The following is a 112,500-nucleotide window of genomic DNA, read 5'->3' as shown; positions in this document are numbered from 1 at the left end:
ACACAGGTGCTACAATGTTATCTACTGCATCCTGTCCAATCCCTTGGCAGAATGGGAAAGGAGAAGCCCATGTCAATGACAAAGTGTGTCTGTTGAAAATTCATTCCCAAGATGTTTGACATAGATTTTCACAGATCAACATTGAGACCACATGCACTATTGGCGGGTGCTATTTATTACATTTGTATGTAAATGATTGCCATTAGCTATTAAATTACTGAGATAGGCAGAGGTCAGCCTCCTTTATCTTGTTAGACTGTTGACATTGAAAGGACAAACAAAGGCCTGCCGCTTGGTGCTGCCTTTCTCAAACAGACTTAATGCAATGGAATATAAACACATACAATACTGTATACACATGCATTATGCATTCCTACACGATATTCATGGGAAGTAGTCAGTTTGTTTGTGCACACATGCAATTTTCTATAGGCTCTGTGTACCTATTACATTTTGTACACACTGTCAATTCGTCAAGACGACCTGTGTGTGGGGGTGCTGAGCTATCCTGGTTTACAGTGTTTGTCCAGGGAGAGCAGGGCAGTGAGCACTTCTGCTGATGAACAGACACTTTGCATCATGTCACAAACACTTATACTGTTCCTTTCTCAGTGTGTCTGTACAGTATGATAAAGTCCGGACTCCCACTTGACGTGTTTTGCTGCTCTGTCAACTTTTTGTAATTCAGATTGCATTGTTTTGAATAGAATTATGTACGGTACATGGAAGTTTAGCGCTGATGGTGTGCATAGACATTTTGGGAGTCAGGTGCTTAAAGAGGGGGCTATAGAGGCTGTATATTATATCGAGGCATTATTGTCACATGCTTTTGACCGTGAAGCATCTGTAGATTCAACATGATCTCCAAAAATTCCGTGCTCCTGGACACGGATGTTAAGGACACAAAATCTGTGTCCAGGAGCACGGATTTTGCCAAAATTCCGTGCTCCTGGACACAGAACTATTTTCCGTGATGGACACACAGAAGTGCTCACTATTATTATTTCCAGAACATGGATACATTCTGATCCATGTGACCGGTGCACAAACTGAATGCTGCCACCATTTTATCTTAAAGTGATACTGTCCCATTTTTGGAAATAAACTTATTTTACACCTCCCCTTGAGTTAAATAATAGGGTTTTACCGTTTTCTGTACTTTCAAGCGTTTTGTAGCTCTGGCAGAGCAAATTTTACCTCAAAGCTAGCAGTTAACATTGAGTCCTATGAGACCAGTTAGCCTCCACCTGGTCTCATAGGACTCAATGTTGACTGCTAGCATGAAGGTAAAATCTGCACTGCCATACCCAGAGAACGGTTGAAAGTACAGGAGAACGGTAAAACCCTATTATTTAACTCAAGGGGAGGTGTCAAATAAGCTTATTTTTTTTAAAAATGGGTCAGTATCACTTTAAGTCAGAATATTCCTCACATGTAACTGCGCTCAATGGGACATCCCAGTGAGCATTTCACTTTCATATATAAGTTGTGAGGTGTGGCAGCCAGTGTAGGGCCCTGCTCCTTTAATTAGTGTCCAAATGTGGCAATACATAACCCTAGCTAATTTGTGATCATGATCATAATTTTAATATGACAATGTGTGCATGAATTAGGTCTTTCTGACAGCATAGTGACTGTGAAGGGGAGGTACATGGGGACTGATGAATTTCAGTGACATTCGAGTAACCTACACATCATTACATTACACTTAGCAGATGATTTAATCCATTGAGCCTCACATGAGAAACCACAAATCAAGTTGCTGATATGTAGAGAGGAGAGGAAGTGAGAGACAAATTACAGAGCACAGAGCAAGCAAGGGCATAGCAAAGTGAGACAGTACAGTTTAGGGCAGTGTATAAGTGAAGGTTAGCATTCCTATATATGATGGAGAGTGTGCATGGCTTTTTGAAGGCATGACCCTATTCACGTTGCTACTGGTAGCCTGTTCCACCATTGAGGGACTTGCACGTGTGCAGAATTTGTGCATTTAGAGGTGAATTGGTGGTCAATCTCATCTGAACAACAACAACAACAACAACAACAACAACAACAACAACAACAACAACAACAACAACTGTGATTGGTTAAAATTTCAGTCCAATGTTCACCATGTAAACAATCAGTGACGCTTCCACCCATTTCGGGTCCCTAAGCAAAATATTAATTTTGCTCGTATCTACCATGGCTGTTGCGGAGGGCAGACTTGGTGGAGCCCTTGTCAATTGCCTATAGTGGTAAAACTGTCTTTGTAAACGATAAACAAACCAGTGAAAGCCAAGTGAAAGGACGGTCACAATGAGATGAACTTGCAGTATACCTTTCCCAGAGCTTGCCTCCCTCCCTCACCCCAGGGCTGGACTGGTAATCTGGCAATCAGGGCATTTTCCTGGTGGCCCAACAGCCTCCAGGGGTCAACATTGTTGTGTTTCGTTTGTTTCTTTGTTTTTTTCCCTAGTGCCTGGCCCACAGTTTAGCCCAGTGGTCCATCTTCAATATAACCAGTGGACTGAGTCAAGCAGGATATAGTACAGGTCCGACAAGCAGACAAAGATCCGTCCGATGGCGGCGAAGATCGTGTTTTGGTCGTTTCAGACGGACAGACCGACGGACGACGGACGGACATACCCTCTTATAGAGATGCTAGGACACACCTAAAAACGGGTTATATATGTGTGAGGTGCCAGTTTAAGCCTAAACGCCCGGCCGATTTTATCCTCCCAGTCCAGCCCTCCCTCCCCCAGCACCTTAACCACACTCTTAATTAACTTACACCTGAACAACTTCATCAGCCGCTCTCCATTCATGGAACAAGGAAAAAAAAACGATGCGTTGTTAATAACAAAAAAAAATGTCCCCAGAGCTTAGTGACTTAATAAGCGCCGGCCGCATTACCATATATGCAAATAGACATCATTCTGCTATACGCAACCTCTCATCTCCTGGCCCCGGCGTGCACCTCCTCTCCCATTTAGCAGAGGAACTTTTCCTTTCATGTTATTAGGCAAAGTCTGTCACCGATGATCCCTATTTGCATGGATCTGATGCCGGCTATGATTTGCAAATGATTAAGCCCTAGAGATACAAAACGGACCAGGGGCGAGATTGGAATTCTCTATTTCAAGAGATAACATGGAAATAATGAAATAAGCAAGAGATGTGGCGAGGGGGTTGGTTTTGTGTGTGTGTGTGTGTGTGTGTGTGTGTGTGTGTGTGTGTGTGTGTGTGTGTGTGTGTGTGTGTGTGTGTGTGTGCGTGTGCGTGTGTGTGTGTGTGTGTGTGTGTGTGTGGCGGTGGGGTGGGGTGGGGGTGGGGGGGGCGGGGTTATGGGGGGGGGGGGGGGGGTAGTGGTTTTCGGGGAGGCGGGTGTGTGTGTAGGATTGTGTCTCTCCAGAGAGAGAGCTGTGCTAGAAGCAGCTGAGTCAGGGAGGGCGCGCGAGAGTTGTTGCTCGAGATTACACCATGTTAGTCACACAGTCGTCTGACCGCCGATTCAACTTCACGGGGGCTTATTTTAAAAGAGATTCACACAATGAGGGCTAATGTGTAGCGCAGACACTCCGGCGCGGTAATAAGGAGAGGTTGGCAAACGGGCTCGGGCTCGGGCTGCCTGTGTGCCTGCCTGCCTGCCTGTGCCGGACTCGGAGCTGCCTCGGGCGACGGTTTAAAAACAAAGAGCGGGACATGAGAAAGACGCCTGCAATAGTACCCAACCTGAGGGAGGACTTTTTTTTTCAAATGTGTCCCATAATAAATTCAATTTGCATGAAGTCACCACAGTCTTCAAAGTGTAGCAGGACCATAAAAAATCCTCTTTAAAAAAAAAGATGCAGGGACTTATCTCTGCTGCAACAAAACCTAAAATCTGGATTTGGATTTCTGGATTTTATCTGCTTGTAACAAGATGATAGTGTTTGATAGGATTAGAAAAATCTAAATTCATAATATGCCTCTGGGGCAAAGACAGCAAATTGTGCATCTGAGAAGTGGATGTCCATTTTACACACCTCACGAAAATACTTCTCTCTTTGGGGCAGGGATGCTTGAAGGATGTTGATTAAACTGACATGTATCCGGCACACCTCAGCACACCTGCATTTATTCCTTGTATGCATTACGTGGGTATTGAATACAGATCATGCCTGTCAGACTTGTGAGGGTTTGTGTCAGCTAGATCATTGAGCCAAGAAAAAAGAAAATCATTTTCACATTTCACATACAAACATTCCCTCTCAGCTCACATACAGAGCATGTTCAGACAACAGACTCGCCGGAGTCATATTTAGGCTATGAACTCCATTTTACTTTTTTGACTTTCATCAAAGCAAAGCTCTCGTCTTGCTGATACTGTAGAAGTGTTCGTAACTGTGGAGCTCACAATTAATAATTCATCAGTGAAATCAATGTAAGTGATGGTGTTGACTGTGTTTAAGCATAAACACTGCCGTGACCATGAATTTTTCAGACACACTTTAACAGTGTTTGAAGCGTCGCATGTTAACTTGTAACCCGGGAAAACTGTCTATAACATAGTTTTTTACTTTCATACCGAAAAGCTCACTTTCTTAGGTTTGACAACCCCCTCAAAAAAAAATCACCATTTTTTCTTTTTGACAATGTCGAGTATAGGTTTCTTAAATGCTTCAATTTATTATTAATCTGACATAAATAAAAATGTCATAATATGAAAGGGGAATTGGCATACGGAGGGGGCATGGTAGTGCGTTTCCAGGAATAGGAAAGACGTTGTGGAAGGAGACAGAGACAGAGAGGGAGAAGATGAGAGGGGCTGAGAGAGAGAGACATCCTTCCTCTGTGCTCTTTTTCAAGGGGCGTGTATGTGTGTATGTGTGTGTGAGAGAAGGGAAGTGCTCTGAATACTTGAGAGATGGTGTCCTAGTTTAACCACACAACTCGCTCACGGTTTGTTGCCCCTGCATTCAACCGCCCCCCTACTGCGGGAGTAAAAGGGGCTTTCTGTACTGATGGAATAAGGTTTGAGTGCACGCAATATACACATGCGCACGCAATACACACACAGACACGCACACCCATATATACACATACACATTCAAGCACACACATGTACACACACACACACACGCACGCACGCACGCACGCACGCACGCACGCACGCACGCACACACACACACACACACACACACACACACACACACACACACACACACACACACACACACACACACACACACAAACAGGCACAGGCACGCACAGTGCACATGCACACAGGAGAGAGGAAAGCTAGATAAGGCCTGGACTCATTTATTAAATGGCTGAAACGCTCTTAATATCTCAGTTCTCATTTTGTGGCTAATGAATATGAAATATTTTCCACGGTTTTTGCAACCAGAGGGGCCTCCCAGAGGGCATGCTATATCGGGTCAGGACTCAGAGAGAATCGTCCTCCAGTATTCCCCCCCTCTGGTTGGTTGCAAGACATTTTGTACTGAACCACTTTTTAAAATGGGATTAAGCTTCTGACAGAAAGGCAAGAAATTGGTACCCTAAACCCATGCTTAAAATACTGTAGGTCGCTGAACACTGACTTAACAAATCTGTGTGTGGATGGAGTATCTGAAACGACACCACAAGATGGCGGTAAGTTTTGCCCTGTTTTCCTTAGAGTCCCTTTGGTGATACATTAAAGGACATCATAGGTGTGCACAGATAGGGACGAGGTGGTGTTAAAGCACCTGCCGCTTTGCCCTACTTGACATAAGATGCCCTTTTTGAAAAAAAAAAAAATGTGTGGTTAGTTTTTTGTCACAATGCACTGTGGTTCATGTGGACATGATAATTTACAAATGCCTTCCGATCAAATGCACGTTACAATAATGCCCAGATATAATATGTGTAGCAAAGTGGAAGTTTGGATGTTAGTTTTCCTAAAATAATAACCATCAAACTGATACTTGTAATTGCACGACTACGCCACTGGGGGACTGCCACCCCAGAATATATTTTGATTTCAACCAATAAGGCACAACAGGTTCGGATAGAATGGACAAGAGACGTACCTTTGTTTAAAGGAATAACAATCTTTTCTTTATTAATACAATTCAAATCAATAGTTAAAACCCTGCGCCGCTGAGATAAAAACAGTAATGCTCAAGAACGGGGTTGGCTGCCACAGGATAAAGGGCGTCACCGAGCCAGGCTAGCCGGGCAGGTTTATTAGTCGAGAATAAATTAGTTCACCACTCGTGCACGAAACCAAGGGCCTATGGTAAACACCAGTCACACACACGCTCATAGGCTCACTACGCTATGTAAGTGATTAAATGACAATAAGTGTGGATATCCACTACACACAGAATAAATCCGTATAATAATACACACTCAAACTACTAGTCTACTGTATGGCCCTGCCCCGACTAGAGCAGCATACAGGCCTAGAACTGTGACAGCCAAACCCCGTAAAATAACAGTGTGACAAGCTGAAGCGGCGGACAGGCAAAAATCAAACAAACTAACAAACAAACAGAAAGGCTAAAATATTTTGGCTATGGGCAAAACAGCGGTGAGCAGCTGCCGCAAGCAGTCTGCCCACAGAGACCCTCGACGTACTCTGAGGTGTCTAGAATCAGGTGAACACACACACGCACGGATCAGTACATGTTACATACAGTGGACAATGTTTAACATGAGCTACACATATGACAAAGGATCTTTACAAGCTCACCTCAACAACACTGAGAGGGAGGGGAAGCCACTGGGGTTAGACGCCACGGGAACTCTGGCTCCTGAGAATGAACAGTATGTTTAAATACACATATCTAGCTGGTTGCAGTCATCTAGACAAAACTGTGATCACACATACCTTGCTGCACCAGTAGCAAAGGCACCGGGCATCATCAGCGAATACCGGCACACCGGGAAGGCTCCAACGAGCCGGTCTAATTCATCTGATTTTATAAAAACAATGGCATAGCCACCAATTACGGATTAGCCACTGAGCGGCTACCTGAGTCCCGTGACGTCATTGGGGTAAGGGAACTGCTGAGGGACACACCTTACTGGACAGAAAGTGCGCCCCGTTACATTTGCTATATAGCCTCTATAAGCCGAGGCAATCGGAAGTTCTGCATGCCCCCAACACCCCCTTCAACACCTAGTCCCCAAAATGATGCCCCCAACACCCCCCCTTCAACACCTAGCCCTCAAAATGTCTGTGCACGCCACTGAAGAACATTGTTGAGAAACTTGGAGGAAATCTTTTATTGAATGTGTCATCGCTCAGCGGTGGCAGCAGTGTGCAGTACAGGAGCAGCTGATAATAAAGTCATCCTGCATGCAAATGAGAAGGTGATCCTTCCCAGAATATAACAGCCTCCATCAGCAGAATGGGTTGCACTTCTTTACAGAAAGTGAGAAAGGAAGAACAAGGAGGGGAAGGGGGTTGTTGCTTGAGGGGAAACAGGGGAGTAGGGGTTGGGGGTATTTGGACGGATAGAGCTTGAACTAACAGATGCTGTGTTCCTTGATCTGAGAGCCCGCCCCCCTGGAGCGAATGCCCTGAACCTTGCTTATACTTCGCACTGGGCCCTTCTCTCGCCTCCCTGGAGCCTGTCCTGCGGTCAGGTGTGTTCTGGGCCTGAACCCGCTCCTGCTCCTGCTAAACAACCCAGAGACGGGTGCTTTCCACCTCCTGGCCAAGGCTGCCTGTACGGCTATGGGGTCTGGCTAATCCCAACTAAACCTCCCACAACACGGGCAGAAAAGCGAAACGAACAACAATAACCTGACGCGCGCGCGCGCTCGCGCGTGTGTGTGTGTGTGTGTGTGTGTGTGTGTGTGTGTGTGTGTGTGTGTGTGTGTGTGTGTGTGTGTGTGTGTGTGTGTTTACATATGTGCATGCCTGTGCGTGCGTGTGTGTATGTGTGTGTGCATGTGTGTATGTGTGTTTGCATTTGTGTGTGCTACTGCTAACATGCTTGTGTGTGTTCATGTCTGGGCCTATTGTACACCGGTGCATTTTGTCTCTGTTTATGGTTTAGACTCCAGATGGGATTCGACAATCTACTTATCCAAAACAACACATTGGAACTGCTTGGTGGACACTTTTCGGAGCTTGCCAAATGCCCTAAAAACATAAACCATTTCTTACAAAAAAAAAGAAAGAAAAAAAGGGAGAGAGAAAAAATTGAGGACTCATCATCTTCAGCCAGGTGTGTGTGATTAGTGGAAAATGTACCCTGGAGAAATGATACCTCAATTATGTTTGGCTCAGTTCTATTTATGGCCTCTTAGACAAACTGCATGCCAGGAAATTTTCTTGCACCTCTTTTTGGTTCACTGCTGATCATCACGGTACTTCAAAATACCAATATCAATATTGAAGGGACAATCCAAACAGTTTCTTATTACGTACTTCCTTTGTGTTTCCAGTTGTTATTATTACCTTCTAGAAGGAGGTTATGTTTTCGTGCCACATTGGGTTGTCTGTCTGTTTGTTTGTCTGTCAGCAGGATAACTCAAAAAGTTAGGACAGGATTTGGATGAAACTTTGTGCAGTTGTTGGAAAGGACAAAATGACCAAGTGGTTAAATTTTGGTGGTGATCTGGATCACAATCCGAATCCAGAATTTTTTAAATACTCTTCACAATTGTGGAATAGGGCAAATTTTGTCATTCCAGATTATAATTGCACAAAAAGAAGGCAGGAAGACATAGTGAGATGTTCTATCAAACAATTTCCTTGGCGGAGGTCTGCACTGTCTGAATGCAGTTGCAGCATGATCCAATTACTTCGAAGTATTCATGGTGAGGCCCTCGAAACACAACCCCCCTTCTTTTTAAAATGCACGTTTTGTTAAAAAAGCAAAAGTTCGGGAGAAGCGTAATGAAATTTGACAGGTCTAAATTAACACCTGCACTCTATTCCCTGCTCGTCTGTCTTTCCACCACCCACCTGATTCTTATTCTCCGTTCAGCCACCATTCGACGGATTCGTAAGTGCAATGACAGCTGGCACATCCTTCAATGATCTAAACCACATTTATTCCTCGATCACCTGCTCTTAGGCAGAAACTCGCTTTCTCGCTCGTACCCACCACCCCCTATCTACGTCGTCCCGATCGTTTCGTCCAGGATTCCGCCCTCGCTCCTCCTCAGTTCTGCTCGCTCTCCCATTAACGGGCCGAGGGCTGTCCGCTCAGAGCTTCGCGAGTGCGTATTGCCCGAGCTCTTGGAACCCTAGTCCCGAGCCCGAGAAACGTTTTAACTGTATCCAGCATCGGGCTCTGCAGTTCAGCACCATGGCCAGCGACTCTCCCCAATACGCTATTTTGCTTTAACCTATACATGGGTTTGCAATGTTTGTAAACACGATATTGTGAGGAGGGTCAAGACACTGGCAGCCAACCACGTGAGCTAATTTTTTGACCGACAGCGGTTTCCAACAATCAGAGGTTGAGTTGTGCGCAGCTAGGTTCGCGCAGCCAGGGGTAAACAAAAATGTAGAACCCATGTATGCTCCTCGAGTGCACTTGGTCCAGCGACCCCGTGAACCACTTTTATGATCGGTCCACCGCGCGGACAGCTCTTCTCTTGCAAGAACCTCACGATTACGAGAAGCCCGTTCTCCAGTGAGAACGATGATGTATGCACACATAGGCCACTGAATTCTAATTTCAGATAGAGCACTAATGAAAAATGTTTTTGTGCTTTGGCCCTTAATTACATTACATTAATGCCAAAGAACAATGAAGAAAGTTTAGGAGAGACAGAGACAGGTAGAGAAATGACGCAGAATAGATTCGAACCTGGGTCCCCATGGGCATTGTTACCCACATACAGTACAAATGGGCAGTAACGGGTAAGCAGTGAGGGCGTCAGACTTGTAGACCGAAGGTTGCCGGTTCGATTCCCGACCCGCCAGGTTGGTGGGGGGAGTAATTAACCAGTGCTCTCTCCCATCCCATCTGTCCTTGCTCGGGTGAGGCATCAATGCAATTTCATTGTGTGTACTTGTGTGCTGTGGAGTGCAATGCCAATGGGAGTTGGAGTTTCACAGTTGAGCTTCCACTTTCACTTTCACATGTAATAACGTGCTGTGCCACTGCACCACCCACTCCCCTTCTTTTATTACCTCTTGCAAGGAGGTTCTCTGCAGGGTTTGTTTTTATTTATTTGTTTGTTGGTTTGTTGGTTGGTGTGCAAGGCATGGAAGCAGGCTACCATTTTGAAATTAAAGCCAGTATGTTGGTACTGCATGCACAATGGCTCAATCCTATTACATTCTGGTGCTGATCTTAGCTGGCATGGCGGAGGTCTACGCACTATCAGCACTCTCATCTTTTTATGTTTTTCCCTGAATATCTCCAGTCTGTGTCACGCAGGCTCTCAAGGGCACGTGCAGTTTGAAAGCAAGTGAGTGAGAAGGGGTGCAGCTGCACGGAGAGGAAAGTCAGGACCTTGCTCACACGTAACCCCTATAAGTAGCCCATTATGACCTCAGTGTTTTCCTCTGAATTTTAGGCTCCTGCTAGCGCTCTCTCTAGCGCTCTCTCTCTCTCTCTCTCTCTCTCTCAGGCAGGCTGTGAACGACGAGGCACGACTATCTGAGGTATTAAAAATAAATGCGGCCCACCGGTGCTTGTTGTGGTGGTGTGCCAGGCGTGCGTGAGCTAGTGCGTTTGTGACAGCGACGTGCCGTGAGTGAGGCTTTGGCTTCCCTTCGAGTCATTAGCTGCCATGTTTCATTCATGAGGAGGCGAGGGGTGGGGTGTTTCTCTCCCTGGCAAACAGCATGAGGAGCAAGAGCCAGTCACGGAATGATAAACACATCACATCACAAACCTCTGGCTTAATGACATAATATTGCATAAGTTGATATAATGTGTGTCGTAACGTACCTAATGAAGTTTGTCAGTTTTGATGTAGAATGTTGAATTGATCTACTTTAGTCTGTCTGTGCCCTATCCTCCTGGTGGCCACGGTTCTGACTGTGGTTTGAGAGTTGTCTTGCTGTTTGCTACAAATATGTAACCCTGTTATCTACTGTTAAAATGTTCTACCAGTGTTGCCAGTTGTTTATGTTCACAATTATATACTGTAAATGTTGAAGTGTGATTTAATGCCAACTAAACAGTATGACTACAGGATCAACTATAACCTTCCATAGAAATGGAGTTCACTCAGAGGAATTTCACATAATTTGTGAAGACTGGCCAAACATTGTATGTAGATTAAGATGTGCTGCATGAGGTAATCTTCTCTTTTTAGCTATGAAGAGTTTTATGAATAAGAAGCTCTGTATGAGAAGTAGCAATATTAGCTGGATATTCTATCAATATGATCAAACACTTACAGTCATTGGTAATTATTGACACCAGCATTAATGCAGTAGTGTCTGTTCTGTGCATTATATAAAACATAACTTTTGTTTTCTCATCCAGGTGGCAGGATCTCCCATACTGTTTTCAAGCTGACCAGAAGGGTGTGGCTGCTGGTTCCCACACCAGTTACATTCATCAGGGATACTTTCCCATTTTTCGAAATAAGACAATTTACCATCTCTCCTTGAGTTAAATAAACGATTTTTTGTCTCTCTCCCGTTTTTGCCTCTCTCCCGTTCCCATCGAGGAGCTACTCAGACGAAATTCGAGTTTGTTCTCGTTTTTCTTCAAAATTTTCGTCTGAATTTACAACTCCAAAACAACTGAATCGTTGTTGTGTTACTGTTGCGTTACCTTGTTCTCACTCTTACAACCACATAAACACATAGACTAACCTCCCCACCATCCAAATCGATAATTGTTCTCCACCAGGCTAGCCTACATATCTTTCGCGCCGAACCCTACTCGGCTTTAGTTTAGCCTCACCTCATAGTCAATTTTACAACACTACGCCAGCTATCTCGCAAAAATAACCTTTTCTGCTGCATCCACAAACCTAATTATGGCCACCCCTACCTGCGCCTGCAGTGATCTAGCTAATGCTAACGAAAGACTAGCTAAAGTCAACATGACGATTGAAGCACTTAGAAGTGACATTCGTCGGCTACGTTGCGACATAGTCATAAACTCCCATAACACCACGTTGAAACACCAAACCAGTAATACTAGCGCAACCTAACGACACTATCTTTTGTCCCCAGCAAACAGCAGCCGAAGTCCCCCCCAAATCCAGCGTGCTCCACTCCCGTCGCAAAGCATCGCAGCTGGACGGACGTGGTTAATGGCGGCAGGGGAGTACCGCAGAAATGCGCACCACCTCTGGAAACTAGCAATCGGTTTTCTGTACTAGAGACAGTCACCGATGCAGAAACTGACCCGGCCCCCCCCTCCCACCAGGTGCCCAAGCCCCTGCCACCAAGGGAGCGACCCAGTAGCCGCTGGACCCACACTGCCCCCAGGCAAATCGCCCGAGAGCAACCTGCCCATTCAGAACCCCAGCGACCGTCAACAGTCCTCATAGGATCTTCCAGGGTTCGTCGCGTAACCCTACGAGATGCCCAGACGTGATGCCTACCTGGAACTCTCGTAGCTGATGTCCAGTCGAATGTGCCAGGCGCGCTGTCCCAGTACCCTACTGCCACAACTGTCATCGTCCATGTAGGCTCCAACGACATCCGGCTGCAGCAGTCCGAAAAACCTAAGTCCGATTTCCTCTCCCTTATTAATACCCTACGCAGCACTGGAAAAAAATACGCTATCTCAGGCCCCCATCCCCTCTGTTTGTTCCTCTGACTTTCAGTTCTCCCGAATCTGCCAACTGCACGTCTGGCTGATGAGACACTGCCGCCGAGAAGCAATTCCCTACGTAGACAACGTCTACGCGTTCTGGAACCGTCGAAACCTCTTCGACAGAGATGGAAGGCACCTGAACAGAACTGGCGCACGACTCCTCGCGTCCAACCTGGAGCTGACCCTCGAAGCTCATCGGTCCTTGGATTGACTAACAGGTGTTTCAAATCCAAAGTACCACACCAACATAGACACTGCGTGCCCAACAGAGAGTATTACACTAGTCATCCACGCTGTCATTACCCGTAGGAAAGCTTGCAGATGTAGACCCTCCGGTTGTGTACACAACAACCTAATTACGATTGCACCTGAACGCTTTAACAATAGCTCTACTACTTTGAATGTTAATGCTGCATTACTTAACATGCAGTCCTTGACCAACAAAATCTTCGTAATATACCAGCTGGTCTCTTACCGAAACATGGCATAAAGATGACGGGGCGACGAATTTTATAGAGGCTTGCCCTTCTGATTATAGGATCAAGGAAGGGGAACTCGCACACCTTGTGTGCCAATACAATAGTTTCCTTTTATTGCATGTTGCGAAAATAAAAAAGTGCTACCCAAGTGCACTTTTTTTCACTTTTTTATTTTCGCAACATGCAATAAAAGGAAACTATTGCATCGGCATTTAGGGTGTGCGAGTTCCCCTTCCTTGATCCTATAGTTAACCTTTTGGAACCTACGCACCCATCCGGCATCAAGAGAAAAGGCGCGGTACCTCCCTTTGAAAGAACATTTGCCCTTCCGATTACAAATTCCTTCACGCCCCGAGACCAAATAAACGAGGCGGAGGCGTAGCCATAATTTTCTCCAACAAAATTAATTGTACTAAGACTAATTTGGGCTCTTTCTCGTCATTTGAATACATGGCAATGAGGGTCCAAGCAAACCTCAAACTGATTATTATTGTTCTGTACCGCCCACCGAAATTCTCTCAGTCGTTCTTGTCTGATTTCTCCACCTTCATGTCTGAAGTACTTACTAACTATGATAAAGCAATAATTGCTGGCGACTTTAATATTCACGCAAATAAATCAGATGACGCAGTAGCCAAGTCTTTTTTAGATACATTAAAATGGATTCGGTCTCGTCCAGAATGTTACAGAACAGGCTACCCATCGGAAAGGCAACACCCTTGACCTTGTTATATCACATGCGTTTGATATCAACAATATCTTGGTCAGGGATGTCGGCCTCTCCGACCTGTTTTTTGATTTTGACATTTGTGAAAGTGAAAGTGAAAGCCCATTGGGAAACTCCAACTCCCATTGTCATTGTGACACAGCACTCCACAGCACACAAGTGAACACTGCACACAACGAAATTGCATTTATGCCTCACCCGTGCAAGGGGGCAGCCCTCAGTGCCGCCCCATGGGGAGCAGTGCGGTGGGACGGTACCATGCTCAGGGTACCTCAGTCATGGAGGAGGATGGGGGAGAGCACTGGTTGATTACTCCCCCCACCAACCTGGCGGGTCGGGAGTCGAACCGGCAACCCCTGGGATGCAAGTCTGACGCCCTAACCGCTCACCCATGACTGCCCATAGCATTGCATAACATTTCAACACAAATTAATACACCCAACAGTGTCATTCACCGACAACGCATTAATGTCTCTGCTGAGCTTGAGATTTCAGACCTCATCAAATCAGGCGACCTACTAAATGGTCTCTGCACACCTGATGAAATGGTTGATAGCTTCAATAATAACTTAAGAGGAATTCTAGATAACATAGCTCCAATCATAACGACGACAAGAACCAGAGGTAGGTATTCACCTTGGACTCACTTAGAGCCTTAAAAAGAAAGTGCAGAGCTACCGAGCGTCTTTGGAGAAAAACAAAATTAGAAGTCCACAGACAATCTCTTAGGGATAAGATTTCCTCCTACAATAATGCGGTACGCTCAGAAAGGAAAGCATATTTTTCCAAAATTATAACAGACGACCAGCATAATGCTTAAGTTCTTTTTTCCACTATTGATCACCTGCTTAATCCAACACATAGCAATAACAACGTAAATGCAGCATTGCATGCTAAGTGCAAGGAATTTGCTAGATTTCTTAATAAAAAGATTGCAGACATTAGAGAAGGCATCCAAGGTGACAGCAACCTCTGGCGCCCACTCAGGCAACATACTGAGGGGAAGGTTAAACCCCCCAAGGAGACCTGAGAGCTTCCAAAAGTTTAGTCCAATTACAGAGGTCGACCTCTGTAAAATAGTCAGGGAAAGTAAGCAGTCTACCTGCAGCCTTGACGCTATTCCCACATATCTGCTAAAAAACATACTTGGTTGCTTAGCAGCACCTTTACTGCAAATTGTTAACACCTCCAATGTCGATTTTCATAGCTATGCCGATGATACACAATTATATACTTTCTCTGTTGAGCCTAGCCAAACCACTGCCATTCATGCCTTGTGCCAGTAAAGGGAAAGAGTCCAGGAATCACAAACACGAGGATCAAGTTGAGTGTGGTGTTTAATGATAGACACCGGGTGAGCAGTACAGCAATAAGCCTGACTGGTCTATATCCGGCCGGCTGGTTACGTCATCACAGGTAACATACTAACACTCCTGGCGCTACCCTCTTTTCTTCAAAATATTACTTCCCCTGTGAAATACCACCACCCAAGAGTCCCACAAATATCAAAGATTATCATAAACACATCAATCAATAATCAACACATAGTCCTCAATGTGACACATAATCGCCCAGTCTCTGAGGCATGCGTCGCGACCTTCCAGAGCGCCTGGGCATGCTCTCCGGTAGGGGCACGTCGTCTAGCATGCCATTGGGGTAAGCCAGCGCGTGCGTGTCATCACTTGGCACTGACTCCTCTTGGTTCACGTCGTCACGTGGCAAGTACGAGTCAGCAGGAGGCTCTGCGATTGCTGGGGGCGTAGCAGGGACCTGTGGTGGAGGGTCCTCCGACCCCTCATCGGAATCGTCGCTAGTTCCAGGGCACTCGGCTGTCGGCCCACTCAGGGTGCTGGTTGCGTCCTCCACTGTGTAGCAATCACTCAGCTTGACTCTGTAGGAGGTGCGGCGCACTGGACTGGGACCCAGCAAACTTCTGAATGTTGCACCATGCTCCATCTACCCCGACGACCAGGTACCGGTCCTGTGCTTTGGACTTTTTGCGATCCCCGTAAAGGTACACAATATCTCCTGAGTGCACAGGGATAGGCACAGGCACACGACCAGATGGTGTCTTGGACCTCATACTGTGAGGGTGGTTGGAGACCCGCTGCGAGTGCTATGATGATGAGATCCTGGTCATCAACGGGCAGTTGTCTGTGGGAGAACTGGTCTCTCTGGAACAACATTTCGCGGGCAGACAACCCACGAGACCTCACCCGACTGTTCAGGCGTGCAGTGGCGAGGGAGAGCAGCAAGGGGGTAACAGCTCTGCAATTAGGCTCAATGCGCAGAATCTCACCCTGGAGTTCTTGGATAGCTCGCTCGGCAACAGGGTTTTTGTTGACATTCTTGACCCTTCCCACTTCGATGGACACCCTGTGCTTAGACAGGGTCTCGTCCCCAGCCAGTGCGGCGAAGCCTGGCACTGGGTCAGTTCTGACCACTGCTGGAGGACCATCGAGAGGACAGAGCCCCACACACAAGCGGAGCAGAGCTTCCCTGAGAGTCTCGCGGCGCTCGTCTTCAATAAGGGCGGACATGGTGAATGATGTGACACACTCTCGAACCACGAGAATGCACTGCCGCTCCCGCCATCTGCTGCAAAAGCTGAGCCCACGACTTCGGGAGGATCACCGGTTGTCTGGTCACGCACGAACACTGGTGCTTTTCTCAGCGCCACACACTGGTGGCACCCATCGGTGATGCGCCGCATAGTAGAGTCCATGTCCAACGCATAGAAGTAGCGCTGTACAACAGTCTTCAACTGGCCGTACGTAGGGTGGTCCAGAGTGATCTGAAGTGCGGTGAGTAAACCATCCAGAACAGACCTGGGCACAATGATGCAGTGTCGACGAACGACCAAGAGGCCGTCCTTGGCTACTGTAGCGACGTTCAAGTACCACTTCACATCACGGATGTTGGTCAGTTTCTTTGAAGGCCTTGTCCCCTGACGGAGATGGGACCCCGTCCTCCTGAGGTCAGAGCAGTCTGACTGTATAGCCAGCCATGCTGACCTGCTGGAGAAGGGTAACTTCTGGGACCCTCCTATGACGTCACTCAAGCTAACCTGGCCAACAACAGCCTCGGCAGTGGAACGGGCAAAGGTGCAGACTTGGCACACCGGGCTGGTGCACTCTGGTGCATTGCGGCTGGCAAAGTCAGATGGCAGAATGGCTGCACCTGCCACATGACGTATCTGGACTTGGAAGCGGCTGGCCGTGGAAAGGAACGTGGTGACCCGTGGGCTCGCTGAGAATTCTCCTCTACACAGCTTTTCAAAGGCCTGCACACAGGGTTTACTGTCAGTTAATACTCATACCTTCAGAGCCGACTGTATTATGTACGGTGCAAAGTGCTTCACGGCAGCAGCGATGGACAAGGCCTCGACTTCACACACAGGGCTGGACTGGGATCTGAAAAGGGCCCGGGCACTTTTTGACGCCTGAGGGCCCGACACCGAAGCCTATCGGTATTTATGACATTGTATATAATATAGCCTATTAAAAAGCTCACACGAAAAAATACTTCATCACTACTCACAATAACCTTCTTGGGGAGATGGTCACAGTGTACCCTCATGTTCCCTTCATCCTGCTGAGTATGTTTGAGGGTAGGAGATAGAGGGAGGTGGACAACTATCTATTTTCCTGATTATTTTCCTGGCCAGTGAATCTCAATATAAAAGTATTCATACCATTTCCCTGAAGCAAAAACTGAAAACAGGTCCTACAGACACAAACACCAACATTGATAAGCAAAGCCATATTTCACACACACACACACACACACACACTAAAATAACACCATAATAAAAAAAAAATGTCCTAGATGTTTCAACTTCAAATTGCTCCAGTCCACAGATACTGTCAGTGAGCTCACTAAAATGGCAACACCATCCCTCCCCTTTCCCAACGCAGTTGTTGTCTAGTAGGCATAAACTGTATGCAGCTTGACACTGATCAAAAGAGCCCAATACTGTCATTATATCAGTGGGGTTTTTCTTCCCTACACTCGTCATTTTTTTCACCACAACAAAACCAAGTGACCGCTTATTATTATTATTGCTTAGTCTTCCAACAGAGGTTGATGACGTTACGTACAATAAGCCTACACATTGAAGCGTCCAAACCGTGTCGCCTCAACCATCAAGATATTAAAACATCCATCCCAATGATTAAATGCTTTCCAGAACAAAACGTGTTTGCATGGATAAAAAAGCCAACCCGTGACCACCACAGGAAAATTCAACTTATGAAGGCCCTATAAAGTACCACATTGCCAACAACAAAGTTAAGCTATGTTTCAGCTATTACAATAAAAGGAGCGCGTAGGCGTAGCAGCGTCAGCGATTCACAAAGAGCACGGAAAGACGGCTTCTTTCTTCATCTACCATGCAAAGAGGTAGATAATGACGTGACATGCCATTAGGAAAAGATTGCAAAAAATACATTTAGTTTAAAGTTGCAAAAGACACGACAAGCAATAGACTAAAACAAGATATTTGTTGGATTTGAGAAAGTGAAAGTGGGTTTGCGCCGTAATTAACATGTAATACAAGACACATAGCACAGGTGGTTGTGACAGGCAGCTCACACACGTAAAGAGATATGGAAGATTTCTCGCGCAACAATACAAACAAGTTTAAGAAAATAAATCAATACATATTTGTGACTAATTTGGGGAGGGACGACATCTTCAGTTTCAGGCAATAGACTACATGGGAAAAACGCCGAGGCGGTGAGCTAATCTGCCTGGCCAGCCAGTGTACTGTAGTTCTTGGGTAGAGGACAGAAAGACTAGCTTCACTTCAACACAGCATCTCATGACAGCTCAAGGCAAATGGAAGATATCTATCTGCTGGCGCAACATTACAAGACAAGTGCATGGGAATGTATCAAATGGGTATTGGGTACAAATAACCATGACTGGTTTGATTAAGTCAGGATGACAATTTGGTCCGAGGTGATGAAAGGGATGGGAAATTACAAACGCAGAAGCGGCACATAGCTACACTAGCTGGGTGTGTTGAGGGGGCTAACCTGTCTCTCCCTAGGTCACGTCTCGTATCCGTCTGTACTCGTACCTCCCCTGCTCGAACCATCTCGCCCGCACTGTTCGCCCGCCGCCGCCTCCTCCACCTCATTCTCACCACCTTGCATTCGTTGATGCACCGGCGGCCCTACTGTCCCAACCTGAGGTCGAGCTGTGTGATTCACCACACCTCCCACGGCCACACGAGAGCTACCGGTCCGGAGCTCGAGCTGGTGGTGCTTTTAGCTTTGAACAAGTCAGTGATTTTAGCACATTTTGTCCCGTCTTCTTTTAGTTTTAGTTTTCGCTTTTCCATGCGCTTGTCATAGCCAGTCCTTTCTTTCTCCATATAGCGCCCTGTATCCTCCGCTCCACCACCAGAGTTTTTCTTAACCGAATAGCCACCACCCAAGTCAACAAAACTTCGGATGATGATGCATTGCTGACAGACTAGTTGGGTCGAGCGAAGGAGGGCCTGCAGGGAGGGGCGGGCCTTTGAGAAGCAGGACATTTCATTGGACTAGGCCAATGTGCCTCAAGAGAAGCATCCAATGAGCCCCGGCGTGTCATTTTTTTTTACCGTCACAGACAAAAAAAATAATGTATATATTTTTTTATTATTATTTCGGGCTCTCGAGGGCCCGAAAGACGCGAGGGCCCACCGGGCATTGCCCGGTACGCCAGATGGCCAGTCCAGCCCTGCACACACGGCAGCCAGGATACCTGAGTCTTACGCAGCTTTCTTCACGGTGCTCTCCCGAGTGACGTAGAGCGTAGCACCCAGGCCAGGCTCCCTGACTGCACCATCCGTAACAATCCACAGCTGATCTTCAGGCTGGGGCAGGGTGATGGCGTGAGGTGAAGACAGCGCACTCTGTGCACGTTTGAAAGCGCTGAGCAACTCTTCTGACCAGTGAATGATGTCCTTGGACTCACGCCCAGCAATGGCGTCATCTAGGGGGGCGAGCACACTTGCGCAGTCCTTGAGCACACGAGACAGCACCTTGTATGCTCCGATGAACGAGCGCAGCCCAGTTACAGTCTTTGGTGCAGGGCATGATGCCAGGGCAGACACGCGGTTTGGACTGGCCTGGATAGTTCCCTGTCGCCACACCCAGCCCAGGATGGTGGTCTGTACTGGAGCAACGGTGGTCTTGGTGGCTGACAGATGTAATCCGCATTGTCGCAACGCTGACAGCACTCTCCTCCACACTGCTGCCAGGCCCTCAAGCGTGTCTGCTCCACAATAAAAGTCATTGGCTACTTTGGCGACCTGTCCTTGTTCCAGCAGCTCCCCGAACACTCTGCATGTCAGCTCCTCCAGTGCCGTTTCAGACCCTGGCATGCCCATCGCACTTCGCACATAGACACGCACGCCCTTGAATGGAGTGACGACACCACAGTACTTCCATGAGTCTCTGGATAGCGGGATCTGATAGAAGGCTTTTGTGAGGTCCGTCGCGATGATGTATTTCCACTGGGCTATCAGACGAAGAGTCGAGTTGACATCTGGCATCAATGAGAGCTGTGGCTTACTGTACCGTCCAACGTCGGCGAACGCTGTGACAAGTCGGAAGCCGCCATCAGACTTCTTGACGAGGAACGAGGGGTTAACGTACTCAACATCAATGTCAACATCTTCTGGCTTTCTGAAGACCCCCATCTCCTCCAATACGTCGAACTGTGTCTGGAGCTCCTGAAGCTGGCCTCTGGAGTATTGTGGCACCCTGCCTTTGCGCTGTGGGGGTTGGACTGGCCCCATATGCACTCTGGCTTGGAAAGGACCAACGGCGCCATTGTACCCCTTAAAGTGTGGGTCAAACACCTCGTCAAATTCCCTGTGCAGAGCACAGAAACTGTCTCTAATGTCTGGAGGCATTATGTTGTCTGGGTCCAGACACACAAGGCTGGAGTGCGTAGCGGAGCGGTGGAGAGGTGAATTGGCTGACACAGGTATGTGGGGTGGTGTGACCGTCGCATCACTAGAAGAGGGCACATAAGTGGGACGTACTTGGCAGACATGGGCATTTCGGCATAGCAGCTGTGGCTGCCCGGTGAAGTTGGGGATGCGGATCTTCCCAGACACACTCCTCACCATGGCAGGCGCAGGCCACTGCTGTGTGTCGGTCAGTTCTTGAAAGGTGCCCACGTGAGGCTCGATGGCCAGCTCTTTGTCCCCGTCGCACAAGTCGGGAGGGAGGTCCAGCTCGATGTACTCCCCAGGCCACACTGTAGCTCTAGCCTGGGCGCGTATCACATGGGCGCGCCGCACAGCGTGTCTGTCTGTGACCACGGTCTGTGACCCATAGCTGTAGATGCTGTCACCCAGACACACCTGGTGCTTGGCAGGTCTGACTGACACATCGTTTTGTGTCATGAATGGGATGCCAGCTAAAATGTCTGAATCAAGATTTTCCACTACCCTCAAAGTAAAGTCTCTGATTGTCTCTTTGGAAGTAAGTCCGTGTTTCCCCCATGACCCTCAAGGGGGACGAGCCATCTGCCTGGTGCGCAGACTGTGTACTGCTTGTAACTGTAATGCCCAGTCTCGTAGCACAGGAGGCCCTCATCATATTGCCAGTGGCTCCACTGTCAATGGTGAGTCGCACAGGGAGGTGGTTGTGAAAGGCATCAAGATAAGGGGACTGTTTTATTAACACACGCTGCACGAGAGAGGGCGACGCAGCTTCATCCTCTTCAGCGCAGTCTGACGCATCACTCTGCCCGTCGAGTACCCGGCGGGCCTTTGCCATGTATGACTTGTCATGAGGAGGGAGAAAGGGGCACTTACTGAGAAAATGGCTGTCTGGCCTCCTGGCCTCTCTGCACAGTGGACAGACTCTCTCTGGCCTGCCAGGGAAACTCCTCCTTTTGGGGCGCTCGGACACAGCAGCTCGCATTGCCCTAGCATCCTCAGAGGCCTGCACCTCCTCCAGCAATGACTCCAGGGCTTGTGAAATTTCTAGCTTTATGGAGGCTAGTGTGCGCGACCTCAGTTCAGTGCCATACCGCTGTTTTACCAGCCGAGGCAAGTCAGTGTGTATCAAACGCAGCCATGTAAGCACAATAAAGTTCTCCAAAGAGGGGGAAAGCTCTTCATCTTCTGTCACAGCAACCCCCATATGGCTAATGCCACAGTCTTTATGCAGTAAATTATCCTCCATAAATGCCATTAGACGTTGGTATAAGTCCTCAGGTCTTTCATTAGGCTCTAACTTTATAGCAACAAAGTCAATGAAATGAGCCCCAGTGCACTGAAAGCCATAATGCTGGCGAATTGTTTGCCATATTTGGTCAGCAGAAGTTGACTTTTTCACAATAGACAGGCGTGAAATTACGGGGCAATAATTTGCGATCTGTCCAAGCATGCTTACTTTGCGTTGCCTTGTGCGGCGCTGCGCAGCAGGCACAGGCTCCGCATCATCCGTAAATCCTCTGAATGGCGAAGCTTTGGACTTCTTCTCCCACTGCACGCCGCTGACCAGGAACGGAGCAAACTCATTATCCAACGACAGCGTGTAGAGTAAATTCTGCCGCCAGTTCTCGAACGAATTCACTGTTTCAATCTTCGTCAAACACCACTGCTTCGGTGCTCTGTGTTAAGCCGCCATGTTGACCTACTTTCACCGTCGCGTCTTGGAGATGGCTTTTATAATCCACCTGTGATTCCCTCAGACCGGACACCGAAGCCCACGCGGAGTTTCATCCATCTTCATTTGGAAACGTGAGTTCGAAAAGCGCTGCCACCACGCCAGTAAATGGAAAGAGTCCAGGAATCACAAACGCGAGGATCAAGTTGAGTGTGGTGTTTAATGATAGACACCGGGTGAGCAGTACAGCAATAAGCCCGACCGGTCTATATCCGGCCGGCTGGTTACGTCATCACAGGTAACATACTAACACTCCTGGCGTTGACTAAATGCATGTCTGTCATCACAGATTGGATGAACAGTAACTTTCTAAAATTAAATGAGGATAAAACTGAAGTGTTGCTCATTGGCCCTAAGGAAAAACGTGCAAAACTCCACTCAAGCCTAGGTGACCTAAGCATGCATATTAAAGATAAGGTTACTAGCCTAGGTGTGGTCATAGACTCGGATTTGAGCTTTGAGCCTCACATCAACAATATAACAAAATCAACTTTTTTCCATCTTAGAAATGTCAACAAAGTGCGCGGTTTGGCCCCCCGACAAGACGCTGAAAAACTTATTCATGCCTTTGTCACCAGTAGGCTAGACTACTGTAATGCTCTCTTCTCTGGCCTGCCAAAAAAGTTAATTGACAAATTGCAACTCATTCAAAATTCTGCTCAAGAATCCTATCAAGAACCAGAAGGAGAGAGCACATCACTCCTGTCTTGACAGACCTGCACTGGTTGCCTGTCTCATACAAAATTGACTTTAAGATTCTGATGACAGTATTTACACTGTGTGCAGAATTATTAGGCAAACATGTTTTTTGAACATTTTGTCTTTTTTATGCATATTTTCCAACAACAATCTATATGAACATGAAAACCTATTGGATTTAAGCATTCCAGGTCATGTATATTTGTATAATAAGATGGGGGTGTGGTCGAAGGTGCCCAACGCCTTATATCAGGTGTGCATAATTATTAGGCAACTTTGTTTTCTTCTGGGAAAATGGGCCACAAAATAGATCTAACAAACTCTGAAATGTCTATAAACAATTTTGAAGTGTTCTAGAGGGATGTGGCTGTCTTGAAATTTGCAAGATGTTGGTCACGTTCGCACAGAACTATCATATGCACCGTTGCAAAGTCATCAGTCTCTTAAGAAATGTCACTGCCAAACATTGAGAAGAATTTAACGTGAAACTACAAAAAAATGATTACCCTGCAGTCCTATCATATTCCAGAACAGAAACCAACACAGAGTGTCCAGAAAAACAGGGTATTGATCGCTCAGAGACATGGCCAAGGTAAGAAGGGATGACACCAGACAACCATTCAACAAGTTAATTAAGTCAAAACGGGGGCAAAATTTTCAAAGGTTTTATGGACTTGGGAAAGTGACTCTTGACAGACAGGGTGGATGAACCCATGGCTGGATCTTTTAGAGGGAGAAAATTGCATCTTTTACGAAGACAATGGTATTTATGCAGTAATCTGCTGGTATTTGAGTGGAACTCAGCAACTGATCTGAGTGTGCACATTACTGATCTAGCCATAGGCTCATCAACCTGGTCCATTAACAGTCACTTTCACTAGTTCATAAAACCATTGAAAAAAACTGTCTAAAGACATTTCTTGACCCAGTCTTGACTTAAGTTACTTGTTGAGTGGTCTTCAGGTTTCAGCCTGTTTTACCTTGGCCATGTCTCTGAGTGCTGAATACAATGTTCTTGTGGACACTCGATGTAGGTTTCAGTTCTGGAATATACCAGCACTGCAGGGTAATAGTTTTGTGGTAGTTTCATCTTCAATTCTTCTCAATCTGGCAGTTACTTTGTGAGCACATGTCATGTGACACTGACTGCTTGTAACGGTGCATTAGATGGATGTGACCAATATTTCAAGACAGCCACACCCCTCTAGAAGACTTCAAAATTGTTTATGGTCTTTACAGAGTTTGTTAGATCTCTTTTGTGGCTCATTTTCCCAGAGGAAAACAAAGTTGCCTAATAATTATGCACACTAATTTTGCCCTGATATAGGGTATTGGGCTCCTTCGATCACACTGTCTCTTATTATACCAATATGCATGACCTGGAATGCTTAAATCCAATAGGTGTTCATGTCCATAAAGGGTGGTGGCGGACAGTATGCATAAAATGGACGATATTGTCAAAAAACTTGTTTGCCTAATAATTCTGCACACAGTGTAAAGCATTAAATGGACTTGCCCCCAGTTACATCTCTGACATGCTCTCTTTTTATGCCCCTGCTCGAGCTCTCAGGTCCACTGATGCCAAGCTGCTAAGGACTCCCACCCCCCCGCAAAAGAAGATTGGCGACGCCGCATTCGTTTGCTATGCACCCAGGAGATGGAATACCCTCCCCATCGAGATCCGATCAGCCAGCTCCGTCAACTCCTTCAAGAAGCAGCTGAATACCCACCTTTTCACCCTGGCCCACTCCTAGCTACCAAGGGATCACAGTGTCCCAGCTGCCGTAGCGTCCTTACTGTTCACAACCAGCCCTGGCAGGGAGCTCCCCTAGGTGGCCACTGGTCTCTGCCTGAGGTTTCTTCCTGGCTATAGGGTTTTTTTCTCAGACCTCATTGAGTTTTTCCCCCCTACAAACTATGAATCAATCGAAAGGGAGTTTTTCCTCATCCCAGATGCCACCAGGGGCCGCATTTGAGCACCCAAATTCAGTGTGACTATCTATGACTTATGCTAGACCCTTACCTTACGCCTCTAAGAATCCTGGTTCCAACCTAGGTGGACCTTATAACTCTACAATCTCGTTCTATCTCTTCTTCCGCTGCCTTCTTGCTATTTCTGCCTCTCCTCTCTACCTCTCCTTTTAAATCCAACTCAAACAATGATGTTTTTTCCCATTTGTTAAGCACTTTGAGTTGCATGCCTTGTATGATACAGTGCTATACAAATACAATTATTATTAAAATTATTATTATTAAACCAGTCGTCCCTGTGGCTGGCGGCGCAGCTTGTTAGCATGTTTCATCGTAACTGCTGGAATCCGGACACAAACACTTAGCCAAATGGCAGATAGCACCAGATTTAAACATTGTGCTGGAGAGAGGTAAAAATAATTTTATTGAACTGAAGGAGAGATGGAAAATGGGCTTATTTAAAAAAAAATGGAACAATATTGCTTTAAAGTTGCTGTCGCTGTTCATGTGTGTGGTGCTGAAGTAATGATGTTAGCCCTCTGAGTTAAGCACGCCACCATTATGTCCAAAACCACGTACAAACTGTAAGGTATACACATGTGTCAATGTCAAGAGTTGCATTTTATAAGGGTGGGACTACATAGTGTTGTAGCAGTTTGAAACTATTGACAGGAGTTATTGTTGGTAAATTAAATACAATGCATAGGCCTACAAACAATGAAATTCTGCCAGACTTGACACCGCAGCAAAAAGCAAACTGCCTAACAACTGAACGCTGGGCACCTACTAACCATATAGTCTACAAGACCCACATAAAGCATCTGAAGTGGTGTGTTCAAAATTAAGAAGACATCTAGTAGCCTACATCAAAAGTTATCTTACTGTTTGCTAAAAATATATAATCCTGTTTTCTACTGTTAAAATGTTCTACCAGGGTTTGCCAGAGGTTTATGTTCACAATTATACTGATACTGTCCCATTTTGGGATATAAGACCATTTCCCATCTCTCTTTGAGATAAATGATTTTTACCTCTCTCCCGGTAATCCAGTCGCTCCCTGTGTCTGGCATCGCAAGAGTATTGAGTGAGTATGCCCACTGTTACCTAATATCTATTATGCTCCTGTAATGTTATATCACAATGGGATGGCATGCGAACAATATGATCATGAATGGTATTACTACATGTATTAGGTACAGTTAGATAGAGTGAATATGTAATACAAATATTTATCCTTAACATTAGGTAGCCTATATACTAGGTGATAGCATACTATTAAATGTTGTCTCTATTGATACACCGAAATGGAACTGTAAAATAAAGAGTTATATAAAAGGTCGACAAAAAACCCATCACAAATCACACTGTCAAAAAAGGCTGGTTATAGCAACCCTAATTGCAAATGAAAATAAACGCCAAAATGAAGCTGGACAAGTGGGAGCCAGAGTCAACAACCATCAGCATTAGCACCATACGCTACATACAATAAGCTAATTAGATGGTGGGAGGCCTGTAGCAGCAGTACGTTAATGGGATGGATCAATGTCTTTATATAAGGGGGATAACATAGAGCTCTCATAATACTGGAATAATACCCTTAAAATTCATTAACCTTTGCTGACCACCACTGCTGCAGTTCCTTGGTCGGTTTTTAACAAATTTGTATTAGGCAGGGCTGATTGGGGGCAGCTTACCAAGGCTTAAAGGCAGTATAAGGTCAAAGCACAGAGACAGGTGTGTGTGTGATTTTCTACTCATTTCAAGGCCAACCCTGTGAATTCACAGGGGGTTAATTGGCTACCTTGAAAGAAGTCTCAGTTGGGTCCCAGAAGTGAAATATCTACTCCTCTCTGGAGATTTGTGACAGTGTGCTGCTGCAATGTGCTTAACTTCACTGCTTATTTTCTTAACATAGCCTACTGTAGCTGTAACTGTAGCAGTGTTAACTTTCCAACTCAAGACTTAATGAAATCAATCATTTTATGACACCATGGACATATATTTTCATCTTGGTAGGTTAGGGTAGGATATGATCCAGTCTAGGTGTCATTTGGAAAAACACATTCTGCCTGAAAGCAGCACCAGTAAAGTAAGCCTCCTTTTTTCCAAGCACTGGAGAGGACATTTTGCTAAAAAAAAAGAGCACAAGGTGACCTCCAGCAGAATTTTTTTTAAAAAAGAAACAAAGTATCCTCCCTTTATATAGAGGGCATGCTGAGAGTGTGAAGAACTGTGGAGCATGTAAGGGTAAAGCGCTGGTCCTTATTAGAGCTAGAAAATCACTGCTCTTTCCTCCCTGCCCCTCTCACCACCTCTCAGAAGCCCGGGATTAGTACCTCCAAACAATTAACAGTGAGGGAAAAAAAACAATCGGCTAATGCAAAGCTGTGCGGATGTTCATCAGTAATTTGTTTGCCTTTCCTACATCGGCCTGCAGCTGATGTAGCAGCCGCTTGCATTAAGTATCTCCATCGCGTCTATACCGTTGCACTGATGCAGAGGGACCCCACTGCTGTGGGCTCTCTCAACAAAAAACAATCAATTCGAATCAGTGGCTGAAAGTCCTCCTCACCCCAATGCTTCCCACCTTATCTATCTAGAAGTTAGCAGGAGGAGGAGTGAGGACAAGTTGCAAACTTTATGAATATACATGTAGCCGGATAAAAGGCATGCAAGACAATGTTTGAAATACAGCACAAGACACATTTCCTCAGCCATGCATCAGTTATACAATTATTTCCAGACACTGAATGCAAATCATTTACAATAAAAACAGTTTTTTTTTTTTTTCTATTTGTAAAAGTTGTTCATTTTCTTCCATACAATGTTCTGTTTAACATGTGCTGCTTTCAATATTTCCACCTAAAGCGTCCCTGTTTGTTTTCACCTTGGCTTTGAGATGTGGACGTGATCCATGGAAGGAGCCCATGTTGTTGTGTGTGTTGAGAGTCAGGTGGTGCGCGGTGAGCAGGCTGTCTGCCGTGTGCTTCACTGGGTTAATGTCTGCTCTGGAGCCCCTCCCAAGCCTCCGTATGGCAGCCCGGCCGGCCCCTGGGAGCCAGGATGGTGCGATAACACGCCGAGATGATAGCGCAGCCCAGGAGAACACTTGACACGCAATATCTAAGCCCACAGATCGACAGGCAAGGCAAGTAAACACTGCCACCCAGGGCATAGTCGAGTCGACAGGCGAGAGGAGAGAGGAATACCATGCGGAGGGAGATAGGGGAGACGAGAGCGAGAGTGAGAGCCAAAGGCACGCCATCTCACTGGTCTTTGCAGAAGAAGAATATAAAAAAAAATAATTAAAGAGAGAGAAAGAGAGAGATGGGAGATGAGTCCGGGGTATTCTGCCCATCTCTGGCCAAGAGGGACCACACGTAAAGGCATCTAAAACAAACAGCGCTCTGGCATTCAGACTTCTCTGCCGACCGCTGTTCTTCTGTGTATGTCTGCTGTAGTTTCTCTTCAGCAGTGGGATGGCATCCCTACCGACTGAGAGTACCCAACAGGGACCTAGTATAGACACAACTTGAAACATTCAAATGTGCTTGTGTCAGCCTGTGTTATGTTGGACAGAGGCGAAAGGTCACCAACTGCCTTTCACCCAAATGTGATCTGAATTACAAAGTGAATATTTGAGTACCATGTATTGTTTCCACATTCAATCAAAATAAAATGAAATGACAAGAGGAATGAACCTTGGTTTTCTGAAAATATGTATCACCTGCACTTAGTAAAACCAAACGGAACAAGGAATTATCAATTCAACAAAGAATTATCCGTGAAATGAAAAGTTCTTCACCTTCTTCTCTATTTCATTGGGCTGGATACAGCAATGGTTTAGACATTATCCGTTGCTTAATGACTTCAACTCCTCATCTTGCCTCCTACTGAGAAATTTCATGACCAGGCCCACTTAATATTCACATGCAAATCTGCTTCCTCATTAGTGTACCTAAAAGGAATCACTTGTATTGTTCATTACAGCTAATGATGTTAAAAATGTCCCCTTGTTGCTGTGGCACAGTAGGACATACTGTGTATGCCTGGGCTTGTTGCTTCAGAGCTTGCCCTGCTTCCTTGGCACTATACAGTAACTGAATATGTTAGGTCTGAAAATATTGTCTTACAAATAGTTTTATTTTAAGTGTTGTTAGCAGACACAACGTCTTAACGCCTTTCAGTGGCTACGGTTACATGACAATTTTAATTCCTAATTAATAATTCTGAATTAAATAGTTCCGCAGAGTTTACTTTGATCTTTCTTTTAACTCTGAATTCAGAGGTGTTTTCATGATGTTTTCAAAGCGGAATTAAGCTTTATTCAGAATTAAAGTCAGTTAATTCCAAATTAAATGTCTCATGTAAACGTAGCAAAGACAGTCAAAATGCTTTGTTTGTATTGCATGCATAATCAACAGTTTTGCGAGGCTGTGTTAAGGCATTTTTTTCAAAAACCAAAAGGTGCTCAAAGGTTGCGTGCCATGTTCAAAGTCTGTCATGTAAGTGCATTTGTACGGGATCATTCACCTATTCTCTGATTGTTACATTATAATGCTCTGTAAGATACATACATGAACTGATTAACTGATTTCAGGATGGCCACAGACACATTGGAATCAATGCTTTGATGTCAATTTCCCCTTGATTTCATCATAATTATTGGCTTATCTACCTCCAGTGATACACAGTCTACTGTAGTTTGTCCCCTTCATGCTTTATGTGCTATGTTTGCTGGTATTAATAATTATACTGTGGAGGCATGAACCTTCTGTCTTAAACAGCTCCAGCATTTCATCACCCGAAAAGTATGTGCTAGAAATGGGATATAAAGCATGATGATTGTATGTTATCCTGAACACCTCCATCATTTAAGACAGCAGTTACTCATTCCAACAAGCCTGCAATGCTCCCTTTCTGTTGCCTATAATGGAAAAGCTTGGTTCATCTGCCCCTCCATCTGACAACCTCTTTATTACATACATTTTGTTAATGGAGTTTGTTTTGTGCAACTGATTGCTGTCAGATTCATGAATATTCCGGTTGCAATTTCCCCTATATTTAGCCATCTTTCCATGTCGCCGCAATTTCAGCCACAAATCACCCACAGCTGTTAATTATACGGTGGGCTGTGTAGCCGATTTTTTGTACAACTTAACTCAAGTTTATATTTCTTGTATTTTAGCTTCTTGTTCATATGTGTTAACTTCGATTATGACCCATATCTTATGAATAGGCCTAGTTTAAGCAACAAGCTCCAAGAACCATGATTACACAATTATAGGGTAGCTTCGTCAGATTCTGAGTATAGGCTCGCTCCTATGAATTGCATATTGTAGTTTTGCCATAACATTCAGCACTGGCTTAATATCTCAGTCAGGTGAATCAGGAATAATGACTCATGTGCTTGCCCGTCTCAACTGGAAATGCCTCCGATTCAAAGACTCTGAATGGCTCGGAATTGCACCTACTTCACCACACTATAATTAGGTATTTTCTTCTCTCGAAACCTTAACAAAAAAACTTTATTTTATACCCATTTAAGGCCATTAAGGGGTACCTTTTGTCGTATCGTGACCATTTAATTATACCTCTGAGTCATATTGACAGAACATTCTAACTGATGAGTGGGACTTCCGGAAAAGAGTGCAAAAGAGGGAAGAAAACAATAAAAAATAACCTCTCATGAAGTCCTCAGCTACGGGGGTTTGAGGATGTCATCCCTCTAGATTTCACAGGGGAGAGTTCTATTTTTACCTTGCACTTTTCCTTCACATCACATTGCTTGGTTGAAGAATGCTATTTTATAGACGACATAACTACTTGCGGCTTTGCTGACATCCTAGACAGCTTATTAGCACCTACGGTGATTCCGGGTGCATTCGAGTCAAGTCTTAGGTAATTAGATGGGTTCGTATCCTCCAGGTTTTCGAAGTGGAGAGGAGCTTTTTTCCCCTTTTTTCATACTTCTTTCTAGTCCATCGACATCCTGTAAAAAGTGAGTCAAAAAATTAGCTGAATGAGTCGGCAGAAATTGTAAACAGAAGGCTTTTTTGTAAACAGAGTTTTGAGGGACAATCAGGCATGTAGTCACTTGGCACATCAACTTTATGAGACTGACAACATAATCAACTCTGTCTCCTGCTCAGTGCAAACTGCCAGGGGCCATTTGGATGTTCACCGGCCTGATAATGGCTTTGGGCAAAAGTTTGACAGTTAATATCCAAGTTGTTCTCTCCATTCATTCAGTCAGTTTTGTGAATTGTCCATCTCTTTGTGCACTCAATATGACCCGATGGTCATTGTGCTGTGAGTTTCGGCATGCATATGCAGCACATTACCCTGTCCCTGTACGTTTTATGTTTAATGTCTCCTGCCCGCCTCGGGCCATTCAAGATGTAGCCCTCTGCATATATTTCCCATGTTTCTCCTCCACTGCACAGGCCCCATGGCATCAAAACACAACAATGAGCTCACCTCTCTTCAACCTCTTCTGTCAGTGCTCCAGTTTTCAGGCGAGTACAATATTGCGCATCCACACTGACACACGCCGAGGTAAATGTAAGCGCTGAACTCCGTAATTAACACATGGCCTGGAGGTGGCCGATTGTCCCGGTTCAGACGGTGGCGCAGCACACCCAAACAGCGAGCGTGCCGAGCATCCCTGGCGCTCCTGGTTCCCCACCCCAGGCAGCTGGTGTCAGCAGATGTGTGCCCCCCCCCCCCCCCCCCCCCAACCCTCCCAGCCAGCCCACACAACCACCTAAATCTCCAAATGTGGAGAGCAAGGAAAGAAAAAAAACACAGCCACCTCATTAGCTTCCTTAAAACAAACTCCTCTAGGTGCGGGTATCAAAGGGATTAGCAATTCATAAGTTCATATCGAGTTCATCCCTCATAATCAGGGACTCTGGTCTCCCAATATTAACTCGGAGGAGCCAAAAAAGACGAAAGTGTTTAGTATGCAGCATTAATGGTGGTTATCCTCAACTGACTAGGACATAATTTAGTCATCCCATGATTTCCCATGTGAAGCTCAACATGTGTAGATATATGCTAGCTGGAGGAATTATTAAGATGAACCTTTACTCCACATTTTCTTTTCTTTTTCCGCAGAGAGAAATGTAATGGAACACACTCGTGATGAACTGGGAGACGCCAAGAAAGCGCCAAGCATTGAGATATCTTCCCTATGAATCCGCTTCTATTCCTGTCAGAGGTAGAAACACAGCACAGCACATGCCATGAGGACACCAGTAGTAATGCATAATATCATCTTTCAATTTTATAAAGCAGGACCAGTGGCAAGGATTTATTTTGATAAAAAAGAATTTTTGATGGACTGTTTCAGCTTGAAATGGCTACAGATGTGAGGGACAGGCCGAGGCGTCCTTGGATTCTGATAGAAGGAGTCTGAGAGATGCTTTCTTCGACCTCAGAAAAGAGAACCTCGGGGGGTTCCTCCAACAGAGGTGTCGAGTTAAATTGCTTGTGAAAATCGGAGCTCATGTGGAAAAAGATACAAGTCAACAATTCAGGAAGTACTAATAGTCTTCACATCCTTGTTATTTCCTGCGGTGCCCTCTCCCAGAGTGCAATGTTTTAATCTTCTCTTTGTTGAACAGATATAGGTGCTGAAAGCCATGCCATCGTGCTCCAGAAAGGCCATATTGTACATATATTGCCTTTGTGTGTGTGTGTGTGTCTGTGTGTGCATGCGTGGGTGTGCGTGTGTTAGTGTGGAGCAATCTATTCTTTAGTATCAATTATGGAAAGATAATTTTTCATCAGTTTTGCATCCTATCAATGAATGTAGGCCATGACCATACACATATGCGCTCTCTCTCTCTGTGCGTGTGTGTGTGTGCGTGTGTGTGTGTGTGTGTGTGTGCGTGTGTGTGTGTGTGTGTGTGTGTGTGTGTGTGTGTGTGTGTGTGTGTGTGTGTGTGTGTGTGTGTGTGTGTGTGTGTGTGTGTGTGTGTGTGCACGTGCATGTGTGTAGAGTAATCTACAGTTTAATTTATGGACAGACCCAGTTCTGAATTGGGAGTACTTTTACATCAGCTTTACAACATTTCACCTAAGTTACAAGTCAATACAAGAATGTCCGTAGACTACAAGCAAAACTATCACATTTATTAAATAGGATGTATGTGATAGCTAACTTAAAACAGTTGAGGTGCCTTTGAAAACATCTTTGATACTCGACATCAATATTGCTCTCAGTGTCCATGCTCCTCTCTTCCACTTCCACTCGTCTCTTTTTTTCCCTTTGTCCATTGAGCTGGTGTTAAAAATTCATCCCCTGTTTTCAAAAGGGAAAGGGCCAGGGGTTTCAACCACAGCCCACAGAAGTGGTCATGGAGACAGCAATTATCTCAGCGGGACGACCACTTTGGGCAATAGAGCAGATGTGGACAAATGTGGACGGACCAATTCTGCTTATTTATTTATTTCCTCTTTCCAAGTGTAGTACTGGGCAGTGAAACCATTTTATATCCGTAAAACTCAAGATCGTTAACAGGATAATGTGTGGTTACTGTGGTTATTGGTGGTGTGGTTATTAGGGCACAAAACGTAGCTGAGGAATTTATAACACATATTTACACAATTGTGAGCTACTCTTTGTCTACATGGTTATTCTGTCGTAAGAGCCACTATAACATACATACATAAAATACAACCTGAAGATGTTTTCATTTGTTCTTAACCTTCTTGATGTTGTAACTTGACCGAGGTATAAGGTCCATGAGATGATGAGAACATATACTCTCCTTGAGATCAATGCTGAGGAGTGATTTAAAAAATATATAACAGGTTTTTGAAATGTCCGTTGTGTCTGAGTTCACCTGAACTTTTGACCCTGTGCCATGAAATTGCTTTGAAATAAGGTTTTATACCCTTACACTGTCAGTCCTAACCAAAACAAATGAATTTGAAGCTGACAGGAGAAAGCCTCCAAAAGTTGATGTTCTCAATGTCTAGCCTCAGTTACTCATAGTAGTGCCAGTCATAAACCACAGCTGAGACTGAAATTATGGACACACTTATTGAACGAAGGGCACTGTAACTTTATATATCTAATATGTGACAAAGATATGAAAGTCTATTTGTATTTAAAAAACAAAATCGTATGAGTAATTTGGGGCAGTTGAATAAAGAAAATGTCAGAACATTATGACCTGAGTGTCTAAGAAGCATTGTATTGTTGTTATAAACGTCCCATTTCCAAGACCTAAAATGGCGTGCATTTGTCAAGTCAGTTTTCCTCAGCGCTATTAAGTTAATGCTACAATGAATGCTTCTATTCTTGCACGTAACCTTTCTTGGATATGCAGTATATGTATAATGTGGCTATGCTGTCTTACCAGAATAAAAAAAACCTGAATGTGTCTTTGATGATGGCAGTTTTTCTATCAGGACATTTATCTAGGCATGCTGGGAAGACGTATGGTATGTCACATCTTTTTTCCAGTCTGTCCCCCTTTCCCTTGTAGGTATTCATTTCCCAAAATGTCCCAGGCTGCTGTGTCCTTGAAGGTAAAGTCAGGAGAGGGCAAAGGTAGCTGAAGAAGCCACAGTGGCTGTCTCAGCAAATTATGAAATCTGCCCCAATTCTTCCCTGTAATTAGCGAGTGAGATATCATACGCGATATAATATTTGAAGCTGTGAGGCATGCTGATTTAAGGACGATAATTCTAATACACAGCATATACTCTGCACATTAATTAGTTTCAGGGACCCATTGATTTATTTATTTATTTTCTTTCATCAATCTGATGCTTTGAAAGAACAAAGAGACACCTGCATCAATCATAATTATTTTACCGATGCCAAAATTAGAAACGGCGGAGGCCGACAAACGCTAACTCCACTAACGCGTAAGAAGAACAGTATCTCCTTCAAACAGAGATAGGTAAAATCGATAAATATCACTCTCGCTGATTGTACTTAATTAGACACGTAAAAAGCCAGCGCTGGGAAAAGCTGTCTGAAATTGAGTTGGCGAGCCTGTCAGGGCCAATTAAGCTGCTATATTATTGCAATGAGGGGGGAAGGAAGATTAAATTAAGGGAGAAGGTGTGTGAGAGTGTGTGCATGTGTGTGTTTGTTTGCATGTGCGTGCATGCGGGTGGGCGTGTGTGTGTGTGTGTGTGTGTGTGTGTGTGTGTGTGTGTGTGTGTGTGTGTGTGTGTGTGTGTGTGTGTGTGTGTGTGTGTGTGCGTGCGTGTGCGGTGTGCGTGTGTGCATGCATGTATGTGTCCACGCGCTCCAGATGAAAATGAAGGTGCGAATTACACCTCTATAAATTGTTATCTGGTCCTTGCTGTCAGAGTAGACTTGTGTGTAGAAGAATAGAGTAGAGTTTATTGATCCTCGGGGAGAAATTAAGGTGTCAGGTAGCTTACATAAATACACATAATGCCCACATGGAAATTTCAAGACACAGTGGGAAATTATGGTGCCATAATTGATCACCCCAGATAGACCCCAGTTGTTTAAGGTTAGATGTCACACGAATTTCTGTTTCAACGTGAATTTCTGTGTTCCTTACACTTCCCACCTTGTTTCAAATGCAATGTTTCTTTCACCAAGCCTGTCTTTCTCCCTAAAGCCGTTATAACAACTTCCAGGTGCCTGCAGTCCAGGTGTCTCGTCATTCATAATACAAGGGCACATTCACTAAACATTAAAGCTGATGTTAAAATATCACATTTTTATCCGTTCAAAATTTAACCTACGTCTTCTGTCAAATATGTGTGTGGCAGAGCACTAAAAGTGTGCTTATGTGTGAATTCGTCTGTGTATTCCATCCATACACTGTATTTGCGTGCACGTCTTGCTGGGTCACGTCTGTGCTGACTGCAACACAGCTGTCAGCTGCAGAGTCTGGCTTCAGCTGCGCCTCTGAACCTCTGCCTTTCGCTGAGGCGCGTGATCAACCGCTGCCTGCCTGCCTGCCTGCCTGCTTGGCTGTTTGGTGCGATGGCGGGAGGGCTCAGGGAGGCTGATACAAGGTTTTACAGATGCATGTTTGATTGGAGCATTGGAGCATCGGTTCTATCTGCTTTTTGTTGCAGTCTTGCTGTGCTCTCATTTTTAGTAGCAGAATTTGTTTGTCCAGATGTGCATAGTACAGCGTATTGTAGCTTTAACACTGACACTGTTGGATGTACAATACACAATATAGCGCAATGCCTATTGCCCATACACAGAATCAGACTTTAAAAATAGCCATATGAGCCTTGTGCTCCCCCTCAGGTGTCTGGAGGTTGAAGGAATATGATGACAGCGACTTTAAGTTCCTCTATGCAAATGCAGGCCTACCCAGGAGATGCCTTGAAAAATGAAAATGTGATTGCACCACAGGAGTAGTGGGCCGTAACCTATGTAATTACGTGGGAGCTAATACAGCTCCCTATGAGAGATGGTATTCTCCCACTACCTGTTGCACTAAAAGACATCTAATTAGGCCCCGGGATAGTGATTGTCTCACAACAATGAGCCGCTAAAGCACTTTCCGTCCTATTGAAACATTAATCAGACTTGGAAATGACACGATGATCTCACCTCATTGTGCACAACCGCCTTACAAAAAACCCCTGAAGGTTCCTTGAAGAAGCTTCAGTTGGATCATGGAGGAACGTCGAAGTTCTTTGAGGATTTTTTTAAGTTCTCTGAAGAGAGTTCCTTAGAAAACCTTTGGGGTTTTTTCCAAAGTGACAACTGAAGGGTTCCTCAAAGAACAACTGGGTTCTTGGGTTCTCTGAAAAACTTTCAAGAACCACTTTGTCACATACACACATACTGTAGGTCCTTATGAGAACTTTTAGGTTTCACATTTAGAACTGTTAAGAGAACTTTTTCATTTTCACCTCGACAGTGCCAAACTAAAGATTCAACTGGAAACTTTTACAACTAGTGCAAAGCCCTTAGGGCCTATTTGCCAGTGTTGTGTTTTCGTACAATATATGACTTAAAGTGTAGCCTATACATGGGTCCTCAGTATTTATCAACACGATGTTATGAGGAGGGGCAAGACACTGGCAGCCAACCACGTGAGCTAATTTTTCGACCGACAGCGGTTTCCAACAATCAGAGGTTGAGTTATGCACAGTTCGCGCTGTCAGGTTATAAACAAAATTTAGAACCCATGTATACCATACCATTTTTATAGTAGTGGTATGGTCTGATGGTAGGCCTAATAAGGAAATGACAACTTGAGTGGAATTGGAGGACAAGGACAGACTGATTGATTGTGAAGTGGATGAAATCAGGTGAAAGGTACAGGAGATAAAAATAAAATAATGTTAAGAATTTTGTTAGGACGGCAGACATCCCTATGAAAAATTAATCTAAATACAGGGTAGTAGTCTGTTTGTGGGCTATCCACCTTATTACCATGCCTATTTTCAATGTTTTCTGCTACCACAGGACATCCGGTCTGCTAGTTCAGGCAACAAAAATAAGCAAAAACGTCCGGCCGATCGCATAGCTTGTAACGTGAATGTTTTTGCTTAATTTGAAGACCCTAGACGTCTATAAACATTGTGACTATCACGGAAGAATGCACAAATGCCCCACGAAATGATTTAATTCAAATAAGTTCCTCCACATAAGCTATTAGCTATCCTCTAGAGCTACAGTAACAGCTCGGCACTATCCAGTGTTCCGACTAGCTCTGACCACCATTACCCCGTTGTCTGCTGTTATACGATTATCTAGGGTCCTCTTTACTTTGCGCAAAGTTGTCGCCTCATAAGCGATTTCACCCCGCCATGAAAGGTCACGCTAGTTAGCCTAGTCAGCTAAACGGCTAACCTTCCCTGGGTAACTAGCCAAGGCTACCAGAGGCAGCCAGACTGCAGCTTATCTCTTGGTGTTGCCTTAAGGCTGTGAGACTACACTCATATTTCTTAACTAGCATCACCATCTTCGACAGTCCTGGGTTTTCATCTTACCCCTCACCGTGCACATGATAAGCGTTCGAAAGGCAAACCGTAAGCGACCCCCTCCAGAAGCTCGCCTCTGCTCAAGAGGCTGTGGCTTCAAGATACCGGCTACAGACACCGTTTGTCTTGGCATAGCCCACGCCCGGGAGCCGTTGAATGGTGGCTCATGCAAACCATGCCGTACACTGCCAGCTAAATTACGCAAGCAAAGGCTTTAATTTCTCGAGGAGATGGCAGCGAACATCAATCCAGACCCCGAGTCAGAGGAGGATGATTGGGATGGGACTGATGATAGCCGCGGCGGGGCAACTAAATCCCCTGTGCCCCTGAAATTCAATGTACAGCGGCCAACTACTTAAAGCTACCTACCTGAAACCCTACTTGACTGTATTTCAGTAGCAGCTACGGATCCATTGGATCACAGGGAAGATCCGGACGACCCATTCGTTGTTGACTTTGTGCCAGGGACGCCGCCAGGAATATTGGGCCCTATGAAAGATTATAATTTTGGGCTTCTTCGTGTTGTTGCATTGTTGTGTGAGGGATAATTGTAAAATAGGCACCGCTTGTAAAAAGCACCGCTCTCCTGCACAAACATGATACTTCAATGGATGATGGATGGCAGCATCCACAACGTAGGCTACAGGTTGTTTGTCAAATCTGCGTTAATTTCCCGCACATTAGTTTCAACTGATGCTGTCGGTTGCTTTCACATTTGCCCACCACTCTGTGGTTAAGATTTCACTTAATCCCCACGAGGCTCATAGTTTATCACGGACGTTCATCCACTTTTTCCGTTTGTGCGCGGTGATAATAAAGGTGGAGTTTTTAAATAGGCCTAGGAAATGTGCTAACGTGCTATCTTGGAGGCTAATCCAGGTATTCTTACCATTTGATAACGTTTGAAAACGCAATGTCATTGAGTGAGCATACCTTCTTTCTTGGAGAAAATTTGAGTGACCAGTTGCCTGCCTCTTCTGGCCCTCTCCTCTTTCTCCCGTCTTTCCTTAAGTTTTTGCCAACCTGCCTTCACTGTCACCACCAGCTCACCATCATGTGATTAACACATAGATTGTATATTACTAACATTCTATGGGTTAGCCCACGCCTAAGACCTCAGTCGCTCTGTAGCCTACACCTGCTGCCAGCATTTTTCGGATGCTGTCCGATTCAACGCCTCGCGAGGCAGATTGGACCGCACCATTTCGTAATCAGGGGGAAGGGTAAATGACAATATAATAAAGAACTGACGAAAACGTTATGGGAATCGACAGTTGTGTTTAATAAGCTTATTTCCAATTACTATTTCTTTGTCATTATACATTTCTAAAAAAATAAAATAGAATAAAAAAAGCAGGCCGTTAGAATCAGTACCACCTTTCCCCCCCTAGCGGCGCCCCTGCTTTGTGCAGCAGCTTGAGAGCTGTAGCCGCCAGAGAGACCGGCCCAAAGGAGGGGGTAAGGTGGTTAACCAGGGTAAGCTACATTTGTGGAGGGTGGTCCCATATGCCCTGCATGCCTTCCTGTCTAACATGGAGAAGCCGCCAATGGGAGGTCATGGACGAAAGTGGGTGTTGCAACGACTTTTGTACTTCTGAAATGATATCAGGGAACGAAGGGAGCACCTCCTGGACAGAAGGCGTCGCTCAAGGGAGGTAAAAGTCTGGCAAGAGTCAGGCTATATAATAAGGCTTGAACCATGAAAGCATGGACAGAAAACTCTAATTTCTTGGTATTTGCCTCAAAATGTGTCCCTGAAACAAAATGTAAAAAAAAATAGTAAAATAAAAAGATTTATTTGACTGTTTTTGAGATTTAAAATGTATCATATTTCATACATCAGGCTTTAAATTCTTTGAATTTTCAATCATGCTTATTTTCAAGCAATGAAAAATGACTTTAAATGCATTGGAAATGAAAATGAGTTCAACTAATATCTTTGGTATGTTATGTCCTAATGGCCTGAAACTTTGTCTCACCACTAGAAAGTCATCCTCCAAATTGGAGATCATTCGATGGAGTGATGCAGCAGTTGTGCATGAAACAAGTATAGACATAAATATGTACTATGCTATATGCATTAACCCTATCCAGACTGGGGGGGGGGGGCTAAAAGTGCCCGCACCAACATTGATGTCGTGTAATTCCTTAACGACTTAAGCTATGACTACGAAACTTGGTGACTTTTCCTAAAATTTAGTTGGCTACAGGTTAGTACCAAAAGATTTTGTTTATCATTTTTGCCGTTGCCATGGCAACGGTTTTCTGACAGGTATGTCTGACTGAAAATCACTGATCTAAGTCTCATTATTGTTCCTTTTTCATATTTTTTTGTTATTTCCATTAGCATCAGACAGCTTTGTGAGCATTTAAGTGGTCTGAAGCATGTAATCATTAAAATTTAAGTGCATTACCTAAATTTGATGGACAATACATTATGGCGAGATTTTGGGCATTATAATCAGATGATGTCATAATGACGTCATAATACCAGATAATGACACAAAAATTATGTCAGTCATAGATGTCCATATGTAGATCATCTTCCCAAAGTTTGGTGTTCATACCATATTTCGTTCATGAGTTATGAGGGGGGGGGGGGGGGGGCAAAAGAGCCCCCCCCCCCCAGGCCCAGTAATGCCAAAAAAGCCCAGTCTGAATAGGGTTAATATGGATAGTAACTAGCTATATGCATTAATGTGGATCATTGTCTGTTCCAGGCAGTGGGCCTTGCCAGCAGTTCCCTGCATTCCTCAGAGATGCTTGAATTCTAGGCCTCCTCCTGCCTATAAAATCTCAAATGAGAAGGTCCTTGGAGTCCTTATGCTGATAGTTCAGACGGTGAGTAATCCCAGCAAGAAAACTGATTTCTATTGGCCACCTAAGGTCAAAAGTGATTTTGTGCATAACTAACAAGCCTAATTTACATAATAGGACACTGTTTTACACTGTAATTATATGACTTCTATGTCTGTTTATATGTTTTAAAAAGCCAGTTCAGGGATTTTCTCCATAGAAATAAATATTCTCTCTCAGTCCAAAGCCTGCCAAGTCTAAGAAAAGATAAAAACATAAAAGTTAACCATTTCACTCCACTAACTTCACTATACATGCTATTCAATGTCAATATGCAGTGATGAATACATAAAAATGTATAAATATTAATGAGAAACTTCCTTGTCCTCAGTGAACGTTTCCTGCAAAGCCATGCACAACCAACTACACATTTCAATTTCACATCCTCTTTCAAATATTTTAATATAGCCATATATTCATATATTACTGCATCAATCAATACACTGTAGCCGAAAGGCCAATTCATATGCAAACAATGAAGTCCTCGCCCTCAGCTTCAACTTAACCGCTTTCTTATTACCTCTCATGAACTCATAATGTCAGCCCTCTTCATTCCAATGTCCCTCTCCGAGATACCAGGCATAAATCCCATTGCCAATAAGAATTCACTTATGAATCTAATATGCTGGAATCTGAAGGATCAGGATCTCCTCGGAAGTCCCTTTTTTATTTACGGCTCTTCCACGAAGAAGAACATGCCTGGTTGGCTTCTGTCCTCAACTCCAACACTTAACATTTTCATAGACTAACGTTACTGTCAGGGTAATTATGGAAGGTGAGCAGTCTCTAAGATTAACCATTTGGCCTGGCATTTGTTTGACATTAATAATTAACATTAATGAAAACCTTTTTTTTCCAATTCACTCTCTTAATGCCATTGCTAGTTTTCACCCCTTTTCCATGAATAGGCCTATGATAAGGGGGATGAGTTTCGAAAATCATTGTTCTTAAAAAAGAGGAAAGAATGGGCATTTGTAATGGACTCACTCAGCTAATCATCATGTACTAATATAATATATACAGTAATAATGTAGTATAATAATCCCAGCCTTTTAATTCCACATAAGCCCCTTCACCACCACCATGTGGCATTCTGCTCCTGAATCCACCTCATGACAAAATGCTTCCCACCACCATCTACCCTGTAGTGTATGTTATTTGATAAATACCTCCACCTGTCAGTTCTGTGACAAACAGTGGGAGACAGCAGAGCAAGAAGCCCCCTACAGGAGAGAGGCAAAGGAGGAGAAGGCAACCAGGCTACTGGGTGAACTTGATTCGAACCCTGTGCTGTGCGCCAACGGAGCCTCCAAATTGTTTAAGCTTGTGGGTCGGCGGAACCGTATCTCAGTCTCCAAGATGACTCACCCCTTTTCTAGCAAGATTACAGGAGTCTACCCACGGGACCGCTCCCTCATTTTCATGCCTAGGCCTCCGCTGTTTGAAGAGGGGGGAAGCGTGACTAAACTGGCCCCCCTGGGCACGCGGCATGCAAGCCCCTTTTTATGGAAATAGAGATATCAGGGGATGTCAGTTGCTCCTGTCAAAGTTTTAAATGCAACTCACGCACGGCGCCATGTACATTACGAAAATCTCACCCCGACACCCTGCTAGAGAGCACGGGAAAGAGGAAGGCTGTGGTGAGGACTTGAAATGCGAATGGGACCTTATCAAAAGACGCCGAGCGTTCACGCACGAGCAGAGAGAATCTGAGTTTGATATATACATGACAAGAATCTGCGGCCTGCTAAGTGATTCTCTTTGGTTTTATAATTGATGTGAGGGAAAAAAAACAGATCTACTATCATTTTACCGTATCTGGTGATAATAAAATTTCTTTTAATAATAGTTTAGCTTAATTATGATTAATATCCCTATCAGTGCAGAGTTATTTGGATCAAAATCCCTGTGCCTCATTATTTGCCAGTCTTTAGCAGGCCCTGCTCTCTCCATGAGTCTGTCATAATGAAATAGGCAATTAAGTTTAAATCTCTCTCATTCATCATAGTCAGTGGCCAGTCGCGTTTCTCTGGACGGGACCGCTTGGATCTGTGACTCTGGTCTGGTTCCTCCCGCTGCTGCCTCAACCCTGCTCTCCCAGGACTCAGGGAGGGAGATGGCTGATTTCACAGCTTTAACCTCGTTGGGCAGGAATTCATTCTCAGTCAGTGCCTACAAATTAGCGTTGTCGTTTTCCAGAGAGAGTCCTCCTCAACTGCTTTATCTAATTCATTTGGCATCTCAAGCAATGAGAGAGAGCTCAGAGAGAGGGGGCAGAATGTAGTGGGGTACTGCCCTCTTATGGGCAGACTGAGGAAGGGACTCAAAGGCGGAATGATCAAAACAAATAGTGGTTTTATCATTTGGAGTAATAATGGCACTTATTGTTGTTTATGCATGTTGCAATAACATAAATTGTTCAAGATGATTTTAGATAGTTCTGCATTAGAAAACATTTTCTCTATCAATCCAAGGAAACACACTTGGCTTCAGAAAAGCGTTTTGGCCAAAGCAATAATCAGCAATGATGATCAAATATATTCCGCAGATCTCAACATGCAGCAACAGCTATACTTTTCTTCAGAAAATTTAAGCCGTACGCTTTGACCACCGAGAAAGAATAAGAGAAAGAGGAGTTGTTTCAGAGTAGAAACAAGTATTGTCTCTGAAAAGAAAACGTTATCCTTTAATCCCACACCCCCTGCTGGTTTAATTATTTCAAGTTCAACATTCAATTTCAAGACAGGCTAGTCATTACAAATGAGGAAGGGCTTTATTTTATTCTTTTTTTAAAGAAACCTTTCCTTTGCTCTCTCGGCTTTCTCTTCATCTCCCTTACTGAGGTTTTGATTCTTTTGTCTCCATAATAATTTATGAATCAGGCAGATTAAATAAATAATTTTCCTACATAACAATAATCTAACCCAATCTAACCCAACAAGCATTCTGAAAGAACGATGATTTGCTTCTTACTTTTAATGTGTTTCTTAAGTGGCTAAGGCTAAGAAGCAGGTTTATTGTTACTTGTTCAGTTTTACATTTGTTATTCCAGAGAATGGAGTCCCTCGTTGCTAATAAAGTTAATCTACAAACGTACTGTAGCTCTTTTCAGAATTAGAAAAATAAAATAAGGACTTGATCCGATGACAAGATACTCTTCACTCCATGCAAAACTGAATAACACAGATGCCTCTGATTAGTTGTGACATAAGGGCAGACAAAAGTGTTATCTGTGTTATCAACATGTTTGTCACAAGTTATTAAAATTAGCCATCATCAAAATGACACACACTTCCAGCAAACCTAACCACTAGAGGGCTAGCCAAGGTTCCTTCCTCCAAAACTGTTTTTCCATCTATGCAACTCTGCAAAGTGGGTCTAATTGAGCCACAATTGAAAATTATGACAGCAAGTGACAACATGTCAGGTTTTCATTTTATGACCCTCATCCGACCCCATTCTACCTGTCCTAAAACAGATCATGCCCCATCCTGCCCTGTCTTAAAACAATTCACACACCGTATACACATACTACTTACGGGGCATACCCCACAAACCCCTGTAATTTACGGTGAGTTCTTCTTCTTGAATCCTGCTAAATGATGTCTGTTATACTGCACATCAGTGTTGAGAAAGTTACTCAGAAACTAATGTATTCCTCATTGCATGTTACTATCATTTCAAAGGAAGCCCTTACATTAAATTATTACTACATTATACTACACTACTTCTGCATTACTTAACCCTTTAGTGCAGCGCTATGGCTCTCTGTAATGTCATAGCAATGTTGTTATGATATATTTAAGCATTTTCAGCAAGTGAATAGGGTCGCCGGTGACCCCATCTGCAGTAAGAGGTTACGCTGCTCTCCCCAAAATAACTGTGAATATGGATTTGGCAATTTACAGGCAATTTACTGTAATCAAGCTCGTGAGTCTTTCACTTCCCATCCTGGAAGTGTTTCGGCAGCAGGCAGACTAAAATACAGTAGGTTCAGGAATACTGTAGCTTCTTTTTGACCACCAGTGTGAGCACCATTAAAATCCTGGTAACTGTCAAATGTATTTTAAATTACTAGAATTGTAACTTGTATATATACATAATATATAGGTAGACCTATAGGCTATGTTACAGACTTTTCCCCTGTAATGCCTTACATTACTGCGTTACTGCGTAATTAATATGGCTTACTTTTAGGGCTACCTTGGTAATGTGTTACTCCCGACACTGTTGCTTATTAGTTTTGAGGCCCAATGGTTGGCATTATGTGTTCCGAAGATGAAACCGTAGAAAGTAGGGATATTTAACCTTTCTCACTCATTTAATTTGAAATGATTCGTCACAGGCAGAACATGTTTACTGAGATTTTATTTAGAGGCACAGCACAAGGCTCGCCTTCTCTGGCATTTGCTCTGCATTCATAACATTTTATGGTTCTGACACTTACCGTCACCGCATCCGAAGGAGATTGGTATTTGTTGACTTTGCTTTCATCCTTACTGACCTCCTTCTACAGAATATTTCATTGATGGCCAAGGCCTGTGAAACTTGATTAACTTGCAGACAGCGTAAGGTCTGTCTGGTTTTTTTTGGCTGTCCGTCTTTTGCACCCACTGCTGTGCAACATTTTGATTTGACCACTGATTGATCCAAGCTACAATTGTGCAATTATAGTTAATCATATGCAAATTTCATGCACATCCAAGGCAATGACGTCTTCAGAGATCTACATCGGCAGCAGTAGTGTTCGAATGCTAAAGGTCAAATCATAGGCCTGTTAAAACTATATTCGTCTATATACAATGAGTCATATGCTTTGATATTTTCCCAGACACCTTCTTGATATAATAGCACAGTGGCTAACATCAACCACTGCAGTTAAGTGATGCCAATTCACACAGGCAAACTCACAAACGCAGCCAGCAGATATAGGGTTGCTCTTACCTCCTCCTATGTGAAGGAATTTTATTAATGAACTTTGGATCGACGCCAAGCCAAGTCAGCTGAGGCAGAACCAACATTTTGCATTTTTTCTCAATTACACATCGACAGGGAGCAAGTAGCTCTGACAGCCACAAGGGGAAGAGTTTGGACAGGGTGGGAGGAAGGGAGGAATGTGGTAGAGACCGGCTAGCATGCAAATCAGTTGCTGAACTGTTGGCTGGCCAATACCAAAAGTCCGGCATGGCTTATTGACATCCTCTGTGGTGAGCTATCGTTTATGCCAAAGTTGGGCATAAATACAGCATAGTACCAAATATTTTGGTACAAAAAAATTACAAATACAAATACAAATACAAAGTACGTGTTTGAAGAATGTCTTTTAGTAAAATACAGGTCTTTTGTATTTTGGAAATATAAAAATACACACGAGATAAAGACAGGATTTTCTTTTCTTCATATTATTACATCAAAATGTCTCTTAAGAGTGGCTGGTGACCCTTCATAACCTTTAAGTTATTGCTCACAATACAGACTCTTGTGCAACCAGTCGTAATGTTGTGTGTTTGTGCTGTGAATGGACTGTACAGTGAATACTTATCAGACTACAGTATGAATACAATGGCATCTGAGGTAAGACTTTCTGTCTGTGCATTTGAAACTGGGGAGCATATAAGAATAAAGGGAGACTTCAATGGAGAATTCATATCCAAAAACTGATAAATGAGTTACTGACCTTCTGTGAGGCCTGTGTCCTGGCTCCCTGTCGCATTAAAGGTGCACTGTGTAGTATTTTTAGTAGTTTATTTCCAGAATTCAAGCTGCCCATTCAAAAAAGTGACTTTTTCCACAAATACTTCTCTGGCCTTCCAGCAAGCACAACAAGCAGTCTACAGCTTGTCCAAAATGCTGCAGCTAGAGTGTTGATGAGAGCAAAAAAGTACAGCCATATTACACCTATCCTTGCCTCTCTCCACTGGCTGCCTATACAAGATTTCAAGATCCTCCTCCTTACATACAGAGCATTAAATAATCTTGGTCCAGCCATTTTAAGTGAGCTCTTTAAGCCTTACATACTAGCACGCCCACTGCGCTCTTCAAATGCTGGTCTTCTAAGTATCCCCTCAGTGCAAAAGAAATCAGCAGGTCATAGGGCATTTGCTTTCCGTGCCCCAACACTATGGAATGGCCTCCTACGTGTGATTAGGGATGCTGGCTCTGTGGACATTTTTAAGGTCAGACTGAAAACATTTACGTTTTCTAATTATTTTAGTTAGCCATTTGTATTTTCATTTTCAACGTGAAATTTTAATCACTTTTGATTTTTTATCTCTGATCATTTATTTTCTACTTATGTAATTTTTGTTTACTATTATATTATCTTTTATTCAATATTTTTTGTAATATTAATCATGCATTTTGTAAAGTGTTCTGAGACCATACTATGGTGATACCATAATAAATTGGAATTGAATTGAATTGAATTGCTGTTGCCACCACCCCCCCCCCCATGTTAAATGTTGAATGTTCTTTTGTATTTATGATTAATCAGCTATTGTTATCAGTCCATCACTGTTACCTGTGCTGCCTTGCTCTTTTAGTGGGGTCGTAGGCATGAGCAATTTTTCTCAGTCATTTCAAATTGGTGTTAAAGTTTGGTTTTCACTTCTAAGTTGTAGTTTAGGGTCTATAGAACAATTTGAGTTCGAGTGTCAAACACACAGATAACAAAATGGCCTGCGGGGGGCGCTCTAAAATATATAAACTGCTATAACTTTTTATTAGTTTAACCAAATTTAACATATGAGGTATGCATGGATTCAGCATTAAGAGGAGGAACCGCTGAGCTAAGTATTTGGTTACCTGATTAAAGACACACTATGTCAAAAGCACACTTTTATCCCATGGACAGCAAAATTCAGGGTTTTTTTAAGATAAAGGGTGGAAATACCCTCCAAGTTGCAATGAAACATCATTTATTGTTACAAGTTATTGTAAATAAAGCCTGGGATATCATTCAACTTGATTTGTTCAGAATATCCCTGAATCACAAAGATTCCTAGGATACCTATACGCAAATACGGCTGCATAAAGCCTATGTGATATTTAGGACCCAACTTGCAACTTTGAGTTTATGAATTTAGGATGATGAGTATCAACTTTTTTCAATCAAGCCATATTCTATTCACACATAAAATCACAAAAAAATGTTATATCTGGAATAAAATAAATCAATAATAATAATAATAATAATAATAATAATAATAATAATAATAAGACAGCATTTCCGGAGGGACAATGCTATTAGTATGCTTGCGGCTTATGCACACACACACACACAGAGCTGTTGTATACACACACAGAAACTCGAGGGAAAGAGATAGAGGTGTGTGTGTGTGTGTGTGTGTGTGTGTGTGTGTGTGTGTGTGTGTGTGTGTGTGTGTGTGTGTGTGTGTGTGTGTGTGTGTGTGTGTGTGTGTGTGTGTGTGTGTGTGTGCATGTATGGAGATGCTTCAGGTGCCTTTCAGCAATGGGTGGGTAGGGAGCGGTAAGGGTGGGTAGGGAGCGGTAAGGGTGGGATTCGAACCTGCAACCCTCTGACAGACCAACACCCTACCCAGTAGGCCACTGCCACTTACTGTATAGAGTGGCCACAGCAGCATATTAGGCTGCGGTTGCCCAGGTGACAGCAGAGGTCTAAAGTCTACAAGCCTACAAGGCTGTGTGTGTGTGTGTGTGTGTGTGTGTGTGTGTGTGTGTGTGTGTGTGTGTGTGTGTGTGTGTGTGTGTGTGTGTGTGTGTGTGTGTGTGTGTGTGTGTGTGTGTGTGTGTGTGTGTATGCATGAAGAATCTAAAGTTGACATTTTGGCAGTCAATAGCTGAGTAATATGTGCAGCCTTATTTTTACGCTGTCATATCTCCAAAAGTTTTGCAAGTTGCCAGATGATATTGACACACAAATGGCACAACCCTGCTCTTCATGTCAAAGCTGAGATCACTTTTCTAGGCCAAATGGTTCAGTCAAAAAATTGACATATTCAGGCCTATGCGCTGAGCTGTTCACACATTTTTTTTGTAAGTGAATGGGGCCGCATCATAGGGATTTTAAAACTGCTCTCTGAAACATTTTTAAGAGTTGGCTCATGATCTTCACACAGTTTGTATTCAGAGCCAAGACCTCTCTGACTCTCTGACTCCTCTCTCATTTACCTAGTTGATACCTAGTTAAAAACCCAAGGTCAGGTCACCTCTCACTCTAACTGCCACAGTTTGGGACATCATCATCTTGACCATTCTACTATTCATTTCAATGAGGGGGAAAACAGAGAGAAAACTGAGGAAAAACAAGTCTGGTGAACGGATGAAAGGGGGAGGCCAGCGAAAAATACACCACCCTGAGCCCTTTTCGAGCCATTCGTTTTGGCACTCGAACCGTTTCTCTATCTCAAACGCTGCAACGATTCAAAGCCGCCGTACTAATGAATGGTGATTCCCATAGGCCGAGGTGAATGGAAAAATGAAGAATAATAATAAAATGTTGATGAACAATTAGTATGCTTTCCCGCAAGCATACTAAATAAACTGTTGGAGAACAATTAGTATGCTTGCTGGGGGCAAGTAGAGGCCTTTGGCAAGCACACTAAATAATACTATAGGACTATTTCGTACATGGTAGACACAATCATCTGTTGTTATGAGGACATCTCTGTCATCTGGGAACTGTCCATTTGTTACCAGCGTAGTTGACAGGAATGAAAACCGTTCTTATTATCTGCATTTGCCAGAAATGCCTGCCAATCTGGTAACAAATGAACAGTTCCCAGATTTGGACTACACTACCAAAGATGCAGTTGCCAAAGATGTATTTCAACATTCCAACATACGAGTACTTGTACAAATACATCTGCCAGATCTCGGTGCAAGTGCATGAAGGCACATGCAATTTCTAAGACTTACCACTGACTGTTTTTGAATCTGTTCTCTGTCATAGTTATTGTAGAGTGGAGTATTGGAATAAATGTTAGCCCTATGGTCTTCTGTTTGCTTTTTGAATGCACGAAAAAATGATGTTCCCCGGCCCATAGTATTTAGGCTATTATTATTATTATTATTATTATTTTTATTTTTATTTTTATTATTATTATTGATTTACTTTCTTCCATATATAAAGTGTTTAAGTTGTGAATAAAATGATGGCTTGATTGTAAAAAAAGCTGGTACTCATGATCCTAAATTCATAAACTCAAAGTTGCAAGTTGGGTGCTAAATATAGGCTTCATGCAGCCATATTTGTGTATAGGTATCCTAAGTATCTGTGTGCTTCAGGGATATTATGAACAAATCAAGTTAAGTGATAACCCATGCTTTATTTACAATAACTTGTAACAATAAATTATGTGTCATTGCAACTTTGAGGGCATTTCCACCCTTTATCTTAAAAAAGCCTGGATTTAGCTGTCCATTGGCTAAAGGTGTGTTTATTACATAGTGTGTCTTTAATCTGGTAACCAAATACTTGGCTCACCAGTTTCTCCTCTTCATGCTGAATCCATACATACCTCTTATATTAAATTTGGTTTAACTAATCAAAAGTTATAGCAGTTTATATATTTTAGAGCGCCCCCCGCAGGCCATTTTGTTATCTGTGTGTTTGACACTCGAACTCAAATTGTTCTATAGACCCTAAACTTCAACTTGGAAGTGAAATCCAAACTTTAACACCAATTTGAAATGACTGAGCCTAATACGACCCCACTATTTATGTCAGTCTGTAAAATGTCAGTCCTCTGTATGTCGATGTCTCATGGTATAGAGAGAAAATCATAATTACACTATCCTTTGTATGACTATTGAAAGTGAAAATAAAGTGACAATAAAAGCTGACATGACTTGACTTGACTTATAGGCTGATAGAGATTTTCGTTATAAAGGTCAGGCGACCTTATATATGGAATAAAAAGCAGCCCATACAATTTGGCAACATCTTTTCATAGTAAGCATGGTTAATTATTCTCTCTCAGGTTGCCTACTTCTGGTGTTTGTGACAAGACATGTCCACAATATGCAAACAAAGTTGTGATTCAGACGTTTGATTGGACAGAACTCTGTGGGCATGAAGACCCAGCAAATAAATGTTCAATTAGAAGACCGGAAGTACATTTGTAAATTAAGTCAGCAACCACACAGCTCTGTGAAACGACATAACCCACTGCCCATTCTGAAAAGACAGGTGCACATCAGCACACGATTATGAGTTGCTAGACTAACTGCGAACCATAATACATAATACATACAGCATACTACCTGAGCTGCACTACTGGCTGTACTGTGTGTTATGGAAGTGGGCTTTTATTTATGGTACGTGTGTTGACACTGCCACCCTGTGGTCATGTTGTGTTATGCCAGAGTATAAAATGTCTGTACAATTGCAATGTGGGCATTCTAATAAAAGTCATATATCTGAAACACTGTGTGATGGTGTGCAGTTGTTTACCCATTCAGTGTATCCCATACATTGAGGAAAATATGGCGCACTGCCATAGTTTAAATTTGGCCGCCATAGTTTCCGAAAAAAAAATATATATATTTTAAAAACTGGCCGTGTGACCAACACCCCTCATGTAGAATGTGTACGCCTATGTGTGTGGGGAAAAAGGCATAGCCTACTCTCTTAGACCCTTTTTGTCTGTGCTCTTAAATTGTTATCTGTGCTCCTATTTTGTTCAGTTTTTTTCATTGCATAGACCCCTGCATGAGGGACGAATGAAAAGTGTGTTGCTGTTGCAAACAGAAATTATTCACTGTACTGCATGTTTTAATATAAATGACAATGTACTACTATACATGTCATGGGTAAAATCTATAATGTCTGGAATTCTATAGTTTCTCCATGCGCCAATGTCATACTTTACTCATTGTTTTGCATTTACGCTGAGTAAATTAAGGTGAATCTGGCTTCAATCCTTCGCTGAGCTTATACCAGTTGTAGGGTAGTATAAAGGTGTAAGAGCTCTGGAACATTGTCTCTCCCTGTCTCTCTCTGTGAGAGAGAGAGAGAGAGAGAGAGAGAGAGTGTGTGTGTGTGTGTGTGTGTGTGTGTGTACTTTTGTGTATGTGTGTTTACGTGTGTGTTTGTGTGTGTGTGTGTTCAAGAGACTATCAACCTAATGTGAATCTGGTTTGAATCCTTTGCTGAGCTTATACCACGTGTAGGGTAGTATAAAGGTGTAGAAGCACTGGGACATTGTCTCTCCCTGTCTCTCTGTCTCCCTCCCTCTCTGACTCTTTTAGTTTGTGTGTGCGTGTGTGAGTGTGTGCGTGTGTGTGTATGTTCATGTTGAAGTTGAGCTATAAGACCAATAACAACATGACATTCTGTTATATTTTTTTCTTCTTCTGATTTTTGAATGGGCTCCAAAAGTTGCTCAGCCTAGACTGAGTGTGGGGAAACATAACTGATTTCTCAATGGAGAGTGGGGTGTCAGAGAAACATGAGGCCACAAGAAAAAGGAGAGCACAGGAGGTATTAGTTTGGAAGAAACCCAAAGATGGGGGAAGGACTGGGATATGACCCAGGCTGGACTTGAACCTGGGGATAGCAAATTATAAAACATAATCACAATGGGATGGTTAGGCTCTCATGGAGAGCATAATTACCCTTATTTTTTAAATGTATTATTGTATCATTACAGAGTCCTAAACCCATCCATCGTCCTGGATTTGAATTGGTTTGCTCACAGGGATATTGAAAGGACACGTAACCAGTAATGCACAGGGCAGAAATGGGACAAAAAAGGGCGTATTAGTACACCTGAGCGTTTGCGTGACATGTTATGCATGCAGCCTTTCTGTGCATAAGCAAGCATTGTTCATCGGTACCCCTGGGTATTTCTGAGTGACCTAGTGTCTAAGAAAATACAAAAGCCCAAAAGCATTAATTCCTGAGTGTCGGCCAACCGGGAAATGATCTTTGTGGCAGATCACAAGTCCAGGCAGTGCTCCTTGTCAGCAGAGCATACAGCAGTAATGACAGACACATTTAGATTCTGTGCAAAATATTTATAGAAAAAAATGAGGGTCAGATCGAAGAGACACACTCAGGGATAGCAGCAAAATGAGGCTTCTTTTCACGAACCAAAATCAAACAGTCTCATTCTCCTCCCAATGTTGTATTCTGCTGTTGCATCAACTGAGGTGCATCGGAGCTCTTTTCTCTCCATCAGAACAAGGTACAGTAGAACAAAGTAAACATTTCTTGTACATAAACTGTCCACAACATAGGACATGGCAAACCCAATTCAGTAAAAATAATATGTGTCTGTTGGATACGCGTCTTTCTTTTTTATTATAAGGGTATGTGTCCTTGTGTGTTCTCTTGAAATTGGACCTTCAGGCTGGAATGAAGTTGATGACGCCGCCGATACTGACGAATATACTGTACACATAAAGGCCACACTGGTTTCCTACAGCAGGTGATGTATGGTGTGAAAATTACTGTGAATACGTTAAGTAAGAGTTTGAAAACAAACGTATCAAGATCCTTGACACAAAAAGGCAGGCTAACAAAAAAACTGAGGTAGGTGGATTCTTATCTAAAAATAATGACTTCAGAATAGTCAAGTAGCTTTTCAGTAAAAGTCAAAGTAGTGTACCAAATACTGGTACACTTTTTAAAACATGTAACGAATAAGACTTGTCATGCAAGGCATATAACGAGTCTGCCATACCTAAAAAAACAAGTCAAGTGAACTGTAAGATCCTTGACACACACACACACACACACACACACACACACACACACACACACACACACACACACACACACACACACACACACACACACACACACACACACTTCAGAATAATCACCTGGCCTACTGCTGTTGCTGATTGCCATCTTAAAAGTGGTTGATAAACATAAATTTGACTAGTAACTGGGTTATGGTGAAATTAATAATTTCAAGCAAATGCCATTTCAAAAACGTCCAGTTGGATGTTCCTCAACATTCAAGCAGTTTGGAAAACTGGATGTTATAGAACATTATGCAGTTCTGGAACGCAGATGGTGCATGCCTGCCAGACTTCTCAAAGATCAATCAGTTCTGAAACACATACCATTTGCTGACTGACATTTGTGACTGTGTTGCTGTTGTCTAAGTCCTGTTCAACATAGCAAAAGTCTGATATTGTCTCTTCAAAGTCTATTTGGATGAATTGCCGTCAGTTCCAGGAGCTGCAAATGCTGCAAACCAAAAGCCTATTCTAGGTTCTCCTGTTCAGCTGTGGCTGTCTTGGGTCCATGGTGTCGCTGGAGGTGGTTCTTGAGGCTGACGTTGTGGTTGAAGCTCCTCTCACACTGCTGGCACTTGAAGGGTCTCTCTCCTGTGTGGAGGCGCATGTGTGACTTCAGGTGGCCACTCTGGTTGAAGGAGCGATCACACACTTCACAGGTGAATGGCTTCTTTCCAGTGTGAAGCAACTTATGTCTCCGTAGATGATTCATCTCCTTAAATCCCTTGTCACAGTACTTACAAAAGAATCTGTCCTCCGTCCAGTGAGTCTTTCTGTGAACGCTTCGACTGTGGCGGTCCGCAAAGCGTTTGGGACATTCACGGCAGTAGAACTTCAGTACTTCTGCCTGATGGCTTTCCTCGTGCTTGACTTTGTCCACCGTTTGTCTGAACCCCTTGAAGCAGAACTGGCAATACACCAGCCGTTCCTCTTTGTGGACGTACTGATGTGTGTGTAAACCAGCCTCGGTGCGGAATCGTTTCTCGCAGGTCGCACAGATGAACGACTTCACCTTGTGGTCGCAAACATGCACCCTTGCAGCATTGCGCTTGATAAAGAACCTGCCACAGTCCGTGCAGAGCTTTCGTTGCCACTGGTTATAGTGATGCTCTTCCATGTGAGACTGCAGGCTGTAGGGGTCGCTGAAATACACGGCAAACGGCGGCTTGCTCGGTGCAGACTCGAGTTCACAGCCTGTGTTGCCATCTTGGATTTCTTCATTTGCACTGTGTGGACCCTTACTAGTGGCACCCAATTGGTTGTTTTTACTGTGTGGAACTTCAGCAGAGGCACCTGATTGGTTGTTTATACTGAGTGCACCCTCAGTAGTGGCACTTATTGATTGGATATGGCCGGTCTCGTCCTGGTTGTCATTGGTGCTAGTTGGTTCCTCAGGACCTCTACTGGCCTCTTCCAAGTGAATAGTGGTGAGTACACGCTGAAGATTACAGTTGACCTGTTGGTCACTCGAGTGTTGGGCTTCTCCCTCAGGTGTGATGGTGCAAGAGATCTCTCGAAGGGGTTCCTCTGAATCGCAGGTGCTCTCGTCGCAGGTTCTTCTCATGCCAGCGGTGTTAGGCTGAAGATTACAGTCAACCTGTTGGCCACTCGACCGTTCAGCTTCTCCTCCCTCAGGTGTGCTGGTGAAAGAGGACTCTCGAAGGGGTTCCTCAGCATCACAGGTGCTCTCGGTTCCTCTGATGCTAGTACAGTCCTTGTGAGGTTCTGCGTAGCCACAGAGAACACAGCAGTAGAGCAGAGGGTGTTTGTGTCTGAGGCAGCTGTTGGTGACCTTCAACCTGCACTCATTGCACCACACCAACAACTCAGAGGCACATTCCCCATCATCTTCGTCGTCGTCTTCTTCACAACTGGACACTTCGCCGTCATCAGAGGACTCGCGAACAAACTCCCTGGTGAACTCCTGTACGTCTGGAGCCCACTCTTCGTCGCTATCGCTCCTCTTCCTCTTTTTCCCTGTTGGCTGTTTCTCCTCTTCCTCCTCTTCTTCCATATCCTGGTCTCTTTCCTCTTCCTCTACTTCATTTCCATCCTTCTCCCGCTCTTCCTCCTGAATCATACAAAGTCATTTTAGTTCATTCATCTAATATGATGTTAAGGCCTTCAGTATTGCTGTGTCTGGTAAGCATGTGCACAAATGCTGACATTGTTATATAATGCTTGAACCATACAGGGCAAACAAATATTACGCAACCTTTAAATCATTAAGAAGATCTCAATTCATTTTCAATATATATTAGAATTTCGGAATATATTACTGGACCGTTTTGTCATCCCCTGTGTTCAAACTAACATGCAATCAAGTCTACATTATGAGACCTACAATACTGGTTATCATGGAATTTATAGCAGCCATTGTAGGTGAATATACACAAATATCAAGGGAATTGTGAACAATTACATTTTGCATTGTCGGCAATGCCTGGACCACTCGTACTCGTCAAACACTTGCCGATACCAGGCACGATACTGCTATTACATGAAACAATACAAAATCTCATCACGTTCTGTGGACTTGAAAGCAGCATGGGAAAAAAGCGCCACCTCATACATTTACTAACATTTAAATCTACATGGAAATGGACAATAACAAAATATCAGACGTGGGAAAAAAACAAGGCCATGCATTTATTACCTCCGCCAGGAGGTTATGTGATCGCCTGGGTTTCTGTGTTGTCTGTGTTTGTTTGTTCGTTCGTTCGCTCGCTGCTATTTCACTGCCTGCCACAAGGTGCGCACGGTGATCACTGAGCACCGGCGTGCCTGCGCATTTCTCAGCAACAATAAGGAACAGGGAGAGACTCTCCTTTGCCGGGCCAGCTTCAATACGAAGTGCATTTCACCTAAAAAGTCGTTCATCCGCATGCAGGCTTGCTTCATCCGCAGGCAGGAAATAATCCTGTCAAATTAATTACCACCGCTGTCAAAAATTTGGAATTTGTGATTGTGTTGACCCGTATGTTATCATTGCTGTTGCGAGATGGACAGTGACCACCCCCGTAGATCGTTTAGGTTCACAATGCTGTCGAATTAATTAACGTTGTCAAAAATATGGAATATGTGATCGTGTAAGTTCACAATGCTGTTGTGGACTGTGACTTAGGTTCACAATGCTGTCGAATTAATTAGGCTACCGTTGCCAAATCATTTTTAACTGTACGTTCACAATGCTGGTAAAATTCATTACATCCCCTTCGCTACATTTAAAGTTAACCCCAAGTTGTTTGCGAGATGGACAGGGATCAGAAAGCCCGACAGCATGCATAATGGCCGAGCACCGGCGAATATTCCAATCGGGTGTGCCTGCGCCAAAGCAATAAGGAAAAGCACTGTCTCCTTTGACGCAAGGTCAAAATCATTACATTCCCTTCACTAATCACTAATACAATTCTATTAGCGCGTGATCACACGTTTTCAAAGCAGGTTGATTTTTTTTATCTTGTGGATTAGGCTGATACAATTGGTATAATTCCACTTAGTCTTTAAAGTGTGATATAAAATAGCTGTGAAATTTTAAATGGTAATAAGGACATGCTGCCAATCATCAAAACTGTTTACAATGTGACCTGAACTTCTGACCTTCAATAAGTGCATTTATAGCACAGTGCATAGTTCACAATAGTATGTAGCACTTTGCCAATACCACAATCACAGGTGAACAAAACAGACCACAGTTAATCAAGGACATGGTAATTAAAAATACAGATATAATCTACTTACAACTGTTTAATTCTCTGAGCACACTAATGGTGTGTATAAACCTGCATAAATGACACCACATCATGACACAAATATCCTACTGTATGTGTCTAAAAACAAACTTAACTTCCTTGGCGGAGGTCTGCACACTCTGGGTGCATTTCTAGTTTTCATTATATGTTGGTGGTAAAAGGTATCGGTATCGGTACTCGGTGTCGGCAAGTACACACATTAATGTACTCATACTTGTATCGGTTTTCAAAAAAGTGGTATCGGTTGGGGGGCATTAGTCCGTTTAATTTTTTAATGCTACGGGGGCTTATGATGATGTCAAAGCGGCATTGAGAGGCTTGTGATGAGGCAAAGGGGGTGTTTGCTTAAAAAACCCTGATTTAAAAGCACACACTAGGTGCCAGGACTTACATTTTGAACATCAGCCAGTTGTGAGTGACTCGCCCACGTCACAGTGAATTGACAGGTCCAGCACATCTGTGCGAAGGAGAAGTTAGCTCCCTCACGGTGAGTCACTAGGCTGTATGCTTCACCTTTGCACCTCAAACACCTGTCAAACAGCTGCAGCAGGCAGGACACTTTCACAGTTGCCTCCTCATTCAGACCAGTCCTGTAGACACAAACACATAAACATTAGGGCTTGATATTAACTTTTGCTCAACAGTCGGTGTGGCTAGTAGTTCTCCTGAGTGACTAGCTATTCGTTTTTTTCTACTAAAGGAAGATGAGTGCCATGAACTTAGTGAGTATGATCTTTCTTGGTCATAAATATAACCAACTGATATTAAGGGGCAAACAACAGGATCAACTGTTATAAGTCCCACCCAAGAATAGGATGCCTGCCAAAATGACTTCAACCGATTTTTGGCCGGTTAACAGGTGACAATGTCAAGCCCTGATACACATACAGCTAGGGGGGGGGGGGGGGTGTTGAGTTCTATCTTAAAGTTGTTGCTGGGATTGGAGCCGTCTCACCACCCAGCCGAACAACCATTTGGTCATACATTTCCAAAAAGTTATGTGAAGAACCCGGACAAAGCTCAGACAGATCAAGCTCAGACAGACAGACAGACAAACAGCCGCGGCTTGATGTACTGATACTTGTCTGAACGACACACTTCACCTCATCATAACACGTACGTACGTACACACACACAAACACACACACACACACAAAATCCACAAAAAAAGGACTTACTTGAGAAAGGACAGATTCTGGTTCTCTGTAACAAGCGAATTCTTCCCGCTTAGTCCAGCTAAGATCTCGAACCCCTGATCTGAAACACAGACGTGCTACCAGGTTAACTAAAAACCGGACTGTGAGACCAGTCAGTAGTGTACTGATCTGTATGAGGTGTTGGAAGGGAGGTTACTAAGGTTCTAGATGTGCTACCGGCTGGCATGCATTACATTCAAGCAGTTATTATAACAGTTCAGAGAGTGTGTGCCTGTGTGTGCGAGTGTTAATGCGGGAGGTGGTGCGTACTTTTTGGTCCAGTTAGCTCATTTTTGGCCATGGAAAGGAGAAGGTCTGTGCCGTTGCCCAGGGACATCACCGGCGTCACAGGAGTCTGGGTTTCTGCAACACACACACACACACACACACACACACACACACACACACACACACACACGCACCAACTCATCAACTGACGCGAGAGAAACAACCTGCTACTCAACATTAACAAAAACAAAAGATATAACGTTAGGAAAGTCAGAACCACCAACACATATCCCACTCATCCTCAATGGCAGTGCTGTGGATGCTGTGAAGTCTGTGAAAAGCACAAAATTCATTGACACACCACCTCTACCAAAAAGGTAGACACGACTGCGGACGAATAGAAGAGCCGACCTCCCCACATCTGCTCTCACCTCCTTCTACAGGCGTGCCAATTGAGAGCATCCTGACCAGCAGCCTCTCTGTCTGGCACGGCAGCTGTCTAGCTGCAGACAAGAAGGCACTCCAGAGGGTCCAGAGATCACCCCTACCAGCCATTCAGGAGTCAGGACCTTTACACTTCACACGGTTCAAAGAGAGCAGTGAACATCATCAAAGACGAAAAGAAGGAAGGTCCGCACACTGCTGCTGCTCCCGGTTTATGATATACAACGTTTCGACCAGTCCAGTCTTAGTCAGGTGGGGCTCAATTTATTCTCAACCGTATGTCTCCAAAGGTCTCCACACAGAAGGTCTCCTAAGGGGGCATCCACCTGACATCACATGGATCCCGGAAAAGTACGAGCTTGAAGTATCTTACTCTAATAGGCCGGGACCACTTCAAATTCATCCGAGGGCCATTAAAGTCCTCCGAGGGCTGTAAAATGAACTTTAGGCCTATATTGAAGACAGCCACCTATTAAACAAACACCACCTTCTCTAGGTTCCCAGAATATAACTTAATTGTATTACAAATTCATTTTCTAAGATTCCTTTACAAAATATGTCGTAATTCATGTGAAGATGAATAACATTAAAATTATATGGGGGGCCGGATAAAACGGCCTCAAGGACCGCAAACGGCCCTCGACACATAGGTTCCCCACCCCTGCTAATAGACGCTCTTTGCCATGTACCTTTGCTGCGGAACTTTGGACCGAGCGTTCTCATAGAGAGCTGGGTTGTCACAGAGGCGACTGCAGGACGCTCGGTTTGGCATGCCACAGATTTAGTCCTCATGAGAAACGACTGGGGCACAGTAGAGCCGTCCGCATCCTCCTCAGTCTTCACCTGGACACACACATTACATTATTACATCACATTGCACTTAGCTGACGCTTTAATTTATTCAAAGCGACATACAGTTATTATTTGTCAGGGTATTGGTTACAGTCCCTGGAGCAATGTGGGGTTAGGTGCCTTGCTCAAGGGCACTTCAGCCATGGATGGAGATGGGAGGTCAGGGGGGATTCAAACCTGCTGCAACCCCTAGATTGAAAGACCAACTCTCTAACCACAAGGCCACAGTTGCCCACACATAACAGACAAGAGTGAGTGAATGAACAAACAAACAAATGAATGAATTGTTTGTCTGGCAGGCAAAATCCCTTCACTGATGTGTCTGCATGTGAGCAATGACTATGATGATGACACCTTTTGAGATTCAGACATGCATAATGCAGAGCATGCCAACGACACTCCCCCTATTCCCCATTGACAGACAAATGTCTAAGGATTATCGCCCCATCAAACAATGCAGACCCTTTTGTCTCTCAATCAGTCAAGTGTCTGCATTGAGCACCCCATCATACCTAAAACCAGAGCTGGGCGATACAGAAAAAAAACATACATCACAATATTGATTTGGCCTACTTAATTTCATGGCAACAATTAATAAATAGTTAATACCACAATTAGGCCTGCATATTATGTTTTCTGTAATTTTCTTTATTTTGTCTTGTTTCATGTTTCTTTAAAATTAATCTTTTCACTCTTCTTTTTACAGTTAGGTCTATTTACTTGCGTTAAACAGTCCTTCCCAGAAGTTCTGTTGCCTGTCCATGTTGTAGGTGTTCAATTCATGAATTGGCTTCAGAAGTCCCTCCTATGAAAGCTAACCCTCCCAAATGATGTAGCCTACAAAAAGAAATTTGCACCAAAGAAAGATTAATCAGTTAATGAACACAGAATGGGCACAGAATGGGCAGAAGCCATTGCACGCAAATTGCTTTCCGGGGGCAAAATATGTAAAGATTGTGGTCCGCTACCACAACCTGGGAACGCTGCACATGATCTCCAAAATTCTGTGCTCCTGGACACAGATGTTAAGGACAAGAAAAGCGTGTCTAGGAGTATGGATTTTGCCAAAATTCTGTGCTCCTGGACACGGAATTATTTTCCGTGATGGACACACAGAAGTGCTCTCTCTATACTCCCACAGTTCCACAGTTCCCACAGTCTTCCTCAGGATTTTTCTAATTTCAAATATCTTTTTCTCAAAAAACATTTCTTACTGACAGGTTAGGGTTAGGGATTGTTTTGGTCTGGTCACAGCTAGTATTCTTTCATTCACATTTGATAGCCTATCAACCAACTAGAAAAGGTATTTCTCAAAAATATGTCTTTAATGACAGGTTAAGGTTAGGGAATGTTTTGGTCAGGGCACAACTTAAATTGCTATAGCATTATTTTGTTTAGGATTAGTATTTGGTATGTATTTTCTAATGATAGAGTAAACACAGTGCTATGGGAATAGATAGCACTTCCGTGTGCCCATCACGGAAAACAATTCAGAGTCCAGGAGCACGGAATTTTTGGAGATCAGGCTCGCAGACCTCGCCATTGCTCCTCTTCCTGTGGGAGAAATGGGCGGGCTGGCCTGGGCACAACATTAGGGCCTAGAACTAGTCGAGTGAGGGGGGTTTCGACACACGCTCACACATTTAATCGTCGGGCCTACTGGCTGGAATGGTGAGAAAAACATGTCTCATGCAGGCTACTGGGCCCTTCAATGCCAGTCAATGCTTCAAATATGCCTATTATCAAATGCATAAAAACCATGCATCAACGTTCACACACATTACCATGGTAACCCATCAGCGCAAATCCTGTTACAACCTTATCGTCATCAAAATGGCATTGTACTTACTTAAATATATACTTACACTTAGGCCGTTGTTAACTGATGGGGCGGGAATACTTGGCACTGACCCAGGCTTCAGATTCAGCTTATTAGCAAAACCTGCTATGTAGGGTCCTAAGTTGTGGAAACATTCGTCCCGGAAATGCTTCCCACAAACATACACTGATTTAGGCAAATGTGCCGGCACATTCCCAGAGTAAATAAAATTTAACCACTGCTGTTTTATTGGCTCGACTGAACGAAGAGAAAACAGACTCTTTTCGGTGTCGTCACAGCCAGGTACAGTGCATTTGCCATGATGAAGTCGGTTCGGAGACATGCTGCTGACTGACTGTCACAAACTCACACACACACACACACACACACACACACACCAGCTACCGCATTTTGGTCCGTGCCTCGTGCGTCACGCCCCTTCACTTAGGCTATACAACTTCACACAACATCACCTGAATAGTCTCTTCACTACTAGAATTACACTAGAACTAGATAAAGCTCCACAGGACACATTTGTCCCTTTACAACCATGATCATGTTTGAAGCAACGTTGGGGTAGATGTACATTAGCCTATCAGCGTAGCCTATACAAAATTGAGCCACTGTGTCACTGTTTTCGTGGGCTCGGATGATGGAAGCTGAAACAGACTTTTCCCTTCATCGTCACATTCAGGCACCGTGCAGTTACCGTGAAACAATTGCTTGGGATCCATGGTGCCTTCTCCAGCCTAACCACAGCACGTGGCATGTAGCCTACAGGTCCTTCTCAAATAATTAGCATATTGTGTTAAAGTTCATTTTTTCCCCCATAATGTAATGATAAAAAATAAACTTTCATATGTTTTACATTCATTGCACACCAACTGAAATATTTCAGGTCTTGTTTTGTTTTAATATTGATGATTTTGGCATAGGCCTACAGCTCATGAAAACACAAAATTCCTATCTCAAAAAATTGAGAAGGTTGTCTAAACAAGCTAACAAACCTAATCATCTGAATTAACGAATTAACTCTAAACACTGGTAAAATCTTCCTGAGGCTTCAAAAAGTCTCAGTCTTGTTCATTAGCCTACTCAAAACCGCAGTCATGGGTTAGACTGCTGACCTGACTGTGTTTAACATTGAAGTCAATGGCAGTGGCATTGCTTGAGGGTTATGAAAGCCCAGATATCATCGATGCTTAGCTGTCAGCTGTTTTTTGTTCTTTGATCTGGTGACCCACACTTCCCTCTTCATTAGGCCTATACCCCATCTTTCTATACCATGCTTAGGTATTTTGGTGGTTATGTACATTCTAAATCACCAGACAGAACATCTTTCAATGGGGTTTCATTTCTGGCAAATTAGAATTAGATTTTTTTTTTAAATAGAAAAACTTGGTATGGAACCCCCCCCCCCCCCCCCCCATGTAGGTTATGTGTGCCTTATGGTTAATGTGCAATGACGTGTGTACGGTCTTGTTTATTCTGTATTTATGTAGGCCTACAGTATGCATGCAACTGGACACCAGAAGAGACACCAGAGTCCCTCAAGAACCCCTGGTGTGGAGAGCACATGTTGCATGTTAGGGGCAGTGTGATGATGATGATGATGATTTTAGATCTGAAGCAGGAATTCTCATCTGCACTGTTCGATGAAGCTATTAACAAACAGGACACACAAACACTGAAACAGATGTTGTGCAATCGATAGGCCTATACAATGTTTGGTGACTTTATCAGGCTGTTTTTTTTTTTACTTAAAGGCAGGCCACATGAAAGAGAGCAGAGGGCCACATTTGGCCCCTGGCCTTAGTTTGCCCACCCCTGTGCCCTGCATAGTTTAATGTAGGCTATAATATTCATTCAATATAATGTGTTGTGTTGTGTGTTGAGTTCAGTTTGCATGGATATTCTGTTTTAATTAATATTTGTAGTGAAGACTTAACATTGCTGACCTTTCACTTTTTTGAGTAAAAAATAAATAAAACAAGTACTGTGTTCTATGATGTGCCTTTATTAACTCTGATGGTCTTGTATGGTAATTTCAGCCAACATGTGATTTCAACCATAAATGACACCTGAGGCAACACAATAGATCTTAGGCAAAGAAACAGAACTTATAAGTAAGTTTTAACTTTAAAAATGTATTAATGAGGTATTTCAATATGGAGACGCAGCATGGAGTCTGGCAATGGACAGATCCATGTGATGACTTTGAGAAAATGCACCGGTCACTCCTTCAGGTAGGTGGAAGAAAGCTGGAGAGGAAACATGAAGACGCATCATTAGTGTTGCATTATATATGTGCAATGCTCAACAAATATAAAAAGTTCCAATCATTTCACTTTTAAATGTTATATACTCTTCCAAACAATTAAACTGACTTGGTACAAGCATTACAAAAAGCAAAAAAACAGTGTAAAAGCACCATCTCAGTAAAAGGATGGACAGAACAAGAGGGCATGATGAGTTAAATTTTCAATGATCAGCTACTCTTTGAACTTTAAATCTTTCAACTATTTGTTGTAAAATTATTATTATTATTCATATTTGGAGTTGTGTAAAATATGGGCTATAAATGAACCTGTCTTGCGATGTCTGAGAAAAACAAAAAAAGAAAGAAAGAAAAAAAAGAAAAACTCACATGTTGCTATGACGTCACCGTCAACCAGTTCTCCACCTCGCTGGTTCGAATCCCGGCAGAGTCTGCTCAAAAATACAGAAAGTTTTCAAAGGCGGCTTCTCTGGATCATAATGCTTGAAAATGACTGATATAGTCCCAAATGCTTCCCATTCTCCTCCCTTTTCTCTTTTCTTCTCTCCCTTCTCTTCTTCCCTTCTTTTTCTTCCTTCCCCCTTCTCCCCCCTTCTTCCCCATCTTACCTGGACGAGTGTTCCCCAGCTTGAGTCAATAGGAAAAGCCATTTGGCCAGCCCAGCACTTTTTACACACCTGCCATTTAAAAAGTAATGGGAGTTGGGACATGATACTTTCACCGTTTGGAGACTTCTCATATAGCTTGCTAACAACGTGTCAACTAAACTTCTAGGTGAAAGTGTTGATGTTTTATGAATGAAAAAGCCTCCTACCTCTCTGATCTGTAGAGTGACGGAACACTCTCTTCTAAAGGTTCTACCATTGTTTCCTATGGGGACCCAAATTTGCACAAAATCGCCAAAAACGGGAAAAACGACAAGAGACATGGACACACTATATTAGAACAAATGATCTCTAAGCCGAGTCGGTCGTTTTAGTGTTTGAATGGTGTCTCTATCTCGAAAGTCCTAGGAGGAGATCCATTTTCTATTTTTACAGCCCTGCACAAGAGAAGCAACAAACAAAGCAAGCAAGCATAAAATGCAACATCATAAACTTGCTCTGCAAGCACTCTTAATTATAATGCATCTTAGTCAGACAGGTTCCTAAGCTATGCTTGAACTACTCTGTTTTAGGCTGCTCCCTGTCTCTTTTCAATCTGGGCTATGGAAGTGCATGGTTTTGTGTGAAGGGTTTTGGTTTTGTGTGAAGGCATGATAGACATTTAGCATTCATGCATATACGAAGATTTATGCACATAAAACATCATGCAATAGTGATGTTAAATGTAAATTACTGTTTGAGTTGACTCAGTCAGAATGGGGTGGTGCATACTGTATCATGATGCCTCTATTATCCTGACCTTTGGTTTACAAACTAGTGAACGGAACACCAGTAATCCTGATGGTGATGCTGAGGGTAAAGATGGAAGTGTTGTGACACTTAAGTCCACCGGTGGGCACTGTTGAGGTCCATTACGTAAAACTGTTACAGTAAGACCAGTGTGATGGTGCATGTGTGGTCAATCCTGTACAGCCCAGCTGTCTGGATGCAGAAATCAAATCCTGTATTCCACATTAGGTTATGTCGTGACCTTGGCACTTACGAGGGTTGAAGTTTCTATGTCAAATAGCTTTTTGCATGTGATGCTAGTGTGTGTGTGTGTGTGTGTGTGTGTGTGTGTGTGTGTGTGTGTGTGTGTGTGTGTGTGTGTGTGTGTGTGTGTGTGTGTGTGTGTGTGTGTGTGTGTACGCACGCGCGCATGTGTGTGTGTGTGTGTGTGTGAGAGAGAGAGACAGAGAGAGAGAGAGAGAGAGAGAGAGAGAGAGAGAGAGAGAGAGAGAGAGAGAGAGAGAGAGAGAGAGAGAGAGAGAGAGAGAGAATGAGAGAGAGAGAGAGAGAGGGTGCATGATTATTGAGGGGGAAGGGCATTTGGTGCTCTCACATGTCTCCCTGTAATAACATTCATCTGTCACTAAGACATTAGGTTATAAAATCTCAGTTATAAAACCGGATTTTTTTATTCAACCAGTGAAGGCGATGCCCTGCATGCCACTGTAGACAGATATAAGATGACAATGACTCCTTGTGTTCTGGTGTTATGTAGCCTACTTAGTAGTGTGACTGAGAAGAGTAATTTGTGATAAATGACGCACAGATTTCAGTTAGCACCTTAATTCATTATGAACTACACTTAATTGTACTGTAACTGTTGTATCCATTGGGTGTATTGTAACTAAAGGTGTAACAGTAAGTCATATTACACAGTACCATTGTGTGATAGTATGGAAGCAAACAATGCACCATGTTGTTAAGTAGTAATACGTAAATAAAATGGAACCACAAAATAAATATTTACACAACATACAACCTCTTTAGTGAGTAGCTATAGAAGAAAGAATTAGTTCACCTTTTAAATGTGCAGTCATGCGCTGCACCACACGCCATCGTACACAACGCAACATAACGCATCTTAGGACCCTGGGGACATCCGACCGTCAAGGGTACAGAGAAGCATGTGTCTATCCGCAAGAGGAGGGGGAGAAAAAAAACCTAGCAAGGCAGGCACACAATGTGTGACAGTCACTGCCATACACAGCAGTCAGTGGCCAGTGAAGTAGTCAGAGGAAAAAGGAGAGGAGAGGAACGGGGGTCGAGCAGAGAGAACGAGAGAGAGAGAGAGAGAGAGAGAGAGAGAGAGAGAGAGAGAGAGAGAGAGAGAGAGAGAGAGAGAGAGAGAGAGAGAGAGAGAGAGAGAGAGAGCGCATCTTCACTGGTCTCTGCCTCATCCATCCTTTCATCCCCCTCTGGGTCTCCAGTGCGTGTTCTCATCACCGGTGACTGTGCGGGTGGATTATCAGCAGGACCGGGAGACGAGACGCAGAAGATCCACACCATTGGGAGGGGGGGATTCACCGTTATTCTTCCTTCAGGGATAGGTGGCCTCTACTGAAGAACTGTCAGGCAAAGCATCAGGTGCTTCTGCTACTGGTACGCACATCAGGACATCACATGCTTTTGTGTGAAGCCACCAGTCAAGGAGGAATCATTCTGCTGCATGGAACAAGAACCAGTTCCAGTAGGATCATCCTGCCACACAGAACAGGAAGGCAGAAGAACTATCTGGCCACAGAGAATCATATCAGGAAAGAACCATTTGTCCACAGAACAATCGGAAGAAGAACCTCCTGGCCACGTAAAACCATTCAAAGGAGAACATTTTGGTCTCTCACAACCATCCAAAGAAGAACCTTCTGGCCACTTAAAACCACCCAAAGGAAAACCTTTTGGTAGGTCAGAACCATCCAAAGAGGAACTATCATTTCTCAAAAGGCCCTCACCCAGCGACTGCTTGGGCTCAGGGAGAGGTGCCCACCAGTCAAGCCAAGGGCTGTCCTCTCTCTCCCCTTCATCACTGCAGCCTATGGCAAAGCCAGCACACCACCATAGCCAAAGGGCCAACAAAGTAACCTTGGGAAGTTTCCTTTTAACTTGAGCGTCACCAGCAATATTGTTTTCCTCTACTGTACAGAAGTTAGCTTGTAGAGTTAACATTTCCTGGAAGACAGGCATTAGGAGAGTCTCTGAGTCTGCTGTTCAGGCTGGAACCAGTCTCACCAGGCAGCTCATCATCAGAGTTACATGGAGTCTTGCTGTGCTCTCGCTGGACAGAACATGACTAGTGAGGTAAGAGAACAACAACTATACATTCATTGGCCTCCTTTACATTAGACATTTCACTCAGAATTAACTCCATTTAATTCTGAATAAAGCTTAATTCTGCTTTGAAACCATCATGTAAATACTTCACAATTCAGAATTAAATGGAAGTGCGATGTACACTCAACGGATCTATTTAATTCGGAATTATTAATTGGGAATTGCAAACACCATGTAAACGTGGCGTCTCCGAGTTGTATAAAGTAGAAGTAAAAGTACGATACGAAACGATACAATACGATAGACTTAATTTAGACTCATTTTGCGTCCCTGAGCAACACTCGTTTAAGACAGGACATACACATAACATCACTGCACAACTGACAAAAAACAGAGGACACGGGCCTATATACAGACATACTACATACATACATTAATTACATACAATCCACATAACTTGAATATCTCACCAACATGGATGGTGATATCATACTACGAGTGTTGTAATTACATCTGTAAGAGTACTTCTACTTTTACTTTATGCAACTCTCCATTCATTCACTGGTAGATCTGCATTCACAGGATTCCAAAGTCTAAAGTTTGCAATTCATCACCTAACATTTCCCATCTACGGTTTGAATGACAGCATGTCTCATTTGCATTTATTGTATATTCAGAGATTTTATTACAATGTTTATAGGATGGTTTTCAGGTTGCTATGTGTCACATGAGGGATACTGCTGTGGATAAAATGTGAAAGTACTAAAAGATTTCCCTCTGAGGGGATATTTGTGCTGGTTTGAAGACAGTCACAAGGGGTTGTTGTGCTCAACAGTTGTGTAGTCGTAACTAGAGAGAGAGAGAGAGAGAGAGAGAGAGAGAGAGAGAGAGAGAGAGAGAGAGAGAGAGAGAGAGAGAGAGAGAGAGAGAGAGAAATGGAGGGAGAGAGAGGCTGGCCTTGAGGAGGGAGAGAGGAGGTCATGGGTTTCTGTATGACAGAGAAGGGGGGGCGGAGATAGAGAGATAGGAAGAGGGATGTATAGAGAGTGGGAGAGGGAGTGTGTGTGATAGAGAGATAGTAGTGTTGTGGGATAACCTGGGGACAATCATGTGACTCATATCCGGCCGCCACACACACACACACACACACACACACACACACACACACACACACACACACACACACACACACACACACACACACACACACACACACACACACACACACACACACACACACAGGGGTAGGCAAACCATACCTGACCTGCCCACGGGCAGTATTGATTAGGGAAGGTCAATGGCCCTCAGTGCTCAAACATATTATTCTCTAGTCGCGTGGGTGAGAGCCATTGACAGATGACTGGAGAGGGGGGAGATGGGATTGTTGTTTTGTTTATTTTCCTCCTCCATTTCTGCATTGAGACCGTACTGTAGAGGAGAGAAATGCTTTTATCATGTATTTCTCCTTCCTAAATCTGATTAAGTCATCATTAGGGGTGTAAATAATAATCGCATCAATCTTACGGCTGATTATTGAATCGTATGGTATTGTGGGGCTAGCCTGGCTCTCACGCAGACCCTTCCTGCTTCGTGCATCTTTGTTAAACTTCGTGAGATCGCACGAGGGTCTGGAAATCTTAGACGAGCATGAATGTATCAGATATTTCACAGCCTTTCCAATCAGAATCATAGGATGGGATCGCGGGGCGGGGTATTTACAAGTCAGTGGTTGAAGTAGTACGTGATTTTAAAAAAGCCACGTGAATTCTCCAATCAGGTTCGAGCTGTTTTGAACACACCTACGCCGTTCCAGAGCTAAGCGATTGACAATGTTTCAGATGGCTGGTAACAACCATCGCGTGAGAACTAGGTTATCGTGGGGCATTCTTAAGTATAGAAAATAATTAATTCGCTGGCCCCCACCCAATGCCCTAGCTCCATAACTTAATAGAAGTGGAAAAGCAGTTGGGGAAAAAAATCGAATCGAATCATCTCGTACTCTGTGGCATTCTTAAGTATCAAAAGTAATCAAATCGCTGCCTTAAGAAATCGATATCGAATCGTATCACCATGGAGGCTGTGATTTACACCCCTAGTCATCATGACAGGTGGATGGATATACATAATCAACATTGCATTTCTATAGTGTTGTGAGTATCTTCCCAAGGATTTCCCTGGACCAAATATTTTTCTATAGGAGTGATAATAACAAGAGCGGTACTCAGTGATTGCAGACCCCCACCAAGGTGTTTTAAATTCCCACAGATCATTGAGAATAACTAAACAGTTCTCAGAGTTATCCAATTTCCCCATGTATCATTGCCAAAAATCAATCAGTTGTAGGTTTTTGTCAAATTCAGAGAGATGTCATCAAAACAATCCCATAACTTTTTGAAGAAGGCTGTTAACCCTTTGAGGAGTAAGGATTTCCCCCAATTCTTCTAGAATTTTACTCAAACACTCTACAGCTCCCATAGAAGTCTGTGTTAAAAAATCTCACAAAGTCCTTCTGACATCATAATGAGAACTCAAAATGTTGGCAAAATTCTAATCACATATTTGTCATGGTACTCCTCAAAAGGTTAAAAGATGAGCAAACCAGCCAACAAGCCTACCAGCAAAGGTGGTGGTGATGAGAGTGAGGTAGTAGAATGCTAGACGGTCAAACTGCTGTGTGTAATAAGTGTTACGTGTTTTGGCCGGGATGTTCTGGATTAGGGGGCAGAGACAAGGGGGAGGGTCTTACATAACATGGATACTGTGGTGTATACACGTAGGTATAGCTGTATTTACATTTATGGGACAACACGCAATTTTGACTGTGGTTCCAGTTTAATTCTCTTGTGCTTGTCAAAGTTCGTTAAAAATTTGTGACAAGGTCACTTCTGAAAAGGAGATGGGGCTAGGGAGTAGAGGAGAACAGAGGAGGGGGAAGAAGTGGTGGGGAGCAGGATGGATAACCCTCTGGTTGTGTTGGAAACATGGTTACGTTCATGGTGTTAACGGTCAAAATTGACCGCCTACACAAAAAAGGTAATAATATATTGATTAAAAATCTGATTTGCATATTTTGTGATTAATACCTTTTAGACATCCCTTTGAAACATGTCCAATGGGATTTAAATGTTATTCTGCTTTGTTTTAGTGATTTGTAGGCTTTTTTTCTTATCTTGCACCAATTCGTTTTATTAACCCTCTGGAATATAGGGCTTCTCAGAGGCTTTCAGGTCATTTGGAACACTTTTACTTTTTTCAAGTATTTAAACTAACTGTAAACATCTATACTAATGTGGCACATATGGTTGTATTCTGAAAAGCCTAACAAAAAAGAATATGAGAGTAAAGTGAATGTAATATAACTGTATATAACTTTTGGGAGATGTAAATTAATGGGAAACACTGTGAATGTAACAAGTTGGTGTATCTTCCACAATTCTTTAGGAATTTCATTGTATTTAATTTTGACCATTTGAATAGGTTAGCTGGACGATATCATGAAGTGTCATTTGTGTATGATGAAAAATAGAGAAGTTATTTCAGAATGATCTTCCAAAACGGTCATTTTTGACCGTAACACAACCAGAGGGTTAAGGACCATAGGCCTCAGTGAATACATTTCAGGTGCATAGCCAGTGTGAGGCTTGGCTGATATGGAGAGGTAGACTGTTCCAAAGGGTGGGGACAGCAACACAGAAGTCTCTGTCACCAAAGGTCCGTAGCTTGGACCGGGGAATGACAAGCGGGTAATATTTGGCATAATGTATTAATACTGAACCATGGAGGTTAGTTTGAGCATGGTAATGCACACATAATACTGCATGCTATTTTTGTATGTGGATAGGATACACTGAGCAAAGAACTGTGAAAATTTAAAGTTACCCACACCATTATGTTAAGCAACATTGAGTGAAGTTTTCAAAGAATCAGCTGGCGGCTTGTTTGCTTTGCTCATCAGTCGCTGCTGCCCTCTCTCTTTAGATAACGGACATCAGGCACACTCTATGTGTTTACCTCTTGCTGTGCAAACACCTCCTTTCTCCTAAACCTACAACAACATGTGTTTAAGGTCTCTCCCGTTATGTAATTTCACTGAATAATGCGGTGTGTCACGGAACCGTCATTGGAAATGTGTATTTATCTATCTGGGAGAATGGAGATGATGGTACTATGTCCACCTGGCTATTTTAGGCCCATTATACAAGTACGATGTTGACATTTTTCTTAACGTTAATTTTTTTCAGCAACATTTCAGCAACTATTGTGTAGTTTCTTCAGAAAGTATTTGCTCAGAATAAAATTGGAAGTGCAAAGCTATTATAATGTTTAAAAAAACACTTTTGAGTAATGTAGGCCTACATAGTTAATCTCAGCATGCTTTTGAGAGAAGGCATAGCAGCAACAGATGTTTTCAGATGTTAAACACCGTTGTTGTGCTCATTGATTATATACAATCAATGGTTGTGCTATATTCAACTCCAGGGTGGTACCTATTCTCTGAAACAGATGATCTGAGAAGGCATGTGATATGAAAGCATGTGATATTTGTCATTAAAACCACCGTCAACAATCCTAGTGTACAATTTTACAGGCCCCTAGCAATATCTTCTGAGAAAGCGCATTATCACAGCCTATCCATCTTTTGAAACAGATGACATATGACTGGTTTTCTTTTTGCTCTTCCATTCAATATTCCTACACATTTTACAGGCCTCTTGCTATATCTTCTGAGGAAGCATACCAGCACAGTGACACGATGATGATGATGATGATGATGATGATGATGATGATGACGATGACGAGGGGGTGTGGGCCACACGGCGCCGTGCTCTGAGAGACACAAAGGACAGAGCACGGGTGCTGCTGGTGCTGGTGCTGGCACACCGCTCACATGATGGCCAGATCTGGGCCCGGTCCAATGGCCGGTCCCGTGACCTACCCACCGCCACCCAACGCCACCACACCACCATGGGTGACACCCACGCGACCCACGCCGCCCAACATGGAGGTGGTGACGGACTCGCAGTCGCAGATCAAGGACCTGGTGGGCCTCTTCTGCATGGTGACCCTCAACCTGGCGGCGTTGCTGGGCAACACCGGCTTGATGGTGGCCATCGCGCGGGCACCGCACATGAAGAAGTTTGCCTTTGTGTGCCACCTGTGCGCCGTGGACCTGCTGTGTGCCATCCTGCTCATGCCCCTGGGCATCATCACCAGCTCGCCGTACTTTGACACCGTCTCCTTCACCGTGCTGGAGTGCCAGGTCAGATGCCACCATTTATTGTTACAGTATTACTTATTACCTCCGCCAAGGAGGTTATGTTTTCGGTTGCGTTGGTTTGTGTGTCTGTCTGTTTGTGTGTCTGTCTGTTTGTTTGTCAGCAGGATAACTCAAAAAGTTAGAAACGGATTTGGATGAAACGTTGTGTAACAGTCAGATGCTCTATCAAACAGCTTCCTTGATGGAGGTCTGTTCTCTCTGAGAGTTCATTTTAATAAATATATTTATTTTTTCAGAGCCTCAGTCAACTGCTGTTGCTTAAGTGCTCTATAAATTATTATTGTTGATCTTAAACATATACAATAGTTCCTGATAGTTAATAGTTAAATGTTTTAGTATAATGTGCTAAGCATACTGCTTTGTGAACATGAAAGACTAGTGCACTGCAGTCAGGTGCTTTCAACTTTGGGTTGGGTTCATATTACATCTTATAATGTAATAAGAGTAATCATGAATTTAATTGCTTTAAGTGTCCACATTAAAGTTACCGGACATCAAAGAGACTGCATGACGTGGTGTACTGTGCATGCGGCGCTGTGTTTTAGGTCTAGATTACATTACATTACACTTATCTGACTTACACTTAGACAGTTATTTTAAGTAAGTACAGGAGATGGCCTTTCATATGGCATGGTGTTTTAGGTCTACATCTATGACTAATATAAAGCCAAATTCTTATGGAATGATGTTTTAGGTCTACATCTTCCTCTATGACTAATTTGATTTTCTTATAGCATGATGTTTTAGGTCCACATCTTCCTCTATGACTAATATGAAGCCTTTTCTAATGGCATGATGCATTAGGTCTACATCTTTGTCTATGGCTAATATAAAGTCTTTTCATATGGCATGATGTTTTAGGTCCACATCTTCCACTATGACTATGATTTTCTTATAGAATGATGTTTTAGGTCTACATCTTCCTCTATGGCTAATATGATTGTCTTATAGCATGATGTTTTAGGTCTACATCTTCGTCTATGACTAATATGAAGCCTTTTCAATGGCGTGATTTTTAGGTCTTCATCTTCCTCAACGTCTTCCTCATCTGTGCCTCCATCTTGACAGTCACAGCCATCAGTGTGGAGAGATACTACTACATTGTGCACCCCATGCGCTATGAGGTTAGTGTGTGTCTGTGTGTGTGTGTTTGTGTGTGTTTGAATGTGAATGTGTGTGTGTGTGTGTGTGTGTGTGTGTGTGTGTGTGTGTGTGTGTGTGTGTGTGTGTGTGTGTGTGTGTGTGTGTGTGTGTGTGTGTGTGTGTGTGTGTGTGCATACATTTGTACTTCACAACACTCCCTAATCTACTCTACTGTATTGTAATACACTACTGTATTCTACTGTATGTAGGCCTGTAAGAACCCAAAACATAATAACTGCCCATAACGTAATAACTGCCCATAACGTAATAATTTGGGCCCATTTGAAATGTAATAAAGCCCATAACGTAATAACTTGCCCATAACGTAATAACACTTCCCTGCCCATTACGTAATGACATTCTGCCCATAACGTAAAAAGTTATTACATTATGGGCAGGTTATTCCGTTATTGGCCTTACACTAAAAAACGCTTTGATAATGTAAAAACGATGCTAATAACTGCCTGTACCGTAATACTTTGTGACCATTTGAAATGTAATAAAGCCAATAACGTAATAAGTTGCCAATAACATAGTAATATTTCTTTACCAATAATAAACTACTCCACCCTTCTGAGACGACACAATATGATACAATATCACTTTTTTGTCAGTTTTCACTGAAATTAATTTTGCATCCCTGAACAAGACTCGTTTACAGTAAAGAAAGACAAGAAATACATACAGTATAACATCGGAGCCTGGGACCACAGTAACCCACAGCCACAGTCAGAGATGCAGGCAAGATAGTGGACACAGACCTACAGTACTAACAGACATTTTATATACGGTACATACATTCAGGGCTCTAAATTAACACTAGCCAACTGTCCAAATGCTGGTGAAATTTCAATTTTTGCTAGTAAAAAAGACCAACTTTACTCGCCACTTTGACCCATTAATGAGTGTGTGTATGGCTAGTAGATTAACATTTACTGGCCATTTTGGCTGGCGATGAAAAGGTTAATTTAGAGTCCTGCGTACATTCATAACATGAGGATAATTTTCTCCATGGAGTGAAAGTACCCTATGGAGTCCATGGAGTTCTCTACCCCATCAACTGTAGCCCTACGCAACAAAAGATGAACAATGACCAGTTATCCAGACTCAGCATACATGTTATCTTGTCTTGTTTAGTCCTGTTTTGTCAAGTCTTGTCTAATGTCTGTGAGAATGACTGGAGCCACGCCAGACAGTTTTCTGTTTCATGTGTAACAGACAATAAAGTTTGATCTAATCTAATCTAATGTCATCTAGTGTACTCTAATGTAATCTGATCTAATCGAATCTAATCCCACTCTCATCTCTTCTCTTCTCCACCATGCAGGTCAAGATGACCATCAACCTGGCGGTGGGCGTGATGGTGCTGATCTGGGTCAAGTCCATCCTGCTGGCCATGGTGAGCCTGTTTGGATGGCCTGCGTACGGCCACCAGAGCTCCATCGCGGCCTCCCACTGCTCCCTGCACTGGAGCCACAGCCGGCTGCGCAAGGTCTTCGCCGTGCTCTTCTGCACCCTCTGCTTCGTGCTGCCTGCCGTCGTCATCTTCGCCGTCTACTGCAACGTCTACAAGGTGGGCAGTCAGGGCCGAATTATCCATAAGAGCCAGTGGCACAGTGCCAAGGGGGGCCATCTTAATACGGTCCTGTGGGCAGTCTACTATGAATTACAAAGGCAAAGTGCAGTAACTATGCCAACATTGAAATGGAGAAACGTCTACTGCAACGTCTACAAGGTGGGTGGGCAGTCTACTAGGGGTGTAAACAGCCCTCATGACGATATGATTCGATATCGATTTCTTAAGGCAGCGATTTGATTATTACACATTGAATACTGCGCTGCTTACGGAATTATGTCGTAGAATACCTTTTTTGACGTTTTTTGAAAAGGCACAGCATACTTTGTGATGGGGCCACTGAAACATGTTATGGCTAGTTTGAAAGTGGAGACTTTGCCCTTTTAGTGGGTGAAAATGGTGTGTCTCTACGAGCTTTTATTGCCAAACAAACCTAAGTTAAACCGAGGCGGTTAAGTGCTGAATTCCGCAAGAAATGGAGATAATGAGGTTTTTGTGAACGATGCGCTGTTTCAGAATGTCACACGTTTGGTATTGACATGAAATTGGCTGGAACAAAAGCTCAGTTTTGTGTTGTCCTACTTTTCCTGACTTGACACTACCTCTGGTCAATCATAGCATGCATACGTGTAGGGCTTCACATCAAAGTTTGGTGTGCGCAAGTTATAATGCCTTTGCACACACGAAAGCGTCTTCAGTCACACGCAGAAGGAGGAACAAGTCCCGAAAGTAATTTATCCCAACCTCGGTAACTAAATCCAATAACCCAATGCCTGATCCATAACTGGTGATCCATATGGGATGCCGTGTTTACGTAGCCACATAGCTATTAGGCTAGCATCTGGCTGACAGCAAACTCCAGAAAATGTGTCATTGTCATGGGGGAGAAATCATAAACAGAATGAACAATTCAACTTATCTGGTTGGCGATGAGACTTCAAAATCCAAGGGTATTCTGATCACAGTTAGGGGGTCATTTGTAAGGATCTAGCCAAGGATCCGGGTAAGATGAGACTTCAAAATCCAAGGGTATTCTGATCACAGTTAGAGGGTCATTTGTAAGGATGTAGCCAAGGATCCGGGTAAGGATGTTAGCCCCTGAAAGTTTAAGGTAGCCTACTCAGCCTGCTAGACACGATATATAATTATCCTCCTCTGTGTTTATTGTGTGAAGGACACTATAAAAAGCGACATAAAGTGGACGCCGATCATACAAGTAAGGAACTACAGGCACGATTCTTGACAGCTACATCATAGTCCACCACCAGAGAGCTATCACAAGGCTAACAGGGCTGCACATGGGCGTGAAAAACGTATTGTTATATGGTGTGACGTCATCGGTCGAATGCTCCATTCATTTCAATGGGGCTCCCCAACGTTCGCACGTCTGATATTTGAGATAACGGACGGGTTGGTCTATATCAGACCGCTGTCAATGGCAACAAGACCTTTCACTGCTAAAGCGACTTTTCAACAAGACTCTAATCAGCTGCTGTGATAGACAACACCTGTTGTCTAGGCTACCTGTTGCCTAGCGGTGTTCCACAACGGCACTGTTTTGTTTTGCGCAGCAACAATCTTTTGACATGAAAAATTATAATAAACTTTTGCATAAACATTAAATAAAGAAATGTCCCCGCCATGTGTGAATCATTTAAGTAGGCCTATATCCATATAATAAGCGGGTTAACGTTCGGCGAGTCGGTCGCTTTGTGGAATAGCAGCACTTCAGAGAGAACAAGACCCCTCCACTCCGCGTCGGGGTCTAAAGATTCTCTCTGTCGTGCTGCTATTCCACGGTAGCGACCTTCTCGCCGAACGTTAACCCTTACTTATTACATCGTCGGTACTCAATTTGTTAAAAATGTCCCACGGTGCTACAATACGATTTGTTTCCATTTGGGTTTTTTTTTTCAATTACTTTTCCACTTCAATTATGTTATGAAGCTAGGGCATTCGATTATTTTTTATGCTTAACCCTATCGCGCCGGATGCATCATATATGATGCATCATATTCAAAGCCCTCTCCACGCTGACACAAAAAAAAATCCATCTCAAAAACATCCTGCGTGTCATTTCCAAATGTCCTGCAGTACACGGAAACCGCCACAAGAGAGCAGCGGTCAACAACAAGTTGATCACAGCTCGGCGAAAAATGCAAAAATGGAGTAGAAGCGGTTTCCCTGACCGACGCTGAGATATCGTCAAATTGCAAAAGGTTTGTGTACAAATTTCCGAAATATAACTCTACATCCTTTAATTTGAACACTTGCTTTGTGCAATTAATCAAGGAAGAGTTTATATTTTTACACCGTGTTGCAGAGAGATCGTGCTAAAACTGATGAAACATATAAGCACCATCCGGCGGTGGCAGGAAGTCAGCCATCAATGCATTTGCTCCATAGGGAAACTTACAAAGCATACCACGACGATCGTTTAACAAAACACACAAGTTGTTTTACTTCAAGACAAAGATATTGCCTTAAGACAGTGTTTCCCAACCAGGGGTACGTGTACCACTAGGGGTACGCGAGCACACTGCAGGGGGTACTTGGAAAAATGAAATTTTAACAAATATATGGAGCTTAGTTACATTGGGATGGAGAAAGCGATATAGAAGTTGACTTAGGGGGTACTCATGGCACAGCGAAAAAGGCTTGGGGGTACACAAGACAAAAAAGGTTGGGAAACACTGCCTTAAGAAACAGGTTTTACTTGCAATTTTGAAAATGTAATGCAAAATGTTGAAATTATGATCTCGTAAAAAATGCATTGAAGTGAATGGAGAAATGGTCCAATTGTAGTAATGGACCCATATATTCAAATTACACATCAAAAATGAATAATGATCTACGTATATTGCACTCATAAATAGGTTGTTAAGCATTCGATCAGCTATGTTTTTACATAGATTTTAAAAAATTACCCAACCAGGCTGTGGGAAATGTAAAATATGGTCCTGCTAAAACCTGCTAAAAAAAAAAATGGCAGGATCTCACTAAATATTTAAAGATAATCCTCAAATTAAATTGTCTGACAACTTTTTTAAATTTAAAAAAAAGTTGTAAATGCATTAAAAGTCATTTTTCAATGGTCATGAAATTGGAATTTTCATTCATTAAAAGCCTGATGCATCATATATGATGCATTAAATATCTCAGTGACCTTAACAAAATTTTGAATTTTTTTTAACATTTCTTATAAGGGACCAATATTGAAGCAAATGCCAAAAAAATAGAATTTTCTCTCATTGCTTTCATGGTTCAGGTTTCACAGGGTTAAGAATGCCCAACGATACAAAATGATTTAATTCGATCGTTGGCCGTAGGATCGACATATCGATTCTTATTTACACCCCTACAGTCTACTATGCATTACAAAGGCAAAATGAGTGCAGTAACTACGCCAACATTGAAATGGAAAGTTTTGGTATTAGGTTGGATATTGTAGTTACTGAGAACTCTGTCCACTCGTATTCCTGTCACACCAAATTTTGTGTTCAAGTCATGTTTCACAGTACAAAATACTCACAGAACTACCCGCGGAGTCCGTTACTGATTGGTTGTGGTACCACTCTACACACTTTTGTCTTGTTATTTGTATGCTTTGTCAACCTGGTGTCGTAACAGTCATGCTAATGAAGCACAATAGTAGTAAGGTAAGGTCAGACCATCTCCCGCCCAACACGGAGACGGATTCCTCTTAGCTTTTGCCAGACTGTTTGAAAGAGTCAACAGTCGGCTTTCGCCCAGGCTAAAATAAAACGACCCTCCAGGCAAAATTTGTATCCCGCCCCTGAATTTGACATCCCTGCAATAAGGAGTACAAAAGCCATATATATATATATATATATATATATATATATATATATATATATATATATATGTTGTGAATGCAATCCATTAATCAGTCATTCATCATTCAGGTGGCACGTACAGCAGCGGCTCGTCAGCAGGTACAAGTGCCCACCTGGGTGGCCAATGTAGCGGGCAAGAAGGCGCGACGCAAGGACTCTGTGAACAGCCAGACGACCATCATCACCACCACCCCACACAGCAGCTCCAGCTCCAGCTCCTCCATCGCCATGGGCCGCAGCCTGCCCCAGAGGCTCTCCTCAGAACGGGTGGGTACTAAAACCCTAAATTCTAAATAGAATAACACGCAGCCTGCCTCAGAGGCTCTCCTCACAACGGATGGATGCATGGTAAAACACTAAATTATAGAATTATAAACAAAACAAAGACTTTTGACTTTAAAAATCCTTTTATTGAACCATTGCAAGATCTATACATCCACAAAAATGGTAAACACACCCCAATTCAACAGAGTGAAGAATCCAGCAAGTTTAGTGCAACTGCAGAAAACATAGACAACTTAATCAGGCACATTACAATCAGAGCATAAGCTAGAAAAATCAGGCCTAAGTTTCGTAAGACCTTCGTGGCCATGGCACTGTGCAGCTCACGCCACTAAAGGTCATTGGAGCTCATCAGCTGACCGCCAGCACCTCTCTCTCAAGTCAATCAGATGCCCGAGCCTGGCAACTTATGGGGCGGCACATACAGTAGTTGCATGCTGCTCTTGCTGCTGTGTACTGCAGATTGTTCAGGCCAGAAGGTGTTGGAGAACAGTGGCTCTTCCAGCCCAAAGTTTTCTGTCCTTGATATTTTGAACATTGCCCATGCTTCAAGTACAGAGCCATAGAAGCCTTACCAGGTGGCACTTGCACCAGCGCGCTCTGGCCCATTAGAAACACCTGCCGGTCGAGAAGGCCACCTGCCGTTGTCCTGAGTACTGCCAGCCCAAACTCTACCTATGCTGTGGAGATCATATCACTCCAGTTCTTAGGTCATTGCAGTAGCTATCAGTGAGATTTATAACTGAGTTTAAAACTCTTCTGATAATCTATAAGTAACCAAATGGCCTTGGCCCTAAATACGTTGTAGATATGCTAGAGCAATATCATCCTAAAGATGTCTTAGGTCCTAAGTGTTACCCTCTGATAAAGATGGAAGCTATGCCGTCGAAACATGTCAGGTAAAAGATCAAACATTGGAAAAAAGAGGTATTGCACCCCAATAAAGTATGTCTTGAGTTGCTGGCTTCTTAATATAATAATAATAATAATAATTGTATTTGTATAGCACTGTGTCATACAAGGCATGTAACTCAAAGTGCTTAACAAATGGGAAAAAGAAACATTGTTAGAGATAGATTTAAAAGGAGAGGTATAGAGGAGAGGCAGAAAAAGCAGGAAGGCAGAGGAAGAAGAGGTAGACAGAGAATGTAGAGTCATAAGGTCAACGTAGGTTAGGACCAGGATTCTTAGATGTGTAAGGTCCATAGTGGCTGGGCCTATCATAAGTCATAGATAGTCACACAGAGATTGGGCGCTCAGGTGCGGCCCCTGGTGGCATCAGGGGTGAGGAAAAACTCCCTTTCGCTTGATTCATAGTTTGTAAGGGGGAAAAAAAACAAGCTCAGTGAGGTCTGAGAAAAAAGACCCCCTATAGTCAGGAAGAAACCTCAGGCAGAGACCAGCGGCCACCTAGGGGAGCCCCCTGCCAGGGCTGGTTGCGAGTAGTAAGGGCGCTGCGGCAGCTGGGACACTATGACGCCTTGGCAGCTAGGAGTTGGCAAGGATGAAGAGGTGGGTCTTCAGCTGCTTCTTGAAGGAGTCGACGGAGGTGGCTGATCGGATCCCGATGGGGAGGGCGTTCCATCTCTTGGGCGCATAGCAGGCAAATGCGGCGTCGCCGATCTTCTTCTGCGGGGGGGTGGGGGTCCTTAGCAGCTTGGCATCAGTGGACCTGAGAGCTCGAGCAGGGGCATAAAAAGAGAGCATGTCTGAGATATAGCTAGGGGCAAGTCCATTTAATGCTTTAAATACTGTGAGCAGAATCTTAAAGTCGATTCTGTATGAGACAGGTAACCAGTGCAGGTCTGCCAAGACAGGAGAGATGTGCTCTCTCATTCTGGTTCTTGTTAGGATTCTTGCCGCAGAATTTTGAATGAGTTGCAATTCGTCAATTATTTTTTTTGGGAGACCAGAGAAGAGAGCATTGCAGTAGTCTATCCTACTGGTGACAAAGGCATGAATAAGTTTCTCAGCGTCTTGTCGGGGGGCCAAGCCACGCACTTTGTTGACATTTCTAAGATGGAAAAAAGCAGATTTTGTTATCTTGTTGATGTGAGGCTCAAAGCTCAAATCCGAGTCTATGACCACACCTAGGCTAGTAACCTTATCTTTAATGTGCATGCTTAGGTCACCTAGGCTTGAGTGGAGTTTTTTTCTTAGGCCCAATGAGCAACACTTCAGTTTTATCCTCATTTAATTTTAGGAAGTTACTGTTCATCCAATCTGTGATGGCAGACATGCATTTAGTCAAGGCATGAATGGCAGTGGTTTGGCTAGGCTCGACAGAGATATATAGTTGAGTGTCATCGGCATAGCTATGAAAATCAACATTGTGCTCTCTGATGATGGAGCCCAGGGGCAACATATAGAGAGAGAAGAGGAGAGGGCCCAAGCAACTACCCTGAGCGACTCCAAAAGGCACATCATACTTGTTGGAGACGTATTCTCCGATGGTGACAAAAAACTGCCTTCCTGTAATATATGTTTTGAACCACTCTAAGACGTGACCGGACAAGCCTACCCAAGATTCAAGGCGGTCAATTAGTATGTTGTGGTCTATCGTGTCAAAGGCGGCACTGAGGTCGAGGAGGATAAATGCTGAAACTTTGTTTGCGGCAGTGCTGAGCCTAAGATCACTTATTATTTTGGTTAGTGCTGTTTCGGTGCTATGGTTGGCTCTAAAGCCTGATTGGAATTTTTCCAAGATATCATTCCCAGCCAGATGTTGATTAAGCTGTTTAAATACAACTTTTCTAGTACCTTGCTTATAAAGGGGAGGTTTGATATAGGTCTGTAGTTGTTTAAAGAATTCTGATCTAAATTTGTCTTTTTTAGGAGTGGCTTTACCATGGCTGTTTTGAATGAGCTTGGAAAAATGCCTGTAAGCATAGAGGTGTTAACAATTTGCAGTAAAGGTGCTGCTAAGCAACCAAGTATGTTTTTTAGCAGATATGTGGGGATCGCGTCAAGGCTGTAGGTAGACTGCTTACTTTCCCTGACTATTTTACAGAGGTCGTCCTCTGTAATTGGATAAAACTTTTGGAAGCTCTCAGGTCTCCTAGGGGGGTTTTCTTGTGCATTCAAATGTCAAAAAAATAAAGAAAATGCTGCACACTGGAGGAAGGCCAGATGGCTGAAATGTCACTTCAGAATAAAACGTGGAGCAGAGTGTGCAGCATTTTCCCTATTTTCTTTGACAAAAAATCTAACTTTTCACTGATTCTTGAAAGTTTGTAACAGCAATAAACATGCTAATTCTGTTTAAAATCAACTAAATTTTCATTAACAAAATGAATACAGGTAATGACCAAGGAGTTTGTTACACAAATGCACAGTTGTTTGACATATTTAAGTGTAATTTTATTACTTTTCATGGCTACAAAGCTGCCCACACCCTGTAAAAATGGCTGTTCCAAGGACAGACATCATCATTTCAATTGACTTACAACATAAAAATCTCTTATGGAATTGAAAAATATCACCGTGACATGGAAGAACGTGTTGAAGTGGTTCTACAGATATGTACATAGTGAGTGTAAAACAATATTTACTACACTGTAAAAATCAAAACTTGGCATCAGTTACACTGACAAATGATTTTCAGTTGACAAAACAGAAATTATAAAGTTGCCTTTCAATACTCACAATTGACATTAATTTCAACCATTTTTCCGAGTTAATATTGTGAAATTGAATGTCTGATTTAACATAACCTTGATGTTGAAGTATCTTGATGGAACTTCAACTTTGAAGTAGAAAGCCCTGAACCGCGCATGCGCACGAGCAACATTTACAGCTACGGGGATTCTCCTGGTAAATGAAAAGGGCGGGCCAGACATTTCAAAGTGCTTGGCTTCGATTTCCATGGATTTTGCCACCTGAAGTCTACCAACACTTGATAAGGGTAAGATTAATTCTGTTCTATCAATCAAAACTTCTGTGTATAATTTCTAGTCTGACACATGTCAGGCTATATAATTTCAGTTTCAGTTAATTTCTTTTAAATGTAGCCTGGGCATCACCCATCAGGGTTGTAGCGTGTAACAGGTGATTAGCTAGCTAGCTGTGCATTCGTTCTCCGTCATCAATTGAGAGGCGCCCAATCTTTGTTTCCTACATTACATTATTTTAAGCATCAAAGGAAACCACAATGTCTTTTCAAAAAGCCTTCTATGTGTTGACTATGGGATTAATGGGAGAATTGGAGTCCTCTCGTGCTAAGTCCCTGTCCTCTCCTTATGGCTAGTAGCCTAATGTCCAACAACTTGAATGTGTAATATTTGGCTTGATTGAGGTTAAATAAAACCTGTAATTTTAGAGTAGAGCTCTAGTTGACTAATGCAATCTGCCGCCATGAATGCCCTTTCGTTGCTATGATGACTTGTGATAGTGGATGGTGTTTGGTGAATGTGAAGTAGCCTAACTGTGCATTAATGTGCTCTTCGAAACTTGTGTACACAAGTCTCGGAAACTCGTGTTTAAACAACGAGTTTTCCAGTGGAAAATACCACTTGGCTTGCATTCATGTGTGTTTCCCGTGTCGGCGTTTGATATTTACCACAATTCACAAAGCACGATTGACAGAGGTGAACAGAACAGAATGCGCTAAGGACAGGGCAGGACAGCCGACCGAGTTGGGGAATTAGAACTGTCTTTGAATACACGTGATTGCTAGATGGTGGTGCGAGACACGGCAAACTTGTGTTTTCCACTGTGTAGGACCTATATTGTGTTGGGTTGTGAAAAACGCTGTCCGTGAAAACGTGAATGATGTCTTCTCCCTGGCTGTGCTCGTCAGTCGCGTGTGTGTAGGCTACCTCTTGTAGAATCTACAGATGGTTATTAAGCGTTCGTAACGCACGGGCACTGTGTAAGCACTTCCAGCGAGCCAGCTCCGTGGCGTCGAAAGTAACATTTAAAAAGGTGTTTATGGTGTAACGGCCCCAGCCCCACTATAACTATTTCCCCACGGATATGAATTGTATTCCCAGTTAAAATAAATATCATGCCTGTTCTGTTTCACTCAAGAGAGACTGCCAGACGGCTAGCCCATCTTCCATCTCCACTACTTATTTCTTAACGTGGTTAATATTGTAGGCTACAAAGCATTTGTCCCCTTTTATTTTTTTGTATTTCAACCGTTGTCAGAAACGCCCCGTGAAGGACATTGACGCAACTTACAACTTATTTTAAACACGGCCAGAACAGCTTATTTTTAGTATTTATTTCATTGAGTTATACTTTTGTCTGCATGACTTTCAAATCACAGAACTACAATAGGCTATGCAAAGAACAATACTAACTAGATCAAAGATAATTGATTTCTCTTGCCATTTAGTTGCATTATATCATGTCAATTCAAGGTTGATGCTCATGTTTCCAGTTTCTTTTAAGATGGGCTATGTCAGTGGTTCTCAAACTTTTCCCATCATTCCCCCCTTCGGAGGGCTGGATGCTCCCCCCCCCCCCCCCCCCCCCCCCCCCCCAAAGCAACAGCTGTAGTTGTGCAGACTGATTCAAAGGAAAGGTGACTGGTGAGATTTTTTTTTTTTTTTTTTTTTAAAGAGGGACGTCTGTTTATTTGCCTTATGCTTCAAATTTATGATAATGTTGGTGAAGGCTTAAAATGTATTGCTTATTGGAGAGACAGGAAATCATTTCCTTGGGGGGGGGCACCCCAAAATCAGATGTCACACGCCCCCCCACCCGAGATGCCTCTGTTCCTGCATGATGTGAGGGACCAGGGGCGGATCTAGCCATTTTGGGGCCCTAGGCAAAATATCAACATGGGGCCCTAAAGTCATATTATTTAAAAATGTCGGTGTTTTGTTGCTATTTACTGTGTTTTGAGTCATGTACACCATCTTCGATTACTTTGCATATGTGGCTAAGCCTACTTTTTTGTGGGTTTACTGGTGTGACGGTTAACTTGGGGCCCCTATGGAGGACAGATTTGGTCGGGGTCCTAGGCAATTTCTTAGGTCTGCCTACTGGAAAGTCTGCCTTTCAGAGGGACAAATTCCCAAGATCTTTAAGAGCAGTTAAATCACTTATTTTCACAACTATAAATGTACTGAAATAGATTATATTTTTCCAGCCATCCTTCATCACTTACAGCCAAGTGTATTTTCCCCTTTTCAATCAATGTGCACTGTAAGGTTCCATTTCAGAGCAAAGTACTGTTCCATGGCATCGCACAGTGACACATAAATTATGGGTCTGAGAATAAATAAGTGAAAAAGTTGATATTAAATACATAGCTAATGTTAAAAATGAAAAACATACTTGAAACATACAACTCCATCTGAGATTGATTTCAAATGTTGATTGATTCAGATGTTGAAATTAATTATTTTATTCTTTTTTTCCCCCCTCCAGATACAACTCTCTCCGACTGTGCTGTGCTGTGCAGTGCGAACACTGTGAAGTTGATCACTCTGCGTCAAACACTACTGTCTGAAACACGCTCAGGGTTATCAAGGGAAAATTGGACCTACCCCCATCAGGATTGTGTCTGTAACTTTAGGACATCAGGTACTTTGAAAAGTCATGATATAGCAAATTACCATGCTCAAAAAACAGTGCAATCGCTTTGGTATCACATGACTAACTCTCTTACAATTGCCGTTCATTTTATCTCCTCAGAATGCTATTACGAGTGGGCATTTCCCCACGGCAGATTATCGGAGGGTCCAGCTTCGTAGTGTACCGGAATCTGTGGACCATCTAAAGGATATTCTCAGAGAGATGCTTGAACTGGAGGGAGAGTTTTCTTTGCAATTTGAAGATCCTGACTTTGAAAATGCCCTTACTGACTTGCAGAGCATTGATGAGTTGCCTCCCGACAGATCTGTCCTAAAGTGGGTGTGGGACAACATTGCTTCACTTGCTATGGAGTCACCTGCATGCGCCCAGTCAGACACAAGCTCTGTGTCATCACTCGACACAGCAAGCACATCTAGTCACTCGGACACATTGGGTTCTCCAAACTTTTACAGAAAACTCAAAGCTGCTAAAGATTTGCCGTCACCTGGATCTGTTCAAATCCCAAGTTTCTCACTCGATGTTGAGCTTCGGCTGAAGCAAGGGAACGACGGTCTACAAGCAAACCAAAACTCCCATTGTCCCCACAAGAGAAATGAAGTCTGCCATCATCACTGCCATAGTGGAGTCCATTTTTGCGTCAGATTGCTACCCAGACAAGGCAGATATGAAGTGTTACGCCGCAGCACTAGTAGCAAAACACCCATGCCTCACAGAAGATGGTCCTGGAACTGGGTATGATGGTTGGCTTGTGAGCCTTTGGTTTAAAGTTGGAAATTACCGAACCAAGTTGCGTAAGGCTGGGCATGCAGAAGTGTCTGTTAACAAAAAGAAAGCTGATTCAGAGGAAAGGGATGAAGTTTCGCCTCAAAAAAGCAAGAAGAGCTGAGGTAAACTTTTTACCTCCACATGCGGAAGGGCAATCAGACGAATCTCTTGATGACCTAAGATCACAAATGATGAAGGAAACTGAAAAGAAGACATTCGATGCCAAGTTCATCAAAGAAACAATGGATGTTACTTTTTCTCTTCGGCGCCGAGAGGTTATTGAAATTCAACCCCTTGTCCAAGTCCTGAGGGACAGATGGGCCTGCCCTGTTCTTCAAAGATGAGGCTAGTACCTGCTATATTAGTCTTAACGTATGCCAGTTTGTACATGATTCTTTGTGTTTGTCTTCGTTTCAAATTTGTAAATTAACTACAACACAGTACACTCTTTCACTGTTTCCCCACAGATATGCCGTGAATTCTTCCGCATCACACAAATTGACCTCATGACATCATTCCGATCATCACTGGCAAGATCACTCCGGCATTGCTGAAGTACTACAGGAAGAAGAAGGAGTCCATGCAGGATCTGAGCTTACAACACTGCTTGCACCTCTGGATGACCAGGTAACTTGTCTGCATGTACAAAATGCTTCCAAATACTCTGAGAAGGTATCACACAATGAAGGAGAGTAGTGAGGCACTTTATTAATCTTGACGAGGTGTCCATCACTGTGCACACAATGCACGACACGGGCGGCTCAAGTCCAACTATGCTATTTTTAGGGCTTGTATTGGTTATTACCTTTCAACCCACAGGCTGATATCAGACGTATAAATATCTGGGAGTTGCATAGTATTGTTTTGGTGTCCCATCATATTTTCAACAGTGCAGTGAAAAAAGTACATATTTTTTGTCATGTACACATGTAAATTCAGGTGGCAGACATTGCGGACCTTAGGGAACGCGTTGCCTTGGAGGGACTGCCTCTCGTCCTGAAAGAAGACAATGGGTGCCTTTTCCGGAAATGCTTTGTAAGTATTACTTCTCTCTCATCGGAACAAAATCATGATCTGCACACTAGCTCCACTTTGAAAAGTATTCAGGTCATACAACCTTTCGACCCAACAGGGTCTTCATCAGGCATGTGATTGTGGGTAGGAGGTGTCATTTAAATAGTCACTGCTCCGGTGTAAACAGGTCAGGTGGATAGGGTGCATCACTACCCAGAGACACAGACTCCACCCTCTAATCAAGGTTATACATGGGTCCAAAAACAATACCTAGACCTACACATATAATAGCCAGTTTATGCTGGCACCCAGATAACCACATCCTAAAATAAACTGGGAAAAAATGGTAAAGAAAACCAAAAATCTTAATCCTAAGGAGTAGAAAAGATGAGTAAGTCCTCACCTTTGCAAGGGGACAGCCCAACAAGCACTTCAAAGGGAGCAGTGTTGGGACCATTTACCATGTGCTGGACATCTCAATTGTGGATGAGAATGGGGGAAAGAGGGTTTCTTTTATTCATTCCCTCCTCCACCTGCTACTGTCATGACTCCAACCGACAGCCTACTATCAAGCTCAACTCCTAACCCATGGTTGGCTTTACATTATTAACTTTTTATGAAATAAATAACCCATGAATAATGCTTAGCTCCCTAACCATTTTTTTTGCGTACAACCTAAGCCTGTGTATCATGCTATGAGTTCCCCCCTGATCTTCCTCTATCTGAATGTGACTATGCTCATACATTTCTTTCTTTCTCCATGTACCCCTAGCAGTGTGTCCGCATACCTCTAGCTATACATAGGCATACACATATTCCTCTGGTTGGGAATCACTGGTATAGGTGATCAAAAGTTCTTATGCTAGTATTCCTTGCATACAAGAGACATATCAATTTTGCTGGCACAGTATGCCTTCATATCACTCTCTCTCTCTCTCTCTCTCTCTCTCTCTCTCTCTCGCTCTCTCTCTCTCTCTCTCTCTCTCTCTCTCTGATTCTCAGGACACTGATGCTGAAGAGACGTACACCAAAGGAGTGAAGATCGGTATCCTTTCCGTAGTGGAAGATGATGGTGTGGCAGCAAGAAGGTCTCTTCCCAATGTCGTCAACATCGCCGTCATCTTGGAGGAAACAGTGGTCCTAGACGACATTAACGACTTGCCCTCTGCTGTTGGCTACCTCTTTGGGCTTCTGTATGCCTGCAATATGGAATATCCGAAGGGACTGAACTACACATTTGAGGTGATCCAGAAGGTTTTTCTTGAGCTTGATGCGCAGAACTGCTCTGCCAGAGCAATGTCTCTGCGGCGCAAGATTTTCGAATTCTTAAGATAGGCTGTATGTGTTTGTGATTTGCCAGTGAGGATGTGGCGTTACCCCCTGGCGAGAGAGAGAGAGAGAGAGAGAGAGCTTTCTGCACTTTCTGTTTAAGACTTTTTTGTGCCAGTGTTTTGTGTTTTAAAAGGTGTGTATTCCTGTTTCACCTTATGACACTGGCATATTTACATAATTTAGGTAGGTGATGAGCAGAGACTCCACCCTCATAATGTGTTACTGTTAATGTGAGTGAACTGTAGCAAGCTGTAACGAGACCATCAGCAGGCAGACATTCAGTTGTAGGCTTTACCCAAAAATTCTGTGCTTTACAATGGCACATGTTGTGTGTGGCATGGCCATATTGAAACTAAGTTTAATTAGTAGCCCCGTTGGGCTCTAGAAAAATGTGTGTAGCTTTTTTTTTTCTTTCGGATTTTAAGCACTTAAGTGTTTTTGTGTGCCAGTGCAGGTGCCTTAACTACTTTAATATTTTCAGGTCTTATTTTTTGTGTGCCAGTGCAGGTGCCTTAACTACTTTTATATTTTGAGGTCTTATTTTTTGTGTCATAATACAACATCAGCACATGGGCCATAGGGCTGCAACCAGTCCTTATTTTGTTTTTCTTTGATTGAGGCAATATGTGTGGTGTAATGTTGAATTACACATAGCCTGCTTTTCAATGGCAAAGCTTCAATAAATATGTGTTGCATTGATATGTTGGTATAGACTTGTTTTTATTTGTTCGATACGGTTAAGTAAGTAAGTTGGGCCAACTCAAAATTTAAAAGTCAACCAATTTCACGGACTTTCTCAAGTAATTGTCCAGAACTTCATATTAAAAGTGAATTGGTTTCACAGACTTAGTCAAGTAATTGTCCAGAACTTACTATTAAAAGTAATCCGATTTCACTGACTTCTTTAAGTTACTATGCAGAACTTCAGATAACAAGTAAAATCTGTTTACTTGGAAAATTAAGTTCTGCACAGTAACTTGAGAAAGTCAGTGAAATAGGTTAACTTTTTAATATTAAAGTTCTGGCACAAAAACTTGAGAAAGTCAGTGAAAATCGGTTGACTTTTTTAATATGAAGTTCTGCACAACAAATTGAGAAAGTCCGTGAAATTGGTTGACTTTTAAATTTTGAGTTGGCCCAACTTTTTTTTTTATCAGTGTATAGTAATAATATATTATTTTCTCATTGCTCAAAATGTGTAACGCATATTCATCACCACCGTCAGATATTTTTTTAAGACAATAAAATCTGGGGTGTATTTCTCAAAAGAGAAGTTTTTAGCCTGTTAGCAACTTCGGTAGTTGCCAATGGAAAAATGCACTGAAAACAACAAAGTAGCTAATGTAGTAAGCAACTTTTGGTTTTGAGAAATCGACCCCAGGTATGCACAAGGTCATTGTCATTACTGAGAACCCCTTTTCAAACCTTTAGCTCTACTACATACTTCACCATCACTGAAACTCCTGGAAGTTTACTATTTTCTCCTCAATTTGTTAATTTGTTTGGACACTGTCCCAACCATAAACTGTCAACACCGTTGGGGTTTTAATAGTATTATATTGCATTAATGTTAATTAATATATACTTTTTCAGAAGCGGTATGAAGCACCTAAGAAACAGAGTGAAAATGAAATGGCTAATGTGAACAAACAATGGATAATATGTAAAAGAGTAGTTATTTGTCTCACACCGTCAGATGTCATCACCACCGTCAGATTTTGTTCCCGCTCGTCATCTTGTTCCATATTTTACTAAATTGTGCAGGTTAATGAAACATTACCATGTTAGTAGTAATGATGATCCAAAATCATACTCTAGCCTCTACTGAGGTGCATTTGGAGGTTTTTTTGTCACAAAACCTGACAGTGGTGACATCTGATGGAGTTCACAAAAACCATGTGTTTTACCTGTTTTTGAGAAGTTTTAAGTATATGCTCACAATGTATCTACAATATTGTGTTGAATTGTTGGAGTAATTCTTCACTTAATACAGTAAACATATCTTTTTACTTCTAATTCTGTCTGACACTGTTGACAAAACAAGTAAGAGCCTATTTTATGAAATATGTAAAACATGGGGAGCTTGGCCAATACATTCGCTGCACAGCCAAAATCTTTGTGTATGATAATACACCTCTATATTTTGGATTTGAACAACTTAGAACCTGTTTTGCCACCTTCTCAAGAATCAGTGACCTACTTCCTAGAGAATCTAACTGATGAAGAAAAATCACACTCACAAACATACTGTACACACACATAAATAAAATGTTAATGCAAGATGCCATTGACGTGAGAGTGCTATTTATTTTGCTAAATGTAGGTAATAATGAGGCCACTGGCACCACCCTCAGATTACTGTCACCACCGTCAACTCTTAAGTCACCACCATAAGAAGGAGTTTTGGATATTTTAAATCAATGTGCTTACAAATTTTTCCTTTGGAGTTGTTGAATTATTAAAGTATTAGCTAATTTAAGCCAACACGAATATTTGTGAAATAATAAAAAAAAATATTGTGCTCTTTAGGCGTAAAGTAAGCACTGTATGATATTGTAAAATCAGTACTTGTGCAAAAAATACACATAGGCCTAATGACTTAAAAACTTCAGATACATATGCAACCAAATGAATACCATTTTAATTGCTTTTAATTGTATCTGACGGAGTTGACAAAAAACAAGGTATGATCGGAGAAAAGCCTGATTTCTGAAAAAAATACAAAATGGGGAGATTGGACTTGTGCATTTCTGAAAAGCCAAGACCTTAGTCTATGAGGATATAACATATTGGTTCGCAATTTTTCTTTCAACACTACAACCTGTTTTAGCCACTTTTTCAAGAATCAGTGTTTTACATTATCTGAAGTATAATAAAAACCTCAGCTTTAACAATGAAGTTGACTTGACTGACTTGACTGAAAATGTCTACCTGTCTGCAGGTGTTTGGGGGTGGCAAGGCAGCGGTGACCCTGGTGGTGATCGTGGGCCAGTTCCTGGTCTGCTGGCTGCCCTACTTCACCTTCCACCTGCACCTGTCCCTCTCCACGCCCCTGCAGAGCCCAGGGGACATTGAGGAGGTGGTCACCTGGCTGGCCTTCTCCTCCTTCGCAGTTAACCCCTTCTTCTATGGCCTGCTCAACCGGCAGGTAGTGTATATAGTGCAGTGTTTTCAAAGTGGGGGCCATGGACTCCAGGTGGGAAGCGAGGGTGTGCCAGGGGGCCAGTGGCAGGTCGGCAGGAAAAACATAGCAAAATTAGGGGTGGGCATAGATTAATTTTTTTAATCTAGATTAATCTCACTGTAATTATGACATTAATCTAGATTAATCTAGATTAATCTATATCAAAATGGCTCATTCAAAATAGACACGCTAGCGAAACAATGCCGAAAAAAACCTTGAGGTTTCTTAAGAAAGATGGCACATTAGATCAGAGCTCATTTATTTTTTCCCAAATGCATCTCATCTTGAAAAATGGTCATGTTGATACTTGGTGATGAAAAAAATCACTGCAATATTTGTAAAGTGTGTCAAATATGTTAGGAAGCATTTACAGTTATAAGATACTGAAATTTCAGAATGAACAGCGCTATAAGTTGTATAGGCGAATAGACCCTACAGATAAATCTATCAAACAATTAGGCTATTTAAACAAAATGACCTCAACAATTCAGCATTTCTAATGGGCAGAGAGAGAGAGAGAGAGAGAGAATCTGCCACTGACTGTTAAAAAGAGCAGCCGCTCCTTTAAGAGAGGGAGGAGCTCTGCGCACAGCAGCCCACAGCTCCAGGCTGGATTTCTAGAACCTACAGCACTGGCCTTTGGGGACCCGACAGTTGTTCTAAGAGTTAGAATTCTCGAGGAGTAACAACTTCAAAATGAATTCAGTTTGAAAAAAAAAAACAAAAAAAAACTCAAGCGCGGCAACCGCGAGGTTTATTATTACCGTCTGTTGTATCTCAATAGTCGCAAATGCGTGATCGCAACACAATTACACAAACATTCAGCGAGAGTAGATATTGACAGTTTCAGTTTGACAATCTTCAAAATGCATATCACACGGAATGTTTTGCAATTATGGCACCGGCAAGATTTCTGGAAGTTGTCCATGTGGTCCATGCAATGTTTATGTGTTCCATGCAATGCGTGAGGAAATGTAGGCTATGTCGGGCTGGTAGGCTACTCACACAATGTGCTTCACCTCAAACAATAACGTCTCTTTAGTCTACCATTTATGAAAAAACACTCAAACAACACCTACCACGGCAGAGAGATTAATGTTTTCAGCATGCAAACCCTGTTCATATTTAGGTCTGCTGATAGCAACAGGTGGAGAGGAGAAGCGACTGGGGCGCAGTCTGAAAGCGTCTGTCAATCAAGCGCCATGGTGACGTGCATACCCAAACTCCAAAGCCATATTTTGAGTATAGATTAACGTGCGATATTTTCTTTATCGCGCGATAAGAGTCTCACATTGTCGCAGCACGTTAACGCCGATAACGGCCCACCACTAAACAAAAGACAATTAATAATTTCATAAATTGAATAACATAATTAGCCAAAAAAAAAAAAAAATAGGCTAAACGGTCTCAGTGGAATATTTTATTTCTTATGTTTATCGAGTTATGAAAGCGGGTGCACAGAAAAGGGGGGCCTTGGCTGGAATCTACCGGTATATGGGGGGCCTTGTCATTGCAAAATCTGGGAACCCCTGGTATAGTGAACTGTATATAGTATGTGACTGTTGGCGTTTTTGTATGGCTTATTGTGTGAGTATGTGCTTATGTTGTCTGACAGTATTTGTTTGAGTGTGCATGTATGGTGCTCGATGCCCTTGTGTACATGTATTGTGGGATTGATGTCTTCATGTTGCCTGTAACAAATAGTGGTGAAAACGAATTTCCCTTTGGAGACAATAAAGGCTATCTATCTATCTATTTATCTATCTATCTAGATCCGCGAGCAGCTGGTGAGACTGGGCCGGTGCTGCGGGGCGAGCCGGCCCGTGGAGCTGGGCGGGGGAGGGGGCGGCACCACGTCCTCCCTGAGCCAGGAGGGCGGCTCCCTCCAGGAGAACTTCCTTCAGTTCCTGCAGAGGACCGGCAGCAGCGCCACGGCAACGGCCACGGCAGCAGTGACAGTAATGGCAACAGACGAGGCCGAGACCACACGCACCACCAGTGCAGCCTGCTCCACCCCGCGGAACACGCTAGAAGAGCAAGGTGTCAGGATACCTGGACAGATACCAGAGGAATACAGCTGAGATACACTACTATGCTCTCCTTCCTCTAACCTGCAGAGTTGGTATTCTTGGTGGACTAAAGAGAGGACATCAGGATACGCCAACAGATCTCAAGGAAGTACATCTGGGATAGACAACACTCTCTCTCTCCCCTGTCCTGCAGTATGTATATTCCTAGGGGACAAAAGACTGCCAAAAGAGTGCCAGGTCCCCCAGACAGCTCCCCACAGTTTGAATGGCTCTCAATGCGTTCATTTTTAACTTTTTAATGAAGGTGATATTTTCACCAGGGTCTCTGGTTGAGACAGCCCTATCCACGTTGCTGCCTGATGGGCTGTGTTGTTGTGCATATGCATTACTGTTCATGGACATAAGACAGGTTGATATCAGGCTCACCACACACACCCCAGATGAAAACAGGACCCCATAGGTCTGCAGTAAAAAATATGCACACTGTATTTTAAATGTTCACTAAAACGTCAGAAACAAATCCCAGACTAAAGAGCTTGGTCTCTGGGCTGTGTGTTGTCCAAAATGTTGTTTTTTAATTCCATAAAAGACAAGGTAACATTTCAACGTTGGGCCCAGGATGACATACCGTATAGTACCCACCCTCTCATGACTGTGCAGAAAGACTCTCTTTCTCCCACAATTGCTTCCAAAAAAGTATTTATTTCATAGAAAAGGCAGCAGACAAGGCAACATTTCAACCACAGTGTGAAAAGAAATGGCACCCTGCCACACCTACAATGTTGTTCAGCCGTTTGAGGTTAACTCTAAGCCAGGGTAACAACAGCCTTTTTTGGATGATACTTTACCGGCAAAGATGCTGCGTGAGAAGGTTTGCCTCATGAGAAATGTTGGAGTATACTGTCTGTACACCTGTAGCTGACCCATAGATGCCAGTGTTTGGAGCCACTGATGGAGCATTTCAATACAGTTTTCCATACAGTAACCCATGTGGTTGCGTCATTCCCTCAGCAAAGGATGAGACCTGCCATCCTGGCCAAAAGACGCTTTTTGGACCAACTATTTTTCTTTGCCGATTTTGCATAAGTTTATGGAGCATTCATTTAAAAATTGGTGGTGATGTTTACATACCAAACCGTTATCCTGTAAGAAATTCCCCCAACTAACTTATTGTTATTGATTATAACACTGCCTGTCAGATGTGATTGCCTATGGAACACAAGGTAATTCAGATCTGATGAACTTAAATTTAAGCATTTGATTACGTAATTTGAAATGTTACCATCTCAGTGTTTAGAGACTAACCAAATACTGCACATCTTAAATGACACTGTGTTTTAAAATGCATTAAAACGGCTTCACTTCTCCAGATATTGTAGCATGACATTTCTTGTTACCACATAAAGTACAGTAGGCTATACAGTATGTATGACTATTGAACTTTCATTACGGCAAAGATTACTTAAACATAACAAACAATCTTTACCAACGCATTTCACCTTGACTTTTGCCATTCTTGCTAACAAATGTACAACAGGGTTTGTGTCTTAAGGGCTTAAACAAACAGAAAAAGAAAATCGATGTACAATACAGTTTTTCATGTTATGTTGCATAGCAACCCATCTGCTCCTAAACAAAACACTACAAAAATAGCTTATGTAAGGGCCTACAAACAGATCATGGGCAACACAAGCAATAGGCTATAAGTGTAATTTAAGGTGGGAAGCTGAAATTAATCTGTTTTGCTGGGCTTCACACATCAAGGTGAAATCCAATTATTACATAAAAGGCAGCCCATGTTTTTTAAAATTCTGTTAAAATGAAATGTCAAAGATGAGAAAAAGGTAGTGTTTTTCTTTGGATTCTTTGCCCTCCCTGATTTTGCCTCACTGCATTCAGGAAGAATCTCGACAAGCTGGGAAGCTACCCTCCGTCGTTGAGCCCCCTGCACCCTGCCTGGATCACACACACGCACGTGCACGCACGCACGCACGCACAAGCACGCACACACGCACGCATGCACGCACAAGCACGCACAAACACGCACACACATGCACGCACACACGCACGTGTGCACACATACACACACAAACACACACATACACACACAAACACACACACACACACACACACACACACACACACACACACACACACACACACACACACACACACACACACACACACACACACACACATCAATACTACTGAGGAAGGGTGGTGACAGTGCAAGGACCCCCTGACGAGTTTTAGCAGAAGAAGCGAGGGCCTTGGTTGTAAATCATTGTCTCTGAATGTGTATGAGAGAGAGAGAGAGAGAGAGAGAGAGAGAGAGAGAGAGAGGGAGAGGAAGAGAGAAAGAGAGAGAGAGAGAGAGATGACATTTTGTCCATGTACACACACGTGTGTGCGTATATATCAATCTGATTATGTGCATGTGCGTGTGCGCATTTATACTGTATGTGCGTACGTGTGTGTGTGCACATTTATATGTGCGTACGTGCGTGTCAGTGTGTGTGTGTGTGTGTGTGTGTGTGTGTGTGTGTGCATGTTTGTGTGTTAGTGTGCGTGTGAAGACTGGCGCTGAGGGACACGAGGGAAATCATTAGTGGGCGATGAAAGTGCCCTGGGGAGAGATAGGGCCAGATAGCACTGTGTCGTTTTATGGCCCCTTTCCTATTTGAGTTGCTCCAAGGGCAAATAGAGACCAAAAATCTGGACCAGTAGAGTTTGTCCACAGCAAACAGCCATGATGATGGTCCTCTTGGTCTGGTCTCTCTGGTAGGGTCAGATTAAGATGGCCTGGGGCCCCTAAGCTACAGGTTGCTGTGCGCCCCCCGTCCAGAACACAAATTTCGTGACACATTTACATACCCAGTGTCATAATTACAAGCTACCAATTCAGGATAACACGTCTACCAACTGTACTGAACGTGACAGATCAAAATTTCAATATTTCATGTTGTCACATTTCCGCAAATATTTCACTTTTGTCCAATCAGGGGCCCCCTGGCAGGTGGGGGCCCCTAGGCTGCAGCCATATCTAGCCTGTGCATTAATCAGGCCCTGCTCTCTGGTCTGCGTCTTACCTACCTTGGCCCTTTACCTCAGCCAGCCATGTGGTGCCCTGCTGGGCTGTTACATAATTGTGCTGCACTGCTGTGGTTCCCAGACTGGGGGTCGGGACCCCTGTAGGGCTCGCGGAGGTGCTGAAGGGGGGTCGCGGACAAAGATGACATTGCATAACAATGGGAAATCCACAGGTGCAAACAGCTAATATATGTATTTGCTGTCCTGAGGATTTCTAGCAATATTAGCGGACAATGGGTTGTGATATGTAAAATTGTAAAAGTTCAATAAAGAAATGTTTGAAAAAATATTAGCGGACAAACAATTAATGGAAAATATTGCAATATTAATGGACCAAAAACTGCCTATCCGTTGATAATGCTAGATTTTACATTAATCCATTGAATAAATCTATTGCAAAGCTAAGACTATTTTGTTTGGGGGTGGGGGGGTCTACTGCCGTCTACTGTCATGACCACCTGATGTGTGGTCAGTACAGTGCGGAGAGGATGTGGGTCTTACAGGGTGCGGAGGGAGGGAGGTGGAGCAGAGATGCAGTAACAAGTCAAGTCAAGTCAAGTCAAGTAGGTTTTATTGTCAATTTCTTTACATGCACTGGTCATACAAAGAATTTGAAATTACATTTCTTGCTTTCCCATACAGACATAGACTAATCTAGGTAAGGACATAGACAGTATAGACATAGACAGTACTTATACATGGACTTAAGACAGTATGGACATAGACAGTGCTCATACAGACATTTAAAGTGCAAGACTGGACAACAGAAGACTTGTAGAGGACATACATTAAGAGGTATTGTTGTGCTTTTGTGCTTTTCCTAAAAAAGTCCTTTATAGCGTTCTAGACATAGTAATAGTAGCATTTTGAAGAAAAATAAATATTAAAAAGGTTTGTCAAGTACACCAGCAGCAGTGTGTGTGTGTGTGTGTGTGTGTGTGTGTGTGTGTGTGTGTGTGTGTGTGTGTGTGTGTGTGTGTGTGTGTGTGTGTGTATGTGTTTAGTGCAGGTAGAAGGTGCGGTGTGCGTCTGTGTGTGTGTTCGTGTGTCTGTGTGTGTGTGTGTGTCAGTGTGTGTCAGTGTGTTTATGTTTGGGTTTAGTGCAGAAAGTGCAGTGTGCTTGTGTGTGTGTGTGTGTGTGTGTGTGTGTGTGTGTGTGTGTGTGTGTGTGTGTGTGTGTGTGTGTGTGTGTGTGTGTGTGTGTGTGTGTGTGTGCATGTTTTGAGTTAGTGCAGGTTGAAAGTTCAGTCACAAGTATAGTAGTGCAGGTGGAATGTTCAGTCGCAGATATGGTGGTGGGGGGTGGGGGGGGGGGGTTGTCAGTGGCCTTGCTGGCTAGAGGCTGACAGTGGAGGGAGAGTGGGTTGAGTGTTCAGCATCTTGATCGCTTGGTGCATTGTGCTGCTCGCCAGCCTGGTGGTACGGGAACGGAGGCGCCTGTACCTCTTTCCAGAGGGCAGGAGGCTGAACAGTTTGTGTGCAGGGTGGCTTGTGTCTTTGATGATCATCAGTGCTTTCCGGGTGAGGCGTGTGGTGTAAATGTCCTGCAGGGAGGGGAGTGGTACTCCAATGATCTTCTTCGCTGTGTTCACAACACGCTGGAGTGTCTTCCTGTTTTTCTCCGTGCAGCTTCCTCCCCACACTGTGATGCAGTTGGACACGACGCTCTCTATGGTTCCTCTGTAGAATGTTGTCATGATGGAGGGTGTAGCACTTGCCTTCTTTAGTTTGCGCAGGAAGTAGAGACGCTGATGGGCCTTCTTCGCCAGTGGTGTAGTGTTGGTAACATACATTCAGTATACACACACACACACACGCACACACACACACAGATATATACCGTATAATACACACACACACACACACACACACACACACACACACACACACACACACACACACACACACACACACACACACACACACACACACACACACACACACACACACAAACACAGAGGGATAAAAAGACACAATACCCACAGTGCAGAACCATACACATACAGTGTGCATACAGACACACGGAAGCAGGAAGCACATTTGCCCCGCAGATGTCTGGTTCATAGAGGGATTAGGCTACACTACACGGGCATTAAATAACTCAAGCCCTCACTGTGATGCTGGATTATTGGACCATATCATGCAGAGTTTTTGGTTACACTTTACTTAACGCCGGCGTCAACAGTGTCATGAACAAGTCATAAACATAATGCCAATGTCATAAACGCTTTATGGCCATGAATTTTTAAAATATATGAAGGGTTGTGACATACCGCAGCTTTTGCAATTGACTGGAGATGTACCTAAACCCTACCCTTAAACCTAAAACTTAAACCCCTCACAGAAATGCACCTAACCTGTGTGTGTGTGTGTGTGTGTGTGTGTGTGTGTGTGTGTGTGTGTGTGTGTGTGTGTGTGTGTGTGTGTGTGTGTGTGTGTGTGTGTGTGTGTGTGTGTGTGTGTGTGTGTGTGTGTGTGTGTGCGTGCGTGCGTGTGTGTGTGTGTGCATGCATGCTTGTGTGGCTTTAAACTATGGGTGCTAATGAATGATAAAAAGAGCTCTGTGTGCTTGATATCCATATGAAAGCTAGCAGTGTTTGTCTCCAATACCTCCTTGGCAGTGAAGGACGATCTAGAAGGGAAGGGTTGCTATGGATACCGGCTGCTGTTGTTATTTTGTCAATCTAGCAACCAATCTCTTGGTTCACCTCTTGAGGATGTACGTAAATAGATAGATTCATCATTTGTCGTCACAATATCACGTAATCTTTTTTGCTGGACGGCAGAAGTGTACATGATGAGGTACATTGGAATATGCAGACGGAGACAACTTTGACCATAAAATACCAAAGAAACACGCTAGATGGCGTATCACCAGGAAATATGCAACAGGTATCTATAACATAGCTTATCATCTCAGCCAATGATATACAGGTCGGTGATCTCAACATAATCATTTCAGGTGAAGCCTATAAGCATTGATCACATAGGCATGTGTTTGCAGTCCTAGAGTGCGTTGCAATATGCGACCTTGCCTCCTCCACTTGCCTCCTCCACTTGCTTCTCGTCATGATGATATCACTGACAACAGCATTATATATCAATATCTTGCAAAAGCTCAATTGTAGAGTCTTTTTCTCATTTGCAATTGGGATGGTGAATGAAAAACAGTCCCTCAAAAGTTGTTGTGGCTAGGCTGACAGCTGGGTAACTTAATCGCTTTCTCCACGGAGGAGGGGCCAGGAGGCGGGACAAGGAGACAAGCGCAAGTGGAGGAGGCAAGGTCGCATATTAAAACCCACTCCTAGTGCACAGAGATTTCACAGCAGTTTTACAGTGGAGATGGGATTTCTGGATTTCTGTGATGGGGTTCAGATCACAATAATAAAAATAATGAATAATTATAATAACATTTATTGTTTTGAGTGCAATATCACCATACGTCATGGTCCGAAAACACTTGTAAAACAAAAAAATAAGAAATAAAAATAAAATAAAATAGAGATGAAATAATTATAAGACTAATAAAATAACACTGATCAAAAGGTAAGGCTAAATGAAGTGAGGTTAATAATAAAATGGTATAGCACAAAAGAAAAGTGAAACAATAAATATTGAGGAACCAAAGCATAAATAATTGATAATCAATAATCAGATCAATACATGTTAATCCCTGCCATAATAATAGCGGCTTGTTCTTTTCAAAGAGCCATTAAAAACTGGCTCTTTTTAATGTTTTGTATTTATTTATTCAGTGTTAAAGGGACAGTTTGGTCAATTTCAACATGCAGTTGTATTGCTCACGCTACCCTTGACTTGTCAGTACCTGGTGATGCCACATTTTTCGGCTCAGCCCTTTCCGAGATATGAGCAATTCTAATGGGGGCAGCGTTTGTTTACATTTTTAAAAAATGAAACATAGGCCAACTCCAAATATTTTCCCAAAAGGTACTGCTGTTTGCTAGTTGTCTGCTGATGTTTTATAACCTTTTGGAGGTTTTTGGGAATAAATTAAAAAAAAAAATTGAAATGTAAACAAAGAGCTGCCCCCATTACAATGACCAGGATCTCGGAAACGGCTGAAGAAGAAGAAAAAAAAATCTCAGGCACTGACAAGTCCAGGGTAGTGTGAGCATTACAACTGCATGTTGAAATTGACCAAACTGTCCCTTTAAGAAGATAGCATTTTTGACCCCACCTCTAGGTCATTTTGTTCAAACAACAACTGATTGTCCTCCTGATTCTAGAGCTTGTTTCTGCCACTCTCTGAGTCAGACATTTGTGTTTTTTCCCCAAATTAAAGTACGTACTAACATGAAGGTCACATACTTAAAACGAATGAAACGATGATTCGATTCCCATCGTTCACTTTTTGGAGCCCTTCTAAAGACTCGATTTGTTCACGAGCGTCATAACACTACATAATAGCACCTAGTCTTGACGTGCAGATAGTTCTTCATGGCAGGATGTTGAACCCAGTGCTCCCTTTTCCCCAGTTAGTCCTGCCTCACTTCTTACAAATTAGACTTATTCACTAACACATGCGCTGATCACCTGGGCGTGTTGTTATACAGTAGCTCAGTCTCACAGAACTAACAACAGAACACAAGCCCTTGATGTGCAGATGGCGCACTTGGGCAGCTGCTGGACACATAGGCTACGCACCTGGTGCTGTACACATCAAGTGGTCCCTTTATATGGAACTCAGTTAATTGTATCTCATTTGTGCTATTTTAGGACCTCACATAGTACATCATTGCAGTGTTACTTCAACACCAGAGAGTAGGGCCAAAAACACTATGTTTAAGCCGTGTCTCTGAGTGTTAAATTAACACTGCATAGTTAACTCTGTGGATGTTGTTTTGGCAGAGAAGCGGCACATGTTTTGTCTTGAGACCTGACAATCACCTGTGTGTGATGTGGCCTTGTTGCCTAATAGATCAGTGGTTCCCTACCTATTTTGAACACCGCCACCCCACACATTATCATACATAGATCAAAGGGCAGCTGTGCTTGTTTCCTCATGCATAGTCTACACCGAGTAGCAGGGTTATCAACAGAGGCGTTGCTAGACCTATTTTACCTGGTCACGTGCCTGGGTATTGATTTGCTGTGCCCCGAGTTTCACAAAAAAATCCCAACCTCGCTACCTTAGAATTTAGGTCAATTTTAGCATAGAGTAATCTACAGAATGCGCACAAAATAGTGAACATGCACTACTTGCAATAATCTAATTAATTTACAAATAACTGGAAAATCTTTTTGTCTGTGCTTTGCATGCTCACATTATCTCTCGGTGCCCTACTGTCACCCCTGTTTAGCATTGGGGCAGCTGACGCTCCTGATCAAGAACAAGAAGGGTTAAAGGGACAGTTTGGTCAATTTCAACATGCAGTTGTATTGCTCACGCTACCCTTGACGTCAGTACCTGGTGATGCCACATTTTTCAGCTCAGCCCTTTCCGAGATATGAGCAATTCTAATGGGGGCAGTGTTTGTTTACATTTTTAAAAAAATGAAACATAGGCCAACTCCAAATATTTTCTCGAAAGGTACTGCTGTTTGCTAGTTGTCTGCTGATGTTTTATAACCTTTTGGATGTTTTTGGGAATAAATAAAAATGTTTTTTTGAAATGTAAACAAAGAGCTGCCCCCATTACAATGACCAGGATCTCGGAAACGGCTGAAGAAGAAGAAAAAAAAATCTCAGGCACTGACAAGTCCAGGGTAGTGTGAGCATTACAACTGCATGTTGAAATTGACCAAACTGTCCCTTTAAGTCCGGAGAAGCCAGTGGGCCTAGATTACTACCAAAGGCAATTTGCTTCACAAACTGAAAAATATATCAGTCAACAATCAATGGAAATTACTGTTTGTGTGTGGATGGCACAATACCCCACTAGAAAGAATACTCAACGTATTTTTGACACACATTCACGCATGCACACAAGCACGCGCCTATAGGCCTGCAAACTGTCATGTACCCATTAATAAAGTCTTAGAAGAAAAGATTTGCGAAGTGATCCACCTTCAAAAGTTGCTTCTGGCCCGGTGGAGGCATAAACACTGGATTCCTGGACAATTTCGCCAATTTCGCCTCCTTTGGTGAGGGTGTATGTGGTGCAGAAGTCTCACCACATAAAAGAACATAATTTGCTGAAAAACACTTTTTCCAGTGTGTTTCTCAGAGTGTTCAACAAAGGTGGCAATTCACAAGTCTCAGGTATTCACATTTGGGGACTATGGGGTGTGGTTGGCTGTCTTTGTCATTGTCTTTCAGGGTCCTCAAAATTCATTGCAGCATTTCTATAAGGATAGCAAAAAGGTTAGGGTTTTAAAATGTATGAGAGGAGCTTTAGATTTAGAAGTATTGTTGTGAGACACTGCAAACAAACCAAATCAAATACAGTGTACTTTGTTCCTGTGAGCAGAGGGATTAAAAATTCCCCTTCCTCCTTAATGAACCAAAATCCACTCCCCAACCAACAGTCCAGGTTGACACATGTCTATTATTACAGCGAGAACGATGATCTCTTAATGGGTCCAAAGGTTGGACAAAGCTGATTTTCCTAAAAGCATATCACGTCAAATCTGTTCGTACATGTTGCCATCTGAGTGGGGTAGACAGTGACATTGTCGGTATAGTCACATACGGGAGTGTGTGTATCTTCCCACAGCCCATTGGTCCCACATCACCAAGACTTTAAAAAAAAACTTTTAGGCTCAATGGTTCCGCCCAAAACCTTTCCCTCAAACCCAACCTCATTGGAATCGTGCCTAAACCTAAGTCAGTAAACACCAACAATATCCAGATAAATACCTCTAAACTACAATGCAGTGACCTCTAACCATACTCTACCCATAATAGCAGAGATGGACTTAACAAAACCTTTCCCTAACCATAACCACAGTGGAATCATGCCTAAACCTAAGTCAGTAAACACCAAAAATATAATACAAGATGCTTACCTCTGTGGGAACAATTGGCCTAAAAATGTATTAAAAAGTCTTTGTGATGTGGGACCAATGGGCTGTGGGACCATTGGGCTGTGGGAACCTAGGGCTGACCCTGTCATGGACCGACATGTGGTCACCTCCTTATCTTTCCAATCTTTTCCACATTCCCTCCACAGACTGGCATCCTGCGAAGTCGTATTTATTTCACGCAAGTGCATTCCGCTGAAAGCACTTTTGTCACATGACGAGGTTTGCACACTTTTCCCAATGTGTTGTGTCGGCAAATTTCTGTTGCAGCAGCAAAATCTGTTGCCACACGCGAAAATGCTCTGCTGTGCCCTGACCAAAACCATGCTTAACCCTAACCTGTCAGTAAAGCAACATTTCTGCTGCTTTACTTTTGCCGAGAAAAGAAAAACAATCACTACTGTAGCAAAGTGTGAGCTGTTATGCACCATCCAGGGGCTTAGGGGCCCCAAGTGGCTGCTTGCCTGCCTGGCCAAGATGCGCCTCGGCTCAAAACTCATCATCTGATCTGAGGGGGGCAAAATTGGGTCCCCATTACGTTGCATGTATTGGCTGAGGGGGGTCCTTCACATGACTGTGTACTGGGCCAGGCCAAAGATATCAGTGGCCCTGGTGCCAAGATAAATGCTGAGTAGGGGCCCATCGGGCCCTAGGCGAAATATAAACATGGGGCCCTCAAAAGTCATTCTTTAAACACGTCACCAATTGGCATGGAATGGAAGGAGTGGGGTGCTATTTTGGTGTTTTGTGACAAATTAAGATCAGGCCTACTTTTTCACGTTTTTATTACAACTGGTGTGACAGTTGGGGCCAATATGGAGGGCAGATTTGGTGTGGGCCGTAAGCAATTGCGTAGGTTTGCCTAATGGAAAGTCCACCTCTGCTGCTGAGAGTGTGGAGGTCAAGAGGTTTGAGGATGAAGAGGATTACAGGGATACTAGAGACACACTGTTGCCAAGGCAACACAATTGTATACATGTACAGAACATCTACTTTAACTCTGTGTTGTGGAAACTTGGAACTTGTGCATTTTTTTATTGTTATTTTTCATTCATACAACAATAAGGCTCCTGAAACAACTAACATAATGTGTCAAATGCAATCAAATAGTCAATTTTTCTTTTGTACTATTATTATTATTAGTAGTAGGAGTAGCAGTAGTAGTAGTGGTAGTAGTAGTAGTAGTAGTAGTAGTAGTAGTAGTAGTAGCCTAGTAGTAGTAGTAGTAGTATTGTTGTTATTGTATAATAATAGTAATAATAATAATAATAATAATTTAGGTAGGCACCATAACCAGAGATTCTTTAAGTATATAGAGATATGCCAATGTAATAGATTGCTATGGACATTGAACAGTCCTTAGGTCTGCCTAGGCAGAGATACTTTAAGTATAGAGATATGCCAATGTAATAGGTTGCTATGGGCACCTAACTTGACCAGGTTCCGGTCTGCCTAAAGGGGCGTGTCATAATACTCCTAGCATTGAATAGAACAGTCCTTATGTTGCATTCCAGTCCAAAATCATCCTAGGAGATCGCACTTTTGGTCCTGGACATTTCCAAACATTTGGTATCTGGACATTTCAGCTGCCATTCCTGACAGTTGAAGTGGAAGTTCTACATCCATGGCAACCGCCGCGGTTGAGCTGACATTAGGGAGGTGTTTTGATACGAGCCAAATAAAAGCCATAATTGTTACTCTGTCATAATGTTACATTTATGTTGACACAATATCATGCCACAACATGAAGATTATGTCGAGTAAAATGGCTGTGTTTGGAACAGCTGCATAAAAGAGAAATGGAGTTTCACTATTTATTGACATTTTAAATAACGGCTCCATGGGGGCCGCCATTATTATCCGACTTCGATTTGTTGAGGTGGGAGTAGTGCGAGTCACCCCGACCTCGCTAGTTGGAGCTCCCACTTCGACTGGCGCTCCAGAGCGTTTTTCGTAGTAGGAGGTTGGATAAGTGCGATCTCCTACTAGGATGATTTGGGACTGGAATGCACCATTAGGTCTGCCTAGGTCTGCCTAAAGGGGGATCCCCCCCCCCCCTGCAATAATAGAACCCGGAAACATTGGGCCAATGGAACCTCTCTCTCTCTACTCTCTCTGGCCTAGGTCTGCCTAAAGGGAGATTTCCCCCCCTCCCCCTTGCAATAATAGAACCCGGAAACAATGGGCCAATGGAACCTCTCTCTCTCTCTACTCTCTCTGCCATAACCATATGTATTATATACATGTATATACCTAGTTGGCCTACATTAATTTTTGCTTCATTCCCTTTACTAGCATCCCCCCATTCTTCTTTCTACCATTTTAATAACCCCTTTAGCTTTCAGATCTGGTTTATATTGGAGATGTGTGGAAGGAGGGCACGTTTCTTTCGGGGTTCATCGGGTTTGAGTGTAGCGAAGGGGAGTGACGGCGGAGAGCCTGTTGCTAGGGCAGCACCATTTAGAGGCTGGAGACCGGAGAGGGGAGGTAGTGTCTATACAATGAGGAATACATGAAGCACATCATCAGAGAAAATAATGATGATCACAATAATAATAATAACAGTGCATGCATGTAATAATAATAACAATCATCATCCACATCATCATCATCTACATCAGTGTTTCCCAACCAGGGGTGCACTGGGGTACGCGAGCACACTGAAGGGGGTACTTGGAAAACTGCTATTATTATAACAAATGTATGGAGCAGTCACATCAGGACAGAAAAAGCGATATAGAAAATGAATTAGGGGGTACTCGTGGCACAACTAAGGGGTACGCCAGACAAAAAAGGTTGGGAAACACTGATCTACATCATCATCATCGTGGTCATCCTCATCATCATCGTCCTCCTCCTCATCATCGTCATCATCCGCATCATCATCATCATCATCATCATCATCATCATCATCATCATCATCATCATCATATAAAATATGTATGTTCTTTCGAAAGTAATCTCTTTTACCTTTGTTTGTCTTTATCGACTTGATCTAACTTTTATTCAAGGTATGTAAAATTGGAACACATTTAAAACAATACTGTAGGATAAAGCTCACTCTAACTTCAGCAGTGACCAACAGGACAAAAAATGGTGCTTAGAAGATGGAGAAAGCAGACAAAAGAATGATAGAAAGACAGACAGATAGACAGACAGACAGACAGACATACAGACAGAAAGACAGAGATGAAAAATATTTAAATGTGATTCAGTTCTCCGTCAGATGTGGAGTGACCCGTTGCTTTGAGGGCAGTGATTGGTCTATGATAATTTCCTTTCAGCTCTGCTGTATGTAATAATAGTGACCGATAAGGGAGCCATCACTGTCCTGTGGCTGTGCCTTAAGACTCCATGGGCCCCTGGGCCAGACAACACAAAAGGCCCCCCTCAATGGGTGTGGCTGGTTTACCAAAAACGATTCCGGGTTTTAGGCCCTATGTAAGAGTCTATGTTGCCAGGGGTTTGGGGAGTTGTGCACTGCGGCAATTTGAAGATACACTTGTTAAAAGTGTGATTTTAATGCAATATCACAATGCAAATACAGAGGTAGCTAGAGCTTCAGGGCCCCCTTGCCTCTTGGGAGCCTGGGCCTGGGCCCAGTAGGCCCGTACAGAAATCTGTCCCTGGCTGTGCTGAGCATATGGAGCAATGGCACTTGAACCCTGCCCCCCGCCAGCCCACCCAACATAAGCTGGCTAACAGACAGAGACCCTGCCTCTGTATGTCCTTGCTCTGATCCCTGCCTGCCTGCCCTTCATTGGCATATAATATAGATGGCTGTTTATAATAGGCCTATATAATAAACAAAACATACAAGTATATTAATGGAGATGGGTTGTCCATGATATATAATCTATACTATATAATAAGATGGCTGTTAATAATATATCATATCATCTGTAAAGGTTAAGCTCTTACTGATTCCGTTGATAAAATGATACTCATGCACACACGGTATTTATGATATGACCATACTGTAGTGTAATTGCCATTTTGAAGGCAGTCTTGATATACTGTATTACCACATTGAAAGTACTGTGTGTGTGTGTGTGTGTGCGTGCGGGTGAGTGTGTGTGTGCATGCTGGCATGCGTGAGTGTGTGTGTGTCGGGCAGAGGGGGCTTCCGACAGTCTAATGAAAATTTACCTTGTTCCAACCTTGGCCAGTAGAGAGCGCTGTAGCCTTAGGTATGAGTTGGGGATTCAGGAGGCGGCTGGCGTCGCCTATATGGAAAAACTGTGCAGACACAGGTATGCAATTTCTCAACAACTCTGATTGGAAAAAACCCCTAAGGAACTCCCAAAGAATGTGCTCCACACAAATCACTTCACTCCTAATCAACTTCAGATTTGAATTCTGCACTTGCTTGCAGGCAAAGAAACTAAATCAAGGGAAGCATTTGCCATCGTCTACTACCCCCTTACCATACTACTAGATTTTGTTCAAAGAGGGAATTTTAAACATGGCACGCGTTATCTTTTTAATTAGCATCAAATGCATAGCTGTAGATGTTGTGAAGCATGTGAAGACAGCTTTCCCTTATAAGGAGGAATAATAAAGGGTTGATTATGTCGTGATGTAACGTAATGTAATGCATACTGTAATATAATGCACTCTCACTGAACTACACAGCTACCCAGTTCATATCTTGAGGGGATGGGTTGTGGGCCACAACATGTGTCTCCTCCAATTGCTCCTCCAACATGACCCCCCCCAATAAAACATGCCCTACCTCAACTTATCTGAATTTAAATGTGAAAAAAAAAACACTTTCAGACTTCACATTTCCAAAACCCAAATCCTGACATCGTATCTTTACCCTCTCGGCCACCTCCATCACACCCCACACCACACCACACCACACCACACCACACCACACCACACCACACCCGGGGCCACTAATTGCTTTCCACAGGCGGGCCAGTTTGTCGAGTGGGCCCTAATGAACTGCCAGGGTGGTTTGTGGCGCTGCGTTATGAGTGGCGGCCAGTGCTGAAAACAGAGTGGGACATTCCGACTGGGGAGGGGAGGTCATGCCTCCACTATGTACCATGATGGTGCTAGAGTCCAGAGGAGGTGTGTGCGTGTGTGTGTGTGTGTGTGTGTGTGTGTGTGTGTGTGTGTGTGTGTGTGTGTGTGTGTGTGTGTGTGTGTGTGTGTGTGTGTGTGTGTGTGTGTGTGTGTGTGTGTGTGTGTGTGTGTGCGTGTGCGTGATTCCAAGCATGGAAATGACCCCTCAAGACAGACACACTATGCACTGGTTGGCGCTCACCTCACCCCCCTCTCTCTTTCACCTCTCCTTCAGCATAGGCTCGGCCCTGTCTTGACCGATCTGTAACACAGGCAGCCACTCAGGGAATAAACACACACACAGACAGGCACACACACACATAGAGTTTACCTAGGCTCACACATAGTGTACGTACACAGAGTTTACACAGAGTTGACGCAGACAGAAGCATGGAGCGGACGGAGAGCCCGGTGGCGGAGACCCGCATCGACCTGGAGGGTCTGGAGCAGCAGCTGAGGACGGAGCTGTGGGAGCAGCCGGGCGTCTACACCGACTCGGCCTCTGCCTCCGTCTCGGGCGTGGAGGAGCGGGAGGAGGAGGTGGCCATGGAGGAGCTCGTGGCCATGGGGGAGACGCTGCTGGTGGAGGCCCAGGCAGAGGTACTAGCAGAGGCAGTAGGGGAGACGCAGGAGGAAGTGGGGGCCCCGGATGGGGCAGCACCAGTCCCCAAGGAGCCCATCACCCCTGCCAACATGCGGCCTCCTATGATAGACAGGGACCCTCGAGGAGTCAACAAATGCCTCAAGGTACCGTAAGCCTGCTGTGATTATTACATTGCATTTGGCAGATGCTTTCCAAAGCGACTTACAATCAAGGACATAGTCATAGCCAACATCAATAGCAGATATGAAGTGCACCTTAGATATATAAAGCAACAGATGAAAGTAGGGTTGTTGTTTTTTTTAAGTTAAGTAGTGTGCACACACATACACATCATGTCGAGAGTCTGGCCTGGGACTAGTGTGATACTGCGTGTTTGCCTTATAATCTCCCACTGTGAAGCACTGTGTGACTGTTCTGTCGGAAAGATATAGATAGGCCTACATATGTAAAGATGTATAGAAGCAATTTACATACATGCTTGCTCATTTTCCAACCTGTGGAATGAAAACTCCAGAGGTTATTTTAGCTTTAAATGAGCTTATTGCAAACAACTCTTCAACTCTACTCCAGGCGGAATGATTGATTGATGTAAGTCACACATATTGTGCACAAAGTGGATTTGGAATGTGTGGTGCAAAATCAAAGCATCTCTCAAGCTATCCACCCTGAACAACAATGTGCAACATAGCAGCAGATAAAACATGTATATAAACATTTTAATAATTCAGCTGATTTGATCACTGGCTGATACTGAAACAGTGAAAATATTGTATATTGTTTATGAGGTCCATCTCGTCATTAAGGACAGGAACATAATTTACAACAATAAACAGCCAGACCTGAGTCATGTGACCCATCAGCAAGCATTTTGAGATACACTGCCATCTAGTGGCAAAATTTTGCATGCAGTTTGATAACCTGTGACAGGAGGACAGATTGGATTTTGTGCGTTTTTAATTAAATCTCAAACTTGATTTGTTATTTAATGTCAAATGGAATGAGAGCGTCTGCTCAGAGGGGTGTGTACTGCCCTGCACTGTCTCCACCTGATGAACTATCATCATCACAGCCAATCATCACTTCGCACTTCGTAATTTCGCATCAGGAGCAATCACTGTTGCACTCTGCAACAGAGTTAGGGCTTAATGTTGCCACGATTACCTGCTGTGAATCTGGCATGCTGCCTGCTGGCAGAGTGACGATGGTAGACACATGGGCTTAGTGGACGGTGAATGCCAGTATGAAATGTTTACCAACATCTAAAATATGATAAATACAGGCCTACAATTGGGATGTGTCCAAGGAATTTGGCCAATGTGTTGAATTTGTACACATCTCATTCTGCAAAAGCATCTGACTAATGAATTAATTCATAATATAAGGTATGCACAAGAAACTTCATAATTTATAGTTTACATCCCACTATGGAGACCCAGAGTTCCTGGGGCCCACAGACTGATCAGGGTCTACAGAGGTGCTGCACAGGTGTTTAAGGAGATGGACAGGTGTTCCACTGGTGAAGTTTGAGGATTTGATTTACACTATACCTGGTCTTCTAATTTCAAGAACACATAATACAATTAAATTTTGCTGTATCTTATTGTTGAGTGGGATACAGTACATACCGTAAGGGCAACACTATGGGTTATTAAATGCGATTC

The 112,500-nt window shown here is 43.2% G+C and overlaps 3 protein-coding genes across 3 annotated transcripts in view; 2 read left to right on the top strand and 1 right to left on the bottom strand.

The window, feature by feature from the left end:
* Positions 1-54,278: 54,278 nt before the first annotated feature.
* Positions 54,279-59,132, bottom strand: LOC134463447 (zinc finger protein 479-like). The gene is made up of 4 exons (XM_063216643.1): positions 59,031-59,132; positions 58,743-58,821; positions 57,956-58,154; positions 54,279-55,883 (listed from the first exon to the last, which is right to left on the bottom strand). Exons 1-4 carry the CDS (start codon positions 59,095-59,097, stop codon positions 54,279-54,281), a joined length of 1,950 nt encoding a protein of 649 aa, XP_063072713.1. The 5' UTR covers positions 59,098-59,132.
* Positions 59,133-67,160: 8,028 nt separating this feature from the next.
* On the top strand, positions 67,161-96,451 carry gpr61l (G protein-coupled receptor 61-like). Its single transcript, XM_063215357.1, has 7 exons — positions 67,161-68,109; positions 72,790-73,342; positions 74,380-74,484; positions 75,831-76,076; positions 80,006-80,203; positions 92,817-93,023; positions 94,832-96,451. Exons 2-7 carry the CDS (start codon positions 72,971-72,973, stop codon positions 95,138-95,140), a joined length of 1,437 nt encoding a protein of 478 aa, XP_063071427.1. The 5' UTR covers positions 67,161-68,109; positions 72,790-72,970; the 3' UTR covers positions 95,141-96,451.
* Positions 96,452-110,625: 14,174 nt separating this feature from the next.
* LOC134463446 (caveolin-2-like) overlaps positions 110,626-112,500 on the top strand; it is a 4,061-nt gene continuing 2,186 nt past the window's right edge. The window contains exon 1 of the mRNA XM_063216642.1: positions 110,626-110,982. Within this exon, the coding sequence (XP_063072712.1) occupies positions 110,626-110,982 (357 nt within the window). The remainder of the gene's footprint in view (positions 110,983-112,500) is intronic.

This window comes from Engraulis encrasicolus, chromosome 14 (genome assembly GCF_034702125.1).
Source record: "Engraulis encrasicolus isolate BLACKSEA-1 chromosome 14, IST_EnEncr_1.0, whole genome shotgun sequence".
In the NCBI taxonomy this organism is placed as follows: domain Eukaryota; kingdom Metazoa; phylum Chordata; class Actinopteri; order Clupeiformes; family Engraulidae; genus Engraulis; species Engraulis encrasicolus.
The sequence above is the reverse complement of the archived record's forward strand: the minus strand, read 5'-3'. Positions and strand labels throughout refer to the sequence as shown.

Bases quoted from the DNA above. Each gene is read 5' to 3' on its own strand.
- LOC134463447 (XM_063216643.1), bottom strand. From the start codon at position 59,097: ATGTCCCTGGGCAACGGCACAGACCTTCTCCTTTCCATGGCCAAAAAT. The intron at 58,822-59,030 runs GTACGCACCACC...TCTGTGTTTCAG, and splicing joins TGAGCTAACTGGACCAAAAA to ATCAGGGGTTCGAGATCTTA. The intron at 55,884-57,955 runs GTAAGTCCTGGC...TGTATGATTCAG, and splicing joins AACTGGCTGATGTTCAAAAT to GAGGAAGAGCGGGAGAAGGA.
- gpr61l (XM_063215357.1), top strand. From the start codon at position 72,971: ATGATGGCCAGATCTGGGCCCGGTCCAATGGCCGGTCCCGTGACCTAC. The intron at 80,204-92,816 runs GTGGGTACTAAA...ACCTGTCTGCAG, and splicing joins AGAGGCTCTCCTCAGAACGG to GTGTTTGGGGGTGGCAAGGC. The intron at 93,024-94,831 runs GTAGTGTATATA...CTATCTATCTAG, and splicing joins ATGGCCTGCTCAACCGGCAG to ATCCGCGAGCAGCTGGTGAG.